The sequence below is a fragment of the Lissotriton vulgaris genome, chromosome 1_1, assembly GCF_964263255.1.
Source record: "Lissotriton vulgaris chromosome 1_1, aLisVul1.2, whole genome shotgun sequence".
NCBI lineage: Eukaryota > Metazoa > Chordata > Amphibia > Caudata > Salamandridae > Lissotriton > Lissotriton vulgaris.
In genome coordinates this window covers 58424383-58568561 of record NC_141685.1, presented here as the reverse complement: position 1 = coordinate 58568561, position 144179 = coordinate 58424383, and the positions used below count along the sequence as shown (strand labels likewise).

General features: G+C 47.2%; 2 protein-coding genes across 2 annotated transcripts; both read right to left on the bottom strand.

The window, feature by feature from the left end:
• Nucleotides 1-44983: 44983 nt before the first annotated feature.
• Nucleotides 44984-136923, bottom strand: LOC147737248 (uncharacterized). The gene is made up of 4 exons (XM_086921622.1): nucleotides 136799-136923; nucleotides 117277-117346; nucleotides 75777-75947; nucleotides 44984-47879 (listed from the first exon to the last, which is right to left on the bottom strand). Exon 4 carries the CDS (start codon nucleotides 47157-47159, stop codon nucleotides 46065-46067), a length of 1095 nt encoding a protein of 364 aa, XP_086777748.1. The 5' UTR covers nucleotides 47160-47879; nucleotides 75777-75947; nucleotides 117277-117346; nucleotides 136799-136923; the 3' UTR covers nucleotides 44984-46064.
• On the bottom strand, nucleotides 72437-74596 carry LOC147737249 (uncharacterized). Its single transcript, XM_086921493.1, has 2 exons — nucleotides 72891-74596; nucleotides 72437-72806 (listed from the first exon to the last, which is right to left on the bottom strand). The coding sequence occupies exons 1-2, from the start codon at nucleotides 74594-74596 to the stop codon at nucleotides 72563-72565; spliced, it is 1950 nt and encodes a 649-aa protein (XP_086777619.1). The 3' UTR covers nucleotides 72437-72562.
• Nucleotides 136924-144179: the final 7256 nt, after the last annotated feature.

Below are 144179 nucleotides of genomic sequence, written 5' to 3'. Positions count from 1 at the left end.
CTTCTCCTATTGACTTGCCAAGTAGCCCGCTCACCTCCTGGGTGGATGGTGGTGCCGGGATGTCTGAGGCCTGGCCAGGCCCAGGGTTGAGGTCGGCCGGGGGCCAGGCGGCCACGTGGTGAAGTGTCCAAGATGGCGGCCCGGGCTGGGCGCGTGGGCCGGTAGTGGATCGGGCCCACGAGGTCGACATGCTCGAGGGCAGGGGTCCCTGAGGAGACGGAGGACGTGCACTGGTGGTGTGTGGTGCTTGTGTGACTGGGCTCGGGCCTGGTCAAGCCGGGGGAGAGCGGCCCTTCATGTGGCCTGTCCAACATGCGTCCCCCCCAGCTGAAGGCGGGGAGAGTTACCCATCCTCTTGGGGACTCTCTTCGTCGAGGCGGAAAAACCGGGACAGGCCATCCGCGTTGGCGTGGTCGGACCCAGGCCGGTGTTCGACTGTGAAGTCCATCCCCTGCAAGGATATGGACCAGCGTAGCAACTTGGGGTTTTCCCCCCGCATGTGCATCAGCCACTGCAGGGGTCGGTGGTCGGTCTGCACCCGAAAGTGGGTGCCGAAAAGGTAGGGCCGGAGCTTTTTGAGGGCCCATACCACGGCGAAGGCTTCCCTCTCTATGGTGCTCCAGCGTTGCTCCCGTGGTAGGAGTCTCCGGCTGATGAAGGCCACCGGTTGATCAAGGCCCTCGGTGTTTACTTGGGACAGGACCGCCCCAATGCCCTGGTCGGAGGCGTCCGTCTGGACGACGAACTCCCGGCTGTAGTCTGGGGCCTGGAGCACAGGAGCGGAACACATGGCGGCCTTCAACTGTTCGAATGCCGCTTGACACTCTGGGGTCCAGTTCACCTTCTTGGGCTGATTTTTTGACGTGAGTTCGGTGAGAGGCCCCACTATGGTACCATAGTCTTTCACGAACCTTCGGTAATAGCCCGTGAGGCCCAGGAAAGCTCGTACCTCGGTTTGGGTGATAGGGGGCTGCCAGTCCTGGATGGCGGCAATTTTCAACTGTAGAGGGGCTACTAGGCCGCTTCCCACCTGGTGTCCGAGGTAGGTCACAGACCCTTGTCCAATTTGACACTTGCTGGCCTTGATTGTGAGGCCAGCTCGCTGAAGGGCTTGCAGCACTGCTCGGAGGTGATGGAGGTGCTCGGTCCAATGGTGGCTGTACACAGCGATGTCGTCTAGGTAGGCGGCGCTGAACCCTTCGAGCCCCGCCAGGACCTGATTGACGAGCCGTTGGAAAGTCGCTGGGGCATTCTTCATGCCGAAGGGCATGACCGTAAAATGGTAATGGCCATCGGGGGTGGAGAAGGCAGAACGTTCTTGTGCTCGGGGTGTGAGGCCGATCTGCCAATAACCTGCTGTCAGGTCGAAGATGCTAAGGTAGCGGGCAGCTCCCATTCGGTCGACCAGTTCATCTGCCCGGGGGATGGGATGTGCGTCCGTTCTGGTGACTTCATTCAGGCCCCGGTAGTCGACGCAGAACCGGAGTTCTGGTGTGGTTCCGGGGGCGGCTGCTTTGGGGACCAGTACGACCGGGCTGGCCCATGGACTGTCTGAGGGCTCGATGACCCCGAGTGTGAGCATCTTAGCCACTTCCGCCTGGATGCAGGCCCGTACCCGATCAGGTACGCGGTAGGCCCGGTGGCGGATAGGAGGGCTGTCTCCGGTGTCCACATCGTGCACACACCAGGAAGTGACACCTGGGGTGAGGGAGAACAGACTGGCGAACCGTGACAGGAGGGCTTGGCACTCTTGGCGTTGTTCTCTGGTGAGGGTCTCCGAGAGTCGGACCCCATCCACGGAGCCGTCTTGCTCCTGGGTCCGCAGGAGGTCAGGGAGAGGTTCGGAGTCGTCTTCAACCCCATTGTCTGTGGCCATCAGTAGGCTGAGTTCGGTTCGTGCAAAGTGGGGTTTCAGTCTGTTGGTGTGGAGTACTCGGAGGGGGTTCCGGGAGGACTCCATATCGATCAGATAGGTGGCAGGACCCTTGCGCTCGATCACCTTGAAGGGTCCCGTCCATTTGTCCTGGAGAGCGCATGGCTCCGTGGGGGACATGACCCATACCTGTTGTCCCGGCTCAAATTCAATGGATGAGGCGTTCTGGTCATACCATTTTTTCATGTCCTCTTGGCTGGCCTCTAGGTTAGCTTTTGCTAGGTCTCTGAACCGCCGGGACTGGTTGCGGAGGGTGAGGAGGTACCGGAAGACATCTGGAGGGTTCTTTGCCGGAGGCATCTCCCAGCCTTCTTTGATCAGGCTGAGTGGCCCCCGCACTGGGTGCCCATAGAGCAGTTCGAATGGGCTGAAGCCTAGGGATTTCTGTGGGACCTCTCGGTAGGCGAAGAGGAGGCACGGCAGCAGCACATCCCACTGGCGACGGAGGGGCTCTTCCAATCCCCCGATCATTCCTTTCAGCGTGCGGTTGAACCGCTCAACAAGTCCGTTCCCTTGGGGGTGATAGGGGGTCGTGAAGCGGTAGGTGACCCCACACTGTTGCCAGAGAGATTTCATGTATTTAGAGATAAAGTTCGTGCCTCTGTCGCTGACGACTTCTCGGGGGAACCCCACACGGGAGAAGATCCCCATCAGGGCCCGGCCGACCACTGGGGCTGTCACGGTCCGGAGAGGAACAGCCTCAGGGTAGCGGGTGGCGTGGTCCACTAGCACCAGAATGAAGCGATGGCCTTGTTTCGTACGCGGGTCCAGGGGTCCCACAATGTCTATACCGACCCTCTCAAATGGGGTCGTGACTACTGGAAAAGGTTGCAAGGGGGCCTTTAGTTTGCGGCCGCTCTTCCCACTGGCTTGGCACGTGGGGCAAGATCGGCAATGCTGGTGCACATCGTTTCTCATTTTGGGCCAGAAGAAGTGGGTCACTAGGCGACTGTAGGTTTTATCCTGTCCCAGGTGCCCTGCCAGGGGGACATCGTGGGCCAGGTTGAGCAGGAAGTCTCTAAAGCGGAGGGGCACTACTAGTACTCGGTTGGCCCCCAGCTCGGCGATTCGTTGCTCGCTGTACAACAGATCATTGTCCCAGTAGACCCAATGAGTTCCGGAGGTATCCCCTGCGCTTTGGGCGAGCGCTTGTTGGCGGAGTCCCTCGAGGGAGGGACAGGTCTTCTGCTCCTGGCGAAATTGTTCTTGTGTGGGTCCCCCCTCTTGAGCCCACTGGTCAAGGTTATTGAGGTCGGCAGGTTGAGCAAGTTCGAGGGAGGTGTCATGGTCGGGGGTCTCGGCTGGGGCGACCGGAGGCGGTGGCGCCGGCCATTCTGGTTCTTCTTGGTGATGGTTGGCACGGGCGGCCATGGACCGGGTGGTGACGCACGCCCAGTCCGGGACGCCCAACATCCCCAAGTGTTCTTTTCGCTCCACGGCGGCCCACGGGGAGCTCTCCAGGTCATTTCCGAGGAGGCAGTCCACGGGGGCGTTGTCTCGGACCGTTACCTTCAACATGCCGGAGACCCCTCCCCACTCAAAGGGGACGCAGGCCATCCGACACAGACTTTCCGAGTTGTCGGCTGATCGCACAGGGCAGAGAATGTTCGGTAGATATTGTTCTGGGGTCACCAGATGACAGCGGACGGCTGTCACACTGGCCCCGGTGTCTCGAAGGGCTTCGGCCCGTTGGCCATTGATGCTCACCCATTGGCTGTACTTCTGGGTGTTAGCGGGTAGGGGGACCCGCGGGACCATGTCTCTTCCCCCTAAGCACGCGAGAGTCATGGCGGCTGGCTCCCACTCTTGATACTCTTGCTCGTCTGTTTCTTGTTCCTCGGAGATCTGTTCTTCCCCTAGTGCCGCGGCGGCCACATGGCGGGGTTTTGGACTCTGATACTGCGGGCAGCTTGGGTCGTTCGCATAGTGGCCGACTCGTTGGCATCGGTGACATGTAACATTGGCTCTATACCCCGGTCGCGCCGGGGTGCTGCCCCGGTTGGCCGGGGGGGTGGTGCTGGTAGCGGGGGCGGCCGGAGTGTTGTCTCTTCCTCGTCCTTGGCCCCCTCCTCCTCCTCTGGGTCGGTGGTGACCATTGTTGTTCCTGTTCTGCTCGTAGGACCCATTCCGGCCCACTCTGGTGATCTCCCACCGGTCAGCTTCGGCTGCGAGCTGCCGGGGATCGGTTAACTTGCTGTCGAGGAGGTGTTGGCGTAGTTCAATGAAGCAATTGTTGGACAGATGCTCCCATACCATCAGATTGAACAGCTGCTCGTAGGTCGTGACGTTGTTCCCTCTGATCCAGCCTTCGAAAGCTCTGCTAAAGTACGTTACATAGTCCACCCAAGTTGTACCCGGGATGCGTGTGCAGTCTCGGAACCTCTGACGGTACATTTCGGGCGTTAGGCCATAGCGGGTGAGGAGGGCCGCTTTCATATGGTCGTAGGAGGTCATCTGGTGGTCTGGGAGCTGTAACAGGGTATCGCGGCCCTCATTGAGGAATTTGCCCCATAGGCCGGCTCCCCAATCGTTTCTATCGATCCGGTGCGCAGTCATCGCGATTTCATAGGCCTTAAACCATTGCTGGATGTCGTCTTCTCGAAAATATTCTCGGACAACATCCTTGGGGATGTGTACTTTCTTCTCCGTGGTCCCTGGGGTGTGTGGTCTCTCGGGCACCCCTAACTCTTTATTCTGCTTGCGCAGGTTGATCTCGGCTAGGTTCCGTTCGTGCTCGTACGCTAGTTTCTTTTCCTCGAGCTCCCTTTGCCTCTGTTTCTCCTCTCTTTCTTCTCGGATACGTAGGTGCTCTAAGTTTATTTTTTGTTCGGCCAACTTGAGTTCTACGTCCATCTTGAGTCGGGCCATTTCTAGTTCGTGTAGTCGGGTTTTTTCTCTTTCTTGGATTTCGTCTTGCGAGAGGCTGGTTCTTTGCCCTTCAGGGGCCGTGTTGGTTTTTTTCGCGGTGCTTTGCTCAGGGGCTTCGACATCCCCGGTCTCTGCCCAAGATTCTAGGGCATGCTTAAAATCGTCCTTGGTGCTTAGTCCGGTGGTAGCGATACCTAGTTCGATGCAGAACTGCTTTAGTTCACGATGGCTGTACTCCTCTAGTTTTTCCATTTGGAATTTCTCAGTTGATCCGCTCTCTTTAGTTGACATGGTGGTTCGTTGTGGGGTGAGCTACTCTCTGTACGTTATGCGGTGATTCGGATCGCGCCGCTGGCCACCAATGTTAGACGGACCGGGAGGGTCGGCCGAGATTACGGGGAGAGGTCTCCAGGGAGAGCCGTCTCCAACGACTGTACAGATAAGTAACTTCCCCCCCACAGACGGACACCACACAAGATGAAAGGTTATTGAGACTTTATATGCAATTCTTAAGTTACGTTGGTATGATACAAGGAGGTCTGGACTCAGGGGTCCCCTCGGTTCTGATCTCTGGTTGAGGAAAGGGGTAGCGGGACAGTCTTAGTTACCAGTGAGTTCAAAATAGCTCTCAATCCTCGAGCTCGGCGTTCTTGATGATCGGGCCGTGGAGGAGCCAAGCAGGTCCCGAGATGGATGAAGGAAGGACGACGGTCCGCGGCGGAGCCTGCAGGTCCCGGTGAAAGATGACGGTTACAACGGTCCGCGGCCACGCCAGCAGATCCGGACGACGATGAAGGATGAAGGTTACGACGGCTGTGGCAGCGCCAACAGGCAGGACGATGAAGGTTACGACGGCTGTGGCAGCGCCAACAGGCAGGACGATGGTGCACAGGACAGAGCTACGGCAGCGCCAGTAGTCCGTCCAGGATGAGTTCCTCTTTACGTCTCTCGACTCCAAGATACAACTGCCTTCCTGGTCTGGAGCTGCCCCAGTTATAGGGCTGGTGTGCTTTGATGTCCGGACCCTCGCACTTGGAGGTCGGGAGGTCCGGGATGAGGGAGTCCAGACACCCAGCAGGGGGGTGGAGCCAGCGCCCGGGGAGGCGATGGGCGAGCGGCACTTGGTGGGGGAGAGCCATCGACACCTCCTTCTCCTATTGACTTGCCAAGTAGCCCGCTCACCTCCTGGGTGGATGGTGGTGCCGGGATGTCTGAGGCCTGGCCAGGCCCAGGGTTGAGGTCGGCCGGGGGCCAGGCGGCCACGTGGTGAAGTGTCCAAGATGGCGGCCCGGGCTGGGCGCGTGGGCCGGTAGTGGATCGGGCCCACGAGGTCGACATGCTCGAGGGCAGGGGTCCCTGAGGAGACGGAGGACGTGCACTGGTGGTGTGTGGTGCTTGTGTGACTGGGCTCGGGCCTGGTCAAGCCGGGGGAGAGCGGCCCTTCATGTGGCCTGTCCAACACAATGTGACTGATAAACAACAAGTTCCTAGTAGTACAAGTGTCTGTCATGAAGGAATCATGTAGACTCAGGTTACCATAGTTCTCATCCATTTTCAGTTAGCAAGGGGGTTACCTTGAACAATGTTCGTTTGATCAGTGTGGGCCCTTCCCACGGTCTGTCCCTTCCACCCACTAGGAAAAGAACGTATCATTAGGAAACAATAGGGCCTACCGATAACCTGAACTTGTGCTCCATCGCAATTCCTAAATGCAACAGTGCACCCCTTAAGTATACTTCATGGTGTGGGTGAATTCCTCAGGGTGCCACTGGTACGGCGATCCCTTTCACCATTTTTTCCGCCATGACTTGTACCCTTCTCCACCCAGGCGGGTGACCACCCTTCTAATCCTTTTTCTTGGGAAATTTCCTAGACCATGTAACGCTGCATCTACACCAACTCAAATGTCCAGTTTCCTTCTCATCATAATGATCAGCATCGGGTCTAACGACAGTTCTCTTGTTGCACTCAGTACCACTGGTAAATCCTTCGGTACGTGCCTCCTCAAAAACCGGTCTTTCCCTCGATTCCTTCAAACCCGTTCTACTGGTGAATGATGCTGTATCTTCTGTGTCTATGTGTAAATATTTATCAAGGACCCCCTGAGTACATGGAAATGAAGTTCCTAGACCAGGGAAAAGCAAATAATTTGATATCTATCAATCTAGGCAACAGAACGTAATAAGTGGTCGATCACAAAAAGATTCAATTCCATTCTCTCAGTTCCTAGATCACAAAAAGATTCAATTCCATTCTCTCAGTTTCTACGGGTCAGGCGCAACTGCACCAGCCTGGCAGACTTTGATAAACAGGCAATTGTGATGAGAAGTAAATTCATCGAGAGAGGCTACCCACACCGATTAGTGAGACACGCTTATAAGCGTGCCCGCTATTATGACCGCAATTATTTGCTCCAACAAAAGCCAGCTAAAACCACTAACCAGGTGGTCTGTGTAACTAAACATTCCACCCTTGACACAAAAATTAAACAAGTCATAAATTCAAACTGGCACATTTTAAATAGCAATTGTACTCCAGAACTGAAACTAGCTAAGCCACTATTTGCCTACAAAAGGAATAGAAATATCAAAGAACATATTGTTCGTTCACGCTTCCAACCTACATTCGGCAAAAATCTTTTAACACAGAGGTCGATTGTATCAGGCAATCCAATAAAAGGAACTTTCCCCTGCTCCTCATGTTCCTCTTGTGCTAGTATCATAAGAGGAAAAGAATTCACACACAATGGCCACACAACAGTGGCAAGGGAAATGTGGAACTGTAAATTCTCAAATCTGATCTACTTTATACAGTGCCCGTGTCTCCTCGGGTATATAGGAGAAACATCCCGGACTATACAAACACGGTTAAATGAACATCGTTCAGCGATAAGAACCCACAAACTCGCTGCCCCAATGGTGAAGCATTTCCTAGAAAAGGGACATCAAGCAGAAGACCTTAAATGGAGAGTCCTAGAAAAAATTCATACTGCAGACTCCAATGGGGGTTGTGCCATCAGAAAAAAGAGAGAGGTGTTCTGGATATTTGTCTTCAACACCTTTCGAGAAGGAATGAATAGCGAATTGCCATGGGAGCACGCTATTTGCTAGAGCATCTTTTGACTCTCCCTACCGCAGCAAAAATAGCTTCTCACTCTTTATGATTAAATTTAAATTACCTAGCAATAGGCATTCAGCAATAAGAAAAGTCAATCCCAGTGCTCTCCCAAGATGTAGTTTCCCCTTCTCCCTCTTTATCTAATGTTTAAGCTCCTGATTAGGGGAGTCGTTCCCTGTACTTCACTCCGTCGTACAGGTTTAATTAAGCAACATTAGATCCAGGAACATCAATGCTCGACTTTGCTAAAATAACAAATGGTATGGAGCTTCGTTAAATTCACACGCATAATTTTGTTTAATGGAAGTATAGTTTTTACGAATTTCAGGAAAAATAACTTTCCTATAAAAATCTTTTTCACTCTAAAAATATTGAAGAAACCAGCACCAAATCTATAATGAGTCATTTTTGTGCACCTAATCTTGAAGCGCTATATATTTAGAATCCTCTTGCTTGGATTTGACATTAGCTAAATCTGACTCTAGTCCCTAGCTAAAATATAGCTCCACTCCCCAATTGTTTTCCACTCGGTTAAGTTGGTTAATCTATGTGCTACACACCAGCACCTATGTTTATCCAGCGATATTTTACGTGGGAGCCATTGTTGATTCTTTCTCTAGAGAATCTGGTCCTCTTTTTACTTCTTCTTATTTTTTGGTCCTTTTTTCATGTTCACACCAGCGATATTTTACGTGGGAGCCATTGTTGATTCTTTCTCTAGAGAATCTGGTCCTCTCTTTACTTCTTCTTATTTTTTGGTCCTTTTTTCATGTTCACACCAGGTCAGGTGCACCCAATTATCGAATCAAGTAGGGTATATATACAGCGAGTAAAGGCACTTTAAAATGCCGTCTTTCGTGGAAGGAGCATAGAACCCCCGTGTCCCGCCGCCGGAATCTCTGAGCCCTGTTGATATCTATTGGGTAAGTGTTCGCTAAATCCCCTATGCGGCATCTTTACTCTGATCACTTGTTTAGTTAACTCGTAATCTCCAAAGTAAACAGTGGGTAACAGAATTCTCTCCCCCCCTGTATTTTGTTTATTTTACAGACAGGGAGTTATTTTAAACCATTTTGAAATCCACCGCTCCTTGAGCACAAGTAAAAAGGTAACTATCAGTCCTTCTTCTCTATGAGATAGTAAGTCTAAGAAGTCGCCATGCTTTGACTGGTTTCCAAAAATTGATGCCAGAATTCTTTCCATCCATTCTTTAGGCAATCTCGCCATTTGTTATCTCCACATCAGGAGGACTATATCTCTTGGGATCCACAAAAATATTCATTATCGTGGCCATTAATTTTAACTCCGGCAGGCGGGTCTAACTGAAATCCCACTCCTTACTTAAGGTACCTTCATCCTCGAAAATGAAAATGTTTTCAAAAAACTACTAATGTATCTTCACTAACTGTTTAGTTAATATAAAACATCAAAAATAGAAAAGATCCAATAAACTAAAAGAACTCATAATTTCTTCTAGGAAATATAGAAATTCAAAAATCAAAAATCAAGACGAACAAATTACATCAGTGACTATGGAATATCTATCTGCAAACCTTAATTAAAATAGGTAAAACACTAGCTTGGTCCTTTCACTAAATATGGGCTGTGTAGAAAATCATAGACTAGACTAAAATAACAATCAATGTTCATGAAATGTTTATGTACTGTTTTTTATGGTCTAGAATATCTTCGTCACATAACCAAAGAAAAGAAAGTCATTGTACAGATAATCCAGATTGAGAACATCAAATAGCGTTAATACACTCCGTGTTTTTTAAGTAAGTGACCTTATCTATGATATGAATATATTGTATACCATTATTTAAGTCCCGCGTTGATAGCACGCTGCGAATTGCCACCATTTAGAATATTTCGTATTTTCCATCACTAATATCAATCATTTGATTCCTCGCATTTGCCATCCAATGTAAGAACCCTGCTTTTTCACCACCAATACTTGGGAAAAATCTACTCAGTATAAAGGTATCCACCCCTTCTCTCTTCTTTGGCCATTATCTCATATAAGAATATATGAGTTAAAAGGATTCACTCCATTTTGCTGTTTTCTTGATGATCATTAAGGCAAGGAAAAGAAATCCGTCAAAGTATTATTGTAATATTAATAAGTTTGGTCACAATAGAATGGAAAGTCTGAGACTATTAGCTTAACATTGGTTTGTTTTAATTTTCTCTGTGTAACATAATAAAAAGTGATGCATTATTGTACATAATATTTTTGTTTATGGAATTTTCCCATTTCAGATACTATCGTGGCTGCTTCAGAAGAAGGCGCTGGTTCGCCGAAACGCGCGTAGAGATTATTTTAGCCACACCTTTCTCTCTTAAAAATTGTGTTCATTTTATATAACCTTCATTTGTTGGATTATTTGTCCCTCTTTCTTAACAGTGTTGCTGTGTATTGTTGATTTATTATGTCGCATACAATTTGTGAATATGTATTATTATTTTAATGTGTTTTTTAAAAATTTATGAATAAAATTGAACTACCCCTTTTTTACAAAAAACCTATGTTTTAGCTCAGTTCATTTCGACCACTTATTACGTTCTGTTGCCTAGATTGATACATATCAAATTATTTTTTTTTTTCTTCTGTGTCTATGAACACATATCCTCTCCCACCTTCTGTAAGCATCCTGTTCCCTACTAAAGGTACTTTGGGGTGCGGGTAACGTACGTTATTGTGTGCCTCCTCCCTTACCATCTCAGTCACTTCGCTATATAACCAGTCCAAGTACTCTCCTTGCTTGTTACACTTTAAATCAATCCGACTCTGACCATAAGCTCCCCCTCGGTCAATGTCAGCAGAACATATCACCCTTGTCATAGGTTTGGACTCGGCCAGTGCAGTAGAGCACCACGCTTTCTCAGCCTTGTGGCAGGTGGACTTACAAAGGTCCTCCTCTGTCCTCGTGGGTCATGTTACCACCCAAGTTCCTTTATTAACAAGTTCTTTTATTTTGAAACTTTTCCTTATATTTCCTTCCTCATCTTTTCTCCAGGAAGTATTTTGATCTCTTTTGAATTTGTCAACTGCTGCTTCTCCTATCTGCTCCTTCCCCACAACAGCCCTAGTCCCTCCTGGATAATGGTGTTCTCAACCTCAACATCTCCAACTTGGTAATTTGTCTACTTTTGATTATAGTCCGCCTACCCATAGGTTCTGAACTTTTGGGACTTTGAGTTACTCTTAATTTCATTTCCTCATCCCCTCCAAGTACGGAGAACTCTTCTTCCGAAATATACACTTTACTCCATGTGCTTCTCTCCCTGTAACTCAAATTCATCTCTTCCCTTCCAATCAAAATAATGCCTTTGCCAGTGTGTGTTTCCCAGGACGTGTCAGCTTCTTCCAATGTATTCCCTAGTGTTATAGCCAATTCGCTCTTCCATTTTCTTTTGCTTACTACCGTACCATGTGGCCCTGAGTCACTGTTAAAGTCAATATCTACTCCCTCTATTTTGATGGTATGCTCATGTTCAATTTCTCTCTTGTACAATACCATTTTGAAATCTCCTTCATCTCTGTGTATTTTGTTCCTTTGTGCCTCACCATTCATTACTTGCTTATAATGTTCATCTAAAACCTGCATTCCTATCTGTTCCCTTAAAGCTTTTATTTTCCGTCCTCCAGCTCCTAAACTGTGTAACAGTATTCCTACCTTTTCCTCAGGTTTTAAAGGTACATCCTCCACGTCAAAAATGGATATATAACTGTATACGTTTTCCTTCCTCACTACCCATTCTGCAGTATCAGCATCCTCTCGTTTCATAAATGGCTCATGTGACATTATTTTAAACATCATGTTTTTATGCCTGTTGATATCACAATACCAAAACTCCTGCAGATATGTTTTCCTCTAGGCTTTCGCAGTACAGTAATATCTTTCTGTTTTACATATAAGATCAGCATAAAGGATACAGTCTTAGAACTCTTGGATTTCAATGTGGCTGGCTATGGACGATTAGCTTAGTTTAGTTGTTCCTTCTCACCCTATTAGGTGCAGTTAATATTCTTCACCCCTAGCTCATACAGATTATTTTCCTCGAAACTTAACTTTGCAGTAGGTATTCAGACTTTTCTCTGCTTGGGTAAATTTTCTTTGAAGTAAACTTTTTCCCCCCCAAAACACTATTTTTTTTTTCTGAAGTGCTGTTCCTGAGTTCCACCCATGAAAGTACTAATTTTATACACTCTTGTTTTCTCTAAACAAGTTTCAATTAGATTATCCTTTGCTGAACCACTCGATAGATAATTGCCAGGAAATAATGTGCGAGGGTGCAATTACGGCCGTCCTCAGTAAGGTGGAGCCCTAACATGAAGTGCGTCTCTCTCCCTTTCGCGCCACAATGCTGAGGAAAGAGCTACGCTCATTAAGCACCGCCGGACACTGTTGACCCGAAACTGCTGCTCCAAGGTAAGCAAATTATTTATATTAAATCATTCAGAATAAGTGTCACTAGAGCAGCATATGACATGTGCTGATGCTGATTTATTACTATAGTTTTGATGAGTTTCTTCGCTTCACGTTGAGGAGAATCACCCTTCTACATTCAGGCAGTTTGCACTTCTAAGGGATTCCACCGCTCTACCTGCGTCACACTTTCCCTCAAAACACGGCTGAATAGACATGCAATGCTCAATAAACACGCTGTGAATGATTTCACTTTGCTCTCTAAAGTGCCTGATACAGCACCAGCGGGGTAGCGCAGTTTCAACCATTTGTCAACATCTCCTCCTCCTATGTCGGCGATACCTTGACTTTGCTCCAGACTTTTTTTTTTTTTTTAATTGCTCATTCTTACTTTTACACTTTACTTCCACGTTTATATAAATCCTACTGATCACTGCCTCATTCTTTTCCTCCGCTTGCCATTAAGTTTTAAATACAACTTTTTTTTCTCTCCTTACCGGAGTATTTTCATTTAGTCTCTTTGTCAAATTGGCAGCAAGGCGGCAGTGTGCAAGGCGGCAGTGTGTTATAACGTTTGCTAGTGGGATTGCGCTGTAAGAATGAAGGGAATCTCACCTCACACGCACAAACCCTAACGTTTTCACTGGCTGCACACTGGAAATCTATTGAGAAGTTTCACATCAAACGCCGTTTGCGCTGATTCTCATCCAATACAATTGCGTTAACAGAGAACAATACTTCTCCTCCCTCGCTCACTTCTCCTATCATTAATCACCAAGGCTCTTCACATAAGTCTTGCTCCGATTCCAGTACTATGTAACACAGCTTCATTATCATCAACTCCCGTTTACTCACGATAAATCCACTTCCACTTTTATTCACTAGTCCCACTCCTCATGCGGCCAAACAAGGCTCAATTCATCAACTTCAAAGCGCGGTGACAGAGATTAAAATTCGTTCTCTGTTCCTCTCAAATCTCTTCACTCAGCTTAAACTGCTCACCTCACGGACTTGCGCTTCTTCCAGTGTTCATCAACTTGGGTCTTACTTCTCTTTAATGTCTCAGTTTCCTTAGAACGCCCAAGTTACGTCATCAATGCATTTCCTCATATTTTCCTTGTCCAAGCTCATATCACTCCAGGGGAGAGACACCACACTGACCCTGGCTCAGCTCCGTTTCCTCAGTCGCCAAAATTGTAGTAATGACAGTCCACACGTGGTAGAATTCAAGAACATTTATTCAGTTCTATTTAACACAGGTGCTCCCAGCTTGACAGGATCGTAACAACCGAACATTCTACTGCTGCCTTCAACTGACAGCACGGGCCATACCAAGTGGGAAAGAGGCATGGGGGGAACCGGAAGGAGAGGGTGAAACCAGGGGTAAGTTACAACAGCATGGTAAGAGGACGTCCCACTTACGCCTCATGGGTTTCTCAAGACCCATAATCATGCCTTTTAGGGTTCGGTTGAATCTCTCAACCAACTCATTTCCTTTGGGGTGGTAAGGTGTGGTGAATTTGTAGGTTATACCACACTCTTGCCAAAGGGATTTCATATACTTGGATATGAAATTGGTGCCCCTGCCAGACACAACCTCTTGTTTTCTCTAATCCCACTCTGGAGAAAATTCCCATCAGTGCTTGTCCCACCACGGGGGCCGTCACTGTCCTCAGAGGGATGGTACCGGGTGGCATGGTTCACCAAGACCAGATGAACCTGTTTCCCATGGCTATTTTGGGGTCCAGAGGCCCCACAATGTCAATTCCCACTCGCTGGAATGGGGTAGTGACGACGGGGAATGGCTTGAGAGGAGCCTTTTGCTTCCTCCCACTCTTACCACTTGCCTGGCAAGTCTGGCAGGTCCTACAGTGAGCATCTGAGCTTCTACGCATTTGGGGCCAATAAAAGTTGGTGACAAGCCTTTTAAAGGTCTTGTCTTGCCCCAAATGTCCTGCTAATGGCACATCGTGAGCCTGCCCCAGTAGGAAGGCTCTGAACTTCTGGGGTACCACCAGCGCACGGGCTGACCCAGGTACAGAAGCCTTAGGCTGAATACAGGAGGTCATTCTCCCAGTAAATGGAATGTGTACCGGACTGATCATCATTGGCCGGGTCTGCAGCCTGCTGCCGCACACCCACGAGAGAAGGGCATTCTCTCTGCTCCCTGCAGAATTCCTCCCTGGAGGGGCGTCCTTCCTGCTGCCAATGGGTCAGCTCAGGCAGGTCCCCCAGTTTGGCTATCTGTTTCCTGGTAGGCTCCAGGGCATCCCCCTCAAGGTCTGCTTCCTCCTGGGCCATGGGAACTTCAGGGGCCGGTTTCCCGCGCCTCCTGCGCCCTCCCTCTAAGGCCGGTTCCTGGGCCTCTCCCTCAGGTTCCAGGACCTCTTAAACACCCACTGGCTGCCATTGACCGTCCCGACGCTGTTGGTAGCGGTCGCTCCCTCACGCTCCCTGCTCAGATTGGTATCGTTGTGCTGCGATCCTACCCTGACCTGCTGCTTTACTATCCAGATGGCCCCTGTCCTCATAATCACTGCAGCGCGATCTGCATTACATAGATCATAAGTGATGTTCTGCGCGTTTTTTGCTGACTTTAGCTCTGTAGTAAAATTTTACGCTGCTGAAACACTATTTATGTGTTATTGCTTACCTGATTAACTAATCGTTTCACTGCTGCGCTTTTGCACTCATTGTGTCAATATATTATTTGGCTTTGTGCGTGTGTGTACTTTCGTTTCCGCTGCCATTTTTGTTGTTGTTGTACCTGGAAGCCCGTCCTTTACAGCCCGCCCTGCCTCCCAGTTGAGCCTTCCTCCCACTGACTCCATAGCCCGCTCCCGTACTCGGAAGCGCTGTGACCGTCCCGACACTGTTGGTAGCGGTCGCTCCCTCACGCTCCCTGCTCAGATTGGTATCGTTGTGCTGCGATCCTGCCCTGACCTGCTGCTTTACTATCCAGCTGGCCCCTGTCCTCATAATCACTGCAGCGCGATCTGCATTACATAGATCATAAGTGATGTTCTGCGCGTTTTTTGCTGACTTTAGCTCTGTAGTAAAATTATACGCTGCTGAAACGCTATTTATGTGTTATTGCTTACCTGATTAACTAATCGTTTCACTGCTGCGCTTTTGCACTCATTGTGTCAATATATTATTTGGCTTTGTGCGTGTGTGTACTTTCGTTTCCGCTGCCATTTTTGTTGTTGTTGTACCTGGAAGCCCGTCCTTTACAGCCCGCCCTGCCTCCCAGCTGAGCCTTCCTCCCACTGACTCCATAGCCCGCTCCCGTACTCGGAAGCGCTGTGACCGTCCCGACACTGTTGGTAGCGGTCGCTCCCTCACGCTCCCTGCTCAGATTGGTATCGTTGTGCTGCGATCCTGCCCTGACCTGCTGCTTTACTATCCGGCTGGCCCCTGTCCTCATAATCACTGCAGCGCGAACTGCATTACATAGATCATAAGTGATGTTCTGTGCGTTTTTTGCTGACTTTAGCTCTGTAGTAAAATTATACGCTGCTGAAACGCTATTTATGTGTTATTGCTTACCTGATTAACTAATCGTTTTACTGCTGCGCTTTTGCACTCATTGTGTCAATATATCATTTGGCTTTGTGCGTGTGTGTACTTTCGTTTCCGCTGCCATTTTTGTTGTTGTTGTGCCTGGAAGCCCGTTCTTTACAGCCCGCCCCGCCTCCCAGCTGAGCCTCCCTCGCCCTTCCTCCTCTACTATCCACTTATGACAGATGCTTTTGCGCGCAGCATTCACACGCAGCGGAAGCGCCCCATGCGCGCCAAAGGTAAGCCCGTCTACGCCCGTCCGCGCCTGGACCGCGCCCAGAGCCAGACCCCCTAGTCCCCGCAAACCGCACTCCTCCCGCATAAAGTATGACGCCGCCACCCTCCTAGCCCTTAACCCCGGTCGCACACCTCAATGCTACGAAGCTGCCCTGGGACGTACCCACGGTCCCTTCGCTTGCCACTTCTGCAAATTTACCAGCATGAAGACCCATACCACATCCACTAACCCCAAACACAGCACCGACTCTAACCACCTGAAGTGCATCCTGCTAAACACCCGCTCAGTCCACAGACACGCCACCGAACTCTGGGATCTACTCGACATTGCTTCACCGGACGTCGCCTTCCTTACTGAAACATCGATGAACGCATCATCAACACCCGACATCGCCATAGCATTCCCGGACAATTACAAGATCATCCGAAAAGACCGCACCGCCCACACAGGAGGAGGCATCGCCATCGTCCATAAGAACACCATCAAAATCACAACCAGTTCCGACGATAACCTTACTATCGCCAAACACCTCCACTTCCAGATCCACACCGACCCTAGGACCACACTCAGAGGCACCCTCATCTACAGGCCTCCAGGAACCCGTAAACAATTCAGCGAAGACATCACTGACTTCATCAGTCCACATGCCCTCGCCTCCGAGAACTACATCCTACTAGGAGACCTCAACTTCCACCTGGAAAAGAAAAACGACAGCAACGCCACCACCCTTCTTGACAACTTGGCCAATCTCGACCTCAAACAACTTTTTGACACCCCCACCCATATAGCCGAACATACGCTCGACCCAATCTTCACCTCCAGCAAACACATCTCCTTCGATCGCACCACTGCTCTCCATTGGACAGACCACAGTTGTGTTCACTTCAGCTACAAAACCACCTCGACCCACAACCCCCCACAACCTAATCCCTGAAGAAAATGGAACAAAATCACCACCGATCAACTCCTCACATCGCTCAACCAAAACCCACCCGCCCTCTCTTCGGACCCAAACCAAGCTGCCATCAAATTCAAACAATGGATCACTCACAGCGCTGACAAATTAGCACCCATGAAAAACCATCACACCAAACAAGACAGCAAAAAGGCCTCCTGGTACAACGATGACCTTAAGAAATCCAAGAAGCTTTGCCGTACTCTCGAGAAAACATGGAGAAAAAACCCAACCACCGACAACATGACCACCTTCAAGGCAGCCACCAGCAAACACCACCAGCTGATTCAAGCCACCAAGAAATCAGCATTCAAGAATCGACTCGACAACAACGCCCATAACAGCAAGGAACTATTCAACATCGTCAAAGAATTCACCAACCCCACCGCAGCCTCAAACGACATCACCCCCTCCCAAGACCTCTGCGATTCGTTATCCTCCTTCTTCTACAACAAAATTGCCAACATACATAACAGCTTCGAAAACAGTTCCAACGAACAATCCTCTCCACCCCCCCTTAGAACCTAGACCGCCCTCTAACAACCTCAGCGCCTGGAACCAGATCACCAATGAAGACACCATCCTCATAATGAATTCCATCCACTCCGGATCGCCAACCGACCCATGTCCCCACCACATCTTCAACAAAGCTGACTCCATCATCGCACCCCATCTTCGTGATGTCATCAACTGCTCCTTCAACTCTGCTACCTTCCCAGAAAGCTGGAAACACGCCAAAGTCAGCGCCCTCCTGAAGAAACCCACAGCAGACCCCTCTGAACTTAAAAACTACCGCCCCATTATCCCTCCTCCCATTCCCGGCCAAAGTCATCGAGAAAGCCGTCAATAGCCAACTCGCCGCCTTCCTCGAATCCAACAACTCCCTCAATCCCTCGCAGTCCGGCTTTCGAGCCAAATACAGCACCGAAACCGCCCTCATCGCAGCAACAGACGACATCCGAACACTACTGGACAATGGAGAAACAGTGGCCCTCATTCTACTTGACCTCTCTGCTGCCTTCAACACTGTCTGTCACAGCACCCTCATACAATGCCTCAGCAACATCGGCATAAAAGGTAAAGCCTTGGACTGGATCATCTCGTTCCTAGCTGGGAGAACTCAGAGAGTCCGACTTCCCCCATTCAAATCAGAGGCCACCGAAGTAATCTGCGGTGTACCAAAAGGTTCATCACTCAGTCCCACCCTTTTCAACGTTTACATGAGTCCACTCGCTTCCATCGCGCGTCAACACAACCTTAACATCATCTCCTACGCTGACGACACCCAGCTGATCCTTTCCCTCACCAAAGACCCAAACACCGCCAAAACCAATCTTCACGAAGGCATGAAAGAAGTAGCCGTATGGATGAAAAACAGCCGCCTAAAACTTAACTCAGACAAAACGGAAGTGCTCATCCTAGGATCATCCCCCTCTGCCTGGGACGACTCATGGTGGCCTTCGGATCTGGGCTCAGCACCCATACCCACAGACCACGCACGTAACCTTGGATTCATCCTAGACTCCTCACTCTCGATGACCAAACAAGTCAACGCCATCTCATCCTCCTGCTTCAACGTACTTCGTATGCTCAAAAAAATCTTCCACTGGATCCCCGCCGAGACAAGAAAGACTGTCACCCACGCACTGGTTACGAGTCGACTAGACTACGGAAACACCCTCTACGCCGGAATCACAGCCAAATTACAGAAAAAACTCCAACGCATCCAAAACGCATCAGCGAGACTCATTTTGGACATCCCTCGCCAAGATCACATTACCAGCCACCTCAAAGACCTCCACTGGCTTCCCGTCAACAAGTGAATAACATTCCGTCTCCTCACCCACGCACACAAGGCCCTCTACAAACTAGGGCCCGAATGCCTCGACACTCGACTATCCTTCTACACACCCACCCGCCAACTAAGATCCTCCAATCAAGGCTTCGCCGCAGTTCCGCGTATCCAAAGATCCACCATGGGAGGTAGATCCTTCTCCTACTTAGCGGCCAAGACCTGGAACGCACTCCCCACTCACCTCCGCCTTACACAGAACCACATCTCCTTCAGAAAAGAACTTAAAACCTGGCTATTCGATAAATAATGAACCCCCTTCCCAAGCGCCTTAAGACCCTCTGGGTGAGTAGTACGCTATATAAATTCTTGAACTTGAACTATTGACCGGGTGGTCACGCACGCCCAGTCGGGTAAACCCACCATCCTCAGGTGAGTTGTCTTCTCCACCTTTTCCCAAGGGGAGCTCTCCAAATCATTCCCTAGCAAACAGTCTATAGGTATGGCAGTCCTCACAGCGACCTGCAGAGTTCCAGAGACCCCCCCACTCAAAGGGAACCTGAGCCATTGGACAACGACTCTCTGTGTTGTCAGCATTGACAACACGGCAGTAGGCATGGGGTACAATCTGCTCTTGAGACACCAGGTGCTGCCGGACTGCAGTCACACTGGCTCCTGTGTCTCTAAGAGCCTCCACCTTCTTCCCATTGATGGTCACTACTTGCCCATATTTCTTAGTGTTGGAGGGGAGGTAGTTCTCAGGGATCACATCACTGTCTCCTAGTGAGACTAGGGTCATCTGAACGGGGTCCCACCCACCTGGGACTTGTACCTCCTCCCCAAAGGTTACACTAGCCATCTGCCGAGGCGGAGCACCAGTGGGTGCTGGTTTCACAAACTGGCGACACTTGGGATCATTGGCAAAATGACCCAGCTCACCACACTTATAACATTTTGGGGGCCCCTTTTGAACAGGGTTACCTGTTGGGCCCCGGTCTGCTTCTGGGGTGGGGGAGGCTGAGAACCTTTCCCTTGGTTCCCTTGGGGATTACTTTGGGGCCCTTTCTGCAATCACTTCTGTTTACCCTTGTCCCCCCACTCTTCTGCTGGGGACCCTGCCCACCCTTGGCTGAGTCTCCCACTTGACCCTTGTGGACCCTGGTGCTGACCCAGCGGTCCGCCTCCTCAGCAAGCTTCCTAGGGTTAGTCAGCTTGCTATCAATCTGGTGCTGGCGTAGCTCAGGAAAACAATTACTGGACAAGTGCTCCCATGCAATTAAATCAAAGAGACCTTGAAAATCATTCACTTTGCTACCCTTCACCCAACCATCCAGTGCTCTGCAGAAAAAGGTCACATACTCAACATAGGTACTCCCAGGAATCTTTGTACACCCCCTGAGCCTCTGCCTATACAATTCAGGAGTTAACCCATACCTGGTCATCAAAGCTTCCTTCATGTGGGAATAAGAGTTAGAGACTTCAGAGGGCAAATCTAAGAGTGTGTCCCGCCCCTCACTAAGGGACCGCCCCCACAACCCCGCTCCCCAATCTCTCAGGGACCCGGTGGGAAGGCATGGCTACCTCATAGGCCTTGAACCACTGCCCTATGTCATCATTCTTAAAGTACTCTTTCACCACATCCTTTGACATGTACACCCTTGACTCTACCTGCACTGGTGTTGCGCTGCCACCAGAGGGAGGATTTTCCAAAATTTGACTTTCAGCTCCAGCTTCTCATTTTCATCTCATGCTCCATCTGAATTTTTCTTTCTTCCAGAGCCATCTTCTTGCTTTCCAGCTCCAATTGGCCAACTCCATTTCATGATCCCGGGTTGCCTGTCTATCTGCCAGCTCCTCTGGCGACAGGCCTCTGCCAAAGCTATGGACGCTCTCTGCTGGTTCAGCTGTCACAAGATTCTCAGGTGCATTCCTTGATTCAAGCCAGGCTTTCAGGGCATTGTAGAGATCTGGCTGCGTTCTGCATCCCACATGTGGAACCTTGAACTTCCTGCAGAAGAACTTCAACTCAGATTTCTTGTAGCTGTCCAGTTTTGACTTATGAAACAGGAATTCTTTGGTCGGTGCACAGGCTTCAAAGTGTTCGATTTGTGCTAATGTGGCGTGCTCCAGTGGTATCACTCTCTACCTCTTAGAGTGTTAAGCATGAAAAGTTAGAAGCATCCTCTGAGTAGAGGATGGCCCTCTGGGCACAGCTGAAATCCGCAGTAAAGCGTTCAAGATTTATTGGAGGTATAGATCCAAATGAAAATGAAAGTTTTCAAAAGGTGTTTATTTTGAAGGTAATTGCATTCATTAGCTTCAAGGTTAACTTCATGTTAATGAATTTCACATTATCTAGATTGTCAAAATTCCACAAGTTTTTGCAAGGCGTTCCCAATGCATTTTGTGCACTAAGTGCACTTCATCAGGGGAATCTAAAGAAAAAAGATTAATGGACTCAGTATGGGGATAACATCCTACTAAACATGTAGGTAAACATATTTGCATCTTGTGTCAAACTAGACATGCAACCTGGTCAGGTTAGAATAAGTAAATTTGATATGAGGAGTCGCAATATACTCTGAATGTGAGAGATGTTAGTTAAGGAGAAGTATAACTTGATAAAATATAATTAAAGATTCTGGGTACTCAGTGAATCACCGGGAAATTATAGTTCTAACGGAACCTTTTTCGTGCATTTACCGCTAATTAGTGTGTTCAAAAGCCAAGTATGAAGGTGAAAAGTTCAGTCACCCAATGTAGTGAAAGTAAAAAATCACTCGAAACTATACGCCGCAGTGCTCTGTGATAGTCCATGTTGAAAATAATGTGCTCGTGCGAGTATCATACCTGCAAGTCATGCAAAGATTGTGCTGGCAGGCTTCTTCTGTAATGATGCCGGGTTCGAAAACGAGCCGGCAAATCCTTCGTTAAGAAAGTGTTTGGAGATAGAAATGGGACTATATTTGTGATTTGACTGAAGCGCCATCTTGAAATGGTGAAACATAGTAAATTTCGTGAAAAGGTGAAGAAAGGTGAAGTTATGGTAATAACTGTAAAAAAAATCGACTCGAAAAGTATATGAACTAAATGGTGAATATCGGTCCTGATAACATAATGTTCTTATGAAATAATATTCTTAAAAAGAATCACTGTAAACAAATACGACATATGTGGTTAGATGAAACATTAATCTTTGAAGTACACAGTCTCTTCAATGTTTATAGATAGCAAGAAAATTCCACTCTGTCGTTGAGCCCATTCGGTTTTATTGCATTCAGAAAGTATATCCAGTGATTTTCTCGTTGTAGTAGTGTTCGGTTCATGTCTCTGCCTGGGATTTTAGTGATCGTTTCCAATATTGCAAATTTAAGTTGACTGATGTTGTGATGTTTTTCATTAAAATGCATGGCAACGCTTGATCTCATATTGTCAGTTCTGATATTACTCTTGTGCTCAGATATTCGAACCTTGATTTTTCTGATTGTTTTGCCCACATATATGAGCCCGTATGGACATTTGAGGTAGTATATCACGTATTGTGAATCGCAGGTTGCTGTTGTTTTTAGTTTGATGGCGGTCCCTCTCATTGGGTGTGTCATGGTGTTGCCTTATTTTATGTTATTGCAACAACTACAATTATAACAGGGTATTGTTCCTTTGTAATTTTCTTTCTCAGTGTCTCGGGTATATTTCATAATGTCTTGTATGTTTTTACTGCGGGTGTAACCAAACGTGGGTTGTTGAGCTATTATGTTTTGGAAATCTGGTTCATTGATAAGCAGTGGCCAGTGGTTTTTGATGATCTTTTTGTATTGATAACTCATGGTTGAAAATTCGGATACAATCACAGTTTTTACTGATTCACACTTGGTTGTAGGTTGTAGAAGATCTTCTCTGGTTTTTGTTGTGCATTTCTCTAATGCTCTTTCCAAAATTGGTTTGGGGTATTCTCTTTCTTCAAATCTTGTAATCATGTTTTTATATTGTACTTTCAGTTCCTGTTCCTCAGATACTATTCTCTTGACTCTGTACAGTTGTGATGTGGGAAGATTGTTCTTCAGTGATGTTTGATGGAAACTCCTGTAGTGGAGAAGGTTATTCCGGTCTGTGTTTTTTTGTATAGAGTGGTTTCAATCCTTTCTCCTTTCCGTGTAAGTAAGACATCTAAGTATGCAATAGTTTTGTTGTCAATGGTGTGGGTAAATTGAATGCGATCATTTATCAGGTTGAGTTGGTTGACTTATGTTAAGAAGTCTTGTAATGTCCCTTGCCAAAGTACAAAGATGTCATCAATGAATCTAAAGAAGACCCGAGCATGTTTCTTCCAAGGATCGTGATTCAAAATGTATCTATTTTCAAAGATGTTCATAAAGCTATTCGCGTAAGCTGGGACGGCACAATTGCCCATTGAAGTACCCGTGAGCTGTAAAAAATATTCATCCTCCCATCTGAAGTAGCTTTGGTATGGAGTAAATGTGAGTAATTCCATGAGGAATATTTGAAAGTTTTGTTCAAGGTCTGATGACATGAGAATCTCCTCTAAGGCTTCTAAACCTAAGTTGTGCGGAATTGAAGTGTAGAGGGACTTAACGTCAATGGTACACATCCAGGTCTCTTGGTCCTCTTGTAGTTGAATGGTAGAGATTTTATTAATGAAATCTGTCGAGTCTTTAACTCCTTAAGAGCCCCGGAGAAGCGGAAGCCCCCCAACAGAGAAACCCTGCCAGGAAGGGCAAAAGACCAGGGAGAAAAACCACCAAGGGAGAAACCCCCAGGCCCACCATCAAGCAGCCGCCCCACCAGAGACAAAACAGACACACCAGGTCCAACACCCGCAAGTACACGAGAGCAGGCCGCACAGGAGGACATCTCCAAGGCCCAGGAAGGAATCCAGCAGGGGCAAGACAGAGAGTGAAACCCCCCCCAAAGCAGGGAAGAAAGCGACCCACAGCCGGGGCAACCCACAAACAACCACTCCAAAGGAGAGGGGAAGGAAGACCACACCGGAGAGGCACGCCAAAGGAAGAGAACAACGAACACGACCAACCACAGGGCCAACCCCAACACACCAGGGGAAGTCACCAGCAGAGCCACCAAGACCGAAGAGGGAGGAACCAGACCCGAAAACAGTCACCGACCCAAAGCAAAAACCAGGAAGAAAGGGGCCAAAGAACTCGGGCAAGGCCCTCACCAACAGCCGGCAACCGCTGCAACAGGGAACCGGAGGCACAGAAACCCACAGAAGGCCCAGGCCAATGGCAGGAAAGACGAGCAGCAAACCTCAGCAGAGACACCGGACAGCCGCAGCCAAGGCCGCCACACTGGGAGAAGAAACCCGGGGCACAGGAACCAGCCATTGTCCAGGCCCGAGGTAACCAAAAGCAGGAGACATAGGGACACAAACCCAGGAACCCGCCCAAGCTAGGCCATGGAGAGCAAAAAGCGTTGCCCAAAGCACACACCACACACGGCCAGGGCACAGCCAAGAAAGAAAAACCAAGGGCCGAACACGGAACCGGGGAAACCAACTCCAGAAACAGGAAGGAGGAACCGCCATCAACCAAGAGCCGACCCACAGACCAGGAGGATACCAAGGCACCATCAAAGGCGAACCCCAAGAAGGGCAAAAAAGGAAGGACCAACAAGCAGGCCAAGAGCCCAACAACGCATGAGGCCCAGAAAGACCCAAGAAGCCAACCGGACAACCGACAGGCCAGCCTGCCAGCCAGGAGGACCCCAACACAGCGCCGGCAGAACCCAAAAGGAGAGGCAGAGGGCCAACCAACCCAACACCAAAACACCCTAAAACAAGAAGGGGCCCAGGGAAGGGCACCAAAGCCCAACCCAATACCTAGACCATCAGGGACAGAAACACAGACCACCAAGAGGCGGTAAAAGAGGCCCAAAAGCACCAGAGAATGAACGGACAGGGAAGGACCCAGGAAGGGACCCCACAAAGGGAGGCCAAAAATAAGGACCACAAGGGAACAACCCCAACAGAGGCAGAGCCGAGTCCCCATAGAACCCCAAAACACCCCAGGCAACCCCAAATCACAGGAGAGGAGCCAGGAGAGACCAAAAGGCGCACAACCCCACAGGGGCGTGGGTACAGGCCCAACAAGGGGAAGAATAATCCCTGCAGATTCAGCAAGAGCAAGGGCTGGAGAACCACAGGCCGAAAGCAGGCTGCACAGAAGTGGAAACGCTCAATCCCAAGGACAAGCCTACAAGGGGAAAGTCCCAGTAGCAGGGCCCAGGCAAGGCCGAAAAAAGGGGAGCTGGCAAGCAGCAACGCGTTCCACACACCAGGGGAGTCCGACACCAGACCACAACCGGCAACCCCACCAACAACCCACCTGCCAAAACCAAGAGAAGGCATGGGGAGGAGGATGCCAGGAACAGCACCCACAAAGCAGGAAAGAAGGGTACAGGGCAGGCCGAACCCTGAGACAGGTAGGGGCACAGAAGCAGCGCAGCCAAGAAACCAAGTAGCCACCCAGGCAGAAGCCAAGGAAGACCCACGATACCCAGTCCCCACAGGCGGCAAAGGGAACGGCAGCGCAAGGTAAAGGACCCAAAAGCACACCAAGCCACAAAAAGAGCCACACGAGGGGAAAAGGAAACCACAACAGGAAACCAAACCCCACCAACCAACCCAACACAACACAGCACCAGGCAAGAGGCAAGCTACAACCATAGCCAAAACACCCACCAGGGGCCCCAGCAGGACAGACCTGGAGCAACAGCTAAACAAGGCCCACCAGGACAGAGGGAGGGCAGAAAAGCCCTCGTCCCCGGAAAAAAACAATGGAATCCAAGAAACAGGGAGACACGGAAGCACCAAGGACCCCGATGCAGGACGCACGAAGCGACCCAGCCGAATCCAAGCAAGGCCCAAGCTAAAGAGCAGAGGCACCACACCTGAAGAAGGGGCAGAGCGGGGAGCTGCACTCCTACCTCCATGACCCGCAACCAGCACGAACCCCACTCAAAGGAAACCCACAGGGGGAAAGAGCCCACCAGCCCAGGCTGGAGGGCACGCTGGAGGAGAGGAGCGAACGCAAGGGTACCGGTGGGCCCAGCCGTCACACCCAGGCACAACCAGGCACCAGCAGGGAGGAAAAAGGCCACAGGCCAGGAAACCCCATACAGCGAAGCCCAGAGCACCGGCCATGCACCGGGGCAGGAAGAAACAAGGCACCCCGAGCACGGGCCAAACCAACACCCCTGGAAGGTCTCAAGGAGCACCCAGCACCAGGAGCCCAGACAGGCACCCAGACAGGTACGCAACAGGCCTGACCCCACAAGAACAGCAGGAACCAACAGGGGGGACAGGCAGGAGGCGGAAGAAGCCGGGAAACAGGCAACAAAGGCGGACACCCCCCCAGGCACCAACCCGGCCCGGTCAGGGGGAACAGAAGCACACAGAGGCACGAACCAGGCCAAGCCCCGCCCAAAAAATAAAAGCCCAGGAGAGCAGACGCGGGCACCCGCGGACGCCCACAGCACCCGCCAGCCCTGGCACACCCCAAGCAGTTTTAAACAGGGAGCCAAAGCCGCAGGCCAGCACAGCAGAAGAGCACAAAACAGGGAAGAAGAAGAAGCCTGTAATGGGTAACGCACCAGGGCGACAGGCCAACACCACCAAACAGAGACCGTCCCCCAACCCCCTCGCCCAGACGTCATCCAGCAACAAGCGCCAAGCAAGCAGAAAACCAGGAGGCCTGGGAACCCAAAACCTGTGGAGGAAGCTTTTTGCAGCACTGGGAAGCAAGGAAGAGACACAACGCAAAAAAGCCACGCAAAGCCCCAACCCAGCACGCAGGGACAGGGAGCACCACAAGCCAGCACGGAAAAAAGTTCCCATCAGGAATCAACCAACAGATGGAGAGACCGGAGGATGTCGGGCCCCAGAGCACCAGCACCAACCCAACAAACCCATGAGGAATGGGAGAGCACCAGAAGCAAACCAGGGGAGAAAAACCACCAAAGCGGCCGAGCAGGTCTCCCAGTCAAGACTGCGAAGCAGCCCCACTGCGCACAACCAGACTCATCCAGGCACAGCACAAAACATAAAGCCAGAGGAACATGTAAGTGTGAGGCAACTGGGAAGAAAAGCGGAACCGCTATGCGGTACTCACCATAGGGGCAGGAAGGACTCACCGCAAGTGTCCTGCCCACAAGAGCCAGCCCAAGCACCCTCCAGGACACCAGTGCCGGGCAGGGAAGAGGAATGCAGCCACCGGTCTGACACGGACCCTCACCAAGGCCCGCCCCTGCACTGACACCACAAACAGCAGGGGCGACAGAGAGGAAACAAGGCCAGCAGCACCCCATCAAGCCAGGTAGGGGGACCAGGAGCACCACCCAGCTTAGCCCCCGGGCTCCGAAACAGCCTCATCAGCGCTTCTTCCAGACTGGCCAAGTCATAGGAAGACGCGCGCTGTAACCCGCAAGGAATCCTGAGGAACGGCAACCCAGCCACAAAGGGCCGGGCGCCCATCAACGCGACTCCCAGCAAGCCCGGCAGGCCAGGAGACGTGGAACAGGATGTCGAGTACAGCCAAGCAGCCCGACGAGACATCCATGGAAGAAACACACAGGTAAGCAGCAAACACGTCCCATTCTGTTGGAAGACGGAGAAAAAGAACAGGCTGCATGCTGGGTTGGTACCGCTTATGTACTCCCAGTGGGAGGGAGTGGGTTAGGTATCCCAGCATGCTCCTGTTTTTTTTTTTCTGTCGTTGAGATAGTGATCTCCACTATGTTTAGGAATGGGACGAGGACAGGAGAGACCTGGGGGTAATGAAAGAGTTTCAGGTGAGAAAGGTTCTGCTAATAAACGAGGTTCTGGTAATGAGAGGTCTGCATGAGTGAGGTCTGGTAATGAATGATGTTTCGGTGAGTGAGGTTCAGGTGGGTGAGGTTTTGGTGAGTGAGGTTCTGATAATGAGTAGGGGTTGAGTGAGAGTGGTTCTGGTAATGAATTAGGTTGGGGTGAGAGGGTTCCGGTAATGAAGGTGGTTCGGGTGAATGCGTTTCCGGAAATGAATGAGGTTCTGGTTAGTGATATTCTGGTAATGAGTTAGGTTCAGGTGAATGAAGTTCTGGTTAGTGATATTCTGGTAAGGAATGAGGTTCGAGTGAGTGAGGTTCAGGTAATGAGTGAGGTTTGGGTGACTGCGGTTCTGGTAACGAGAGAGGTTCGGGTGAATGAGGTTCTGGTAATGAGTTAGGTTCAGGTGAATGAGGTTCTGGTAATGAATGCGGTTCGGGTGAGTAGATGTCTGGTTTTCAGACGAAGAAACTCCCAGAATGCATCCGTTCATAGGTCACCACTGATGGAATTACAATGAATGTTCTCCCAGCCTTGCACCACAGACGGGTGGTAAAGAGGCCAACAGACCACAAGTCCTCTACATGCATCTCTGGTCACTCAGCCAATGTCACAGGGCATCATTTTTACAGCTTTTGTGACATGAAATAATCCAAATTGTCACAACTGTTGCAGTACGATGGCTTGACGGTAACAGTGGTACAGGCACTTTGAAGAACGGCCTCTTGTGAAATACCCTGGGGTCTGCTAATTATGTTTTTGACAAATTAAGTGTCATGGGCAGGGGGGCGTGGTTTGGCGCCCGGCGAGGACGGCAGCGCAGATGTGAGCGCTCCCGGTCGCTTGGGGATTCCGCCGCTTTAAACCCAGCATTCCCGCCTGCAAACCACGTCTTACCTCCTCGGAGACTGCAGCCCACGCAGCGGTTCCAGTACAGGCTCCGTCAAGATGCGGAAAGGTCGTCTTTGATGATATTGCAGCGGACGCGGCTGAGTAATAGTCGCGCCCGCCATTTTGTTTTCTGTCAGCGCGACCTGTGGCGCACCCGTTTCCCGACCATGCGAGCCTGCCTCAAAGACCTGCGCATAATTAACTCTTCCCGGTGAGGTTTTACTCTTGCATTTCTGCTTCACCGCTGTACAACTGTCACATGGGCTGCTCTTTAATGAACTTTAACGAGTTTTCCTCGCATTCTGCATGTTTCTGGCGGCCATTTCAGGCTAATGGACCTTTCTCACCTCAAATACCCTGCCAATGCACTCAGACTAAGTTAACTCTTTGCTTGAAGCGCTGCTTTCTTTCATGCTCCTATATTTAACGTTATCTACAATTTGAGGCAGCTTTCAGCATGATTTTTATGCGCTCTCCTTATCTACTCACCATATCTTCATGATGTTCTCCACCTGACGGATCTTCTTCGTTCCACAACGTGCCACTTACCTATATTTCATCGCCATGGTGGTTCTTTGTCTACATCGTCAATGCGCCAACTCCCCCAATTAGCGAATTGGTCGCTGCTCCATCCATTTTTTTGACTCTCTGACACTCTTACATCCTGTGCAGTTTTTTGTCAAGAATTCTAACGCAACCTCTTTGCTGCCTTTGGTTAAGTAGTGCATATTATTGGGCTTTTTCCTCATTTTCTCTTCACCAATAATTTTTTCCTACTCCATTTTTATATGGAAAGGAAGGCATTCCCTCGGACCACCAAAACTCCACGTCGTGTCTTCATCAAAAATTCAAGAGTCTTTTCTGCACTGGCACACCTCGAGGCTTCTCAGGCCCTCGTCACTCAAATGTCGCAGTCAACTGCGGAGAAGCCAATGCAGCCTCCAGGGAAAGTCACGACGAAACGCCCTAAAAAAGATCCTCCATCGCCAACGGGGTCCACATCGGCTGTTTCTATGGAGCTGTTATTAGAAGAGATCCGTGCTCTCAAGCCCTTCATGGAAGAAACCAACTCTAAGTTGCAGGTTCTTACTGACAATTGGTCTCAGATGGACGCCAGAGTGACTACAGTGGAACACTCTTTAACTTCTCTCCAGGAGTCATCCTCCAAAGTTTCACACATGCAGTCTCAAATTTCCTCTCTTCAAAAGCAAGTCGAAGAATTGGAAAACCGAAACAGACGCAACAATCTTCGTCTCTACGGCCTGGCAGAGAATTGTGAGGGGTCTGACCCCATTGCTTTCTTCAAATCATTTTTGCCCAAGATTCTTCACTTACCTGAGGATACTACGCTTAACATCCAGCGCGCACATAGACTGGGTCGTCTTCCTTCTACTTCCTCTCCTTCTTCACGACCAAGAGGTGTCATCATGTACTTCTTAGAATATACTGACCTCCTCAAAGTTATCTCAGCAGCTCGTGCCTCACCTTGCCTACAATGGTCGGGCTCCAATCTCTTCTTTGCCCAGGATTATGCAAGAGCCACAGCTAGTCGCCGCAAGGCCTTCTTGGATATGCGACCAGAACTTCGCGCTATTGGTGCTAGATATGGCCTTTTCCACCCTTGCCTATTTAGAGTGACTTACAACAACAAAACTACGACATATGAGGATCCTGTTCGTCTTCGTAGCTTTTTGAACGCAACTCAAGCATCTGACATGGACTTTTCCAGCTCTTCGTCAGCTTTCCCGCCATGATTCCTACGTGACGCAGCATTGAAGTTTCAGTTAACCTCTTAAGCGCTGCTGACGGCCAACGGTCGTCACGAGCGCTACCTCCCCAGTGCTGCGCACGACCATTGGACGTCCATTCAGCACTAGTTCCAATGGACAGCGCAGCACTGGGGAGGGATATTTGCGAAGCAGCTAAGGTGTTAATGTGCATGCTTACCGTGCATTGTTAGATATGTTGATGTCTGTTTATGCCATGTTTTCCAACGCCTCTGGTTTCCCTGCTCTCTCCCTCACCCTCCGTTATTTCTCTTGTATCCCAGTTCGTTAAATAAGCATTGTTCACTGTTATTTCTTTCCACACCTTCTTGTCATTTAATGTTGTTATGTCCCCATCTTCTCTCAATCGTCTCGCTCATTAATGGTTTTCCTCCCTTTTCCTTGCAGGTTTTTACATTATGTATGGCGCCTCTCCCCCGACCCGTTGGTTCGTTTGCATTGGACGCTTGCTTCCTTTGCCTGGCGCTCCCCCCTCATCCATTTCCTCGCTTATCCTCCCCCTGGTGATTGACCCTTCCCATCTCTGCCCTTCGTAAGTATGTTTTCCTTCTCCCCCCGAATGTTCACTTCCCTTCTTGTATCTTTTTCACTTTTCAGTTCGCCGATTTCCTTTACATCACAGGTGTCTCTCTCTCTTGTTTCTCGCATACTCTTCTATCACCATTTTCTTTCTATCACCCTACCTACCTCCTGGACTACCTTCTCAATTGTTTCCACATCGATTGCTTTTATTCTCCTTTTCCTCACCCTCTTTTCTCTTTCCTCATTCTTTTAATCATTATTATACTGCTTTGACTTTCATCGACTCTCTCTTTTTCCATGGTTTTTTATTCTTCTGGGTCTCCTCTGCACCTCTTTCTCTTTCTTTGTTTTCTCCCTCTTCTTTGAGATGATATGTCTCTAAAGGTAATTACATGGAATGTTAAGGGCGTCAATTCCCCTATCAAACGTCAAAGGATTTTTTCTCATCTTTCGCGTCTGAATGTGGACATTGCTTTTTTACAAGAAACCCACTTATCTGCTGAAGAATCTGTCAAATTGAAGAGAAGTTGGGTGGGTGATGTTTATTACTCTCCTGGGGATGGTAAACGTAATGGCGTTGCAATTTTATGTCACAAAGCTCTTGCTCACTCCTTGCTTGCCCAAGAATCCGATGCTGAAGGCCGATGGATATACACCAAACTTGCTATCAAGAATGTTCCAATTTCTCTCCTAAATGTTTACGCCCCTACCACTGGAGATCCCACCTTCTGGCACTCATTTTCCCAGCACATCACTAGATTTATTGATGATAATTTTATACTAGCAGGAGACTGTAATCAGCCCCTGGATCCCTTTCTCGATAGGAACTCCAAAGCACACTTCATCCCTAACAATCCTCATAAATCCTTCTCTCAAGCTATCTCCCAACACAAACTCACTGATGCTTGGCATTTATGCAATCCAGAACTCCAAGAATTTACCTTTTATTCTCCATGTCACCATTCCCAATCTCGGATTGATTACATTTTTGTTACCCATAATATTGCCCAAACCCTCACTCATGCAGAAATTGGTCCAATTTTACTTTCTCACCATGCCCCCACATTATTTCAATTGGATATCTTACCCAAATCAATAGGCCCTAAACGCTGGCGTTTTAACAATTCTCTCCTTCTAGATCCTAAATTTACTGTTTCCTTCACTTCCTTCTCCCACGAATTTTTCTCCCTAAATGATAACTCCCCTGTCCCTAAACACACCATTTGGGATGCCTTTAAAGCGGCAGCAAGAGATTTTATCATTGGCTTTGTTGCTAAAAAGCGTAGAGCTGCTCGCGAATTTACCAAGGCTATCCTTCTGGATATCAAGAAATTGGAGCATTCTTATTTCACTTCCCGCTCACAGCAAACTCTAACTGCCCTGGCTAACGCTAAGATGAAATTTAATAAAAAATCCACGGACGATGCATCTCTGTACTTATTAAAATCTAGTGCCAAGTTCTATGGAGGCAAAAATAAGGCTGGCAAGATATTGGCCAATTATCTCAAAGTGAAACACAACAAATTAAACATTGAATCAATCTATGACGCCGAATCAAATCTCAAACATACGGACGCAGACATTCTCACTGAATTCTCTACCTTCTATAAGACTTTATACTCTTCTGAAACCCAGCCCTCTTCCCATTCTCTAGATACATTTTTCTCCTCCATTCACAAACCATCTCACTTTCCACTTGACCTTTCTCAATTAGAACTTGATATATCCCAACAAGAACTACTCAAAGCGCTTCAAACCCTCCAAAAAGACAAGGCTCCTGGGCCAGACGGCTTCACAGTCGAATTTTTCTCCACTTCTCACAGCTCCTCATTCCCCGACTCCACTCCCTTATCGGAACCTTCCTTTCCTTGGGTTCCTCCTCAGGCTCTTTTTCAGACGCCCACATTTGTCTCATACCCAAGGAGGGGAGGGATCCTCAACATTGCAAAAACTACAGGCCAATCTCTTTGGTCAATATTGACTATAAAAGTTTTGCAAAGTCTCTTGCGGCACGTCTTGACCTTCTTCTCCCGGACCTTCTGGGTGAGGAACAGTCGGGCTTTGTCAAGGGCTGTTTTATAACTGACAACACCAGACTCCTCTTTAACATCCTTTCTAGGTCTCGCCTCTTACCTCATCCCCTTGCGGCTATTGCCTTGGATGCCGAAAAGGCGTTTGATAGAGTCGAATGGACTTATTTGTTTCACACCCTCCGTTGGTTTGGTTTCGGTCCTGTTTTCATATCCTTAATCTCCCTACTTTATTCTAACCCACGCGCAGCGGTTTGTGCCAACGGTCAAATATCTTCTTTTTTTGATTTAAAAAGAGGTGTCCCTTATCTCCCTTTCTCTTTAATCTGGCATTAGAACCTTTCCTTTCCAAGCTCCGTCAAAACCCCTCCATCCAAGGTTTCCAACTGTCAGACTCCCACATCAAATTAGCCGCTTATGCGGATGACATATTGCTATTTGTCTCCAACCCCTCCGTTTCCATTCCTGCTTTTCTCACTGAAGTCCATGCTTATTCCCAAATATCCGGCTATAAACTTAATAATGATAAATGTGAGATCCTCCCCTTAACTAAATTCACTTTTAAACCCGATTTTGCTGCCTCTAATTTTACATGGAAACCCTCCAATATCAAGTACCTTGGAATGCATGTCACTCCTACCATCCCGGATACCGTTTCCTTGTGCATGTCCAAGTGCATTCAAAAATTAACGGACCTCACATCCAAGTGGCATCCCCTTTACCTATCCTGGTGGGGTCGCCTTGACACTATTAAAATGATGTTAACTCCCATTGTTCTCTACACCCTCTCCAATATTCCAGTCCCTGTCCCATCCAAATTTTTCAAAAAAATCAACTCTATTCTAAGTCCTTTCTTTGGAGTAAAAAGAAGTCACGAATGTCTATAGCACGTCTGATTCGTCCTAAATCTGAAGGTGGGGCCAACTTTCCTGACTTCCCAGCCTATCACAAGGCGTTTCAGTTGAGACAAGCTTCTTTTTGGCTACTAGATCCTGACACCCCATGCCCTCTATGGACCAAATTTGAACGCCTTCTTCTTTCTCCCTTTTCCTTTGCTGAGTACCTTTCCTTTTCCCGCAAACCCACCTCTATCTCTACTCCGATTCATAAGTTTACCACTAAATTACTCCTCTCCTCTACGCATTCTCCCCCCACTACCATTGCTGATCTCCTTTCCTCTCCCATATGGCATAACACTTCCTTACTCATCCGTAACAGACCCTTCTTCTGGAAAACTTGGCATACTCGAGGTCTGCAGTGGATCTCCCAACTATTTTCTCATTCCTCTTTCTTATCTTTTGACACCCTTCGCTCCCTCTATGACTTACCTACTTCCTTTGCACGTAAATACCAATTGCTTAAAAATACAGTCCTACCGAAATATAATAACCTCTCTCAGCCCTGCTCTCCTCCTGCTCCATCCACTCCCACTACCGCACTCCATTCCTTCTTACGCACCACGCCAAAGGCTACTGCTATTTACAAATACCTTCATGCTGGTGAGACTCCGAGACCCAAATCTAAAGTAGAACAATCTTGGGAGCATGATTTGTCTATCTCTTGGTCGGTTTCCTTTTGGGACAAAATCTGGACTAAACTCCGCAAATCTTCCAGAGCAGCAACCCTTACTCAGACTTTGTTCTTCATTTACAATAGACTCCTCTTCACACCCTCTGACCTTCACAAACGCTTTCCTACTACTCCCCACACGTGCTGGTCTTGCTCGTCACCACAAGCCAAATTATTTCATATGTTATTTTTATGCACTCATGTACGTGATTTTTGGTTACAGGTTTGGGCTCAAATTAATTTGATTTTTCACACCTCTATCCCCTTTTCTCACACACATGTTTTTACGGGCAGTCTCTCTCCTTGTTGGGATGGCATTGAGCTAAAACCTCAGATTGTTGATTTATTACTTGCCGCTGCCTTCCATCAAATAACAGTCAACTGGAAAGACTTCTCTAAAATTTCCTTCAAAGCGTGGTGGTTTAATGTATGCCATAACCATAGACTCGATACAGCTCATGTTTTCCCGGCATGTATGGCTACAAAACGCATGGACCTCTGGACTCCCGTCACACTGTATCTGGAATCATGTAGTAAGCGTTTGTTTCACCTTTCTCTCCACAACAGGAAGTTCCTAAACCTCCTTAATTGCCTGATACATTCCACTTATCCTTCATTGTACCATCTTTATTTATTATTTTCCAATGTTCTCATGCTTTTCATATTTTATGCTTACCGTAAATTTTCTTTACCTTTTCCCTTTTTCTCATCTTGTACCCAGATCTTTTTTATTATAATGCTTGTATTTGTTTGATTGTATTATTTTGCTCAGATTCTTACTCTGATATCACGTTGTACTTTGTTTTGACACCTGGTTTTCTCTCTTATTACTATTAATAAAATTCTCTTGAACTTAAAAAAAAAAAAAAGTGTCATGGGCAGGGCTAGACTAGTGCAGGCAGAGAATATCTTTTAAACAAACATTTGCAATACAATAGGTCTCGCATTTACGCGAGTTTGAGCTATAACTGAGTTTTAAAAACATAAATAAAAGGCATTGTCATTTACAATGCCAATTGCTTTAACTCGTTAAGTTAGTGGGAATCAATCAGGATGGATAATATGGGAAGTTGAAATTAAGTTGTGCTAAGAGTACTGTCAGCAAGGCGACCACCCATAAATATTATACACACCTTGAGCAAGGCAAGGCAGCATATATTGTGGTAATGGCAGCTTCAAAATGTTGCCCTACCTAGGACAGGAAAGTACTGCCACCAGGCTGGGTTCCTTAAGTAGCTTTAGCAACATGCCATGGGCTGTTTTCCACTACCCTTGCACCAGTTACTAGCAATTATTATTTCATAAAGTTGCTGTGGCAAGTTTGGTCATTGCACACTGTAAAGATAACTATCTGTGTTGGTATTCCAAACAGATGCACCTAAAAATAACACCAGGGAAATGTGAACAATTGTAATATGTCACCAGGCGTTATGATGACGTCAGGCACTGGTTTTGACTGATCGTGCAAAACACCAAGACATGATACTCGCAATGCTTAAAAACAAAGGTGTGTAGACCCAGACGAGAGCCACTTAATGAAAGATGAAATAAAATACATTTACGACGTTTGCTACTGCTCAAAGAGCCAGGTCTTGAGGAGTCTTCTGAAGGCGAGTAGGTCTTGGGTCTGACGTAGGTGGGTAGGGAGGGTGTTCCAGGTCTTGGTGGTAAGGTAGGAGAAGGATCTGCCGCCGGAGGTTATTCGTTGGATGCGGGGGACATACGCGAGGGCGAGGCTGGCGGAGCGGAGCTGGCGGGTCGGGGTGTAAAAGTTGAGTCTGCTGTTCAGGTAGGCTGGTCCGGCGTTGTGGAGTGCTTTGTGTGCGTGGGTGAGGAGCTTGAAGGTTATCCTCTTGTCGACGGGGAGCCAGTGTAGGTCTCTCAGGTGGGGGGTGATGTGGCTGCTGCTGGGGACGTTGACGATCAGTCGGGCGGAGGCATTTTGGATGTGTTGTAGTCGTCGTAGGTGTTTGGCTGGCATTCCTGCATAGAGTGCGTTGCCGTAGTCCAGTCTGCTGCTGACGAGGGCCTTTGTCACGTTCTTCTTGTTTCGGTCGGGGTCCACTTTTAGATCCTGCGGAGCATGCAGAGGGTATTGTAGCAGGAGGAGGAGACGGCGTTGACCTGTTTAGACATGGAGAGGGAGGAGTCAAGGACGAATCCTATGTTGCGTGCATGATCGGTGGGTGTCGGTGCTGTTCTCATTGTGGTCGGCCACCAGAAGTCGTCCCAGGCTGAGGGGGTGAGTCCGAGGATGAGTACCTCCGTCTTGTCTGAGTTCAGCTTCAGACGGGTGTTCTGCATCCAGTTGGCGACTGCCTTCATTCCCACATGAGCTTGGTATTGGAGGTGTGTGGGTCCTTGGTGAGGGAGAGGATGAGCTGGGTGTCGTCGGCGTAGGAGATGATGTTGAGTTTGTGTTGCGGGCCACTTGTGCCAGGGGGGCCATGTAGATGTTAAACAGCGTCGGGCTGAGCCCTGGGGGATGTGGCAGATGAAGTTGGTGGCCTCGGATCAGAAGGGCGGAAGGCGGACACTCTGGGTTCTCCCGGAGAGGAAGGACGTGGTCCAGTCAAGGGCCTTCTCTTGGATTCCGGCTTCCAGGAGGCGTGTCTTTAGAGTGCGATGGCAGACCGTGTCGAAAGCGGCTGACAGGTCCAGGAGGATGAGGGCTGATGTTTCGCCGTTGTCTAGTTGGCACCTGAAGTCGTCTGTGGCAGTGATGAGGGCTGTCTCGGTGCTGTGGTTTCGTCTGAACCCGGACTGGGACAGGTCCAAGATGTTGTCTTCCAGGGGGTGGGCCAGTTGCATGTTGACGATTTTCTCAATGACCTTCACCGGGAACGGGAGCAGGGAGATGGGCCGGAAGTTCTTGAGGTCCTTGGGGTCTGCCTTGGGCTTCTTGAGGAGGGTGTAGATTTTGACGTGTTTCCAGCTTTCCAGGAATGTTGCTGTTTCGAAGGAGATGTTGATGTCCTTCCGTAGTTGGAGTGCAATGGCAGCATCTGCTTTGTTGAATACGTGGTGTGGGCACGGGTCTGACGGAGATCCTGAGTGGATGGAGTTCATGACCTTGCGTGTCTCGTCGTCGTTGACGTTGGACCAGGAGGTCAGGCGGTTGGCGCTGGTGGTGTTCACAGGGGGTGTGGGGTCTGGCGTAGTCGAGCCGGTCATTGTGTTGAAGCTGTCATGGATGTCAGCGATCTTGCGGTGGAAAAAGATGGCTAGTGAGTTGCACAGTTCTTGTTAGGGCGGTATGTTGTTGGTGCTGGGGTTGGAGAGTTCTTTTACGATGCTGAAGAGCTCTTTGCTGTCGTGGTCGTTGTTATCCAGGTGGTCTTTGAAAAAGGATCTCTTGGCTATTCCGATGAGGTGGTGATGTCTGCGAGTGGCGTCCTTGTGGGCTTTGCGGTTGTCCGAAGTGCATTAATGGAGCCATATCTTCTCCAGTTTCCGGCAGGTGCGTTTAGGTCTGCAGCTCGTTAGTAAACCAGGTGGCTCTCTTGCTGGTGTGGTTGTTGGACGGTTTCTTGAGTGGAGCGAGGGTGTTGGCGCATTCGTCCATCCACTGTCTGATGTTGCGGGCTGCGTCGTCTGGGTTGGTGGGGTCGGTGGGTGGGTTCTGGGCGAGGGTGGTGATCAGCTGGTCTTCGGTGACTTTGCTCCAGCAGCGGCGAGGCAGCTGTTGGGTGCGGCGGTGCGTGGTTGGTTTGTTGAAGGTGAAATGGATGCAGGGCTGGTCAGTCCAGTGGAGTTCCGTGGTGTGGTCGAAGGAGACGTGGGTGCCTGTGGAGAAGATGGGGTCCAGTGTGTGGCCGAGGGTGGCGGAGTTGGCTTTGTTGTTGTTCTCGAAGTGGAAATTCAGGTCCCCGAGGAGGATGTAGTCTGTGGAGGTGGGTGCGTGGGTGCTGGCGAGGTCGGCGATGGAGTCGCTAAATTGTGCTCGGGGTCTGGGCGGTCTGGTGATGAGTGTTCCTCTGAGGGTGGTGGTGGGGTCGGTGTTGATCCGGAAGTGCAGGTGTTCGGCGGTGTTAAGGGTGTCGTCTGCATGGGTGGTGACCTTGAGGATGGACTTGTGAACGATGGCTATTCCTCCTCCGATTCCGTTGGCGCGATCCCTGCGGGTGATTTTGTAGCCGTCCGGGATGGCTATGGCAATGTCTAGCTCAGAGGAGCACCAGGTCTCGGTCAGGAAGGCCACGTCTGGGGCGGATGTGTCGAGCAGGTCCCAGAGCTCGACGGCGTGTTTGCATGCGGAGCGGGTGTTGAGGAGTATGCATCAGAGGTGTTTGGGTCCGGTCCTTGGAGGTTTAGTGGTTCTGTCGCAGGTGAAGATGCAGGTGTGGCGGGTGAAAGGTCCGTGAGTCTGTATCAGTGTGGCTTGGAAGCAGGTGTGGTTTCCGCCGGTGTTGAGTGCGTAGAGGGTGCTGGCATTGTAGCGGAGTCTGGTGTTGTGGCATTCACCGGGTCCTGTGGTTCTGGCGCTGGGCATGGTCCAGTCGCGGATGGGCACAGATGAGCTTGCCTTTGGCGTGCCTTCAGTGCGCCAGCGGCGTACCCGCTGCATGCGCCGCTGGCGCACAGAAGGCACGCCAAAGGCAAGCTCGTCTGCGCCCATCCGCGACTGGACCATGCCCAGCGCCAGAACCCCTTAACCCCGGAATGGCCATAAGAGGGGGATAGGGAGGGAGGAGCAGCTGGGAGGCGGGAGCGGGGTGTCCAATGGGATACAGGGTGGCGGGGCTGCAGGGACTCAGCGGCGGGAATGAGGGAGCGGGAAACAGCGGCGGCAGGCAGGAGCAACGAGGCAGCTGGCGGCTGTATGGTGGCGTGGGGAGTGACCTGCCTGCGAGCAGGGTCAAAGGTCTCTCACGATCACAGAAGTGGCAGACAGCCGTATCGAACCCTACCAGAGTGGGGCTCGAGGAGCAGCAGTGTACAGCGGAGCTGTGGGAGAGAGCAGGCTTCAGACCGAGGGTCTGGGGTCTAGCTCGCGCTCCCCACTGCAGTCGCCATAAGTAGAGGAGGAGAGAGGAAACGAGCAGCTGGGGGCGAGAACAGCGGTAAAAACAGTGACAAGGGCACAGTGAGGGGGGCTGAGAGAGGAGATGGGCACGGGCGGCAAAGAGTGAAAACAAACCACAATAATGTACAAAAATGAATGAAAAGCTCAATAAAACCACCTGAGGCAAGGTTACAATAAAATACAGAGCAAAAAGGCAGGGAGGAGAAACACGATCACAGAAGTGGCAGAGAGCAGTATCGAACCCTACCAGAGTGCGGCTCGAGGCGCACCAGTGTACAGCGGAGCTGTGGGGGAGAGAGCAGGCCTCGGACCGAGGGTCTGGGGTCTAGCTCGCGCTCCCCGCTGCAGTCACCATAAGTAGGGGAGGGGGGAGGAAACGAGCAGCTGGGGGTGGGAACAGCGGCAAAAACAGTGACAAGAGCACAGTGAGGGGGGCTGAGAGAGGAGATGGGCACGGGCGGCGAGGAGGGAAAACCACAATAAGGTACAAAAATAAACAAAAAGCACAATAAAACCACTTGGGGCAAGTTTACAATAAAATACAGAGCAGAAAAACAGGGCAGAGAAACACGATCACAGAAGTGGCAGAGAGCAGTATCGAACCCTACAAGAGTGCGGCTCGAAGCGCACCAGTGTACAGCGGAGCTTTGGGGGAGAGAGCAGGCCTCGGACCGAGTTTACCTGAATACTGGAACTCAATGTTTCTGACTTTGCTTTTGCAGATTTACAGTATTATCATCATTATTCTTAAGCATTTTGTACAATCAAGGATTGTTTTCTGTCGGATGTAAAGAGATTTAAATTACTTAAATGGAAAATACCGGAATGTGCATATTCAATTTTTAGTTGGTTGTAAAAGCATCTCATTTATTACTATTGTTGAAACTTATGAAGACATATTTAAGACACATTTAACAATACACAGATCTTTGCATAAAAGTTCCTTTGAAATTTTTGCTATAGTCCAGAGTTTTCTCTCTCCTAGAGCCGCGCTACCTACACTACCTTCTTCCAATCAATGGTGCGATGAACTTTCAGATTTTTTCTCTGAAAAGATTCTGAAGATCCAGCAAGATCTCCAAACTGCCTTGAACAAGTCCCTGACATCCACTTCATTGCCTATATTGGAAGCTGTTTCTTCGGAAGGTCTGTTTACTTCCTTCTCCCCAGCCTCTGAAAAGGATGTTTTACCAATTCTGTCTGCCCTTAAATCTGGTTCGCCCGCCGACCCCTGCCCTGCTAGAGTTCTGGGAGGAGTGTCGGCGATAGTCTGCCAGGAGGTAACTAGGATTGTTAACTTATCTCTTTGCTCGGCCTCTGTGCCTCTGAGTTGGAAGCAAGCCAAGCTCCTCCCATTACTGAAGAAGTCTGGCCTGGACCCGACTATGCCCTCTAGCTATCGGCCCATATCTCTTTTGCCAGCGTTGGCTAAGACATGTGAAAAGATTGTTTTTAGACAACTTGAAGGGTTTATTGAGTCTTCTCATGCGCTCCACCCTGCTCAATCGGGGTTCAGAGCGGCCTACAGCACCGAAACAGCATTAATTGAGGTTTCAGAGGCTATTCGGGAGTGCCTGGATGGAGGCGGCAGGGCGGTTCTGATCTTACTAGACCTCTCTGCCGCCTTCGATACGGTGCCCCATTCGTTGCTTCTGGCCAGATTGGGTGCTGTCGGTATTTCAGGCCGCGCTTTGGGTTGGTTGACCTCATTTCTGAAAGATAGATTACAGCAAGTGTGGGTCCCCCCTTATGCATCTAAGGCTAAGGAACTTACCCCAGGAGTCCCGCAGGGGTCTACCTTAAGCCCCCTGCTTTTTAATGTTTATGTGACCCCTTTGGTCTATCTAGCTGAGCAGCTGGGTGCCAAAATAATGGCTTATGCTGATGATACCCAGCTGCTCTTCACCTGGCCAAAAAATCATCTAGACCCCTTGACCGTTCAGAGTTGCCTGTCGCAGGTTTTTCGCTGGCTGGCAATGGCCCAGCTTAAATGTAACGAGGAGAAGACGGAGATCCTCCTCTATGGATCTTTTCCGGATAATTTCAGGGAACAAATTTGGCCCTCCGACCTACCCTGTCCGAGCTCATCAGGTGCCCCTGTAAAGAACCTAGGTGTCTGGTTCGGACAGGATTTAAAGTTCGGGGAGCATATTAAGAAACTAACCGGTACCTGTTATGCCACTCTAAAGGCCCTCAGAAGATTTTTTCCCCTCATTCCCGGCAAAGCTAGAGAGACTGTGCTTAGAGCGTTGATTTTATCACGCTTAGATTATGCAAATGCACTCTTCAGTGGCCTACCTGATTACATGGTCCGTCGACTTCAGGTTATTCAAAACTCGGCAGTCAGGTTGATGTTTCAACTACCCAGGAGAACTAGTGTTCGCGAACATCTGCGCAGCCTTCATTGGTTGCCTATTGCCAATCGTATTTTGTTTAAAATTCTGGTCCTGGCATATCGGGCTATCAATCAGCAAGGCCCAGTATACTTGCGGAATAGATTTGTTCTTTATGCTCCTAAACGGGCTCTCCGCTCGGCTAACCTTTGTCAGATGGTCCAGCCTAAATTTAAGCTTGCCAGAACTGGAGGCAAATCCATCTCTGTTAAGGCTGCTAGAGTATGGAATGTTCTTCCTTTGGCCCTTCGCACTGCCTCCTCACTTTCGCAGTTCAAGAAGGGACTCAAAACATACCTGTTTAATATTACTCTGTAATCTCTCTCTTCGGTGTGTTAGTGGCCCCGCCTTGTTATCATGTACTCATCGCGCCAGGATACTCCTGAGTAATAGAGCGCGCAATAAAAGGATTTATAACATAACATTATAACATAACAATACGCCACATCTTATTTATTTCAGCAAAGGTATTCATCGAGTAACTTAACAAAAAAAAAAAAGGGCGCTTGCACAGCACATATATACTAGTTACAGGTGTAGGTAGATGCATATGGTCACGGTTTTGTCAAAACAAGAACAGCTCTTGGAGTAAGAGATGGATCAGGAAGACTCAAGACAGCAAGTTGGACATCCGGAGGTTGTGCCATACATCAAATCTTATTGTTCATGGAGGTGCCTGGTTTCAATCACTACTAACTCTTTTCAGGATGATTACCTTTGCTCTAGTCTAAAAGCCTGATAACGGGTACCTTTTGTGTGCTGATTGTGTTTGGGGCTCGATCTGGGCCATGTAGGCCCTGCATCATGTATCGATCCTCTCCCCATATAAGGTCCCTGTCCAATCTAAAATGGCGGTGCTTCTAAGACTCTAGGAATCTAGATATTGACATAGGACTTGGCATGTCCTTCTTATGGACATGAAAGAAGGACTATCATGTTCTATAGCTTCTATGTATTTCCAAGATGGCGCCATCTTAGAATGATGTTGTTTACTCATTCTGCTTAGATTTCCAGACTGGTTCGGTCTATCGAATTTCCAAGTGCATCCTAGGCCACTGATCATCCCTCTAATCCGGATTCTATCTTCCTAATTGCATAATCAAGTTTGACCTAATGTATTTCAACTTCCCATTTTTATATTTGCAGCTGGGCCCTCTCTTCAGGATTTGCTGATTTCGTCCTAGTAATCGCATGCATATTGGCCTCTTTGGCTTAACGCTACGCTCCCCACTTCTGAAATGCAGAGCTACACCGTGTTTACAAGATTACAGTGCAGCCCAGCATTTCTCCCTGTGCTGGGGCTGAATTTAGCTGCCTAGCGCCAATGCAGGCAGCCTTGTATCATAGTGCAAGGGTGCTTGCGTTGAGGCGAACAGGCCTGACAAGTACCATGCATCAGGGGTTAGACTAACACATTTCAATGTGGTGGTCCGCATCACCGTACTGAAATGCAAAGTCACACACTTTTATGGCTTCCTGAGCTGCCAAGTGCTGGAGCGCTGCTATTCCATGGAGGGGCCCTGTTAGCCGATAAATGTACACACTCTTGCAAGCAGTACTAACAGTGCCACACAGGGCTTGGCATCACCATCACCGTTCCTTTGTAAAGCGTACTTGTTTCTATTACTTTCATGTTTTACATCTCAAACCTTGATTTCCACACCTGTGCTGAATATTCTCAGCCAGCAGCCCATCCGGACATGGTTGGAGGGGGGGCCTGATCCAGTCACTTATTGCGATTGTGAGGATGATTAAGTGGTGATAAACAGGTTTGATATTGAAACCCATCGGCTTTGAGTCTCTGTGCCCTCCCCTTTAAGATTTGACTAACCAACAGTGTTACATCAGGCCCCTCATACCTCTCTGAGGAGGAACACCCTAGACCAGGGGTTTTAAAATGTCTTAATGCCACCCCCCCCCCCCAACCCCACAGCGATCGTCGGGCTCCCCTCAGAATTTTTGACAATTATTCTATTCAATTGGCAATGTTTAAATATGTCTAAACTTATTTAAGCATTGCAGTTAAGTACTGTTTTAAGAATGCAATCAAACACATGATTGCCAAACATACTATTCTGGTCAGGTAGGCTTTATATAGCCTTATGGCCCGCTGACGAGGGCATGCATCTCTGGACTATAACGGGTTCAGGGCCCTTAATAACAGGTATATCCAAAGGCAGAAGGGCTATAAGGCTATTAGAACATTCCACCCACTTAGGGTAGAATGTTCTAAATTAAAAAGAGAAAAATATGAAGACAAACATTGGAATGTTGGAGCTACAGACTTATACCAGCCATTACAAGCCCGGAGCTGCTTCAATGGAGCTCCCAACATTCCAATGTTCTAATAACGGGTACAAGTACCAGGAGTGTGTTCATTTGAGGTGGGGGTTTTGAAAAACATTTGGAGTCCTGTCCCTTTTGACACATACTCCCAGCTAGTATATACGTATATAACTGTCAAAACATGTTAGTGATGGCCCATTGGAGAGCAGCTTACTGCTGCTCATTATGTTAAGCTTAAAACAAAGCACCATTTCAGCATAATGCTTCTTTTGACCAGAGTCTAGCGCCCCACCTGGGATCAACTCAGGCCCCCCTGGGAGGGCCCGCCCCCAGTCTGAGGCCCCCCGCCTGGGATCATCTCAGGCCCCCCAAGGAGGCCCGCCCCCAGTCTGAGGCCCCCTGCCTGGGATCATCTCAGGCCCCCCTGGGAGGGCCCGACCCAGTCTGAGGCCCCCCACCTGGGATCATCTCAGGTCCCCCTAGTAGGGCCCGCCCCCAGTCTGAGGCCCCCCACCTGGGATCATCAAAGGCCCCCCTGGGAGGGCCCGACCCAGTCTGAGGCCCCCCACCTGGGATCATCTCAGGTCCCCCTAGGAGGGCCCGCCCCCAGTCTGAGGCCCCCTGCCCTAGACATACATTTCAAGCATTCTCAGATCCTAAATAAAACATCACATAAGATCTGACAGCATTAGAGTGAATTAATCAATAAAGATTTATTTAGAAACTAATTAATATCTCACGAAAGTAATACGGCAATAGTACAGAAGACATCAATGAATCTATTCATAAACACTGGTAGGAAACAAGGAACTGGTGGATCAAAAGGATAAAATACATCCTATATCGAAAACCGATTAAACATTCAAAGATACACAAACTGACTACAAAGATTCCATGGTTAATCACGCCACCAAAAAATTGTCATCCAAGAATGCAAAATGGTGATTTTGCCTAACTATCACACAACATGTGGCTCAGTGACATTTATAAATGATTCCTCACTCTCCTGAAGAGAAGCCGTGTGCTCACCCTCGCTATCACACAGCATGCGGGTTGGAGAGTTTCATTATTAATCCGTATCTGCTGAACAGACACCATATGCTCGGCCTGGCTATCACACAGCTGCAGCTCCGTGACCTTCATTATTGATCCACCACTCTTCTGAAGTGAAGCCTGGTGCTCGGCCTGGCTATCACACGGCTGCAGCTCCGTGACCTTCTTTATTGATCCTGCACGCTTCTGAAGTGAGGTACCTGGCCTGGCTATAACACAGCTGCAGCTCTGGCACCTTCATTATTGATCCTACACTCCTCCGAAGTGTGCTCGGCCTGGCTATCAAACAGCAGCAGTTCTGTGACCTTCATTATTGATCCTGCACTCTTCTGAAGTGAAGTACTCGGCCTGGCTATAACACAGCTGCAGCTCTGCAACTGTCATTATTGATCCTGCACTCTTTTGAAGAGAGGCTGACGTCTTTGTAGGTTTGAAAGTTCACAAAAGATCTTCACACATTTACTGCAATGATATGGCTTTATCCCTGTGTGTTTGTTCGCTGATCAATCCTTAATGTTGAAGATTCACTAAACCTACGTCAACATTCACTGCACTTGAATGATTGTTCGTGTGTGTTTTCTAATACCGTATATCTCTTCTCACATTCATTGAATTTGAATGGTTTTTCCAGCTTGTATTCACAGATGTTTCCTTAATGTTGACGATTCACTAAAACTGCTTCCCCATTCACTGAAATGATACGGTTTTTCCCTAGTGTGTATTATTTGATGCTGTTTTAGGTGTGATAATCAACTGAACCTCTTCAAACATTCACTGAAATGATATTTTTTTTCCAGTGTGTGTTCTCTGGTGCTGTTTTAGGCTTGATAATCGACTAAACATCTTCACACATTCACTGCATTTATATGGTTTTTCTCCAGTGTGTGTTCGCTGATGAATCCTTAATGTTGAAGATTCAATAAAACTTATTCCACATTCACTGCACTTGAATGATTTTTCCTGTGTGTGTGTTCTCTGATGTCGTTTTAGTCCTGATACATATATAAAGCTCTTCCCACATTCACTGCACTTGAATGGTTTTTCCCCTGTATGTGTTCGTTGATGAACCTTTAATGTTGATGAGTCACTAAAACTACTTCCACATTCACTGCACTGGAATGGTTTTTCCCCAGTGTGCGTTCTCTGATGCCGCTTTAGGTTGGATAATCGACTAAACCTTTGCACACATTCACTGCAATGATATGGTTTTTCTCCAGTGTGTGTTCTCTGATGAATCCTTAATGCTTTAGATTCACTAAACCTCTTCACACATTCACTGCACTTGAATGGTTTTTCCCCTGTGTGAGCTCGCTGATGAATCCTTAATGTTGATGAAGTCCTAAAACTACTTCCACATTCACTGCACTGGAATGGTTTTTCCCCTGTGTGTGTTCCTTGATGCTGTTTTAGGTGGGATAATCGATTAAACATCTTCACACATTCACTGCAATGATATGGTTTTTCTCCAGTGTGTGTTCTCTGATGGTATTTTAGGTCTGTTAATTGAAAAAAGCTCTTCAGACATTCACTGCACTTGAATGGTTTTTCCCCTGTGTGTGTTCGCAGATGATTCTTTAATTTTGACGAATCAATAAAACTACTTCCACATTCAGTGCAATGATATGCTTTTTCCCCTGTGTGTGTTCGTTGATGTCTTTGTAGGCCTGATAACTGAATAAAGCTCTTTACACATTCAGTGCATTTGAATTGCTTTTTCGCTGTGTGTATTTGCTGATGGTGTTTTAATATTGATGACAAATTAAAGCCCTCACTGCATGTGTCTGAGACTTCTCTCTTAGTTAGTGTCTCTGGGTCTGGCATATACTTGTTTACATCGTGTGACTGTACTTCCTGAAGGGCCATCATGACTGATAAAGCAGTTGTGTTATTCTTGCAATCCCTGTATGTGTTGTATTTTGCATGTTTTCTTTCAGATTAAAGAATAAAGTGTAATGGTCAACAACTACTTCCCAAACTCATAATGTGTGTAAGGCTTCTTCGTGGGCAATTGTGTCTTTAGACTGGATAATGGTTCTGCATGCTTGCGGGTAAAGATCCATCGTCCTTCTGGTCGGTGCACACTGGGACAGTACTCTGTATTTTAGAAAATAGAACCCTTATTTCTTTTAACCTTCATTTGTCTGACTCCACTCCATTGCGCTTTTCACTGGTTGCTGTGGATTGGTCTGAAACAGTTTACAATGCACCTCTAGCACTGAATGGTGGTCGATAGTCTTTCAGGAAGCAGAGCACTGCTGTAACCACCACATACCAACCTCGTGATCAAAGCTGCTATTGGACATGTTTACACAAGAGGAGGTTTATCAGTGTTGTCTTAATTTTCTAGAGGTAATTTCTTCGTTTTGAGGCACGGAGGTGCACAGCTGAGACTCGTAGAATCACTGAATTTCTCATGACCCTTGTCCCTTCTTCCAGGATGTCCCAGTTTATGTTCAGGTCCGGCTGGCTCTGACGGCACTTAAGTTTTCCTCAATACTGGAACTCAATATTTTGGACTTTGTTTTTGTAGATTTACAGTGTTATCTTCCTTATTTTGAAACATTTTGTACAATCAACGATTGTTTTCTGTTGGATGTAAAGAGATTTAAAATTACTTAAAGGGAAACATAACGGAATGTGCATACACAATTTGTAATTGATTGTATAAACATCTCTTCATTCCCATTTTTAAAACTTATGATGGCATATGTAACCATACACAGAAATTTACATAAACGTTGCTTTGAATATGCCACATCTTAATTTTTTCAGCAAATGTTTGAATGAGTAACTTAGTAAATAAAAAAAGGGCGCTCGCATAGCACTCATACACTAGTTACAGCTTTAGGTAGGTGCATATGGTCAAGGTTTTGTCAAAACAAGTACAACTCTTCGAGTAAGAGATGAATCAGGAAGACTCAAGATAGAAGGGCGGACATCAGTATGTTGTGCCATAAATCAAATATTACTGTTCACAGAGGTGCCTGTCTTCATTCACTACACCCACAATATGCAGTAGAGCAGCAGTTTAATGATTGTATTTACTTTGTGGTTTTACTTCTCTCAAATATTTTTTTTATTTAACTTTGTTTTATTGATTTTAGCATAAGGCAAGTACAATACAGTTATCATATATGCCCCAAGAAATACAGTGAAGAGGAGTCTTGGTACCCGCTCGTCCCCTACATGATAACCCAGTTCTGCATAAGTTTGTTCATATACGAAGTATCCTTGGGTGCTGTCTGTGTCGAGGCTCCTGTCTCATCCCTACCCCAAAAACACCCAAGAACAAAACCCTCCACCCCTTGAAACTACCCCCACACTACCCCCACCCCAACCAGTGCGCCATGCCTTTGCCTCCATGTGTTGTTGCGTGTGAGAGCAGCTAGGTGTCTATGTTCCAGAATTGGCCTTAGGAGGCTGTGCATCAATAAGTTGCAAGAGGTAGAGATACATTGGGCAGGTTATTTCCTTAAATTCTGTTGCCAAACCGTATGAAAGGATGCTGTGAATTGCGTAAGAGTGGCTTTGATGCGTTCCATACCCAGCGTGTACCATAGTTTATGTAGCCAGCCTGTGTGAGTGGGCCGAGTGCGTGTACCCGAGAGAGATAAGATGTGCTGAACAGCCGCGCTCATGACCAGACCCATTTGTCGTTCTCTGGTTGATTTCAGTGGGAATGTGAGTTCGTTAGGAAGCCCCAGTAGTGTGTAGGTGGAGAATCAGGGAATTTCGGTATTGAAGTGACTGACAATATCATTAAGGACAGCTGTCCTGTAGGCTGTGACCTCCCTGCAATCCCAAAGAAGATGTGTTAATGTGCTTTCTTCGTCACACCCTCTCCAGCAAGTCGGGCTGCGATTTCGGGTTGTGTTAGCCAATGTCGGATTTGAAAGTATTGAAATCGTTGTGGGGCGGTGATGTTGTATAGCTGTGGTAGCTCTGTGAACTGTATGAACCCCTCGAGGTCAAAAAGATGACCCGCAGATCTGCAGTCTGACCTTCGCCACGGCTGGAACGTGTTCGCGTCCATCCCCGGGATGAAGTCGGGATTATCGAACAATGGTGTAAGTGGTGATGGGAAAGTAGTGAGCCCTCTTTTAGCTGCCACTGAGTCCCACACAGGCAGCACTGTGCGCGTTACGGAGGATTTCTCAAGGTATGTAGGTCTATTAGCGCGTTTTAAGAAAGGTATCTTCCAAAGCTAGGTTTGCGCCATCGCCCTGTCTTCTCTGACTCGGGCCTGTACCACTCCACTAAATATCTCAATTGTTCTGCTTGGAAATATTGCTGTAGGTTGGGGATCCCCAGACCCCCCTCATCCGGTGCCCGATAGGACAAGCTTCTTCACATCCTTGGCTTTTTCCCAGCCCATATAAAGTGCTGCACCGCATCTTGCAGTCTCTTAATGGTGCCCACGGGGGGAATCACCGGAATGGTCTGAAAAATATATAAAAGTTTGGGGAGTGTGGACATTTTCACCCCAGCGATGCACCCCAGTAGTGATAGAGGCTGTTTCTGCCATCTCCTGAGGTCCCCTTGGATTTGGGAGGTGATGTTTGTGTAGTTCAGGGTGACTGCTCTGTGGAGGGGGGTGAGGATGATCCTCAGGTATGGGAGCTCCGTCTGGACCTGCAGGCCCCGTAGATCGGAGGCACTTCATGAGTGATATGTGAATTTCTGCCTAATGGTAGGATCATTGATTTCCCCCTGTTCATTTTGAGGCCCGACACCCTCCCAAAGGCCTCTACCTCTTCCAGGAAGGCAGGCACTGACAGCGTGGGATTGTTTAGGGCAACCTAGATATCATCGGCATATAAGCTGATTGGGTGGGGTCCCCCCCCCCAAGGTAATGCCAAGGATGTCCGGGTTGCCCCGAAGTCTCTGCGCTAGGGGTTCTACATAGAGCGCAAAGAGGAGGGGCGAAAGCGGGCACCCCTGTCTTGTGCCTCGCTGGATGTCAAAGGGTTTTGAGTAACCCTGGGCGTAGTACTACGCTACGCTAACGGAGCATACATAGTTTGTGCTGATTCGCACTCTGCAAATTGCACGATGTACAGTACAAAAACGGTGCTTCATCAAATAGCGTAGCAGTTAAATCAACAAACATCCTCAGATGCTTTGATAAAGCAATTTTACTTGCAGAATATCCAATATCAAAATAATTCTACAAAGAGCCGCAGTTCAACTGGTCGTCCCTAGATGTCCCTCACGAGTCAAATGAAAATGCATTGAAATTATTCTTATATCAAACTGCAGTTCCACTACTTGTTACTAGATGTCCCTCACAAGTCAAATGCAAAATCATTGAAACCCTTTCATCAAGCATTTGCAATTGACTCGTGAGGGACATCTAGTACCCACCAGTTGAACTGCAGCTCTTTGTAGAATTATTTTGATATTGGATACTATAATATTCACTGCCCACTGCTAATCTCATCCCATAATGCTTTGCAGGGCCTTTGTTTGGGATTGTTTTTTTGCCCATCATAACTGTGCTTGGGGTGGTCCTAAGAGGATAGGACCACCACCAAAATTGTTCAACAAGATGTGCTTTTTGTTTTCAAGGCATCTGCTTGGTTCTCTCCCTAGGTTAGGGAGGATCCCAATATCATCACATCTCCCACTGCTTGCTAATTTTCCAGTTTCACTTTTGTGAAAGTACTATGTGTTTTGTAGCATATAAAGATAGAGATACTTATTTTATGATAACGGGTACCCACTGTGCAAGATGTAATTTGCAATTATTTCACAGAGCAGACAAGTACACAAGTACAGTGCCATCAGCTATGCTATGCAGTTCTACGTGAGTACGTGTAGTTCAAAGTATACTACGTGCAGCTAGGTGTAGTGCTGCTACGCAAACTACGCCCAGGGTTAGTTTTGAGCCCAGGCCGTTGACACGGATACTTGCTCGCAGTTTATTGTAGCAGCTGGCAATCCATGCTCTAAAGCGTTCCCCGATGCCGAAGTGCACCAAGGTCTTCTCTAAAACCCCCCAGTCCATTCTGTCAAACGCCTTTTCGGCGTCTATAGACAGGAGCATGGAGTCTGACTGCACGTAATGGGCTTTGTCTATTAAGTGAAGGATGCGTTTAGTATTATCACTGCATTGTCTGCCGGGGATGAATCCGGATTGGTCCGGCTCTATGATTCCAAGGAGTCGTGGTCCAAGCCTGGAAGCTTGCACCCCAGTGAAGATTTTGAGGTTGAGGTTGAATAGGGAGATTGGGTGTATAGGCAGCACATTGAGTAGCATACTTACCCGGTTTAGGCAGTACAATGATATCGGCTTCTAATATGTCAGTGGGGATCGAGCCAGGCCCCTGGAATGAGTTGAAAAGTCTGGTAAGAAGCGGTGCTATTAATGGGCAGAAAGCTTTGTAAAAACCAGAGGAGAAGTCGTTTGGCCCGGGTGATATCAGGGGTTTGAGGTGGGATATTGCGCTGATCACCTCTTCTATTCTGATAGGTGCGTCAAGCGAGGCTGCGCCTACTGCATTAATAGCAGTTATCGCCGCTTCACACAGGAAGGCCTCTCCATTTTTGTCAAGAAAAGGATCTGCGCTGTATAAGGATGCGTAATATTCTCTCAGCTATCTGCTCATCATCGCTTAGCTTCTCACCCCGTCTTTTAATGGGATTATTGAGCCCTTGCACATTTAGGGTGATAACTTTTAGGGTGGCCTCTGTCATTTTGCATGTTGAGCAGGAGATAGCTTGATTCTAGGGGGGACGACCCCTACGTAATATCTCAATCAAGCTCATTTCCCCCACGGCACACTGGTTCCCTCCCCCCTCCCATTGCCCCAAGCCCATCCCGGACCCCCGGGTTCCCCGTCCTGAACCCCTGACCCAGACCGCTCCTCCCCCCGTCCTAACCCCAACAAGAAAACCCCAATAAGTTACCATAGACCCAAGCCTGTATACTCGTGTCACAGGCCTGCGGTGAAGTTACCTGGTTGAGCGTGTAGCCTCGGTGATCCCCCCGAACCCCCACATTCCCCCAGACCAGCTTTGTAGTAATGCAATTGAGTCCCCATCTCGCAAACAGATCATGCAGTAGATGATGTGTCTCTTGTCACCGCATTCAGGGCCGAAGCCCATTCCTGTGACATTGTGGCTTGGCCTGGTTTCAGTTCTTCGAAGGGGAGCGTCTGTGGCCAACTCGTTGCCACCCTCCTCTCGAGGGTTTCTGGGAGTGTTCTGGGGAGGTATTCATCTTGTTGTGTTCGAGACCCAGTAGAGCACAGGTTTCTTGAAGGGATCTCAGCTGTTGCAAGGTTCCATTCCATTTGAAAATCAGGCGGAAAGGGTGACCCCAGGAGTACGGTATTCCCTTGTCCCTCAGGAACGTCATGACAACTCTGAACGCTTAAAATGTTTGGAGCGTGATGGTCGGCCAATCTTGGAACAGTGCCACCGAGTGCCCCTGATATTGAAGAGGTTGCTTCAGACGCGCCTCTCGAAGGATCCTCTCTTTCAGTGGAAAGTCCGGCAGGAAGGCCAGGATATCCGGGGGGAGCAGGCGTGCGCCTCACCAGACCTACTCTGTGTTTGTTTATGTTTATTAAAACTTTTGTAGCGCGCTCTGTTACCACGGGGTATCCTGGCGCGGTGAGTGACTTTTTAGAACAGAAGTGCTGAAAACAGAGTCTGGAGGAACTACTAGTAAGGGACATTGAACAAGTGGGTCTTGAGATCTTTTTTAAACAGAGCAATGGTTGGCGAAGCTCTGAGAGAGAGGGGGAGAGCATTCCAGGCAGAGGCTGCTTTAACTGAAATGGATTGGCCTCCTATGCGTGCGTATTTGAATTTGGGGGTGGTTAATAAACAGAGGTTGGCCGATCGTAGGGCACGGTTGGGAGTGTAGAATGAAAACCTTTTCTGCAGGTATGTTGGTCCCTGGCCATGGACTGCTCTGAATGCCAACACAAGAATTTTAAACAAAATTCGATGAGGTACTGGTAGCCAGTGCAAACTGCGTAAGTGGCTACGCACGCTAGATCTCCTTGGGAGGGAGAAAAGCAAACGTACTGCAGCGTTTTGAATCACCTGCAGGCGGTGAACCATGTACGCAGGTAGACCACTAAATAAGGCGTTGGCGTAGTCGAGCCGGGATAGAATCAGAGCTCGAAGGACGGACTCCTTGGCTGCCCTAGGCAGAAGAGGAAAAAATTTCCTCAGGGCACGCAGGGTGCCAAAGCAGATGCCGGTCAATTTTTTTATGTGATCAGCAAACTTTAGATCTTGACCGAACCAGACTGTGTGCCCGGTCAATACGAATTGCAAAGTCTGTGGGTTCCTCTAGTATCTCCCGGAAAAGGCCCTGAAAATACTTGGTGATATCTGCTCCTTCTTCTTTGGATGGAACTCCTCTGACTCGGATATTATTGCGTCTGGACCTATTTTCTAAGTCCTCGGCGTGTGCCTGTAAGTCCACTTGTTGATTTCTAAGGCGGAGAAGTTCTTGTTGGAGGTGTTCGACTTCCTCGCTTCTGGTCTGAGTCTTCGAGGGACGCCACTTGCTCGCCTATGCCGTCCACATCGCAGTGTATCTCCCTCACCTCCCCGCCACCTCTTATTTGAGCGTGTGGAAATCCTCAAGCAGAGAGTTGAATAGGGTTTCAAGAAAGACCTGGTGATAAGCACCTCCTCGTCCCCTGTTCCATTTGATGCTTTGATGTTGTAGGGGAGGGAGGCCCTCTGTCCTCCTTAGGGGGGCCCTTAACAAGCATGTCAGTAAGCGTGCGTTCTCTCTTCGTTCTCGTGTTGGCCGTGATATGGCGTTGTCCGCTGAAGCTCTTCTCCCCCAATTTGCTTAGGCCGTACGGGGCCCTCACCGTGTGACCTGGTTGCTAGGGGCTGGCATGCTGGCCGGGGAGCCTTGTGTGGGAGCGCCGGTTTGTCCTTCTCGCTGATTCTGAATGTTGCTTGAGCGGGTATGGGTCTATATGTGGCCCCAGCCGCGAAACCAGGCTCCTCCTGACTGGTGTAGTGCAGGGCACTATGTGTGTTTCGGGCTCAGGCCGCAAGTGTGCTGGTGTCAAGGCCTACCCACGAGGGCCACTGTCTTCTGTTGCCAGGCCCCGCTTGCTCTCTGAGAAACAGGACTGGCCAACCGCACCCCCAGCCACTATTGAGTGGGCCGCAGATCTACCTCTTTCTTTACTCCTGAAGTAAGTGGGGGCACCCGCTCTCCTCCGTGTGGGCACCTGTTAGGTGATTTGGTCCCATGCGCGCTCAGCCGGCATCCACGTGTTGGGCCCACCGTGTGCGCTGCCCTGCTGGGAGTGTCAGGTCCGGTGCTTCGTTTCTATTCTTAGCAGTGCCTAGCGGAGCCCAGGTGTGTCCGTTGCCAAGTGCGTATGCAAGGAAGGTGAAGGCCCTGCTGCCAAGCCACACTCAGACACCGCTCTCCCAGGGGCCTCACTGCTGTGCCTCGAAGTGAAGGGCAATGGGCCTCCCTCTCTCCGCTTCCCGGGCGCCCTTGAAGGAATAGCAGGGGTCGCACTATGCTGTCTTGCTGCTGCTTGTTCCTGCGCCCCCTCTCCGCTGCAGATACTTAGCGGTACCTGTATACAGCTCCGCTGGGGCTCGGTCCACCTCCGCGTTGCTTCAGCTCCGGGGTATTCCCCCGGGGACCGGCGCCGGACCCCTCAAAGTGGCACCAGGGAGGGCGGCATCCGGTCACAGCTCCATAGGCCCAGGAGCCACGGCCTCAGTTTTCACGCTCCCGTCAAGCAGCGATGCGCCCCGCAGTGCTGCCGGTGCTCCACCTGGGCCCCCGGTCTCGCCGCCACACAGCCGCCACCACTCCCCCGCAGCGTGGTGAGGCCAGAGGAACGGGGGACAGTAAATGCTGAGACCTCCTGCTGCTTAGCCTTGCGGAGTCCTTCGCAGTGACCGAGCGTCCCGGGTGCCATTTCGCAGCCTCGAGCTGCAAGTTGCTACAGGGTCATTCGGGAGTGCCGAGCTTCTCAAAAGTGCATTCCAGGTAGACTCCTCAGCTCTGTATCTCTCTCCACCAAAATCTGAGGGACAACCGGGGATATTATGCTCAAAATTGGCCCGGAGAGGTGTTTGGTGCGAGGAGCCTCGAGGTCCTATGTCCTCTCAGGTCACCATCTTGGCCATGCCCATCCTCTCAAATTTTTTTTACATTTGTCAGTATTATCCACCGAGATGGGAGTTTCCTGGCTGGACTAGGAGATTGAGCTGGGCTGGTCTGTTGTTTAGTTGTCTCACCTCTAACTTTAGAGCTTGAGATAGCACACTAGCCAGGCGGCTCACTAGTTGACAGCTGTGGTGCATCTGCGTAGCAAGAGCACAGATGGTGCGCCAAAGCCAAGCCTGTTAGCACCCTTTCACCCCTGGACCATGCCAAGCACCCCAAACACTCTCTTAAAACATCTCTTAAGTCAAACTGCTCTGTTCGTATCTCCTCCACCTCTGCTGCTCTCCATACAAGGTAGGGCCTGTTCTCAAATGTATTCACCTGCACCTCACATGCATAGACCTGCTTTCAACATTCCTTTTCTAGCACAAAACCTGCGAACAACATTTTCCAACCATATAATTCACTTTTCATGGGTCTCTCCTCCTACTCATGCTTTTCAACATCACCCGTACAAACCACTGTGGCCACATTTAATGGAACAATACTGAGGTGCGCTCATTCGTTCCACAAGATGGAGAATGCACCAGAACAGCGCACGCTGCACATAAGATAAAGATAAAGGACCTTCTGCGACTCACACACATGCCCGGCAATGACACAGTCCCTACACAGCTTTTACAAAGGGCTAGATGCTTAGCATTGCTTTTCAAATACACACAAAATGCCATAGGCACAATTAAACAATGTAAAATACAATTAATTCACACACAATTCACAGTGTAAAATCCATCAGCAAATGATCCAAAGTGTACTGCATGCCACAAGGGTCTTTACTATCACAACTGCGTTGACAGTTTGCTGTCACCAAAGTGTTCTTCCTTTGAAAAAGGTGCATTTCCTCTATGACATGTAGAGCAGGGGCAAGCCCATATCAGACAGAATTAAAAAATGTATAGCTCTGTAGTATTCAGAGACAAAGAACTGGGTAATAGGACAATGGCTTCCAATAACACAGCACTGAGCACCTCACTTAAGCCAATCTTAAATGATTGTTCGAAGAACAGGGCAACAGGAAGGTGTATTAAATGCCGACCATTAACCTTTCACCAGCTGCACACGGGGACGGCATTGGATAGATGGAACGCTGTGCTCCAGCAACCGCTCAAGTCATGCATACAGGCGCTAAAACATGTTGTCCTGGAACTCTCGATTCCAATTCACACAATCTAACTACACACATTACAGTTAACTCTCACCCCACCGTACCAAGTGCGTGTTTCCTGATTCGACACTGTAGTGTAGTTCCTAGTTTCCCACTAGGCCCTGCGCATTGGAATAACATAAACAGTAGTATCGACGTGGAACTGCGGATATTCCAGGCCTCCACTGACTATGCTAAACTTAATTGGGTTTGTTACCAACTAGCTCAGAGGTCACTGGAAACTTTCTTCTCTGCATGGGAAGTGATCAGCTTCCCTGGCACAGACAAGAAGGGATTCAGTTTTCCAACAACCGTGCAACATGACAACTTTGCTCCTCAGATCAAGAGTCAATCTCTAGGGTCGTGTGAAACAATAGACATGTATTTCACTCAGTCAGTCTAGTGCAGTTTACTTTCACGAGATGTAGAGAATAGAGAGACGGGCGTTTGTCAATAAAGGGTTAACATTTATTGAACAGTCTTTCTTCTCGTACAAGAGAAATGTATTGCCACAATTGCAAGACTTGTTATGATAAAAAGTACGTACAGTAAGATAAGTATTGCGAAATAGAACTGTAAAAGCATTGATATGGTTTCTTAGCCATTCAATGGTTTAAAAGTAATAAAACATATATACATTCATATATACATTAGGCTAACATACTCAACTGGTGCTTCTAACTATGCCTACCCCAGTGTGCCTGACCTAAGCCTAACACGTGGAAGGGGAGTAAGTAAGTAGCTTTAAGTTAAGTTGGTTTTGCCAAGGTTTGCTTAAAGAATTCTCGTCTAAGGGTTTAGTCAACACCATACCTCTGAATAGAATGATGGAAGTCTGGTATTTCCTTCAGGGGGCACTCAATATCCTAGTCACCCGCGAGGGCAGACCGGAAACGCTGGAGCTGGATTTCTCTGCAGGAGAAAGGCAGCAGCTCTTCTTCAGCGCGTCGGGAGGAGGAGGCGGGGGACAGCGTCCGCGGCAGCTGGAATCTGCTGGGCTTCTTTCGCAGAGGGACGGCTGTTCAGCTCCTAAGCGTACTGCACCATCGTTCGCGCTTTAGCAGCGATAATGGTATCAGTAGCTTCACCACCAAGGGACAACAGCAGAATCGTACTGCCTGCAGCAGCAATGGGATGCACAACAAAGTGCACGGCAGCTTACAACAGCACGACAGCTTTCAGCTCACAGCACACATTGCTTAAGGCAACGTTGGTAATATTTATACCTGACAGGTGCCGGGTTTGACGCAAGTTTGCTGGACATAAGATGTCAATTAAAGATGTCACTAGGAAGTGATAGCTATCAGTTGCTCATTAGAGTTCCATTACTAATCAAAACACAGCAAGCGGGGATTTCCAGGTTTGCTGAGTTTTTATCTTGTTGAAGAACTCGGAGTGTTAATCTAGGAATATCAGATAGTGACTTCTGCTCTGTCATTGCACTAATTGGTTGCAAAGGAAGTGGCAGAGAACTATGCTGGAATGTGGCTCTGTTCGTGTGAGGCCAGAGATGACTTTCTGAAAATCGCACTTGAACGGTTATACCAATATAGGGAATAAATGGATTTATAGCCGAATAGGGGCATAAGGTCACAGTATCGATCAGGAACCTAGATAAACACGCAACACCCACTCCACGTTTTCATGTCCATCAAATTACTAAAACTAGAGCAATTAGATGCATGTGTAACATTGCCCACCCCAAAATACATAAATGCATTCGAAATAGGCGTATATTGTAATACGTGAAATTTAGGTACTGTACGTTTTTGAAGCATAGAAATCATTCAAAAATTATTGCATATGAAATCAATGAACGATTATGCATAAGAATTACACATGAAGTATCTCTGAAACAGAAGAAGGGCGAGATAAATCATCACATAAAAATGCATTGCAATAAATGTGCTAGAGGCTGGTGTAATGTTGTTATGTCTCTAGATGTGTTTAGAAATAGAAGTGTGAAGCTTCTGTTCTCTAAGAATAGTTTTTACGTTAAGCAAAGAATTGTTCGTGCCAAAAAAAAGTGAATATTTAAAAAAATTGTCCAAATCAAAAAGAATTAATGCTTAAACGGGAAAATAGAGCTACAAAGCTTTTTGCAGTCTTTGTTGATCAAAACTGAAGGCCGAATTCAGAGTTCATGGGAACGCTGTGTGTCGGAAAGCTTCTCCAAAGTTATTGTTTCTGTATGGGTGAGAACATCGTGTCAGACAGGCTCTCAAAGAATTGGTCTACAAAATCAGGTGACAGTTCGACCAAATTAGATAGCGCTGTAACTTGGCAGGTGTGAGAATGATTGCTGTCATCATAGTCAGGACCAGCAATGCTCACAGAACGTTGTACCTGGATGATGTTGCTTTTGTCACTCGCTCCACTGTTACCACTTGGTTGTAGCACAGGAGTCTCCACGAATGCCGTCATCAGGATTGGTAGCCGCTGGGGACAACACAATGCGTGAGCCGTTATTGGACTGAGCAAAGTATCGACGTCCATTGGTACTGCTGATGGAAGTGAAAGACAGATGTCCAACACGCATTCATCGCCGCAAAGCATACACCGTAGCACAGGTAAAATGCAATTTTGCCATATAGGTCTGAATGAAAGGAACCAGGTCATGTTTAGATCTCTCAGCCTGGCCAATCCAAGGACGTTAGTTATCCTGTCCCGGTAGCGCATTGCTAGGATTGTCTCTTCCATTCCCATGGGAGCTATGTCTGAGCCGAGGCTTGCCATAACGAAGCAGGAGGGTCAAAAATAAAATCCCTGCGACGAGTCCCAAAAATAATGGTATGCCGAGAAAAACAGAGTGTACAAAATTAGGAACGATTCCCAAAATTGCCTGGAAGGGTGTTAGAAGTCCCGTAAAGACTGTCTTAAATATGCCTGGGATGCTTGTTGCACTAGACATGTTAAGGAGTTGGCTCAACATTTCTACGAAATGCACGGGGCAATTTGTTGATAAAAGGTCATGAACTTCAGTAGCTGTCCTTGCAACTAGAAGATCATACGTCTCTTTTGATGACGTTATAGGCACTGTTGTCTGTAAAAGTACAGATTTCATTTTGCTTAATGTATCAATTCGTATAGAATAGAGATTCAGACGAGGCCAGATGGGAGTCACTGTGTCTGCAGGCCCACTCGGAAACAATGCCTGCATACAGCATTTGACAGTGGATGTTACTCTTACTAGATAACTTTTCCCTGGCACAAGGCCACAACATCTGTGATCCGTTCTAAGAATGTAACTTCCGTTTGAAAGTTGCATAAAGAAGGGCTCTATCTGAGTTGCAGGTGTGACTAGCTGGTGGCATGAAAGGTTGTTAGAATTTCCATCACATGCTCCGTGTAAATTAATACCCTGACACAAAAGTATACCGCTTAGTGAATGTTTACAGTTATCACCACTAAGAAATACATTTTTGTCGCTGTCACTATAGCAAGAATGAGTGTATGGTAATTTCCATTCTGATTTTATATATCCTTTACCCAATTGTTCATACTGGCCAGCAGGTATGTACTCAAGGCACTTTTTAAATCGGAAAGTTGTTATCGGAATTGTGATAATTCCGTGTATTATCCATTCAATGACAGGACTCTCTGACATTGTCAATGGTAATCTCTCGAGTTTTTCGATGCTCAGGATTGTATAGTCTGCTCCTTTCTGTGCCAAACTGATCTGTTTATCAGTAAGGTTAAAAATGGAAAATAATGACGTTGTGTTGATTAAACGCCAAGGCACATAGCCTGAACGAAGATTTTGCAGCGTCCAGCCTAGTTCTATAATAGAGCGTAATTGAGACTGGCCATGTTGTAACATTAGCAAGTCTCTGTCTATCACATCAAAGGCAGAGGATACAATATTGTCCAACGAATATATTCTGGAAGACAGAGTCATTAACCCATTGTCTACTACAGAAAGTGATTTCTCCAAATTAATACGATCAATTTCTCGTATTTTCTCAGCAGTTTCAATTTGCTTTACTTTCCAAGCCTCGTTGTAAGCAGCATAGATACTGGTCGCTATGAAACGCTTTTGACGCTGTTTGCGTGGTCCAAGAATGAAATCGCGCAAATCAGCACCATCTTTTAGTAAAGACAAGTGTTGCTTAATTTCAGCCAGTGTGGATGATGTTAGCCATTCAAGGCAGAGTTTCCCTACACTGTATGTTGTTATAATCCCTGGATGTTGTCTCTGGGAATATCTAGGGTCTAGTCTGGTAATTTTTAACCCCTGTGTTTTATTCAGGAATCTATCTTGACAGCTGTTTGTGTCAGTAGGCCAGATTAGCCACTTTTTCCAATCAGGATGTGTTTTGTTGAAATGTAAAATTTGTGACACGTCTAACTCAATATCTGTGGTTGCATTTTCAGGAATTGGCTTTGGTATAGACGGTGTTTTAAGGTCTTTGATCTTAGCTAGGCCAAGACAAGATGTTTGGTGTATTGTGTCATTTAAAAATAACATTTGTTCTGGTATCATGCAGGTTCTGAATAGTGCTTCAATGCCTTGCACCTGCCAATCTTTTGTACCCCAAATTGTTTTTGTTTCAATATTATTTTTCCAATAATCAAAACCAAATGTCATCATTTTGTCATAAAATGCTTCTGAATATATCAATTTAGAATTTGTCAGCATTGTTTTCATTCCTGTTTTATCTAACAGTTTGTAATAAAACGTTTCTGCATCACTGGTGTTAAACCCTGAGAAGTATTTGAATTTCTCAAAAAATGCTTTAGAACTGCTTTTAGGTGGTGTAGAACAATGTTCCCATTGATTATACATAAAAACATTTCTAGGCTGTGCAGATTTATGCAAGTAATGATCCCCATAGTGGGTGTAACAGAATAGCTGCTCATAACTAGATGAACCTTGTAAATAATCATGATCTGTGAATCTAGCTGACATTACTAAATCAGACATCATGTCATTAATACTGTTAAAGTCCCAATCATCAGAGAATGTACTAGGTGTCACAAAGTCACTTAAGGAAACCTTTAGTTGATGAGGATACTTCAGGATTTCGACCGGACCATAGATCTCATAGTCTGTTTTCTCCCATACTACCCCACCAGGTATTGGAATTGCTGTGATATTTACTGTTGACAGTTCTCTTTTCTTCACGTGGGATGATCTGTGTGGTTTCAGGACTAGGTTGATGTTATGACTTGCTGTGTCCATTCATTTGTAATAAACTTCCCTAAAATTAAAACTAAAATTAGGCATAGTAGGAGTATGAATACCCCTGAGATAATCCAATGCTCAATCAACGGTGAATCCAGATATAATTCTTTGATTTGTTGAAGGAGTCCTGTAGTATTTTCTTTAGAATACTTTTTTGTTTCTGGCATCACTTCGGGGTCGTTTTGATCTTCAGAGAAGTTGTCGAAGTTGATGAAATAACCAGAGGCAGTTCTGTCAATTGTTGGGATTGTTCTTTCAATCTGTCTTTCGGTAGCACTTTCTGATGCCACATCATTGTAGACTGGTGTTGTTTCTTGACGAACTGTTTCAATCTGTGTCTCAAGAGGCACGAGTTCCATGGCATTATTGCATAGTCCTTCATTGTGCACTGCAGGCTGATCGAATGTGATTAGTCTTTCAGTTTGAACCTCTTGGATTGGACACGACTCTGTTCTCCTTTTTACCAGCAAGGGGCGGTAGCACAACTGATCTTGTTCCGGTGACTGCCAAGACAGGTCCTGCTTTTCTGTAAGAAGGCCCAAATTCCTTCTTAACCGCGATCTTTTCTCTGACTAGATCCCCAATCTTTGGAATCCAGACAGGCCTTGCTGGGGCTGTTGCTGGTGGTGCCTCGTCAGTGGTAGTTGGCTGTTGCTTTAACTTTATGTTGCTTAAGGATTTTCTTGTTTCATTCAGTTCCTGTAAAACAGCCAAACGATCCTTTACATCAAAGTGCGTTTTTTCTTCTTGTACCACTGACATCTGACTATCGAGATCCTGAATACGCATTCTAATTCCGAACAATAGTTCGTATGGGCTGAAACCTTTTAGAGAATTTCTTGGCATGTTGTTAAGACTAGTCTGGACACTTATTAAATGTTTGACCCACCCAGCGCCTGAACCTAATACCTTCGCTGTTATAGATTGCTTTATGTCAGGGTTTTTTCTTTCTACCACACTGTTCCCTTCCGGGGTATGACGGACAAGAATACCGCAACCCAATTCCCATGCTGGCCATGGCCTCCTTATAAGCTCGAGAGCTGAAAGCAGGACCCTGATCAGAATGGAACGTGGTAATTGCGTATATGCCAATAAAGACTCGCAAATCTTTTATAACCGTTCTAGCGTCAGCCGAGCGCTGGAGGCCTCATTTTTTAAATGTTTTTAGCCTTAACTATTAATAGGACGCAGGATGGGGTGTAGGCAGTGTTACACTCTTTCTGACTGGTAGCCGGTAGCAAGGTTCGCTACTGCGATCCCTATTACAGTTTTCACAGTTGTTTGCATATATTTGGTGTTCTACACTCATCCCCGGCCACCAGAATACTGATTGTAATTCAGTCAGTGATTCCTTGATCTCTCTGTGCCTAAGACCCAAACCCATATGTGCGTCTGCTATTAAAAATATTCTCCTGTTCGTGTTTGGAATTACTCTGTCCCCCACTCCAGGGATTCGAGCAAAAGGAACGGAGTTTGCATCGATTACGTATGCATAATTGAGTGGATAGTTCACGGGCAGTGCTGCACAGCCGCCTTTTACGGTCGTTTTTACTGCCAGCATGGTTTCCCCGTCTATGTATTTATCTGTACGCTTTTTTGTGGCTACGGAAGCCGGGTTAGTTGCTTCCGCTTTGGCTGTATTAGCCAATGAATTCCCTGCAACGTGAACGCCATCACGTTGAAGACTCTGTGCGTGAATCACGAGAGTCTTTTGTAGTTCTTTGTGTAAAAGAGCTACCTGTTTCCAGAGCAATTTATGCTTTATTGTGGCACCTGTGTCATCTTTGTAGTCGTTTTCAATCCAGCTCTGCAGTTTATTGTTGTAAGAGTTGACGCAAAAATGAGAATCGCACACGATAAGTGTCGGGAATTCACGTTCTGCATTTTCGAGCGCCATCTTTAAAGATCTGATTTCAGTTCTCTGAACCGAACAGTTTCTTACAGATTCAGTTTTTGTTACTTTCGGTCTGAATTTACCGCACAGCCAACGACCTTTAATAATCGCACATGCTGCATTGTAGGATTTTCTCTCTACGTTGAAATGCTGTACAAAACTATCTGTATAGATTATACAGGCGTACTGTGGGAGAGGCAGAATTTCGATTGGCAGAGGATATTCTTCTTCATATTCTAAATCATTCAGTTCTTCGAATTGCGGGGCGAAATAGTATTTCACATCTTCCGCTCCTAGAGAATCTATGCACTGTATCCATTTTGGATCCAGTGACACTGTAGGCAGGTTTACTGGGCTGAATAGCGCCTCGAAGGCGGATTCCGCTGTAAGGATATTAATCCGTTTGCCGTGTGCTAGTTCTCGTTCATTTGCTAATGCGATTTGCACTGCTTTCACAGTTCTTTCTGTGGGACTGAATGCTTTTTCTGCTTGTGTGTACAAGTGAGATTTAATTGAAATTGGTACCTTTTCTCCCTCATTAGAGGTTAGGTATGTGAATCCGCATCTTCCTGGGATGACTCGGATTACAAGATCGATCGTGTTGTCACGTGTATCTAATTTTGTTTTTGCTAACATGTCTGTTTGCAGCGATCTCAAAATTTCTGTGTGTTTTTGAGTCCAATTGATTTGTTTAAAATCAGGTTTAATTAGTTCGTAGAGAGGTTTAACCCTTTCTGCGTAATTTAGAATGTAAGTTCTCCCGAAATTCAGAAAACCTAGTATGGATTGTAAATTCTTCAGCGTTTTTGGAGCTTACAGCGCACTTCTCTAAGAAGTTGTCCGCTAGGCTTTTCCCTTCACTTGATAATTCGTACCCTAAAAACAGTACCGTCAGATGGGCAATTCGAGACTTTTTAAAGTTGAATTTGTAACCCTCTGCTGCGAACCAAAGTATAATGGTGTTCACTCTTTTCAAGTGAGTATCCAAGTCGTCGTCTGTGAGATAAATATCATCTACGTAAGATAATGCTTCATCATCATATATTTGTAGTAACTCTGTTACCCTAGCTGAGAATAGTCCTGGGCTGTTCTTGAGCCCCTGTGGGAGTCGACAGAATTTTTTCTGCGACCCAAATGCAGAGAAAGCGGTCAAATATCTGCTTTCTGGTGCAATGTTTTGACAACGCGTCGGGAGGAGGAGGCGGGGGACAGCGTCCGCGGCAGCTGGAATCTGCTGGGCTTCTTTCGCAGAGGGACGGCTGTTCAGCTCCTAAGCGTACTGCACCATCGTTCGCGCTTTAGCAGCGATAATGGTATCAGTATCTTCACCACCAAGGGACAACAGCAGCAGCGTACTGCCTGCAGCAGCAATGGGATGCACAACAAAGTGCACGGCAGCTTACAACAGCACGACAGCTCACAGCTCACATTGCTTAAGGCAACGTTGGTAATATTTATACCTGACAGGTGCCGGGTTTGACGCAAGTTTGCTGGACATAAGACGTCAATTAAAGATGTCACTAGGAAGTGATAGCTATCAGTTGCTCATTAGAGTTCCATTACTAATCAAAACACAGCAAGCGGGGATTTCCAGGTTTGCTGAGTTTTTATCTTGTTGAAGAACTCGGAGTGTTAATCTAGGAATATCAGATAGTGACTTCTGCTCTGTCATTGCACTAATTGGTTGCAAAGGAAGTGGCAGAGAACTATGATGGAATGTGGCTCTGTTCGTGTGAGGCCAGAGATGACTTTCTGAAAATCGCACTTGAACGGTTATGCCAATATAGGGAATAAATGGATTTATAGCCGAATAGGGGCATAAGGTCACAGTATCGATCAGGAACCTAGATAAACACGCAACAACACCAGAGTGCCCGCGATGTAAACTGGCTGATGCCAGCTTCTAACATATGGTGTGGGAGTGCCCACCACAACAGGTGTCATGGCTCGAGGTTACAGCCACCACAGCTGAACTTGCAGAACATATACTGTCAACTACCCCTGAATCCTGCCTGCTAGGCCTTCACCCTAAAGCAAAGAGGGAGCTAACACTTACACAGGTCCCTAGACCTTGCATACATACTTTTCAAGTGACGAATAGCAACGTCTTGGAATGCGGCCTCTGTGCCGGACACTAAGAGGCGGCTGCATACTCTCCTGCACTGTGCACGAGCAGAGGCCAACACACTACACATGCTACTCACTAGAGGAGTGGGGAGAGTGGATGGGGTGTGGGAAAGTAGGATCTGCTTTCATGGCTACCCCCACTTTTTCCTGGTTTCATGCTATTTTTCTGACGTTGTAGTCGACGTAGGTGTTTGGCTGGGATTCCTGCATAGAGTGTGTTGCCGTAGGCCAGTCTTGTTCTGACGAGGGCCTGTGTCCCCGTTCTTCTTGTTTCGGTAGGGATCCACTTGTAGATTCTGCGGAGCATGCGGAGGGTGCTGAAGCAGGAGGAGGAGACAGCGTTGACCTGCTTAGACATGGAGAGGGAGGAGTCAAGGATGAATCCTAGGTTGCGTGCATGGTCAGTGGGTGTTGGTGCTGTTCTCAGTGTGGTCGCCCACCAGGAGTCATCCCAGGCTGAGGGGGTGGGTCTGAGGATGAGGACCTCCGTCTTGTCCGAGTTCAGCTTCAGACGGCTGCTCTTCATCCAGTCGGCGACGGCCTTCATTCCCTCATGGAGGTTGGTTTTGGCGGTGTGTAGGTCCTTGGTGAGAGAGAGGATGAGCTAGGTGTCGTCGGTATAGGAGATGATGTTGAGGTTGTGTTGGCGGGCCACTTGTGAGGGGGGCCATGTAGACGTTGAACAGCGTTGGGCTGAGAGATGAGCCCTGGGGGACGCCGCAGATGATGTCGGTGGCTTCGGATCAGAAGGGTGGGAGGCGGATGCTCTGGGTTCTGCCGGAGAGGAAGGACGTGGTCCAGTCAAGGGCCTTCTCTTGGATTCCGGCTTCTAGGAGGCGTGTCTTTAGAGTGCGATGGCAGACCGTGTTGAAGGCGGCTGACAGGTCCAGGAGGATAAGGGCTGATGTTTCCCCGTTGTCTAGTTGGCGCCGGATGTCGTCTGTGGCGGCGATGAGGGCTGTCTCGGTGCTGTGGTTTCGTCTGAATCCGGACTGGGACGGGTCCAAGATGTTGTTGTCTTCCAGGTGGCGGGCCAATTGCATGTTGACGATTTTCTCAATGACCTTTGCCGGGAACAGGAGCAGGGAGATGGGCCGGAAGTTCTTGAGGTCCTTGAGGTCCGCCTTGGGCTTCTTGAGGAGGGCGTTGATTTCGGCATGCTTCCAGCTTTCCGGGAATGTCGCTGTTTCAAATGAGATGTTGATGACCTTCCGTAGTTGGGGTGCGATGGCTGCGTCTGCTTTGTTGAATACGTGGTGTGGGCACGGGTCTGACGGAGGTCCTGAGTGGATGGAGTTCATGACCTTGCGTGTCTCGTCGTCATTGACGTTGGACCAGGAGATCAGGCGGTTGGCGCTGGAAGTGTTTACAGGGGAGGTGGAGTCTGGCGTAGTCGGGGTGGTCGTGGTGTTGAAGCTGTCGTGGATGTCAGCGATCTTGCTGTGGAAGAAGATGGCTAGTGAGTCGAACAGTTCTTGTGAGGGCGGGATGTCGTTGGCACTGGGGTTGGAGAGTTCCTTTACGATGCTGAAGAGCTCCTTGCTGTCGTATGCGTTGTTATCCAAGCGGTCTTTGAAGGAGGATCTCTTGGCTAATCTGTAGAGGTGGTGATGTCTGCGGGTGGCGTGCTTGTGAGCTGCATGGTTGTCCGGTGTGTGTTCGTGGAGCCATATCTTCCCCAGTTTCCGGCATTTCTTTCTATCTTCCTCCCGGTTAGGTCGATCCTCCTGCTTTCTTTGTCTGGTGGTGGGCCTGATGTTGTCAGCACAGTTGCCCTTTTTCTAGTAGTTGCCGCAATAATGGAGTCTACTGTGACGGATCCTTGGATGTACGGGGTTCTTTGGAGGAGTGGTTGTACTTCTTCTCCGTCCTTGGCGTGACGGACCTGCATGTTACTGGGTCTTTGAAAGCCTCCCTCCTTTGGTCCACGACACTCTGAAGCATAAGGGAGGAACTAGCTTCTGGTCTGAGTGGGGAGCAGGGTCTCCAAGAGGAAGTCTGCCTTTGGCTTTTCCTCCTCTAATCTGACTCCAAAACCTGTTGCCGCGTTCCTGATGACCATATTATAGGCTCCAATGTCATCTGGCGGCGAAGGCCTCGAAGGGCACATGTCCACGGCCTCTTGTGGCCTTTCAGTTGCGAGGTCCTGCCATTCCAGGTCCTGTGTCCCCGAGGATGCCGAGCCGAGGGTTGTCCGCTGGTCATCGTCCAGCTCCTCCTCGTAGTATAGGGCCTCCTCCTCTAGGTGTTCCTGGGGCTTGGGAGTTTTTGGAGGCCCTTCGGCGTCAAACTCCTCTTTTTCTTCTATTTTGACGATCGGCGTCTACGGCTTCGACAAAACCGTGAACCTCTTCATTTTTTTGTCAAACTCTTTTTTCCTTTGCAGGTGCTATCCATTTCGGCCTCGAGCCGTCTCTTCCTCCCCTGGAGCTTGGCGGCCTGTTCGGCGTCGACCGTTTCGGCTGATCTTTTCCTCGCCGCCATCAGCGTCGGCGTCGACCCGGTCTTCGGGTCATTCTCTCTCGACGTCGAGCGGTCCTTTTCGGGGACTTGCTTCGATGACCTTGGCATTTCGCCGGTCTTCGCCACCTGGGAGTCCTTTTCGAAGGATCCGCTGGGCTGTTTGTCCTTGGATGCAGCTGCAGCCGTCGAGATTTTCGGCGCCAGTGCTCCCTTTGAGGACTTAAGACTCTGTTTTTTGAGAGTCTGACTCAGACCTTCAAGGGTCTGTCAGGGGTTTGGGGGTCAATGACTCTCCTACCTCTTTAGAAGTGTTCTTATTGGACTCACCGACCGTGTAGTCATTGGCTTCACCGGTGACGTTATCCTCCTTATTGCTGGAGAGTCCCAGGTCCCGAAGCGACGGCGGTTTGCCCTTGCCTTGCATGTTGTAGTTGGCCCTTCTCTGTCTCTCTCTAACCCGGAGAGTCTTCGGTGAGAAGGCGGAGCAGGCGTTGCAGTCCTTGCTCTCATTGTCGACAGGCAGGCAAGGTTATAAACCAGGTGCTGCTCCTTCTGTGCGTATTTGTGGTAGCAGTTATGGCAGAATTTAAAGGGTGTCTTGTCCATTCCTGTGCTCAGGGGGCCCCCTGTGTGCGCATTCTCCGTTGGACGTCGAAGTTCTCCTTCATCGTCCCGGCTTGGTGGTCTAGTCCCTTGTTGACTTCTCCAAAATTTTCTGTTGAAAATTCGCCTTTTCTGCGCCTTCTTTCCTCCAAAAATTCTGGATCTCCTAAGAGACGATCCAGACCCAACGGCGGAAAATAGAATCTGAAGATGGCGCCCAAAGGTGGGAGCTTCCGCAGGAAGCAGGCCGACGTCACAGGAAGTAACACCAGAAGGTGGGACGTCAGCGCCCACCTGGGCTACAAAAAAAAAAAGAAAGAAAAGACTACGATTCCGGACCCAACCACTAGACCGCGGAATAATGCACAGCATAGTGAATCCAGAAAGATTCACTCTGCAAAAATTGTAGTTACCAGACAGCTCAAGAGCTCTAGAACGAGCCGAATCTACCCTCCAAGACTCTACATAAGAATAAAATGGAGTTAGAATAACCAAGTCCTTTTCCATTCCACCCTACCCCACAGCACTGCCACCAACTCCACCACAATAACCTTGAAAACCATAGCTCCTATCCCCAAAGCACCGTCATCTGTTCCCACAAAACACTGGCCCTTTCTGCTTGTCCTAAAGCTACTCCCCCACACTGCCACCTACCCTCAAAAGAATACATGGCTACACTGTCTGGATAGATGTGTTGCAGCAAAGTTTGTACTATGTTGTGACTTGGACACAGCCAATTGCTTTGGTCAGGCGATTGACATGAGTGTGGAACTTCGATGCATTGCCTGGATTAGGTCTATATGCTTCTCTAAAGATACCCAAGCATCGTTAATGGACAAGCTATTTGATGGCGCTCGCCTTTTAAGCAAGAAAGTGGACTAGGCCCCAGACAGATTCCTTGGGTCTGTCTGCCTCCGCCACGCAATTTCATCACAAATCTCATCCCCTTTTGGCTACAGTAGGGTTTTTCAACTCTGCCAGCGACAGACCCTGCTACAAACCCAACAGGTCTCCCAGTTCTTTCATGGCCATGGCACACAAAGGCAACGTCCAAGACATCATGCCACTGAGTGACCTGCTGCTACAACTGGTGCAGCTGCAAAACCTCTTGGTGTCCTTCCAGACACTGACTCACCCTATTGTAGGCAGTATCCAACATTTTCTCCAGGGAATTAGATTATGCCAGTGGCAGACCCCTCTCTCTATTCCACCCAGACTTAACAGTGGTGACGGATGTATCACTTCTGGGTTGGGAAGGTCATATGGGAGACAGAGATTAGGGAACCCTCGTCACCGACAGAGCTCCAACTCCACATCAAGCTGTTGGAGTAGGGAGAATTTCACTTGTCTTCTGGCCCACCATCATATGAGGGCTGGTGCAGCTTCTCACAGACAAGACTGTCAATGACGATGGTCTCATCAGGAAATGTCACACAAACGTGTTTGACAGCGAGCCGAGGATTCACTGGCTGCAGTTGTTTGGCCCGACGAACGGGCGCTGGAACTGCTTAGTTGAATTTGACTTCCTCCCAGGTACGCTGCCCGAAGATACAGAAGAATCCTTACTCTGTTGTATTGAATATAGTTGAGAAGCATATGGGAGAGACGGCGATCTACCATCCTGATGAGACCATGGTAATTAACTGGAACGGTCGAAACATTGACTATACAGGGATTATGTCTTCTGAGAATCGCCTTTGCTTAACTTGTATTGTACAATGGTAATTTACAGCCCTGCTTTTGTGTACAAAATGTGGATCGGACTGTTTTATCATCATATCACTTTCATCTTGAGCACTGCGCAGTCATCACTGAACAATTTATATATACACTTGCTGCTGAGAATACAATTAGAATTTTGGGAAATGAAAAGGCCTCATCTGAATTCTAATCATGATAAAAAAAGGTGTATTAATATCTGCCCAGGGCCTGCATATGTGATACAGACCTGTGAGATAATGAACTCATAGACCTCTATAGTTGTTCACAGTGCTCTGGGAAGTGCTTTTATGCGTCTACGCTTGTCACTTCTGGAGCACAATGACGTCAACACTGAGCTGCATGATACCTCCTGCGTGCAGCAGGACTGCTTTAAAGTTTGAGGATTCAGTCTGGCGTGTGGGAAATATTCATAAGGTGAGGAATCTGCAGGTAAAGGAGTATCCACCAGAAAGAGCGTTACCGACGGCAAGTAACTGGTTTGTTATGTTTTCCTGCAGTTGTATTTTATCTAATTCCGGGTGGTGAACTCCGCTCGCAGAGATTTCCATACTCCGCGGAGCTTGCGGAGTTCCTAAATAATCCGTACCGTGAAGCGTAGCAAGGTTTTTTTCCACACCGCGCTCTTCAACGTCATGTACTGGAGTAAGGAAAATCCACCTCCTGATGAGATTTTTCCTTGCTCGCGATTGCCAAGGTCTAGTTGGTGAGCAAAAGCATCTTCCTGGCGAGATTCGTCGTCGGATTTCTCAATGCAAGTGGTCGCCGCAGGTCACAACCACTCGCGTTGAGAAACTTTCCTTGGCATTGACAAAGCTTCCGCTCAAGTAGAAGCAGCTGCACCCTCTTGCGCTACACATGGTGCCATTCACGATAAATTTTACAGGGCGGGACAAACAATCGGAGATTAAAATCACCACGAACGGCATGACTCTAACGCACTCCGCTGCTCGTAGAACTCCGCATAGTGCGGCGCAGTTTTTTGACACTTCGCAGAGTTCTTCATTGAGGACCACCACCTAGGCTTAATCTTATCATGAAAATCTAGATTTCAGTCATATGTTAAGAAACAAGGGTGAGTAGAAACCTTTTGGGTGGAGAAAATTTAAGACATTTATATTGTGAATTTTTTGGTAATTAGTTAATTTTTGCAAGTACTAACACTTCTCTTTGTAAAATAAATACCTTGAGATTTTTTAAACTTTCAGATACTCAAATTGTGGATTTTGTTGCAATTAAAACATTTTCGAGGCCTGAAATATCTTTGGAGGTTGCATGCTGGCAGCCTAAGTTATCCTGCAAGAGTTGCTTGATTAAACCACAATATGTGCTATCTCATGTAGTCAGGTTGTTAAAAGCTTTTCTGCAACTCAAGATATGCCTTACTTTTCGCCTGGTTTGGATGCATTTCTCATGTTTAGTGAGATTTCCTTTCTGAGTATAACGTTTCCGGCTTTCCCCTCCTGTAGATGGCTTTAGTCCAGTGTGAATTCTCTCATGTCAAGTGACATTGTATTCATGATTAAACCTTATCTGACATTCAGAACACACATAAGGCTTTTTTCTCCCGTGTGAGTTCGCTCATGACAAGTGAGAAGTAATTTGTAAACAAAACTTTGCTTGCATTTCGAGCACTCATAAGGCTTTTCCCCAGTGTGGGATCTCTCATGAAGCATAACACTGTCTTTCGGATACAAGCTTTTATGGCATAAGGATTTTCTCCAGTGTGGAGTTTCTCATGGTAAGATAGCGTTTTTCTCTGCAGCTTTTCTGTCATTCAGAGCACTCATAAGGTTTTTCATCAGTATGGAGTCGCTTATGGTTAGCGAGGCTGTGCCTATCAAATAGGAATTTCTGGCATTCACAGCGTTGGTAATGTTTTTCCCTGTGTGCGTCTGCTCATGTAGTGTGAGATTGCATTTAAAATTGATGCTTTTCTGGCATTTGGAGCACTAAATTATTTTTGATGGTGAGTTTTCTTATGGTGCATGTAACCATCTCTACCTCTGAATCTTTTCTGACATTTAGAACACTGATAATGTTTTTCCCCAGTGTGGATTCTCACATGTGCAGTGAGATAATATTTTTGGCTGAAACATTTTTGGCATTCGGAGCACTGATAAGGTTTTTCCCCAGTGTGTGTTCTTATATGCTGAATGAGACGTCTTTTTTCACTGAAACATTTCTGGCATTCCGAGCACCTATAAGGTTTTTCCCCAGTGTGGGTTCTTACATGCTGAATGAGACGTCTTTTTTGACTGAAACATATCTGGCATTCAGAGCACCTAAAAGGTTTTTCCCCAGTGTGGGTTCTTATATGGTGATTGAGACTGATTTTTTCACTGAAACATTTGTGGCATTCAGAGCACTGATAAGGTTTTTCTCCAGTGTGGGTTCTTATATGCTGAGTGAGATAGCATTTTTCACTGAAACATTTGTCGCATTCAAAGCACTTATAAGGTTTTTCCCCAGTGTGGGTCCTTGTATGTTTAATGAGTCTTCTTTTCTCAGAGAAACATTTCTGGCATTCAGAGCACTGATAAGGTTTTTCCCCAGTGTGGAATCGCACATGTGCCATTAGAAGTGATTTAACTTTGAAATCTTTTGGGCATTCAGAGCACTGATAAGGTTTTTCCCCAGTGTGGAATCTCACATGTGCATTTAGAAGTGATTTAAGTTTGAAATCTTTTGGGCATTCAGAGCACTGATAAGGTTTTTCCCCAGTGTGGGTTCTTATATGCTGAGTGAGACTGAGTTTGTTTATGAAACATTTCTGACATTCAGAGCATGAATAAGGTTTTTCCCCAGTGTGGGATATTGTATGTCGAGAAAGTCTTCTTTTGTCACGGAAACATTTCTGGCATTCAGAGCACTGATAAGGGTTTTCCCCAGTGTGGTTTTTTATATGCAGCGTGAGATGCCTTTTTTCATTGAAACATTCCTGGCATTCAGAGCACTGATAAGGTTTTTCCCCAGTGTGGGTTCTTATGTGCTGTGTGAGACTACTTTTTACACTGAAACATTTCTGGCATTCAGAGCACTGATAAGGGTGTTCCACAGAATGGGTTATTGCATGTCGAGAAAGACTTTGTTTGTGACAAAACCTTTCTTGGCATTCAGAGCACTGATAAGGTTTTTCCCCAGTGTGGATTCTCACATGTGCAGTTAGAACTGATTTAAATTTGAAATGCTTTGGGCATTCAGAGCACTGATAAGGCTTTTCCCCAGAGTGGATTCTTGTATGTTCAGTGAGTCTGCTTTTGTAAATAAAACATTTCTGGCATTCAGAGCACTGAAAAGGTTTTTCTCCATTGTGGGTTTTTCTATGATGAGTGAGATTGTTTTTGTCAATAAAACATTTCTGGCAATCCGTGCACTGATAAGGTTTATACCCAGTGTGGGTTCTTCTATGCCGAGTGAGACTGCTTTTGTCAATGAAACATTTCTGGCAATCCGTGCACTGATAAGGTTTTTCCCCAGTGTGGGTCCTTGTATGTATAGTAAGTCCTCTTTTGTTACTAAAATATTTCTGGCATTCCGAGCACTGGTAAGGTTTTTCCACAGAGTGGGTTAATACATGTCGAGAAAGATTTTGTTTGTTACAAAACCTTTTCTGGCATTCAGAGCACTGATAAGGTTTTTCCCCAGAGTGGATTCTCATATGGTCAGTGAAATAAGATTTACGACTGAAACTTTTTTGGCATTCAAAGCACTGGTAAGGGTTTTCCACAGAGTGGGTTAATACATGTCGAGAAAGACTTGGTTTGTTACAAAACCTTTTCTGGCATTCAGAGCACTGATGAGGTTTTTCCCCAGTGTGGATTCTCATATGCTCAGCGAGATAAGATTTACGCCTGAAACTTTTTTGGCATACTTTGCACGGAGAGTTTTTTCCCCCCGTGTGGATTCTCATATGCTCAGTGAGATAAGATTTACGCTTGAAACTTTTTTGGCATACTTTGCACTGAGACAGGTTTTTCCCAGTGTGCATTCTCTCAAATTCAGTGAGATGAGATTTATGGCTGAATCTTTCTTGGCACAGGTAACTTTTTTCCCCAACTTGGGTTATTTTGCTTTGATTGAGGTGGGTTTGAACACTGAATTTGTTCTCACAGCCCGTGTTTTTATAAGGTGTATTCATTGAGTTACATTTAATTTTCTCTTCCTTATATGCCACGGTAAGAGTGAACCCGATTTTAGAGTCGGGCTTGTTTAGATAATGTTCAGTATTTATCTCTAAATGAAATTGTGTGTTTTACACTTGAATTGAGCAAAATATGTCTGGAAGCAGCCCTGTAACACCTGTCGAAATGTTTCTAGCAGATAATAGTCTTTTGGTTATAGCCTCTCCGGCAGCAACTTATTTTGTGACTGAAGTTTTTCTCAAATCTATTTGTATAGGTTCTTAGCAATACAGTAATAAGGTGTTAGTCTGATATTTAATTATTAAACTGAGAAGTACCTTTTTGCACTGATTTAATGGAAGTAACCGAGAACATTAGAACATGCACAGTACTATTGTGGATCACCAGTCACAGAACATCAGTTCCTTTTACCCTTTTTATGTTTGGTGTAAGGTGTAGTTCTGAAGACGAGGATTTATTTACATTAGCTATAGCGCAACGGTGCTCATTTAATCAGTTTTTACACATCACTCCTGCACAGCAGATAATGTCGAGGCGATTTACATAGAATTACAGAACAGAATACATTAAAAAGGAAACATTCTGAGATGGTCATGAAAACAATAAAGTGGTGGATTTTTAAGGTTTTCGCCAGAGTGAGCAGAGTGGGTCGTGGTGTTCTATCCAGAGGCAGATAGTCTCAAACTTGCGTAACTGGTTAAAAACGGTTGTTGAACAAATGTGATTTTCCAATCTTTTGATTGTTTGCTTGTCAGTTTTGGAGTCTTCTTTCAGCGTCTTTTCTTTGATGGTCTGCAGAAGAAACCTTTTGTTATAACTTTCTTTTATGCAGTGTCTGCTTCCCCTCTGGAATTAGATGATGCTTTAGATGAACGTTAGTCTGTCATGCTGCGGCAATCTGTCTTTCTGATAATATTTCAGATGAGGATGCTGTGATTGGTCTTTCTGGCATTATTTCTGATGCTGTGTTCACAGATATGACTTTGCTCTGGGTTAATGAAATGCAAAATTAGAGACTTCACTTACAGGTATAGTACTTTCCTCAGCTCCCACTTCCTCGCCACACCTAGGTTTTGGAAATTGTTTAAACTTAGAATGCTGGATGTCCTTCAGTTTTTCAGAATAATCCTTCTTATGGCACTAACATTCAGTTGCCCGGTGCTAAATCTTGCTTTCTTCATGCGTAATTTCAATCACCTATAGTATTAAAATTAAATAGTTAATACATGTAGATTTTCCCAAAAATAATTTACAAGCCATATCAATGCAGAATTGCAGAATTTTGAAAATGTTGAGCTGTTCTTCAGACAGAGCAGAGTATAGTATGGTAGCCTGAGAGTACTTGGATGTGTGAGGATTTGTAGAATGTATTAAGCTCACAAAGGATACACGTACCCTATGGACTTGTAACATTGAATCCCAAAGGCAGACATTAAAGTCATATGGACTGGCACCAAACAGATATTTAAAAAAGAATACTATTAATTAATTTTTAATCTAGATTTCTGGGATGGAAATTTCTCCTCCACGGACAACAGGCATTTGCCTCTGCCCTGAGTTACCACCTACTTGTATCTGATATCCTGACTTTTGAGTTCTGTCCTCTGCCGCACGCAAATCTATTGTGTATTGCGAGGACTATGCCTAGACCTATCCCTCAACTATGGTCCTTAGTATGAATCAAGGGCAATGAAATTAAGGCGTACTTTCATGTGTTCATTTTATTCCACCTGATTATCAGTTGTAGGTTTTTCTGCACCTGAATGTACCGGGTGCAGAAAAAATAGGACACCCTTTTTTTCCAGACAGAAATTTTTTACTGAAATGACGCACCAGACTCTGGGTGCAGCAGAAGCAGCCAAGACTTATGCTGTTTTTTTACTAACTGGGGGAAACACACAATTCTTGCCTCTGTTAGAAAATGCTTTCCTCTTCCCTCCCCTGCTTCACCCATCTCCCCCCAACCAACCACATGCATATATCTACCACCTGCTTAAATCAAGTGGTAAATAAAAGAAAAACACTATGAAATTTGGTTTGACAGGCAGAAGAATCTGTTCCTCGTGGCAACTCCCCAGTCCATGGTGTCTAACTTGTAACTGCACTTTACTGGGATAAATCTACCACAAAACAATTACATGAGATTTTTCTGCCACTCCAGTACTGTGCAACTTCTAACAAGGGACTATGAGAGGTATTGGACGGGTCCTGTGACCTGGAGGGCCACACCAAGTGTGCCCTCATTTAAGGCAGAGGACTGTCAAGGGTTTACCAGCTAGAGCGGTGGTGGCAATGCACCCTGTTGTAAGGATCAATAGCCTTATGATATCTTTGCATCATGGTCAGTGGAGTGGGGTCCTGCTGACACACTTATGTAATGCTCCATTTCTATGCCTGTGCCCAGACTTTGCACTAACATCAAGTGTGTGTTTAGGGTGTTGGTGTGCGTAGAATAAATGCAATGTGAGAGTGCGACAGGGTAAACCGCATCTCCTGCCTGACAGTTGTGTATACGAGTGGGACCATCTATCCCTCTTTTATACCCTAGTTCAAAGTCCTCTGTTACCAAGGAATAATGTGCTCTACAAAGTACTCAGGTGCCTGCTGTGACACCAGGGATGGTGTCAGCCTGACAGTTTATCTAAGTTGAGGGGACATCACCTGCAGGCTGAATTACTTAATGGAGAAGCTGGGTACCTGTCCTGAAGAGCCTAGAAGTCTGCCTAGAAGCTTGCCTGTCTGGTGAGAAAGGGAAGGGAGTTTGACTATCCAGCAGGGGGACAAGGCTGTCCTGGAAAAAGCAAGGTCCGACACATCCCCGTTATCTGTAGGGCGGGCCGGAACGCCATCCAGCAGGACCAGCTAGTTTGAGGGACCCCCTCCTCCCCCGCCAAGACTTTCCCAACAGTTCAAGGCAGAAAATAAAAGTCTACGACAACATGATTGTTGAGGCCCAGTAGGACGATTATGTGCTGCCAACAGGCCCGTTCAAGGTTTCACTTGTCAAATTCCTAACACAACAGGGTCTGAATCTATTCACTTCCTGTAGAGCCTGTGTTGGGCTTTTAGCTGCTGGATTTTGGAATACTCTGTGTCAGAGGCCCATGAGGAACTACAAATACTCCAGTGTCGAACACCATGTCTGAGCTTACGCCTGTGGTCCAAGCGGCCACAGTGTGGGCTCAATTGCTGATGGTCGGGCCTCCAGAGGGGCTGCACTTACCGACAGGCCAGGTGTGACTGCTACCTTGGAACTGCTGATCTTCAGGCAACTGCAAAGAAAAGACAGAGTGGGTGCCCTACTGAATGCAATCCTACATCCAGGACAAAAGCACTCCACAAAAGCCTGCTGGTGGGTCACTGCCCTCTCGAGTCTTCGGGCGTGCCATTCAAGTGTCGGGAAACAGGAAAGAGACCCAGACAAGACTGACATCCTGTGAAAGGGTAAGACGCTTACGACAGAGCATACAAGCATCGGGGTGACTGGAGTGACAGACCTGCACCTATACTATATTCATGATACTCCTAAATGCCCCAGAGGGCAAGAGGGTATCAGAACCGGACGCACCTGTCTGCAGCACATGGTAGTCTGGCATGCCTGCACTATCTTTTCACCCAGACTGTCCATAAAGATGATTTCAGAGCCACTACGCACATAGCAGTGGGAATCACAGACCATTCGCTGGTGGAGGTGCAACTCGATAGTCCGGTTGTGGACTTCATGCTACCCTCAAGGGTTGATCCATGATATTTAAAAGACAAGACGTTCAAAGCTCATATGAGAGATGGTGCAGACTTCTATTTTAAGACGAACGGGCGGCCTGTTGAATCAGCTTGCGTGCTATAGGATGAATTCAAGCCAGTGATCCTTGAGGACACTGACAACAAGGGGACGGAAATACTGGGAGAGACTTCCTGAAAGACCTGACCCTGCCAATGCCAACAAATGAGGACGGAGACGCACTAGAGCAAGACCTGACAGTAGACTAAATAAATAAGACAATAGGAACCTTGCAAACAGGGCACGCGACGGGGCCTAATGAGCTCCCCATAGAGTTAAATAAAAGCACGAAGGATAAAATCAGGGAGTGCCTCCAGAAGAGGTTTCAGACTTCCTGAAAATAAGGGTGTCTCCCAGAGGACCAAAGAACGTCTGAGGTGGTGGTCATCCCAAAAAAGGACAAACCAGTAACTGAGTTTGGGTCTCATAGACCTACCTCCCTGCTTAATTTTGAGACTAAGGTCCTTGCGAACGCCCTGGAGATCTGCATGCGGACAGTAGCTTTATGCCACACGAGGGAACGCGCTTAAATCTCCGACACCTTAATGGAGTACCACATGCAACAGGGAATTCCTTTGCTGAACCAGTGGTGCTGCTGTCAAGCTCTTGTATGTATTTACAACAAGGGGTGGTGAGGGACAGAGTCTCTGAATTAAGCAGAAAGCTCTCACCCAGTCAAGAGATCAGGGCTAGATCGAACACCATTTTTTAGCTCACTGCACCATCCCAGTTTCAGAACCTGGCTGTATGCAAATTAGTCTGTTCCTGTCCCAGTGCATGATGGGAACAGAGCAAACCAAACTACAAAAGCCAATTCTTACACTGGGAAGGAAACAAGCTCCCGGGGACCGGTTTCTGGCATTACAGCCGTCTTCGGCCCGGTTTGCTTGAATCCTGATGGTGCAATGAGCAAGGGTCTCACATCTGAGAATACCCTTCCACGCTTAGGGTGGACAAAAATATTTACAACAAGGGGTGGTGAGGGACAGAGTCTCTGAATTAAGCAGAAAGCTCTCACCCAGTCAAGAGATCAGGGCTAGATCCAACACCGTTTTTTAGCTCACTGCACCATCCCAGTTTCAGAACCTGGCTGTATGCAAATTAGTCTGTTCCTGTCCCAGTGCATGATGGGAACAGGGCAAACCAAACTACAAAAGCCAATTCTTACACTGGGAAGGAAACAAGCTCCCGGGGACCGGTTTCTGGCATTACAGCCGTCTTCGGCCCGGTTTGCTTGAATCCTGATGGTGCAATGAGCAAGGGTCTCACATCTGAGAATACCCTTCCACGCTTAGGGTGGACAAAAATATTTACAACAAGGGGTGGTGAGGGACAGAGTCTCTGAATTAAGCAGAAAGCTCTCACCCAGTCAAGAGATCAGGGCTAGATCCAACACCGTTTTTTAGCTCACTGCACCATCCCAGTTTCAGAACCTGGCTGTATGCAAATTAGTCTGTTCCTGTCCCAGTGCATGATGGGAACAGGGCAAACCAAACTACAAAAGCCAATTCTTACACTGGGAAGGAAACAAGCTCCCGGGGACCGGTTTCTGGCATTACAGCCGTCTTCGGCCCGGTTTGCTTGAATCCTGATGGTGCAATGAGCAAGGGTAAGAGTGGTCTGCTCAATTCAGACACTCTGTTCATCACCACCCCCTTTTCTGTATCGTTTTTGGCCACTATAGGTGTGGCAGGGTATACTCAGACATGAGTCCCTTTCTCACTGCTCCATCAGGATTCAAGCAAGCCGGGCCGAAGACAGCTGAAATGCCAGAAACCGGTCCCCGGTAGCTTGTCTCCTTTCTGGTGAAGAATTGGCTTGGTAGTTTAGTCTGCCTTGTTCCCATGATGCACTGGGCCAGGGACAGACTGATTTGCATATAGCCAGGTTCTGAGCTGGGATGGGGCAGTGAGATAAATAACGGTGATGGATCAAGCCCTGATCTTTTGACTGGGTAAGAGTGGTCTGCTCAATTCAGACACTCTGTTCATCACCACCCCCTTTTCTGTATCGTTTTTGGCCACTATAGGTGTGGCAGGGTATACTCAGACATGAGTCCCTTTCTCACTGCTCCATCAGGATTCAAGCAAGCCGGGCCGAAGACGGCTGAAATGCCAGAAACCGGTCTCCGGTAGCTTGTCTCCTTTCTGGTGAATAATTGGCTTGGTAGTTTAGTCTGCCCTGTTCCCATGATGCACTGGGCCAGGGACAGACTGATTTGCATATAGCCAGGTTCTGAGCCGGGATGGGGCAGTGAGATAAATAACGGTGATGGATCAAGCCCTGATCTTTTGACTGGGTAAGAGTGGTCTGCTCAATTCAGACACTCTGTTCATCACCACCCCCTTTTCTGTATAAGCTCTTGTATGTGGCCCCTCTAGCATGCATGCGCGTCAATAATACAGTCTCCCGAGTCTTTGCCGTCCGACAGGGATGTTCTTTGTCTCCTCTGCTCTTCACACATACGTAGGTTCGCCAGGACCTCTCATATGGGGTATTCCAGTTGATCAAGAGTGGGATGAGAGAATCTCCCTCTACGCTGATGTTTTGGTGTAGGATACGTAATCAGCCTTCTCGAGTGAACGAATCCTACAAATCTTTCACATATTTGGAGATTATTAAGAATATAGGATCAATTGGAAGACGTCCTTAATATTCCTGCTGGTGGCAGGGATCCTGCGGCTGGACTCTACGTGCACAGTTCAAGTGGCACTACATGGCTTTAAATATTTAGGCGTGTTCATTACAAGAGAGCCACAGGCAGGAACATACTCCTGAAATTAGACCGGCTTTGCTGGGATGCCCCACACTTGCGGGCACTCCCGCTTTCTGTACTGGGCTGGGTGGTCCTATTTAAAGTGATGACCCTCCAGGGTTTCCTGTACATCGTGCAAAAAAACGTCCTTTAAGATCCCACCAGACATTTTCTTTTAAAAAGTAGACTGAGAACTTCGCCTCCTGTTGTGGGATGGTGGCTCTTCAAGCTGAGTAAGGTGCAGAGGGGAGTTCAAGGTGGACCAGCGGTCCGGAGCATTCGCAAGCATTACTGGGACACGCAGCTGATGGCAGTCAACAACTGGGTTTTTGCGGACCGTGAGGATCCTGCTTACTGGGTAGATAGATTGGCCATGGGCAAGAGAGGTTACCCCACCCCGGTGCTGTATCGAAGAAAGTATGAGTGCACCCTACCTACTCATACCCAAACTTTGGTAAGGGTGTGGAGAGAGGCTACCAAGTGTTTAGGCTGAGAAGGTAAGCTGACTGAAATTACTCCACTGTATGATGGTGATCTCTTAAGTGCAGTGGGAGGATTGCAGGGCTTTACAAAATAGAGATTGATTAGCTTAGAACGGCCGGGCGATGTGTGGAGGAGACAGGCGCTTGTGTCCTTCACGATCCTACAACAAAGGTATATTAGGTGACTAAAGACGGTTCTGACATTTGCAGGTGGGTCACGCTCTGCAAATGTAAATGTAAATGTCAAGGTATTTGTAGAGCGCGCTGCCACCAAGCGGTTTCCTGGCGCTATTACTCATACCGCTGTGGAACCCTTCCTGGCTTTCCCTGTGAAGTGTCCACTCCTGGGCACCCCCAGGGTGAAGCCAGGCATCCTAGCGCTGTTGGGGCCGGTGGGGGCCGGTGTAGAGGTTAAGCAAGCTATTGCCCAGAGTTGCAGCGAGGGACCCATGATTAGACAAGGCACCGAGGCGAGAATTGTCAGGTCTGAGGAAATTGAGCCCAAGACCCGCCGAGGCGGGAATTGAACCCTGGTCCCGGGCCAGAACTCTGCATCAGGGTCTGCCGCTCTAACCATTGAGCCAAACTCCTCCGAAAAAGCAATTTCAACCATTTATAGGAAGTTTATCTACAATTCTCTGGATCCCTTGGGATCCAGAGAATTGACCAACTTTTGTGTTTTTCAAAAACAAGCTTTCAAAGCTGGAGTTGATTTTTAAAAACCAATAACTAATCACCCTCACACCCTTGGAACTTTCTCCCTGATTAATTTTCTCCCAGGAAGTGGGTTTCATTTAAAAACAAATTCTCATCACGACTGCCAGGTATTCCCTGGTGGTCCTGAATAAGAGAAAAATACATCAGACTGCTTTATCTAAAAAGGAATGGTCGTACGATGTATTTACAGGCAGACCATCCGTTTTTTGGACAGGGTACTCCACCACGCTTGTGAAGGAGTACCCTGCTCACCAAACTATAAATCAAGACCTTTATCTTGTCTGTGCTATGCATGTATCTCTAGGTCTGCTTCCTTATGTCCATCAGTCTTTGTATTAGTTACCTGTTATTGAGGCTTGTGTGTTTAGTACAGCGTAATCTTACGGTGTGTGTGTGGGTTTATAGGAACCCTGCGGTTTAATCTGCACCTGTTGTTTATGCGGTGTTATCACACCCTTGTAATTATAAAAAGTATGTTACAGGCGGCCAGGTGTCTCTTGCCCATGACTTCTGCGGAAGTAATGGTGCACAGTTAACAGCAGCAACATTGCAAAGTGTCAAGAGCCTGATTTAGAGTTCGCTGGCAGGGTTAGTCAGACACAAACGTGACGGATATCCTGGCCGCCGTATTACAAGCACCACTGAATATAATATATGAGAGCCTCATTTCTTTCTTTCGTACTTTCTATTTCCCTTGTTTTTATCATCTTTACTAGCTGTACCCGGCCACGCGTTGCTGTGGCTCAGTCTGGTTAAATGGAAAAGAAAGAAAAGGACAAGCGCACGTTTCTAATATGTTTAATTTCACAATGCTTGTGGGTATACAATATTTTTTGTTGTTCCATTGTCTGTGCAGATGTAGAGATTGTCTGGTTTGCCGACTCTAGAACACGCAACATATAATTATTTTTTTTTTAAACTTTATTTTTGTTGCAGGTACATACACATTTAGTCTCCGCCCGTGGGCTGCCTTTCCATAGTAGCAATCGTGTGCTGACCGAGTATATAGTTATGGACACGGCCCATCAGCCCACATCCCGGAGGCCGGGCGGCGCAACTGTAGTCAGTCAATCAGACATTACATAGCCATCATCAGTGCGTATCATCCATGTCGAGTCGGTACCTTGCATTTTTCATATAATAACCCCCCCCTCCCTCAACTATGTTCAGTGCGACTGAACAACGCACCCCCAACAAGTTTGTTGCCTCTTCATTTCCTTTGCCGCAGAACCATCGGTGTAATTTCCCTACCGCCACAATTGTACCCTCCACCACCTCCCCCCATCCTCACACTACCCACCCGCACAGCACCATTTCAGTCTTTGCTTCTAAAGTGTCGCCATGATGTTGCAGACCTCCCCACTCGTGCCTTTGCAGTTACGGGATCAATCCCACTCCTATTGTGGGCCCCCCATGTCCTGACCCAGCACACCTCACTGCCCTCCCTCCAAACCATGATACTGTCTCCATTTCACCCAGACCCTGTGAAACTTCTTGGGGCACCCCCTCGCCTTATACGTCACCCTTTCTCCCGCCATGTAGAGATCCAGGCCCCTTCTCCATTCCTCTATGTCCGGCGTCTCCGCGGCCCCCCAGTATTTTGCGATGTCCCTCTTGGCCACCACTAGCGCCAGGACCAAAAATATAAGGTGGTTGCGTGGTAAATCAACGTCGTTGGTCATGCCCAGCAACGCCAGTTTCGGGTCGCGCTCCAATTCTATTCCTAGGACCTCCCCCAGTTCCGCGAAAATGTGTGTCCAGTATATGCTTATGTTATCACATGACCATATTGTGTGGTAGAAGTCACCTGGGTATTGTTGGCATCTAAGACATCGGGGGTCCGTTATTTTCCCTGTTTTCAGGAGACGCACTCTGTCGAAGTAAGTCCTGTGGAGTACGTTCAGCTGAATGAGTCGCAACCGTGACTTAATAGCTACTTCTCGTGGGTGCATCAAGACCATTTCCCAATCCAAGTCCTCCATCCCGCCTACCTCCGCCTCCCATACTCTTCTAAGTTTCGTTAGGTCCCCCAGCATATTGTTAGTGAGTGTCTTGTATGTGAGCGAGACCGCCTGGTGAGTTATCTGTTCCTGCAGGAGCCTACCTTCCAGCGGAGCGTATTCTGGCAAATCTGCGGGTATGATGTTTTGGGTTCTCCATGCATGGGCTAATTGTGTATGTTTAAATAGTTGCGATCGGTGTAGTCCATACTCCATTTGTAGCCTGTCAAACGACTTCAGTTCCCCCCTGTATTCGACATCGCCGATATGTGAAATACCTATATCGTCCCATCGTTGGAAACCTTTCAGTTTTTTAAGTTCAGGCAGCCAATGGCATTGCCATAACGGCGTCTGTCTGGTCGGTCTCTTATCCCACCCCATACGCTTTGTCGCTCTTGTCCACGCCTGTAGCGTGAGCAGTGTTGCCGGTAGAAGCGACCTTCATGTCTTACCGCCGTACAGATAGTGATATACACTGTGGGGTGACAATTTTTATCGTTCTAGTGCGTATGTCGGGTGGTCGGCCGGGGCATGGATCCACTCGTTGATTGGCGTCAGGTGCTCCACCCAGTAGTACGCTTCTAGATTAGGCAAGGAAATCCCCCCACTGTACTGTTGCCGCTGGAGCGTCTGAAGTGCAATGCGTGGTTGTTTCCCCAACCACAGAAAAGAGCGCAGGTCTGCGTGGACTCTAGGGAGCGTGGCAGCCGGTAGGGGGTAATATTCGTTTTGGAGGGCATAGAGGAACTTGGGGAGGGTAATCATTTTGTACATTGCGGCCCTCCCTAACAGGGTGAGTGGGAATTGTCTCCATCTATTCATGTCCTCTACCGCCTCCGTCATGACTCGTTCTATATTTCTGCGGAACGAGAGCGCCTTGTCCAGAGTGATATATACTCCCAGGTATTGAAACCCCTCAGCAGTGGTAAGCAGTTGGTCAGGTAGGGTCCCCCACGTATCCGCTCCCCGTGGGTCATAGTGTATGGATTTATTCCAATTTATTGTATGTCCCGCTCTTGCGCCAAAGCCCTCTAGTTCCCTGAATAACTCCGGGACCGAAGCCTCCGGTTCTGTTATGTATAGCAGCACAACGTCCGCGTACAACGATATTTTTTCCTCCGTTTCCCCGCCCGTTTCCCCAAAGAAGCCGCGTATTTCGGGGTTTTGCCTAATCTTGGCGGCCAGGACCTCGATCGTGAGCGTGAATAGTAAGGGGGACAATGAGCATCCCTGTCTCGTGCCTCTGGACACCCGAAATTCCCTGGACAGTCTGCCGTTGACGCGAACACGTGCTGTCGGGGCTGTATACATTAACTCTATCCATCCCCGAAATTTTGAATCAAGGCCGAACCGTTGCAGTGCTGCCAAGAGGAATGGCCAGTGTACAGCATCGAACGCTTTTTCTGCGTCCAGGGACAAAAACCAGTGGGGTTCTTTTCTGTCTCTGACTTCCTGCAACCAATTGTGCGTGCGTCTCAAATTTAGTTTAGTTGCTCTGTCTGGCAGGAATCCGGACTGGTCTGCGTGAATGAGATCTGGGATTACCGACCGCAGGCGCGTCGCCAGTATTGTAGCCAGGATCTTCACCTCAATATTAAGGAGGGAAATGGGGCGGTATGAAGCACAGTCGTCAGGGGGTTTGCCCTGTTTGTGGATTGGTACTATGGTGGCCATGGCGAGGTCGGGTGGGAGTCGTCCCTCCTGATCCGACTCAGTATAGAGGGCCTTCAGATGGCGCGTCAACTAATCTGCTGTATGTTTAAAAAATTCCGCGGGGAAACCGTTGGGACCCGGCGTTTTCCCTGTTTTGAGCTTAAATATGGCCTTGGAGATCCCATCTAACGAGATATCCGCCTCCAGAGCCGAACTGGGCTCAGCGGCTAGCGCCGGCAGGTCTACACCCTCCATATATTGCAGTGCGTCTCCCACCGTCCCGAGGTCTCTCGCAGCATAAAAGTCTGCGTAGTGTGACGCAAAGGTATCAGCAATCCCGTGTTCGGTGCTCACAATGACGCCATCCGTCCGCCTAATCCGTTCCACCCATCTGGCCGCCCTCTCCTTCCTACTAAGCCATGCCAGGAGCTTGCCTGATTTATCGCCCACGTCAGAGAGTCGATGTAGGGTGGCTAGCGCCTGCGTCCGCGCCTCATTCAATGCTATTTCTCTATACTCCCGTTGCTTGTCCAGCAAAAGCCGCAGAGTACCGTCCTCCCTCGTGCCTGATATTCTCTCTCTAGTTGTATATTTCGGCCTCCAGTCCTACTAACACTGCCTGCTGCTTCCTACGATCCTCCCGCAACCTACTCTGTGCCCTGTCTCTCAGAACCGTTTTCATCGCCTCCCAAAAGGTCACTCCAGAGGCCACCGAGCCTTCATTCTCTGCTATGTAGACTTTAATGTCCGCCCTGAGGCCTCTCATCAGATCTGGCTTCTGGAGATCCCAGGCTGCCATACGCCCCTGTGTGCCAGTCCTACCTCTGTCTGCCCCCACCTTAGCATACAATGGAGAGTGGTCCGAGATCCTGCGAGCCTTATACTCCGCCTCGTCACCAGTGGTGAGATATTGCCTGGCCACAAAAATATAGTCAAGTCAAGTCAAGTCAAGTCATGAAATTTATATAGCGCACTACATACCCAGAGGGTTTCAAGGCGCTTAGGAAGGGGAGGAGGATTATTTGTCAAATATCCACGTTTTAAGCTGCTTTCTGAACGCTAGGTGATTCTGGGTTAGGCGAAGGTAGGCGGGGAGTGAGTTCCATGTTTTGGCAGCCAGGTAAGAGAAGGATCTGCCTCCCATGGTGGTCTTGTTGATGCGAGGTACAGTGGCGAGGGCTTGGCTGGAAGAGCGGAGTTGGCGGGAGGGGGAGTAGAAGGACAGTCGAGAGTTGAGGCAATCTGGTCCGATGTCGTAGAGTGATTTGTGTGCGTGGGTGAGCAGTCGGAAAGTGATCCTCTTATTGACGGGTAGCCAGTGGAGGTCTTTAAGGTGACCAGAGATGTGTTCGTTGCGTGGGATGTCTAATATGAGCCTGGCTGAGGCGTTTTGGATTCGTTGTAGTTTCTTCTGGAGTTTAGCGGTGGTACCTGCGTATAGGGTGTTTCCGTAGTCCAGTCGGCTCGTGACCAGAGCATGGGTGACTGTTTTCCTTGTTTCGGTGGGGATCCAGCGAAATGTTTTTCTGAGCATGCGAAGAATGTTAAAGCAGGAAGAGGATACGGCGCTGACTTGTCTGTTCATTGATAGTGAGGAATCCAGGATGACGCCAAGGTTCCGTGCGTGGTCTGTCGGGATGGGTGCATTTCCGAGGGCTTCCGGCCACCAGGAGTTGTCCCATGCAGAGGGGGATTTACCTAAGATGAGGACTTCTGTTTTGTCTGAATTCAGTTTCAGTCGGCTTTGTTTCATCCATTCGGCGACTTCTTTCATTCCTTCGTGAAGGTTAGTTTTGGCGGTGCTGGGGTCCTTGGTGAGAGATAGGATCAGTTGAGTGTCATCCGCGTAAGAGATGATGTTGAGGTTGTGTTGGCGGGCGATGGCCGCGAGGGGGCTCATGTATATGTTGAAGAGGGTGGGACTGAGTGAGGATCCTTGTGGTACGCCGCAGTCTGGAGAATACTTTATGTGCCCCGGAGTAATAGGAGTAGTCCTTATGCGTGGGGTGTCGCCATCTCCACACGTATGTGAGACCCAGGTTGGCCATGTGTCGTGAAAGTTTTTACCGATATCAATTTGATACATGTTTAAATCACATCACATCAGTTAATATAACAGAAACAAACAGTACAGATGGTAGCTTTTGGACGCATCCTTAATATATAACATGTAACAGAACCGCAGGTCGCAGTTGCATCCTGTTCTTTTAAATTATGTTGCAAACTGAACCAACTCCTCCCCCCTTCCTCCACCCACTTTACGGTCTGCCATCCTGACACCAACTGTCCATCCTAATATATGTAGACTATTGTCTCTATGCGTCCCTTGTAGTTGTTGCGCATCAACCAAATCAATAAGGTCTGTTCGGGCCTTCGATTAAAAACACGCACATATTCGACACGCGTGTATTTGAATCCAATGTTGTGTATATAAAAACACACACGTTTTCAAATCCAACGTTGTGTCAATATTTCAAAGCAATCGGTGGAGTACTCTCGGAGATTTTAGATTTTGAACAACGAACAGTTACATTTTTATTTATATAGATAGATTTTACTTTTTTTTGTCCTCTTTCTTATTTCTTTTTCTGTTTCTCTCTATTCTTGGCTTATCTCTCATTCATTTCTTAATTTAAGAATGCTTAGCCTCCTAAAGCATTTTATTAATTCATTTGCATTTCTTCTTTCCTGTCATGGGGATGACTGCACAGATATCCTTACAAGTAGGATCTTTTGAATTCTGCATGAACCTTTTTACTAATGGTCCTAGTCGAAAGTGTCATTTAGAAGTTAACTATATGTTTCTTATGTGAGGTAGGGTGGGTATGTGTGAGAATGCGTGTGAGTGAGAGAGCGTGTGTGTCTGTGTGTCTATGTTATGTTATGTTATTTGTACTTGTAAAGCGCACTGCTACCCTAGGGTGTCCTGTCGCTGAGTACTGGTGACCTGGGGAGCATCAGCTGTTTAGTGGGAGAAGAATCATGTTTTCAAACCCTTGCGAAAAGAAAAAAGGTTTAGCGCATTTCTGAGATGGAACGGAAGTTCATTCCATGCTTTGGAGGCACAGTGGAGAAAACTTCTGCCTCCCCAATTAGTTTTCTTAAAGGTGGAGGTTTTGACTAATTTGGATCCGGAGGAACGTAGGAACATACCATGTAAGTCTGGTTTTAAGAAACTCCGGACCAATCCCATTAACCGCCTTAAAGATGACACAAAGTGCCTTGAAGCGTGATCTAAGTGGAACTGGGAGGCAATGCAGTTTCTTAAGTTCTCCTTTGACCGAAGCAAACCTACGGGTTCCCGTCAGCATTCTCGCTGCCGCGTTCTGGACCAGTTGCAACTTGTTCATATGTTGTTTCTGAACATTAAGATAGAGGCTGTTGCAATAGTCCAGATGGGACATAATGAGTGCAGTGACAACCGTCCTTAGGTTGTCTGCCAATAGGAAGAACATGATTTTTTTGCTGAAGTTACCCGATTCACTAGGTACCCCATGGTGAGTTTGTTATCCACCATGACTCCCAAATTCTTAGCTTTCCTAGATAGTGTAGGGCACGATCCCAGATCCTCCGGCCACCAGTCTGGGGTCCAGACCCAGGGATTATTGCCAAATTTTAACACCTCAATTTTAGCTGAGTTTTAAACAGTTGGACGACATCCAGGTGGAAATACAGCTCATGCAATTATAGAACCTCTCCCCCGCCTCCCTTTCCGCACCCTCCATCAGTGATAGCACAATTTGTGTGTCATCAGCGTAGGAGGTGAGCTGGAAACCAAACGACTTGATGGCACTGGCCAGGGGTACCACTTAGATGTTAAAAAGTGTAGGGCTCAACGCCGAGCCCTGTGGCACCCCGCAGGGAAATGAGAAGGGTTCCTAAGTGTTGCCATCTAAATCTACTGTCTGAGCTCTGTAGGACAGGAAGGAATGTAGCAGTTTCCATACTGAGCCCTTCACACCAATATCAGAGAGCCTGTTCAGAAGGACCTTATGGTGGACCGCATCAAAGGCCGCGGATAGGTCCAGGAGGATTAAGATGGCATTACCTCCCCTATCCACGGCTTCTCTGATTTCCTCGGTTGGTTTTATTAAAGCCAGTTCCGTTCTGTGAAAAGCTCTAAACCCATATTGCGATGGGTCCAAGGAGTTATTGGCAGAGATAAAGTTGCTGATTTGGCTATTTATTTCTTTTTCCAGTAATTTGGCAGGTAGTGGAAGCCTAGAGATAGGACGATAATTATTCGGGTCCTTAGGGTCAAGAGATTACTTCTTTAGAAGAGGAAGCACAGAGCCTTTTTCTAATTTTTGCGAAAAATTGCGGACTGTAAAACTGCATTAAGCAGGGGTGTGAGAGCCGTTCCAAACGTTTCCGGAATTTGCTTAGCAATTCCAGCAGGACACGGATCACTAGGGCCACCCGATTTTAGCATAGACAACAATTTGACCAAATCTGCTTTCTCAATCGGGGTGAAATGCTCCAGTAGTTCTGCCGGGGCACCTAAGCTTCATGATTCTGTTAGATTGAAATCAGTGTGAGTATCATTGATTAGACCATTGAGTGAGGTAAAAATTGTTTCTACTTTGGTTTTAAAAAAGCCAGCTATTTTATTACAAAATTCTGCATCCCCCGGTTTCTTTGGAGCGGCAGGGTTAGCTAGTTTAGAAAAATCATTCCACTTTTAAAAAAGCCTTCAATTCAATTCAATTCAAATGATCTTTATTCGGAATTTAAAACATCCATAAAAGTACATACAGAATGAAGCATTAAAAACACATAAAAACATGTATAAAAATTAAAAGCAAGATACCAATTGGGTGTGAACAACATATATGGCATAAAGTGCATAATACAAAAATAGGAAGACATTAATCTATTAACAAATGTAGTTTCAGTTTATCCAATCATATAGATCCAAACGTACATATAGTTGATTCTCTGTACAATTTATATCAGGAAGTTAAAGTGCAATGTGCATTCAGTGGCCATTACACATGTTCCATACTTGCCCTTGATCTCACACAGGCTTTTATAAAGCAACTTACAGTGTATATAACCTCGTCTGTTAATAGCATTTGTAAAAATCTCAGTGCCAGATTAAAGTCCCTTAGGTTATATTTTCTGAAAATCGGCATTAGATATTGACGGGTATACAATTTATAGTGGCCACAGAAGAGAAAATAATGCAACAAACTTTGTTTCCCTCCTTCAGAGCAAGGGCAATCCAGCTCCTCTAAATTTTTGTTATAACCAAGGGGGAAACTTAGTAAATTGACAATACTTCCATCCCGGAACCTGAACAAAAGGCTCCGGTTCCATCTTCCTATGGGGATTGACAGGTATCTACAGGGCTTGTTTGGGTTATTATTACCTGAATCAGTTAGTGGAAAATATTTAATAATAGCAGGTTTCGTCAATTCAGATCTCATTCGTTACTCCTTATATTTGTCAAACAATGCCCGTTTTACACTGTTCTTGTGGGCGAGGACAATGGTATTTGGAGAACTGAACAGAGAGTCATGTCCCACGCTCAACAGGCTATTCTTGACAGCATTTAGCCAAGGTATATGGTGGGATCTTTCGTGCAATAGGCAATCTGAGATTATGCTGCGCATTAAGGAAGCCGCTGGATTTGTCCATATTTTTATCCAAAAAAGCGCGGGCCTTGACCTAATAAAATCAACTATATAAGGCAACCTGAGTTCATGGTGACAAATAAATGTGGGCGCACAGGAAATTCCCCCCAGCACCTTCCTACAAAATCTATTTTCCTCCAACTGCAGGGACGTGCTGTTACAGTACCCCCACACTTCTGCTCCATATGTCCCAGTTGGTTGGCATTGGGTGCGATAAATGTTGAGCAGGGGGGTAATAACATCGGCCAGTTTCGGTTGACGGAGAGATAAAATTGAGTTGATTGACTTGCCCATTTTATTTCTCGCGTAGGCAGCATGAGGCTGCCATGAGCCAGTGTTAGAGAATAGTAACCCTAGATAAGGGAAAGTGCTAGTGCATTTTAATACATTCTATCAATGTGTAGAGGTGCATAATATTTTTTAAATTTTAATTTATGTGAAATGATGGGCTCTCTCTTACGGATGGAAAGATGAGAGCACAATGTGCTTGTTAAAATACCCCTCGCACACTAAAAAAATCCTTTAGTGTCATGCTTCATCATAGGGGTCTTCCCGTCCCTATAACGGGGCGGGGCGTGCTGCGACCAAGCGAACTACGCGGGAGCACTATAAATGTGACAGGGCTATGTGTGGGTGCAGTGGTGTCAGTGAAGTGTAGGGACCTAGCTAGTGAATGCACAAAAATTACAAAAATTAAACATTCCCTGGCTAGTAGAAAAAATACATTTTATTGGTTTCTCTAGCTGGAAATATTAAAAAAGGGGATGTAAGGTAGAGCACTTGCTAACTACCAAGTCGACATGTTTCATAGGCAGTCCCCAACTGCCTAATCATCAGGACCTTTTAGTGATCCCTACTGCTAATGGCTCGGTTCTACAGTAATAAGCCTACTGTCCTACAAATATAACAGCAAAAATAAGCTGAATATTTGTGCTCCAGGGCATGAGCTGGCCCAGGTGAAGCGTTGCACCAGTAATAAGTGCAAAAAAGAGTGACCAGTGGTCTCTGTAAATAAAGAGAGGAAAAAGAGGAAGGAAGCACAAACAAATTCGTGTTTTTACTTCTGATTATTAAATGCACATCATTGATTTGCGATGACATTCACAAACATTGCCAAGTTGGTGAAATTTCGCCATGTTCAGGGCCATTTCCTTGCCACGGTTTTTACTCACTAGTCAATATATACCTCTTATTGACTGGGTATGAGTGTCTTGATTAATTCAGATATTCTGTCCATCACCACCCCCTTTTCTGAATCGTTTTTGGCCACTACAGGTGTGGCAGGGTATGCTCAGATATGAGTCCCTTGATCACTGCATCACCAGGATTCAAGCAAGCCGGGCTGACGACGGCTGAAATGCCAGAAACCGGTCCCCGGAAGCTTGTCTCCTTTCCAGTGAAGAATTGGCTTGGTAGTTTGGTCTGCCCTGTTCCCATGAGGCATGGGGTCAGACTAATTTGCATATAGCCAGGTTCTGAACTGGGGTGATGCAGTGAGCTAAAAAACGGTGATGGATCAAGCCCTGATCTATTGACTACGTATGAGTGTCTTGATTAATTTAGATATTCTGTCCATCACCACCCCCTTTTCTGAATCGTTTTTGGCCACTACAGGTGTGGCAGGGTATGCTCAGACATGAGTCCCTTGCTCACTGCATCACCAGGATTCAAGCAAGCCGGGCCGACGACGGCTGAAATGCCAGAAACCGGTCCCCGGAAGCTTGTCTCCTTTCCAGTGAAGAATCGGCTTGGTAGTTTGGTCTGCCTTGTTCCCATGAGGCATGGGGTCAGACTAATTTGCATATAGCCAGGTTCTGAACTGGGGTGATGCAGTGAGCTAAAAAACGGTGATGGATCAAGCCCTGATCTATTGACTGGGTATGAGTGTCTTGATTAATTCAGATATTCTGTCCATCACCACCCCCTTTTCTGAATCGTTTTTGGCCACTACAGGTGTGGCAGGGTATGCTCAGACATGAGTCCCTTGCTCACTGCATCACCAGGATTCAAGCAAGCCGGGCTGACGACGGCTAAAATGCCAGAAACCGGTCCCCAGAAGCTTGTCTCCTTTCCAGTGAAGAATTGGCTTGGTAGTTTGGTCTGCCCTGTTCCCATGAGGCATGGGGTCAGACTAATTTGCATACAGCCAGGTTCTGAACTGGGGTGATGCAGTGAGCTAAAAAACAGTGATGGATCAAGCCCTGATCTATTAACTGGGTATGAGTGTCTTGATTAATTCAGATATTCTGTCCATCACCACCCCCTTTTCTGAATCGTTTTTGGCCACTACAGGTGTGGCAGGGAATGCTCAGACATGAGTCCCTTGCTCACTGCATCACCAGGATTCAAGCAAGCCGGGCTGACGACGGCTGAAATGCCAGAAACCGGTCCCCGGAAGCTTGTCTCCTTTCCAGTGAAGAATTGGCTTGGTAGTTTGGTCTGCCCTGTTCCCATGAGGCATGGGGTCAGACTAATTTGCATATAGCCAGGTTCTGAACTGGGGTGATGCAGTGAGCTAAAAAACGGTGATGGATCAAGCCCTGATCTATTGAATGGGTATGAGTGTCTTGATTAATTCAGATATTCTGTCCATCACCACCCCCTTTTCTGAATCGTTTTTGGCCACTACAGGTGTGGCAGGGTATGCTCATACATGAGTCCCTTGCTCACTGCATCACCAGGATTCAAGCAAGCCGGGCCGACGACGGCTGAAATGCCAGAAACCGGTCCCCGGAAGCTTGTCTCCTTTCCAGTGAAGAATTGGCTTGGTAATTTGGTCTGCCCTGTTCCCATGAGGCATGGGGTCAGACTAATTTGCATATAGCCAGGTTCTGAACTGGGGTGATGCAGTGAGCTAAAAAACGGCGATGGATCAAGCCCTGATCTATTGACTGGGTATGAGTGTCTTGATTAATTCAGATATTCTGTCCATCACCACCCCCTTTTCTGAATCGTTTTTGGCCACTACAGGTGTGGCAGGGTATGCTCAGACATGAGTCCCTTGCTCACTGCATCACCAGGATTCAAGCAAGCCGGGCCGACGACGGCTGAAAGGCCAGAAACTGGTCCCCGGAAGCTTGTCTCCTTTCCAGTGAAGAATTGGCTTGGTAGTTTGGTCTGCCCTGTTCCCATGAGGCATGGGGTCAGACTAATTTGCATATAGCCAGGTTCTGAACTGGGGTGATGCAGTGAGCTAAAAAATGGTGATGGATCAAGCCCTGATCTATTGACTGGGTATGAGTGTCTTGATTAATTCAGATATTCTGTCCATCACCACCCCCTTTTCTGAATCGTTTTTGGCCACTACAGGTGTGGCAGGGTATGCTCAGACATGAGTCCCTTGCTCACTGCATCACCAGGATTCAAGCAAGCCGGGCCGACGACGGCTGAAATGCCAGAAACCGGTCCCCGGAAGCTTGTCTCCTTTCCAGTGAAGAATTGGCTTGGTAGTTTGGTCGGCCCTGTTCCCATGAGGCATGGGGTCAGACTAATTTGCATATAGCCAGGTTCTGAACTGGGGTGATGCAGTGAGCTAAAAAACGGTGATGGATCAAGCCCTGATCTATTGACTACGTATGAGTGTCTTGATTAATTCAGATATTCTTTCCATCACCACCCCCTTTTCTGAATCGTTTTTGGCCACTACAGGTGTGGCAGGGTATGCTCAGACATGAGTCCCTTGCTCACTGCATCACCAGGATTCAAGCAAGCCGGGCCGACGACGGCTGAAATGCCAGAAACCGGTCCCCGGAAGCTTGTCTCCTTTCCAGTGAAGAATCGGCTTGGTAGTTTGGTCTGCCCTGTTCCCATGAGGCATGGGGTCAGACTAATTTGCATATAGCCAGGTTCTGAACTGGGGTGATGCAGTGAGCTAAAAAACGGTGATGGATCAAGCCCTGATCTATTGGCTGGGTATGAGTGTCTTGATTAATTCAGATATTCTGTCCATCACCACCCCCTTTTCTGAATCGTTTTTGGCCACTACAGGTGTGGCAGGGTATGCTCAGATATGAGTCCCTTGCTCACTGCATCACCAGGATTCAAGCAAGCCGGGCTGACGACGGCTGAAATGCCAGAAACCGGTCCCCGGAAGCTTGTCTCCTTTCCAGTGAAGAATTGGCTTGGTAGTTTTGTCTGCCCTGTTCCCATGAGGCATGGGGTCAGACTAATTTGCATATAGCCAGGTTCTGAACTGGGGTGATGCAGTGAGCTGAAAAACGGTGATGGATCAAGCCCTGATCTATTGACTGGGTATGAGTGTCTCGATTAATTCAGATATTCTGTCCATCACCACCCCATTTTCTGAATTGTTCTAGTAGAGTGCGCTTTAATCGTTGCATGAAGTGTCTTGTCTGCTTGCTGATGGCAAAAGGAAATTGCCCTAGATATCCAACGTGCAATAGTCTGTTTAGCAACTGGAGGTTCTTTACGCATCCTGCCGTAGGCTATGAAGAGCTGATCAGTTTTACGGATACTGGTTGTTCTTTGCAAATAAAATTTCAAACAACTCTTAACATCTAGAGAATATAAAGTCTTTTCTGCTGGCAACTGTGGATTAGGGAAAAAAGTCTTTAAGATGACCGGTTCATTCAGGTGGAAATCAGATGGAACTTTAGGAATTAAGGCCTGATTAGTGCAGAGTCTTTGGTGAATTGAAGAAAAGGTGGTTTGATAGTAAAAGCTTGTATCTCGCTGACTCGAAGTGTCCAGCTACGGGGATGCAGGTGGACCAGAGGTATATTTTTTGTTTTTACAGCCAGAGTCTCAAGGTCAGTGCCCAAGTGACCTACAGCCATGGCACCAAGCCTTCTTAGGATCCCATTTCTTACCCTGGTACCCACCCTTTGAATGTCAAGAGTCTCTGGACCCACTCTCTTGAACAGGTTTTGGGGGGCCTGAAGTAGAATCTTTCTTTTCTGGGTTACCCCATTTTCCTAGGGTCGCTTTCTGGCCTTTTTCTTTTGGTCTCCCCCCACCAGCAGGAGTCTTGGTCACCCTAGTTTTGACCCAGTGGTCTGCCTTCTTCCCCAACTCGAGGAGAAAGTGGACCAAGGTCTACCAGGAATTGATGTAGCTTCCCTTGGTAACAATTACTTAAAAGATGCTCCTTCATTATCAAATGATAAAGCCCTTCAAGGGCATGCACATTCTTACCTACTAACCAACCTCCTACTGATTTCAGTGAATAGTCGACAAAATCTACCCAGGCCTGGCTTTGGGTTTTTCGAGCCTCCCTGAAACTGGTGCTATACTCCGTAGTGAATCCAAAGCCCTCACTTAGGGTACCCTTCATGAGGTCATAGGATTGAGCCTCTTTCTCACCGAGTGTCAGGAGTCTATCCCTGCACTTTTCTGAGAATATTTCCCAAAGGATAGCACTCCACGGCTTCCTGTGGACCTGCCTGCTAAGACAGGCCTGCTCAAAAGCAATGAACCACTTGGTGATATCATCACCCTCAAATATTGTTGGGCCAATCCCTTTGGGGTTTTTAGGGTTAAATGAATCTACTTTCTCCTTATTTATGATTGTGATGCCACCAAAGATGGGTCCTAGGCCAAACTCCTTTCTCTCTCTTCTGTAGCTAGGAGTTGGGCTCCTAGAGCTGCCCTCCTGGCTAGTCTTTGCAGAGCACGCTTTTCGTCTGAAGAGGCTTCTTTGTCTTGGGGTGTCACACGGTCACTCCTACTGACAGTATTTTGATCTGTAAGATCAGAGTCATCCTCTGGATGCTCTTTGTCATATTCCGCCAAAAGATCCTGGAGCTTTGCTTTGGTAGGGTTTGACCCAGTCCTGAGCCTATAGGTTTTACCCAAGCCTCTGAGCTATTTTATATTTAAAGAAGTAAGGTGTGAGGTCGATTTCCTTCACCTGTATCAGCTCTTCTGAGTGACTACTTCTAGCACTCATTGTCTTTACAAAGTTGGGAACCTTTTTGGAAAGGAAAAATCCCTAATACTGGTTTCCAAACTACAGCAAGAGTTTGACTTTTGAAACAGCTGTACTCAAGGGGACCGAACCAGGGCACTGACATATTTCAAAATTTGGAAAAATAGTCAATTTGCAAAACTACAATTTAACGAAAGGCAATTTCTGGATTGAATCTTGTTGTCACTTATTGTCAGAGTGGTCCAGCAAACGCAAAGCCCTGTACCCTACCGCTGCGCCACCAGTGTAGGAAGCTGGCTCTCTATATACTATACCAAAAAGAGGTAGAGTGTGCAGAGAGTCCAGTGGATCCCCAAAGGCTTTACAGAGGCTCAAGTAGATAATACTAATGCGCTCTTTTGTGGGAGTGTGAAAGAGCAGTTAGGCTGATCCAAGGGTAGTCGTAAGCATTTGTTGTACACACCGTGGCAATAAAAGAGACACACACGCAAGGATTAAATCTGAGACCAATTCATAACAAGCATTTACAATGCAATGGTTTCGCCTTTGTTAAAGTTAGAGCTATTGGCATTGCTCTTGACATTATTTTTATTTATGTATTTTTTAACATAAATAAATGGCATTGTCATTTACAATGCCACTAGCTTTATCTCTCGCAAATGACACACAGAGCCCCCCCCACACACACAGCCACACAAAGCTCCCCACACACACAGCCGCACAAAGCTCCCCACACACACAGCCGCACAAAGCTCCCCACACACACAGCCACACAAAGCTCCCCACACACACAGCCACACAAAGCTCCCCACACACACAGCCACACAAACCTCCCCACACACACAGCCACACAGAGCCCTCCACACACACCCACATGGCACAAGCAGGCAACAGGGGCACACTGAGGCACAAGCAGGCAACAGGGGCACACGGACGCACAAGCAGGCAACAGGGGCACACTGAGGCACAAGCAGGCAACAGGGGCACACGGAGGCACAAGCACATCTGTCACTTGTGAGGAAATAAATGGCTCTCCGTGTGGCCAATGGGCTGGCAGTGACTCAGGAGGTCAGCCAACCATGGCAGCCCACCAGCACCTGCCGCCATTTACGCGACACCCCGGCCAGCACGCACAAAGCCAGGCCGCACTCTCTGAGCCCGGATCACCAAGGGGTGACCTAAGGCACACAAAACATCCCCCCCAAGGAAGGTTGGCATTTGGAACCCTCCACCCAGCCTTTGTTACAGCGTGGCCCTACACCAATGTCTGCCAAAAAACACCTGCATTACCATAATGTCTGTGCGGGTTCAATGTGCTAAATTACATTAACGCATCTCTCTCCTGCATACATACACAGAACCGTCTGCTTCAGAAACGTGTTTCTAAAACTCCCGTCAAAGTTTTATCTCTCTACTTTGGTTTCCAGTTGATTTTCCCATACTACAAACGGGCTGCGTTAAACCTCTTTACTTCAGGTGTGTATCTTGTGTACAATATGTGATCTCTTTACTCGCTCTCTGATTAACCTGTAGCAGTTAGAATCAAGGAAAGGCGAACTCCCCGTTTCATCCTTCCGAGGTCGATACCCCAACCATCATGCAAACGGGTGATAGTAACACCTGTTATGTACAGCGCCTATTGGTGGCAAAAAGTGCAACATTAAGCGCTGTAAATAATATTTCATGCTGGCTCCTACTCAGCCCCCAGGTGCCTTCCGTCAACCTCAAAAATTGAGCCCCATCAGGACCACGGATCACCTCTTTCCTAAAGATGCTTTGCACAGCTGTGCACAGGAAGGCTCAAACAACAGGCAGAATTTTTGGCTGTCTTCCTTGGAGGAGTCTTCTTTGGGGAACAGAGTAAATAAAAGACCATGGCGGGGATATTAACCTTGTCTTAAAACATAAAAAATTAGCCTGGTCTTAAAACATAGCCCGAGTCCAGTGCCCCTGGTGGGCACAGGATAGAGGCAGCCTGAGAGGAGACCACAGCAGAATTAACAAGCGTGTCATGCCTTGTAGAAACCATTACAAAGGATGGTTCGATATACACTGATGCACTGTGTAACAAGTGCACTTTGCACAAAACTCAATTAAATGAATGACATTCCTATGGAATGGTTTCACATGGTCATGCTAAAGTTTTCTGCCGAGTCATCCAAAGACCTTCCTCCTTCCAGTGTCCTCCCTGACACTCCTGTCGAACTGCCAAGATTCTGCTCCCCTTACCTACCTTGCACCAAACAGAGCAGCAATCTGCAAAACCAGATCGCTCAAGGTCCCTTCTGCCTCGTGTAAGTGGTTCATTTTAACTAAGTTATTTTATTTGTATTCTGGGTCTTGTAACTGATTTTCTCATTATAAGCCCGAGAATGCAAAGAACAAGACTGGACTGGATGAAAGAGAAATAGAATGAGCATCTCAAACAAAGACCTGGAGGGTCTCACCCCTGCCCCAGTTCATCCCTGTAAAACCAGTCACCCTGAGCTCCCCTGCAGAGTGGGCCTCCACGCTGCGCATTCGCACACCAACTCTCCACACCTAAGACGTAGGCGTAGCAGCCCTCACCGAGACCAGCCACACACCTTGTTCTACCCACTCTAAGCATCCACGCACCAAATCTAAAATCCGAGAATCACTCCTGGGAAGCAATCAAATTTTGAGCACACCAAAATGACCCAGCCAAAGTTTTAACCCAGAATATACACCAGAACTGATCAAATAAGAAACTTTACAATGCAATGTTAAATCCCAGAATAAATACGCATGCCTTCCATGGGCACAACAAAGTCTACAATTAGGACGAATATGCAGTCCTTACTATCATGGCTGGGTGACTGGGGTAATATTAAACAAACGCTGCACCCAGATCTGTTCGCTCCGAAGCGAACAGCGTTTCTTCCATGAAAGCAGCATTGCATGTTACTCAGAAAAAAAATTACAGCAGATTTAGGAAAGAATGACAGCAGTTTCGGGCTTACATTAAGTTGTGTACTTCCTGTTGCAAAAGGAAAGATTGCTAGAGCAGATGGTAATTAAAGAGGGTTGTGCTGCAGTTTAAAGGCGTGTGTCTGGGTTATTGTACTACAACATCACTACAAGCATGGTTCTTTTAGCTCCTGAGTCTGGTTGTAGAAAGAAGACTGGAAGATGTATGGTCTGATTGAAGTGGAAAAGAGATGCCACCTTGGGGAGAAACTTAGGGCTGGTTCAGGGAACAACCCTATCCCTATGAACCTGAGTTAAGGTTCACGAAAGGTAAGCGCTTGCAGCTCACTGATGCACTTGAGTGATGTAATGGCTACTATTACATTGATGGCTACACATTCAAAAGGCTGAAAGTTATATCCCATGGTCAGTTTTATTTGCCTTCTAATGGTTTATATTAGTCTATCTGTAAATCAGAAATAATATATATTCAGAGGGACAAATGCACCCACGAATTGAGGAGTTTAAAAGAAAAAAAACAGCCTTGTTACGTGGCATCCTTTTTCAGTGCTTCCTCAAAGCGAATGTTAAACACATCCTTAGCAGTATACAGGTTTGTTCCTTTAGTTTAAGCAATCCTCATAATGTAAAATCACCTTTTACACTGATCAGATTTCTTGATCCGCGGAGTATACGTATTGAACATGAAGATGAATATAGCCACCAGAGATGACTGCTCATTATCAAATGTGCATAATGACTCAATGAGGAAATTACAGAGGAAGACAGATGTACCTCAGTTTCACACAAATGCCTTTAATTTTCTGTCCAGTATTTTCCTCAATTTATAGATAGGGGCGACTGCTGGTGCCTTTTGCAGTGCGCATGAAGCCTCTCACTTTGGTACCGTAAAGATTTCTTGGAGTGGAAGGAGTAACAGGACTTGCAAAAGGAGTCGATGTGGTCGCCAGAAAGTCACAAGATACAAACTTTTGATGGTCTGACCACTGGAACTTGGATTGGCACCAGGGGCAGCTTTGTGAGAGATTCTGTTCATCAGCCCCTTGCTCTCTGCGTTTTCCGGTGTTGAAGCTTAATGATGGCATGCGAACCTTGAAAGGAGCAGGGTCCTAGCATACAGGTACTGGAAATTTGGAGGTCTGTCCTTGGTAGATGTTTGAAGAATGCAACGGAAGTTCCAGATGGGTTCTTTGTTAGTGTCTAATTCTAACAGTATGGACCCAACAAAACGTGAAACCCTCTTGGGGTACGTCCGAGCACTATGGTGAAGAAAAAAAAAATCTAACAGAGTTGCTACCAATGTGGATTGTCTACCAAGGAAGGAGTCACAGCATGTACTGTGATTCGAAAGACTTTTTCAAAGAAAAACAATATGCTAAAATGCAAGCCCAATACTAGGTGACAGGAATACACAGTGCCTGTGTATCTATAGCCAGACATGCTACAAGCATGCAATTTCCTACAACTGCTTGTGAATCGTAGCCACTGCAATAGTTCCATGTTCCTTTGTGCCCCTCTAACACTTCTCTGATGGAGGCATCGATCACCTAGGTATGAACAGATCGGTCTGGTCTCACGTGCGGGCAGCAAAAAGTGTTTTTGTACAGGTAATGTGTTGCGGCAGGAACAACACTGTATTCAGATCTTGGTCTCCAAAATTATACTGCTTTCTACACATAGTCAACAAGAAGAAGGGCCTTTGGACTGGCACAACAGTAAACGGGCGCATAGTCAGGGAACCACATTCAAGACTACGGGGGTAGTAACTACTAGGCAACAATAGGAAGGTAGGTACCAACATCAGCAAGGCGCCAGACCTCAGGATAAGCTTCAGGGGTAGAAAGGTAGTGAGAAAGGCAGTCTTACGGATACCATCAGGCCTGGAGGGGACAGTGACCAAGAACTAGCTTTTTAGTACTAGTCTCAGAACCAGGAGCTAAAGAATGAGCGATGGACATCAGGAAAGACTTTGGAAAGGGAGGACTTTAACATCTATTGCATTCAATGAGAATCAAGAGGTGTGTGGGGTTTTGAAAATAAATATTCCTGCGAAAACAGGCAGGAAATAACAGTACTTTTTTTTATGTAGAACAGATGGGAAAGAGGGGAGGGCTAGCAAGAACATACTTATTGTTAAACAAAGCTAGCCATGGCTCAAGCAAGGCTGGTACCTGAGAGGAGAAGTCATGCTGCTGCAGCTGCCGTCCCTCCCGCAGATCCCAAGACCGGACGGTGTTGTCCAGGCCGCCCGTCCACAGCTTCATGCCATCATGGGAGATGTCAATGCAGCTGGCTCCGTCTGTGTGCCCCTGGAACTGCCTAAGGACAGATAAGGAAAGCAACAAGGTATAAATCATGAACAAACCAAGAGAGACAGCTTCATCTTCTGCACAAAAGGCACGGAGACCCGGACTCTTCGAGTCCCTGAAAGAGGAAACCACAGGTCAGAGAAAAGCCCACTCTCCCAATATATTGTCCAAGTGAGGGAACCTAGCAGACAGGAAGAGAAGGTCCCTTATTTCAGTGTCCAAATGAGAAGGAATTCAAATAACCTCCATCCACTCTAAATAGCAGCCAAAGGAGAATGAACCTCACATCATGTACTGTGGATGTTGTCTGCGGTATGGGGTGCTACCAAATAAGGTTAAAAATACGCAAACTCCTTACGTTTCAGAAAAACATCACCACGGGAACGGGGACGGGAGCAAGCAGCGACAGGCTGGGCAGCCCAGACAGAGCGGCAGGTTGGAGAGGCACTTCTCCGCTCTCCCCGCGGGCGCCGCCATAGTGCTTACCGTCTTCCTCTCCTTCTTCCCCGGGCTGCGGGGGGCGGGCACTTCCGGCCGGCCGCGCTAGGATTGGCCGGCCGGCCAGTCACGGGGCAATGCAATCGGGGAGGAGGAGACTGGAGGCCGGCGACGGAGGAGAAGAGACGCAGTAGTGCCGGCAATGCCGGACCAGACACGGGGGCGTTCCCGGCGTCCCGTGACGTCGGCAAAAGCCAAAGAATGTCGGGAACGCCCCCGTGTCTGGTCCGGCATTGACGGACAGGCCCCTCGTCCAATGGCAAGGCTCCGTTTACGGAGCCAGCCAATCAAGGACGAGGGCCGAACAAAGCCACCTTACAGTTCTCAACAGGATTTCGCCTGCGCCGAAAAGATGCGCAGAGCGCATCTTCGGCGAGGCGAAACCTAAAAATGACACTTGGTTGGATTTATTTTGCAGAACCACAGAACTTTGTCTTAGGTAAATACATTTCGCAATATAAATAATAATATACATAATTTTCAATATAAAAAGTGGACACACTGCAATTTTCAGACTTTGCAATGTTATGCAATGGGATGAAAAAAACATTAAATATACGTATATGCAACATTGACTTACAAGACCAGTCTTCGGAAGTTAAGGTCAGTACAGGGCAAGGTTCAGTTCAGCACCAACAGTGCACCACAAACGACAAAGGGGTGGGCGGGTACATGGTGAAAGTTCAAGGTCAGTCACTGAATACAAATTAAAGGGGACTGGGGCAATCGGACAGAGGGTGCTTACAGGTAAGAAGCAGCGGCTTGGAGGAACAGTCTCCGGGGCTGAGGCTAAAACTGAGCAGGGGCCAAGACAGCACCAACACTACAACACTAGCGGCACAGGGGCGGCTGGATGCAGGGTGCCAACACAGCTTCGGGTGCCCAATGAAAAGCAATGGAGGCAGGCCAAATCTGAAAAAGGCTGCAGGCTCCAGCCAGGAACCGGATCGAAGGAAACCAAAAGCCATTGAGGTAAGTTATGATGCTCAGGAACGTAGGAACATCTTTTGTCCTCTTCAGCAAGGCCCAGGATGGACGGGTGAAGGGGTGCCTTTTGGTGTCAGAAATGGCTAACCAGTGCACGTCGCGGTTGAGGGGTCTTCTTGCAGAAGCTGCAGGCAACTTCTAGGAGTCCAGGAGAGGTCAGCTCATGGTGGAGTTGGGCTCTTGAGAACAGGGGAACCTTGCTGAACAGGTGGGCCACTTGGACTCGGGCTGGTGGCATTGGGTGCAGAGGTAAAACCAGGGGGGCAGGCTGCGCAGTTCTTCAGTTAACAGAGTCTTTACTTTGAAGAGGGTTGCTTTGTGAATAGGTCTGCTTTTCTCTGGAGACCTTGGTCTTTATCGAAGGCAGGCAATCTTCCCAAGGTTCTGGAGGTCGCTGGGCTGCAAGACGAGTTGCCTTTTGGGTCAGGATCATCCAGGGATGCAGACAGGCAGTAGGGCTGGGACCATGTCCGGCTTTCGAGCTGGGTACTCGACAGATTCCGCGCTGCTTCTTGCCACTGAATCCATCAGGCAATTTGTGGATGCAGGTCAAACGGTGGCCTTGATCCTGTTGGATCCAAGTGCCGCCTTTGACACTGTAGCCCATCACACGTTGGTAGTGTCTGAGGAAGGGTGGGGTGTCTGGTAATGCCCTGAATTGCCTAAAATCTTTCCTGTCGGGTCACTGCTTCCAGGTGAGACAGGGCAAACACTACTTCCGGGTCATCATGCTGAACCAGGGAGTGCGGCAGGGCTCGACCCTGAGCCCGACCGCGTTTATTCTCTATGTAGCTCCCGTAGCGGAGACTGCTGAGGGGTTCCGGATCAGGGTCGTATCCTATGCCGATGAAACGCAGCTGGTGGTCTCCCTGACCCAGGCACAGGAGTCGGCTGCCTCCAACTTCATGGCATGCATGCAAGAATTGGCTGCATGGAGGGCTAAGAACTGCCTGAAGTTGAATAGCAACAAGACAGAGGTGCTTGTGGTGGGTAAGGCCCCAGTGTGTTGGCATCGGCATGGTGGCCCCAGGACTTGGGGGGGTCACCTACGCCCTGTGTGCAGGCAAAGAACCTGGGAGTTTGGTTAGATCCCAGTCTTTCCTGAGGCTATCAAACAAGACGGGTGGCAGGTACCTGTTTTGGGATCCTGAAGGTCCTGCATAAAACCTTGGACCTACTCCCTGTGGCGGCTAGGAAGACTCTGGTTCATGCCCTGGTGACTATGGTGAACGCTTGGCAAAACTACGTGTTCTGGACACAATCGCTGCCGTGAGGGGAATGGCTCTTCGGTCCTTCAATCCTTCCTGGGAGTGCCGCTCCAGTGGTCCCAGCGCCGCCGTGAGGGGAACGGCCATCGAAGTCGCAGCAAGCCACCTCCGCCGCGGGGACTACACTTCCCAGCTGCCCCGGCGGGTGTGGCGCGACCAACGTGACATCATCATCGGAGCGCCCCTTAAGAGGGAGGAGTGCCTCTCGCCCCGCGAGTCGCGCGCGGGAGCGCCCGGGGCGAAGCCCGGGCAAAGGGCGGGCCGAGGTAGGCCGGGCTGGGCCCCGGTATTTACATTTTACTGTTGAATAAATAATACATTAACATACTGCAGACGAAAAAACTGTGAGGAGACAAATCCCTCATTTGGTTTAGTATTTTCAGCACTACCTGTGTATTGGCTTTTTAAAGACAGTCTGTTAATTACTTTACGAAACATTTCATACAATTCTGGTGATATTGGTCTGCATATAGGTTACAGCCTTTCGCACTATGACAGCAAAGAAGTTACGCTCTGGAAGAGTGCTAGGGGGGAGGTCATGCATAAAAACGAGATCTAACCCCCTGAGGAACAAATATGACAATAGCATTCAATTGAAGGGACAAATGCAGCTAATGCAAATATGGGAAAAACCTGCTAATAAGGATACGGAAGGACCTCTAATAAAAGACGAAGGGTTGATATCACAAACGGACTTTCACCATGAAGTAGTGACTGATCTTAATCATGATCTAACTACGATGAGTCAGCCACATACTAATAAAGTAATTCTCCCACCATGTTCAACTAAAGGAGATCTTCCTAATCCGTTGCTAATAAATTTGGAAGTAAAACAGCATAATGTGAATGTTGAACACACGGAGAAAGATATAGTGGAACTATCTATTCCGTCCAGTATTGATCTAGAACTCTGTGGTCGCTATATGGGCGAGGGAACGGTGAACCAGTCTGAACTAATCAAAACCCCTAATAGAGCGACGCCCTCTGGATTACTACTATATAGTAGCACTCCTTCTATACCATCCAATGATATCCTTTCTATGCATAGTGAGTTGAAATCTCCACAACTAAATCTTTCTGGGATCCGTGCTTATACTACGTCTGGCTATCCAAAAAATGAAAAACCGATTTCGGATTCTCTGATAGCTCTTGAAGATTTACTGGCCTCTATATTACTTCTATTAGGTAAATTTGCAGTGAGTTCTGACTGCATTATGGACTCAGTTACCGAGATTTTGAAAGTATTAGTGGCAAAAAATATGGAGAACGGAATAGCTCCTCCTACTAATTCTTTTGCCCTAAATGCCATGGACAGTAATACTTCATTAAGAAAAAATGCAGTGGTTGGGATGACGTTAAAGGTGGATATCCATGAGCCTTCTGAGACCCTAATCCCAACTTCCTTAAAAATGTCGAATGAAAGAGAAAAAGACTCTATAGTGAAGGAAGAAAGTTCACTGGTGATACATCAATCTACTGCAAAAGGTCAATTAATGGAGGAAGAATGTCCGGTAGATGGCAATCAAACTACTGGAAATGTTTTATTCCCTATCTTTAATCAAGAGAAAAAAGAACGCGAAGTAACATCTGGTACTAAGGGAACGAAAAAAGAAAAAAGCAAAAAGTATAAAGGAAAGAATAGGAAGCCAGTCCGTAAGTATGCGAAGAGAAGACAGAGGCAAATTTTATTCCAAAAACATTTAAATGAAGCCTCTGATGTAATGGAAATTTTAGAAAGTTCAACATCGGATACTCCCAGGAAAGAGGCAGTGGTTTGTGTTACCAGTTCTGTAGTGAAAGATACCCCCGCTGTCAACAATAGCAATGGGAGAGTCCTGTGTTCCGAGGTTAATGAGACAGAACTCCCTGCACCAGTTGATGAAGACACAAGAATTGAGCCTACAGTAATAAGTGTACTTAATCCATCTGCCCCTATTTTTCGGTTGCCATCTGAAGTGACATTGGTCTCAACAAACCCGCCTTTGAAAGATCCTCCCCTGTGGGTGGATACCTTGACACTGGATTTTCTGCCATTATTCGATTCGGATCTAAATTTGAACAGATCATGGTTGCTTAATTGCCTTAAGGACATTGAGTGCTTAAAACTAATTCAGTCAAGTGATATTGACCTGGTTTCAGCAATAACATGTGATAATGGGCAACGAGCAAGGGTTAAATTTTGCTCAAAAATAATTGCTAATCTCGTTCTCCAACAAGCAGAAGCTTTTCAATGTAGAGGGATAGATGTGTTACCTTTCATTAGTACTTGCTCCAGAGAAGGAACTTTAAAGTCGGGTGTTAGGCAGGACGTTCTGCCTTCCCATAATAAAGACCTAAAAATCTGTGTTTCAAGGGGTAAGCGTATGGTTTCGAAGATACTTCCATGTTATGAGAATATGATTCCTTCTCAATGTCAAGACCCCCAGCAGTGGAATTGGCTACCAGGAGCTCTATCGAACAATACATCGAACAACAAACGACTATTTCAACACCTTTAACAGTCAATTAAAAATTATCTCCTGGAATGCTGCAGGTCTCTATAATTCCCCTGAGAAATTGGATTTTCTTCTTTCTTTGAAGGCAGATGTGCTATGTGTACAAGAAACATGGTGTAAAGATATACAATACGGGGGGAAAGATTATTTTGTTTTTGAGGCCCCCGCTATACCCTCAAATAGAGGTCATGCGAAAGGGGGAATTGCCTGTTTTTTATCTAACTCCTTACAATGGCAATTTTCTCACTATATCGACACTAGTAAGCTTTTCCAAGTAATAACCATTAATAACCTGGCATTAGTAGGTAGTCGAACATCACTTGTAATCGTAAATGCATATATACCGCCAGCACATACTTTTAATTCTGTTCTAAAGAGAATGTTTTCTTATGTAAAGCAATTGTTAGAGCTTGTTGAGCCTCCATATATCCTACTTATGGGTGACTTAAATAGTAAAGTGTCCAACCTAAGTTTAGATATATTTAGAAACAAATCTAAGGAAGAAGCATATAATATACCTCAATCTGTATTTCCCAATAAAATAAAAACTAACAAAAGAGGAAAGATTTTACTAGAGGAACTGAGCTCGGTAGAGGGGCTCATAGTGAATGGCAGAATGCCTTCTGACACTCCAGCTAAGTTTACACATGGGTCATTCAGGGGTGAATCCATCTTAGATTACGTAATCACAGATTATGATACGTTCTCGTTCATTCAGGACATAGTGATCTCTCATTCCACCTTGAGTGACCATAAAATGGTTAATATAATAATTTCATTACGACCTCCTGTGACTGAGTCCTGGTCTCTAGTTAATACAGGAATTTCTATTAATCGTAAGTCTGGAAGATGCTTCTGGGATTCTAGCACTGCAAGGGATGTCCAAAGTATTCTTGCCCAAACTCTATTAGAACTAGACGAATGGCAGGGAACAGAATTTCTTAACTTTGAAATGCTCTTTGAAATGCTCTTGCAGAAGCTTACAAGGACAGCAAAGAAAAACAGAAATCCTAAGAATCCCCTACTCCCTCCACCCATATTATTATCCTTAAATAAGGAAATAAATAAACTTGTTAGGCAACAGTACCTTAATAGATCCAGGGAAAATGAGCGTAAGTTAGCCTTACGAAAAAGAAGGAGGAATAGACTAAAAAACAAAAGAAAAAAAGAAAAAGAAGACTCTCTCTGGATAAGGTTAAGAGAGGCCTCGGCCTATAACAAATCTAGAGAATTCTGGTCTATAATAGGGAAGGGATGTGGAGTGAGAACCTCTCCCATTCCAGTCTCTATTACGGAAGAAGTCTGGATAACATTTATATCTAGTCTATATGTTTCTAATGGAGTGGAGGATAATAATTTGGAGCTAGCCCTGAATGAAGAGTATAACATAGAACTCCCGACCGAGAAATCCATAGCATCCGTGATAAAGAGTATGCGCTCTTCCGGAGCTATGGGCCCGGATGAATTGCCCATGTCTATAATCAAGCAGGATGTCACCTCCTGGAGTAAGATACTACTTCCAGTGTTTCATGCATGCTTCATTTCTAGATTAGTTCCCAATTCTTGGAGGGGAAGTATCTTGATTCCCATATTTAAAAAGGGAGAGCGGGATAATCCTAAGAATTATCGTTTAATAGCTCTTCTGGATTCAATAGGGAAAATTTTCGCTAAATGTATTTTATTGTTAATCATGAAATGGATAGAATCAAATGGTATTTTACCTATGCAGCAAACAGGGTTTCGTAAAGAGCACGGTACTCTTGATAATTTGACTTCCTTACAGGTGCTTGTAGACAAATATGTCCGTGTCCCCGGTGGTGGTATATATGTAGCATTTATTGACTTCTCCGCGGCGTTTGACAAGGTAGATCGTCCAACGCTATGGAAAAAGCTTGCTACATTGGGCATGCCAGTACAGTTACTAGAATTGGTAAAATCTCTTCACTCCAACACATGGTGTAAGGTGCTACAAGGTGGTGAAAGGGGTCTTTCTCAATCTATCCCTTCCCCGAATGGATTCAAAACAAGGGTGCATATTGGCCCCTATATTGTTTTCCCTATATACGGCAGACCTACCTTCCTGCATAGCAGCTGGTGGGGGATTAGCCCCAAAAATTGGAGGATTACCTATATCGGTCCTAATGTATGCGGACGATATACTTGTTTTAGATCTAACCCCGAAGGGCCTGTCTAACCGCCTGCATGCATTAAATCTATTTGCAGAAGCACATTATATGAAGATCAATGCCTCAAAAAGCAAAATTATGTGCATATTCGGCAAGACAAAATGCAGGTCTGAAAATTATAATTGGATATTAGGTGGACAGAAATTCGAGGTGGTCAAAACCTACACCTTCTTAGGAAAAATCATTGCTGCAAATATAAGTGAGACCACCCATATAGAGCACAACTCTCGTAAAACGCTAGCACATGGCATGGGATTGTGTTCCTTATACAATGCTACAGGGATGAGACACTTCACACTATTCCTAGATGTATTTAAAGCAAAGATACCTGCTACTCTCCTATACGGAATTGAATTAGTGGATTTAAAACACTAAGGATTTGTGCAAAAAATAGAAGGAAAGGTTCTAAGGAAAATCTCTTCTCTTAATACAGCCTGCTCTGTTACCTCATGCAGGCTGGAATTCGGACTGAGAAGCGGTTGGGTTCAGGGGTTGATTGCCCTCGTAAGATACCCTGTTTTTTGAGAGTAAGATCAACACTATATATGATAAAATCCTGAAAACCACCAGCACCAACTGTGGCAACCCTGTTCCCATTGCATCGCAACAGAAAAAATCATCATCTTTACTCTCCTTTCCTCCAGTGTCCAACACCGATCTCCCTCCTCAAACCAACCATATAAAATCTGGCTCCCCTAATGACCTCATACCAGCAAAAATGATGGCCCCTCTAAACTTCTTCCTAGGCCCATCTATACAAGCTATCATAAATCAATCCCTTAGTGAAGGACAGGTACCAACTGAATGGAAACAAGCAGTAGTTAATCCCATTCGGAAAAATACCACACTACCCTGGTCTGACCTATCAAATCTCAGACCAATCTCCCTCCTACCCTACCTCAGTAAACTTACAGAGAAGCATGTTAACACATACCTGTCGAAATACATCGAAGCAGCGGAAGGCCTGGACCCATCCCAATCTGGTTTTAGGCCCAATCACAGCACTGAATCAGCCCTCCTCTCCATGACCGACAACATCAGGATGTCACTGGACAGGGGGGAATCTGTGATTCTAGTGCTGTTAGATTTATCCGCTGCTTTCGACACGGTATCACATGAACTTCTCCTTGAAAGACTGAGTGATGCGGGAGTAGGAGGAACGGCTCTTTCATGGCTGCAAAGCTTTCTCTCTCGCCGCACCCAAGGGGTCAGACTGGGCTCTCACTCCTCTCCATCAAGAGTGTTAACTAAGGGAGTGCCACAGGGCTCATGCCTTAGCCCCACGCTTTTTAACATTTATGTGGCCCCCTTAGCAAATCTGATAAGATCTTTTGGATTCACTCCGGTGTCATACGCTGATGACACCCAACTTCTGTTCCCTTTTCAAACTCTCACGCCAGCAATTCTATCATCATTTGCTAATGGGATGCGAACAGTAGCACACTGGATGGCAAAAAAATTTCTTCAATGCAATGTGACCAAAACCGAGGTCATGTTGTTTGGAGTGGCGACTCTTCTTTGGTCCCCAGAATGGTGGCCTCTGGAGTTGGGTCCTGTACCTAACCCCAAACCTATAGCGAAAAACCTTGGCATCAAGCTAGACCAGGCGCTCCTGCTCAAAGAGCACACCACACAAGTGGCAGGTGCCTGCCTCCATGTGGTGGGGCTTTTGAGACGTGTCTTTCCATTTCTGCCAGATAACCATAGAAAGACCCCTATCCAAACTCTTATAATAGGCAGAATGGACTACTGCAATGGACTATACTTATCGGCGAATGAAGAACAACTAGACAAACTTCAGGTTGTCCAAAATACAGCAGCTAGACTGGCCCTCAATGCCCCCCCCCCCCCCCCAGAACGCCTTCCCGCCCTTTACTTCGCCAACTCCACTGGCTTCCTGTAAAGCAGCGCATCAAATTTAAAATCTGTAACATGATACACAGATGCTTGTATGGTACCAGCCCCAAATATCTAAAAGAAAAATTTGTACCATACATCCCTAGACGTACACTACGTTCTAGCAACCATCTGCTGCTACAGGTCCCAAAGATAAGAAGAGCCAGACTGGGAGGACGAGCCCTGTCTTACAAAGGACCCATACTCTGGAATTCCCTACCCACTGAACTGAAACAGATCAGGAATCCAGAACCATTTAGGAAGAAACTGAAAACCTACCTCTTTACCAGGCCATAGTTTTTCATCCTATCTCCCTCTTCAGCCTCAATTCACAAAGTAAACCGCCCAAAATTGCAAGCAACAGCGCAGAGATATCCCTTCGGGAATTGACTCAGGCGCTTTACAAGCAAATAAATAAATAAATAAATAAAGATGGGTGGCCTGTCTGGTTAGAGGTAAAACTGGTTCCCTACGAGAAGCTATTAAAAGAGAACTCTTGGGTGACCTCAATGAGTTCTCTTTATTAGTAAAAAACTTTAGAAAAGCAGTAAGTTTGTTAGAGCTGGATGCAAACACCTTGTTTTTACTTTATCCTGCGGAGCTCAAGGTGAAACTAAAAAGTGCATCCTGGGAACTGTGTTATAAATTGGATATGCTTGCCCAACCAAGGAAAAAAGAAAGACAATCTCTGTTAAATACATATATATTAAAGCAGCCCCAACAATATCTTACTTGGAATATTCCTCACAGAGTCCGTAGGTTATGGTTCCTCTTAAGACAAGATCTGCTCCCACTAAATTTCCTCCTTGCAAAGTGGTACGGTGTATCTCCTATGTGTAATCTCTGTCATAATGCTGTACAGGATCGTAACCATGTCTTGTTTGTGTGTACTGTACTACGCCCATTACGCCTCAAATGGTTAAAACCAATTTGTCTACAACTAGGAATTTTAAATGTAAAAACTTTTTTCCATGCTCTTTATTGTCCGCCAAATGTAATGTTTTGCTACAGAATTTTTAATTTTTTTAAAAGCTTTTTAGATATTTATTAATAATACATGGGGAGATGTTGATGATCACTCAACCAATGACAGGATATGTTACTTTACTTGTGCTCGTCTGTATGGTTTTTTTTTTTTCTTCTTGTTTTTTGGTATGTAAATTCTGTATATTGTGTACTTATTTTATGTGGCCCTCATTGAGAGCCAAAACATAATAAATTTTGATTTGATTTGATTTGATTTGACTATGGTAACATCCTTTATCTAGGCGCAACAACCAAGTGTATGCTCCGTCTGCAGGGAGTGCAGAATGCGGCAGCCCGCCTTATTTTGAGGCGTCCGAGAAGAGCATTGGCTAGGGAAACCCTGGCCGCGTTACACTGGCTCCCGATTAAAGAAAGAGTCACTTTCAAGGCACTTTGTGTCTGTCATCGGATCCTGCAGGGAAGGGCCCCTCAGTATCTGTCGGATGTCCTGACCCCCTATATCCCCACACGTCAGCTGAGGTCAGGTGGGGTAGGATTGGTGTGCGTACCCAACATTAAGAAAGCCAGGATGGCAGGTCGGTCCTTTCGTCTATTAGCGGCCAAGCAATGGAATGCTCTCCCGATGGAGCTCCGGATGGAGGCCCAGGAGAGATGCTTCAGGATAAAACTAAAAACGTTTCTCTTTCCCCAAGTTTAGTAGGGTGTGGGTAGTGGGCATCTGATTACTGACTAATTCTACCGCAGCGCGGGAACACACTTGCATAAGTGTAACCATTGCGCTTTATAAGTGGCCCTTTTATTATTATAGTTCTCTACAGAGCCTCACCAGCAAAGAAGGCTGCTGAAATTCAGGGTCTGAGGATGCCACCTAAAATCTTGATTTAAGGGTGTTACAAGGGAGTAAAAAGTAGTGGCCAATGGGCCACTTTCCAGGGGTGTCTACACCCTCTTATCATGCCCACCTCATGTGGGAAGGGGACATAGTCCTAGCCCTGATTGGATAAGTCCCACCATCTTCAAGATGGTAGGCACTACAAAGTGTACTTCACCTCACCTCCAGCACTTGAGGGATGGAGTTAACAGAGGGGGCGGGGGGCACACCTCCTATTCTATCTAAGGTTTCCCACCTGTCCTCGACCAAAAAGGGGGTGAGGACAGGAAGATCGCTTGCTCCGTCTAACAGGAGAGGCTGGGGTCGCGGAAAGGCCTTTGAAAATCCCTGCCACAGATGGCTCTGCCTGACTAGGGGGAGGTGTGAGCACCTCCACCCAGGAAAGGCATTGTTATTGACCTCAAAGTGCGCAGGCACTCTTTCCATGAGGACAGAACACTGTCTGGTGGTAGCAGGCTGGCTCAGGACAGTCGATGATCACACTAAGGATTGGTAGATCTTAGGGGCCCCTCTAAGGGGCACTCTGTGTGCAATTTTTAATAAATCGGCCACTGCAATTGGCACAGGTTTATTATGCTGAGATGTTTGGTACCAAATATCCCATAATTCAGTGAAACCTTCATGGAGTTGTGGAACTCGTAATGACAAGTGTGCAGCCAATGTACTTACTATAGAGCTTACCTGGTCACTTGCAATATCCCGGAATCGACAATGATATTGCTGGGGCATATCTGCTCAAGCAGATATGCCCTTGCAGGGGATATCCCTAAAGCAGCGTGCACTATAAGGCCTGCTAGAGGGGTGTCTTACCTATATCTCAGACAGTCCCTATGGGCATCGCATACAGGGATGAGAGGCATGTTGACTCTTCAGTTTTGTCTTCACCAAGACACACAGCTGCAGTGGCAGTATGTATGTATGTGCTTGGTGAGGGGTCCCTTAGCGTGGCATAATTTGTGCTACAGCCTTTAGAGACCCTCTTTAACAACAAAGCCCTTGGTCCCAGAGGTATCTTTTACAAGGGACTTATAAGTGAGCTAATGGGGTGACAATCGTGGAAACGACAGGTACACTTTAGGGAAGGAGATCGGGCTCAGGGGACCTGGTTGGCAGGGACCTTGTGCACTTACAGTAAATATTATATCATTTTCCAGGTAAAAAGTGAAGGCTAGCCATGTCCAAAACAGGCCCTTTCCTACATTGAGACATTTTTCCTAGGACAGCGAAAACTCTACAGCAGGTCTTGCTCACAGTCCTTATACTGTGACTGCCACTACTGAACATTAATCTTGAATTGTTAAAGCAGGGCCAGGATCTGGACAGGAGCCAATGAACAGGAGGGCAACTCAGCAGATAATAGAAGTCTTCTGTCTTCACACTCACTCAGAGAGAACAATCCCACCCCATGTATTGCATGACAAAGAGACCACAACCCTCAGAGAAACACTCACCTCTCAGATGGGATTCGTTAATAAAATGAACAAAACGGGTCCCTGGGGACCCTACTGATACACTGTTCCTACCAGTACTATAAATGCTTGGGGTCCCGCAGGTAAACCTAACTGTGGTACAAAGGCTTAGGGGCCCTACAGGTAAACCTTTCCTAACCCAGTGCTACAAATGCTATGTGCTCACTGCAGCAGGACTGGGCGTCTTAGGGGCACAATTAAGTTGCTTGGCATTTATCTACCCTTAGCTAAGCCACGTGATAAAGGCAGTAGATCAGGATGAATCTCCTCGATCAGAAGTAGCTCTCACTATCGAAAAGGTGAAGACCCTGGTATAACACAAACGCAGACTTGCGGTTAGGCTCTACCAGGACATGTTGTAAACTATTAATTTATGTATATGTAGGATTAGATTGCATTGCAAGTTAATTCTTATGTCACTATTTTCCGCACACAACATACAACATAGATTCCTCACATGCATACCCTGATGAAGGGAGAACCCCCAAAATGAACTGGGCAGACTGAATTTGAATTTACTTGCGGAACAGTGGATTTTGAAAGTGATTCTATGAGAATAAATATGCTTAAACTGGAATACAAGTGGATTTGCTTCCAAGGGAAGGAGACATTGATGCACTTTTACGGGTACAAGCTGTGGAGCAGGAGACACAGACCAGATCTAGTCTGGCGCTATATAAACAACTGTAGCCAAATACATCTCCCTTCTGGCACGCGATGAGTGGATTTCATAAATACTACAATGATGAATGAAAAATACACAGCATGCATAGACAAGGTCTGCTATGTAACATCTGGACTCCTGTAAACCTAAACAAACACCAGTAATCAGACACTAGGGACATCACGTGAAGCTCGTAAGATTTTCCTTTTGTTTGGTGTCTTGTTTTTGGAAGGTGGGTTTTTAGGATAAGCTATTTTTGGGTGCGTCTGGGGGTGGGGTGTGTATGGTAGCCCCTTTGGTAGACGATGGGATAGAGGATAAGGGGTGTCATGCCATCCCTTTATATATTTCTCCCCTCCTATATTCACAGTTCCCTTTTACCAGTTGTCCGCTTTGCTGTCATCAAGAAGTGGAGAGAAGGAAATCGGCAGGCGGCCCCTTTAAGCCGAAGCTAAGGATGTACATCAGAGGATACACACTTGAAAAAGGCGGGGGCGGCGAGCATGTCAGGTTGGTCAGTAGTTGGTACAGCTACACGCGGAACGGGAACGCGAGGCGGAGAAACCCTGGGGGGAAGACCGGAAAGACAGAGAAGGACTAACAGCCTTACGAGAGAGAGAATTGGAGCCCAGGGGAGGTCACAGCTTGTCGGCGAGCAGGACACCCGAACCTGGCGGAGGAGGGAAAGCCGAAGCAGATGACCAGACCTCACTGAAGGACGCGGAGTCACCACGCCATGGCCCCGGAGGGACGTGGCTCTTCCAGGTGCGTGGGCTTCTACGGGGTTTTTAGAAAGGGGCTGAGTAAGAGAGGGACGGGAGGGGAGGCTGACGGGTGAAAGGGACCCAGGGAAAAGGAAATAAGTGAGACGGAAACAAAGAGAAGAGCAGAAATCATCAGCTACTCTTTTTCTTTTGGTTGCTCCAACCTCTACCCCCTCCCTTCACATTTATGCATGGCTATTATTTATCCCTCACATCCTCCCTTGACTAAACCATAAAGTAAAAACACTTACCTGAGTCTTTTCCTTTTGTCCGAGGGACGACCGTGGCCGAGGCTCACCTAAGGGACTGAAGAGGAAGACCCTGTGGGAAAGAAGAATATAACAGAGACAATCAATCATTGTGATTTCCTGTAACACTAATAAAAAGTGCATACGAAGAAATTATTCAATGCAGTGTGCTCCCTCTTGACCGACTCTTCTACAACGGGGAGCTACATACTTTCCCTACAGGGAATGGGAGACAGAAACACAGAGACCAACAGACACACACAGACACACACACACGGGAAAGCATAGTAGGAAAATGCTATATACAGTTTTTATATGCTTGCATATGTACATTGTTTTATAAAGATGGTGGAACTATTTATTCTGTTCAATGTGCTTACTTTGCTAATTACTTTTATCTGCTTCTATTATCATTGCAGTTCGGACTGGACTGTTCCCATGAGGCACAGGGTCAAGACTGATTTGCATATGGCCACATCTAAACTGGGGTGGCATGGTGAGCAAAATAATGATGGATTTAACCCAGATCTCTTGACTGGGGGTGAATGTTTTGATTTGTTCTGCATTCCGTCCATCAATCTTGTGTCTTTTGCTCTATTATCATTGCAGCACATACATTCTATACAAGAATTACGATGGTTAAATTAATAATGAAAATGCTAATGATATGTTATTTTAATTTGATATTGCACATGAATGGCCACTAAACAGAAACTACTTTAAGGAGAAATTTAGGATTGGTACGTAGAACCACTCTATCGTTGTGAAGTTGAAAGAAGGGCTCTTGTATAGTTAATGCCTGAAGTTCATCAACTCTCCTTAGTGAGTTTATCGTTTTGAGGAAAGCAACTTTCCATGACAGGAATTGTAACTGGCATTTGTGCACTGGTTCAAAAGGCGGGCCCATTAGCCTTGGAAGAACTATGTTTAAGTTCCACTCTGGAGCAGGGGGAATACTTGGCGGTATAACCCTTTTTAATCCTTCCATGAAGACTTTAATCACTGGTACTCTGAAGAGAGATAGGTGTTGTTTATTATGCAAGTGTGCAGCTACGACTCCCAGGTGTAAACAAATGGATGTGTAAGTGAATCCACATTGCTGTAAATGCAACAGCTAACAAATTATATTCTGCACAAACGCATCTAGATGATTGATATTGTTGTTGTTACAATAGGCAACAAAACGTTCCATTTGCTGCATAACATGCTCTAGTAGTAGGCTTTCTAGCTTCCTTGAGAATATTCATACAGTCTGGTTGTAGTTGTAAATAACCAAACTCTATGACTTCAGGAGCCAAATCGCTAGGTTGGGTTCTCTGGGAATTGGATGTCTGATTTCTCCATGGCTCGGAGTGAGGAGACAAGGTGTGAGATGTAGCTTTTGATGTGGAACCACTGAGAGTTCTAGGGATGAGAGTACCAAGGTTGACAAGAACATGTGAGGGCTATTAAGATCAGTGAGGGACATTTGTCTGAGCTTCCGAACTATAAATGGAATTAGCAGGAGAGGCGGAAAAGCGTAAGCTAAAGCGTTTTCTCCATGTTAATTTCCATAGGAAATTTTGCGACAAGCTACAGCCCGAACTGCTGAACGGAATTACCTGAAATTTGGGAAAAAAAAGGTAGAGCTTGGTTCAGAACGCGACCTTTTTTAAAATGGTGTAAATCCGTTCAGTAGTTTTTGAGAAAATCAAGAAATAAGAGTAAAAAAAATCAATTTCCCATAGGAAAATTTGTGCAAGGCTACAGCCGAAACTACTGAACGGAATTAACCCAAATTTGGCAAAAAGGTAGTGCTTCGTCAGAAAGCGACCTTTTTAGGTCTCAACTGAGCCAGCGCATGCCCTGCACTGGCGAGACTTTAAGTAAGTGGGCTTCAGAAAATTCTACCACTGTGGCCTAGAGCTTGTGGTTACGCGCTCGGGCGTGCGCTCACGAGCAGAGGAGCTATCTGGCTTTCCTCTCTCCTCATGGGTCATCAGCTTTCAAAATACGAGAGCTTTCTTTCACATTTCTGAAGTTGATAGCTTCCTTTTCATTTGCCTATGTATCCCTACCTCTCTACCTCTACTCTACCTCTCTACCTCTACTCTACCTCTCTTCTACCCCTCTACCGCTCTTCTACCCTTCTACTTCTCCCGCTCTACCTCTCTTCATTCCTCTACCTCTCTTCTATCCCGCTACCTCTCGTCTATCCCTCTACCTCTCTTCTACCCCTCTACCGCTACTCTACCTCTCTTCTACCCCTCTACCTCTCTTCTTTCCCTCTACCTCTCCTCTACCCCTCTACCTCTCTTCTACTCTTCGATCGCTCTACCTCTCTTCTAGCCCTCTACCTCTCCTCTACTCCTCAACCTCTCTTCTACCCTTCTACCTCTACTCTACCTCTCTTCTACCCCTCTAACCCTCTTCTACCCCTTTAACCCTCTGCTACCCCTCTACTACCCCTCTAATATCCCTCTTCTACCCCTCTACACCACTTGTACCCCTCTACTACCCCTCTACCCTACTACCCCTCTAACCTACTACCTCTCTATTACCCCTCTACCTCTTCTATCATGTGTTCATGTTTCATTGACTTGTATTAGGAGAAAAGTGTGTAAAAATACATTGTGTAGCATTAGCATTATATACTCAAATTGCTTTAGGGTGGATGCTCTCGTCCATTGCAAAGACAATTGTCACTTGTTAGTTTGCTTGGCCTTTTGCTATTTTTGCATTAAATGTATTCAATGTAATCTGCCTGTTACTAAATGACTGACTTGAATTGTATCTTGCTGATGTGAGCTGCGGAATTGCTTGGTGTATTGTGTCTGCCACAATTTTGTTCCTCAATAAAGATTTTTGAAAACTTTTAAAAAAAAGAAAAAAATAATATTTTTTTGCATTAAATGTATGATAGATTTGTTGGCCTCCCGGTGGGGTGTGTTTTATTTTACATATCACAAGACATGACGAAGAAAATGACAGTCCAGTATACACATTCTTCATATAAATCAACTCAAAGTATACTGTTCTGGAGGTTCAGTCCCACAGACATCATCTCTAACTGAATGCAGGCACCCTAGGAAGCATGTGCTTTTCAAACCAGTTGCCCTCTGATGCGGCGTCCTCGCTATTGGATAAGTCAGTATGTCCTGAATTGTAGGAGGGTTACCGTATCTAGTGCACTCTGTTAGACAGCGCTCACCTGTAGTAGTAAGATGATACTAGGCACCTTCTCACCTATGCACGGTGCAGGGCTTTGAGTTACAGAGCTCCTCACGCTGTGGAGAAGATTAGGTCACATTTACCCATTTTCCCATATTTGGTCCTGATGAAATGCCAACAGATTGCTCCATGACTACACAGGGCATGAACAAAGTTGACCTGAAGTATAGACCCCAGCTTACCAGCAGGTCCATAGGTGATCGACACTTTCACACAGTGATAGGCGCCATTAGTTCCTCAATTTCTCTGCCACTGTTTTTAATCTCAACATGGACCAGGAAGATCACATTAACTATATTGCGGCAACTGGCCGATAGTTGATCTTATATTCATACTTTCACCAATCTCACATCTTATGACACAACATCCTCTGTCCTACTATGCTCATCCCAAGTACTTAATAAAAGATCTCCGACAAAGTGTCCTCTTGTGGTGCCCGCCAGGCATTGTAGCGCCCGCCTGGTGAGGAGTATAGCCCAATGATGAAGCATGTCACCTTTAGGTGAGTGAACGCAACTTGTCTTAAAAGCACATGATTCCTAGGGTGTCTGCGTTCAGTTACAGATAATGTCTCTGGGACTGAACCTCTGGAACAGTATACTGTGATTTGATTGCCCATCTGACCAACTGGCCATTTCCGCCTGCCCTTTCTTTGCTGCTCCGTGCTGCCCAGTGACCTGCTTGTTGTTTGTGGCTGCTTTCTTTGGCAGACTTCGCCCCATCTACATCGCGGAGTGCTGGACTGTCGGGACTGCAGTTCCCAGGAGGCAGCGCGCTCTCGCGACATTTCCACGGGCCAACGAGGATGAATTAGCGTCGGGGCTCCCGCGGCGCAGGACAAGGGCGGGCCCGTCAAAGGCCGGAGGAGGCCGGGCAGGGCCACCCCCCTTGAGTCTGAAAACAGGACAGCTCCCATAGGGACAGACGCTAGACCCAGAGTGGCAGTAAGTGAACCGCCGGATACACATAGTGGACACGTCCTCCAGTGAATGAGTGGAAGTAATAGTTGATTACATCAGTTTTAGCAGTTAGGGAGGCAGCGCCTTGTGCTCTGTGGACTCTATTTCATTTTTAGTGCCTTTCGTACTGTATGTAACGTAGGACCTGACCATAGTTCTATAGCACATCTGTGCTGTAACCGGTGGGAGTATCGAGCACCACTCAGTAAGCGGAAGGTGATTCCTGGGGTAGGGACGGGGTTAAGGGGACCCTTGATGCATTTCTTCAAAGAGCAGAATCACTATTAGTCCACGAAATTCAGCTCATAGAAAAAAGATTGTCGCTAGATACACTGCTAGAACATAAGCGATCATCAATGGGCCCCATAGCAAGGTCTAAAACACCAAGTAAAAGTATCCTCCAAGGTCAATCAAAGCAGGATAGAGGCAGCATCACTAGTGCTATGGCTCATGGTCCCCATATGACACAGGAGGGTAGCTCACTTATGTACCCTGATGACCCACTTATAACGGATTCTGACCCTGACCGGTCTCACATTAGTATTGAAGAGGTGGAGAAGAATTCCAGCGCGTCCACTCCAGTGTTTGACAGGCCAGAACAAGGGCCATCAGAGTTGGTAGCCTCTAGGGCCAACTCAGGTATGGGTACTGTCATGATCAGGACTACGAGGGGTGCTACCTCTTCTGGCGTGTAATAGCCATCAGAACCACAACTACCAGAAGGCTTAGCACGAGGGAGGAGCCCAAGTCTATTTAGGGGTCTGCCTCCCGGAGAACGTTGCACGTGATTTTGTTTGATTCTTCGGAGTTTCAAACCCTGGATTGTTTGCCTAGGTTGTGTTCAGACTTGGGCGTACTTTGATCGAGTTGTTGGGGCGTGCGGCGGCTGCCGCATGTACTGGAGTTTTCTGCATTTCATGAGCAGCCGGTAGGAAAGTTCCCGGCATGTTGAAACGGGGAAGGCTGCTAAATCCTGTGGCGGCGTTCCCACCTTTTGGTTCCCTCGGCCGAGAGAACCCGAGCAGGGACTTACTTGCTCTTCTTCTGAGCGTTCAGCGGCTGCTGAACGCGATACCGACACCGGCTGGTGTTGGAGTCTCTGCGAGGGAGAGACGGATTGGACTCGCTGCATCCACCGATCCATGAGTTGTTGTATCACTGGAACGTAGAGCTAGCGCGTTCTTGGAGAAAACGCTACAGGAACTTGTTTGTTGTATTAACACTGTTGCTTCTGATGATATTGGAACTGTGGGCAACATAAAACCTGGATCGTGGAATAGTGTACACTGGACTATGGATTTGCATAGTTACTTTTTGAGAAACTGTTAAAGACTCAATTGGTCGTTTTTTGGAGCACTCTTTTTCTTTGTACTTGGATTCACTTAGGGTATTTCGGATTTAGTTTGGTGATCCCAGGAAGGCTGGAAGGTGTGTGAGAAAATGCCTGGGACGAGTGTCTGGGAAGGGTGAAGCAGTGTAATCGATGCTTACTGTGTTTATTGCTTTCCAGAGTGGTGTATTTTACTGGGAAGAGGGCTTCCACACTACCTACCGGGAAGGAAAGGAAAGCTTAGCTAGTCCCCATGGTAGGTGGTGTTCTAGTGAGAAAATACTGAGAGTAGTAATCTGTACTAATGCCTGTTTGTTCTTCTTGATTTCTTCTCTCCTTACAGCCTCCTGTCCCGTTCCAGTCCTATCCTGGCCTTTTTTCCCTCACCTGATTTCCTTATTCTCTGTTAAGTTGAGTTTCAGAGGATAGGGCAGTCTGGAGGTGAACCCCTATATAGCATCGCCCTGATCCTGAGGATACGCGGTCGTGACAGAATCACGTACCCACGTATTAATATCCTCCTGGTCAGGGGGTTCTGTTAGGATGGCCACTCTAGACGATGTGTTACGTGCATTGGGGGTGGTACAACATGAATTAGAGGTTTCTAGAGCCGAAACGGCGGCTTTGAAGGAACGTTTGGATAACAGACACGAAACCCTTTTGATGCCAATACGGGGGGTTCTCCTATACAAGTCACTGTGTCTCCCCCTATACCGTTGGCCAGTCCCGAGAGATATTCAGGGGATCCTGCTACCATACAGACCTTTCTGACCCAGGTTGCCTTACATTTCTCCTGTAGACCTGCATCCTTTCCCACTCACATATCCCTGGTGGCGTTCGCAATCTCATATTTAACAGGGGACGCGGCCAGCTGGGCAGTGCCTTTAGTGAAATCGGATGATGTTTTGTTGTCTAACTGGGAAGCATTCCGTACTGAGTTTTAAAGGGTCTTTGATCGACGGGCCACCACCCTGAGTGCAGACAAGGAGTTATTGGGGTTACGTCAGGGTAAGAAGGAACTTGTCACCTATATGACTGCCTTCAATAGATTGGTGGTGGAGACCTTGTGGCCGGAGGCAAAAAACGATGGCCTTATATTATCAGGGCTTAAATGAAGATCTAAAAGACGTGATTGCTCAGATAGACCCCCAACCCAAGACCTGCATTGATTTGATCAATCTCACATTGAGATTGGATCATCGTATGTCTGACAGAGGCGGAGAACGTAGGAGAGGTGACAGATACGGAGCCGGACCACCCTCAGTAGGTCGGCCTAGCATAAAGGAAGTGGGATCTGAGCCCATGGAGTTAGGAGCGATTCGACCACCACTAACGAAAACTGAGAGGGAGAGTAGAAGAGCTATGGGGCTCTGCATGTATTGTGGAAAAAAGGGGCACTTCGTTCGGGACAGCACGATGAGACCCAAAAAGACTACTTATTTCCCCCCAGCGAAACAGCTAGCGGTAACCCAGGCGGTAGTCAGGGAAGTTGGAGATACAGATACAGAGGGTCAGTCTGTGGAAAGAAAGCCTTCGCTTGAGTGGAAGATCCCGTCTTTAGAGGTGCCCACATGTAAGAAGTCTGAGGCTCATATCTTGTTATCTATGTTCTTGAACACCAACCTTGTCATCAGTCATCAGGTAGTGTCTATGATTGACTCTGGTGCCACGGGTAATTTTATGGATCAGGGGTTGGTTGACAGGCTGGGTTTGGTGAAGGTACCTATTGAAAGACCAGAACTGGTGTTGGCGGTAGATGGCACACAGTTGAGGTCGGGCCCTGTTACAGCCCATACAGAGAGCATTGAGTTGGTTATGCCTAGGGGGGTAGGAAACCACAGAGAAAGGATCGTGTTGAACATCATCGAGGCTCCTCAGTACGAGTTAATACTGGGGATGCCAGACGTCGCCTTCCTAACAGAAACATGGATGAACACCACATCAGCCCCAGACATCAGCATTGCCATCCCGGAAGGCTACAAGATCATCCGTAAGGACCGCATCATCCAAACAGGAGGAGGCATCGCTATCGTCCATAAGAAATCCATCCGCATCTCAACCAGCTCAGAAGTCAATCTCGCTAACGCTGAACACCTTCACTTCCATATCCACATCGACCCCAAGACCAAACTCAGAGGCACCCTCCTCTACAGACCACCAGGACCCCGTGCACAATTCAGTGAGGACATCACGGACTTTATCACCCCACATGCCCTCCCCTCCGAGAATTACATTCTTTTGGGAGACCTCAACTTTCACCTGGAAAAGAACAACGACCGCAACACCACCACCCTTCTGGACAATCTCGCCAACCTCAGACTCAAACAACTTGTCACTACCCCCACCCACACCGCAGGTCACACACTCGACCCTATCTTCACCTCCAGCAAAAATGTCTCCTTCAGCCACACCACAGCTCTCCTTTGGACGGACCACAGCTGCGTTCACTTTACCTACAATAAGACCACAACCCACAACCATCCTCAACCCACTCTGCGAAGAAGCTGGAACAAAATCACCATCGACTAGATCTCCTCATCGCTTCTTCAAAACCCCCCCACCCACTCCTCAAACCCCGACCAAGCAGCCATTAACCTCACCCAATGGCTATCCAACAGCGCTGACATCCTAGCACCGTTGAAAAAACGTCATATCAAACTAGTCAGCAAGAAGGTCTCCTGGTTCAACGATGATCTTAAGAAATCTAAGAAACTCTGTCGCTCCCTCGAGAAGGCCTGGAAAAAAGACCCAAACACCAGCACCAAGGACGCCTTCAAAAACGCTACCCGTATACACCACCAACTGATCCGGAATGCCAAGAAAGCCGCTTTCAAGGACCGACTAGATAACAACGCCCACAACAGCAAGGAATTATTCAACATCGTCAAGGAATTTACCAACCCCTCAGCCAACTCCAACGACATCACCCCCTCTCAAGCCCTCTGCGACTCCCTAGCCTCATTCTTCCACAACAAGATCGCAGACATCCACAACAGCTTCGACAACCGACCCCAAGACCAACCCACCCAACCCTTTGCAGGATCCCCACCCCCCTTGAACATCCTCAATGACTGGAACCCAATCTCCACTGAGGACACCATCCGCCTGATGAACTCTATCCACTCAGGATCCCCCACAGACCCATGCCCTCACCACATCTTCAACAAAGCAGACTCCATTATAACACCGCACCTCCGAGACGTCATCAACTGCTCCCTCAACTCCGCCACCTTCCCGGAAAGTTGGAAACATGCCGAACTCAGCGCCCTTCTGAAGAAACCCACAGCTGACCCCACCGAACTCAAAAACTACCGCCCCATCTCGCTCCTCCCATTCCCGGCCAAAGTCATCGAGAAAGCTGTCAACAACCAGCTCGCCGCCTTCCTCGAAACCAACAAATCCCTCGACTCCTCACAGTCCGGCTTCCGTGCCAAACACAGCACTGAGACCGCACTCATCGCAGCTACAGACGACATTCGAACTCTGCTTGACAATGGAGACACAGTCGCCCTCATCCTCCTCGACCTCTCTGCAGCCTTTGACACAGTTTGTCATAGCACCTTAATACAACGCCTCAGAAACATCGGAATCCAAGGAAAAGGACTGGAATGGATCACCTCGTTCCTTGCCGGAAGAACTCAGAGAGTCCGCCTCCCACCATTCAAATCAGAAGCTACCGAAGTCATCTGCGGCGTGCCACAAGGATCTTCACTCAGTCCCACCCTCTTCAACGTATACATGAGCCCCCTCGCGGCCATCGCACGCCAACACAACCTCAACATCATCTCCTACGCTGATGACTTTCAACTGATATTATCACTCACCAAAGACCCTAACACCGCCAAAACCAACTTACATGAAGGAATGAAAGAAGTAGCCGAGTGGATGAAGCACAGCCGTCTAAAACTGAACTCAGACAAAACTGAAGTCCTTATCCTAGGTACCTCCCCCTCCGCCTGGGATGACTCTTGGTGGCCAGAGGCCCTTGGAAAAGCACCCATCCCGACGGACCACGCACGGAACTTAGGTGTCATCCTGGACTCCCCACTCTCTATGAACAGACAAGTCAACGCCGTCTCATCATCTTGCTTCAATATTCTTCGCATGCTCAAAAAAACATTTCGCTGGATCCCCACCGAAACTAGAAAAACGGTCACCCACGCACTGGTCACGAGCTTCCTAGACTACGGAAACACCCTATACGCCGGTTCCACCGCAAAACTCCAGACAAAACCCCAACGCATCCAGAACGCCTCAGCCAGACTCATACTAGACATCCCGCGTAAAGACCACATCTCTGGACACCTGAAAAACCTCCACTGGCTCCCCGTTAACAAGAGGATTACTTTCCGCCTCCTAACCCACGCACACAAAGCACTCTACGAACTTGGACCCGAATGCCTCAACTCACGACTTTCCTTCTACACCCCCTCCCGCCAGCTACGATCCTCCAACCAAGCCCTTGCAAATGTACCTCGCATCAACAAAACCACCATGGGAGGCAGATCCTTCTCCTACCTGGCTGCTAAAACCGGGAACTCACTTCCCACTCACCTTCGCCTCACTCAGAACCACCTAACATTCAGAAAGCAACTTAAAACCTGGATATTCGACAAGTAATTCCCCACCCTTCCTCAAGCGCCTTGAGACCCTCTGGGTATGTAGCGCGCTATATAAATCACTTGACTTGACTTGACTTGACGTTTCGAGTCCGTGGAATGTGAAGAGAGCTGCTTGTACTCCTCCACAGCCTATGTGTCCTCGTTAGCCGAAAGGTTCAACATCGCTACAGCGGTGGAGACAGACGTGGCATTGCCCTCCTTATAACATCGTTTTCAGGACGTCTTTAGTGAAGTGAAGGCGGAGACCTTACCCCCGCATCGGGATTACGACTGCCAAATTGACTTAGTGGAGGGGGCGGTGGTGCCGTCGTGCAGAGTGTATGCTCTTTCTGTGTCAGAAACGGAACATCTGAGGAATTACATCGAGCGCTTTAGCAAGCTGGGATTTATACGCCCTTCACGCTCCCCTGCTGCCTCGCCACTTTTCTTCATAGCTAAAGCCAATAAAGAACTGAGGGCTTGTATAGACTATAGGCAATTGAATAAAGTGACAGTGCGGAACAGGTATCCGCTCCCTCTCATTTCGGTCCTTTTGGATCAGGTCAGGGAGGCAGGGATCTATACACGTCTGGACCTCAGAGGGGCCTATCATCTGGGGAGGATCAGGGCTGGCGATGAGTGGAAGACAGCGTTTAAAACCTGTTTTGGTCTTTATGAGTACCTGGTAATGCCGTTTGGGCTATGTAATGCCCCGGCGGCATTCCAGTTCTTCATAAATGACATCATGAAGGAGTATCTGGACAGGTTTGTTATCATCTATATTGATGACCTGTTGATATACTCAGTGACGCCAGCTCAAAATGTGGGCCATGTGTTGTTGATTTTGCAGAAACTACAGGAACATCAATTGTTCTGCAAACTGAGCAAGTGCGAGTTTGGTGTTGAGGAGGTGGAGTTTTTGGGGGTGATTCTTAACCCTAAGGGTTTCAGAATGGCTGATAGAAAAGTGACGGCAGTGTTGGAGTGGCCGGTTCCATCAAGTGTATGTGACATCCAGTGCTTCCTGGTTTCTCGAATTATTATAGGAGATTTGTCTCGCATTTTTCACAGCTGGTTTCTCCTATTACCCACTTGCTACGAAAGGGGGTACCTTTTTTGTGGACACAAGAGGCCACGGAGGCATTCGAACAGTTAAAGGTGGCGTTCAATTCTGCTCCAGTTTTGAAGCACCCCCAGTTGGATGTACCCTTCATAGTTGAGGCGGATGCCTCCGACGTAGCAGTGGGGGCAGTATTGTCACAGCGTGATCCTGTAACAGGATTGCCGCAACCTGTTGCCTTTCTTTCGAAAAAACTGAATCCGGCAGAAGCTAATTATACCATCGCCGAGAAGGAATTGTTGGCAGTGAAGAAAGCGTTTCAGGAGTGGAGGCACTACCTGTGGGGGGGACAGCATCCAGTGACGGTGTATTCTGATCACCGCAATCTAGTGTATTTGAAGACGGCCAGACACCTGTCACAACGGCAAATACGTGGATGCTGTTTTTCGCCGAATATGAGTTCACCATCACCTTCCGACCGGGGGTGGAAAATAGAAAAGCCGACTCCCTGTCCAGGTGTTTGAATACTGATGGTGACGAGCAGGTGGCTCTTCGTCCTATACTATCGCCAGAGGCGGTGGTGTGTTCGATCCAGGTGGGACAGTTTCTGGAAGTGGTGGCCAAGCAGCGTACGCTGCAACAATGGGAACAATGGGCGGCTGTGTCAAATCATCGGTCCCTTAAACACGGTTTGCCCATGGTGCAGAACAGACTGTTCCTTCCAATCCATGCACTTCGCTTACAGGCCTTCAACTGGTGTCATAATGCGTTGATGGCTGGTCATCAAGGACATCAAAAGACCGTGCATGAGGTTCGAAGACATTTCTGGTGGGATGGTCTGGTACAGGATGTAAAACAGTGGGTGAACCAGTGTGAAACCTGCGCAAGAGCCAAGAACACTCCATCGAAGCCAGCAGGGCTTCTCATGCCATTGCCGACTCCATTGAGGCCGTGGCAGGTCATCAGTTTGGATTTTGTAGTGGGGTTGCCAATGGATAAAGGGAATGACGCCATACTGGTTGTGGTGGATAGTTTCACCAAAATGGGACATTTCATCCCCTGCAGGAAACTTCCTTCCGCTTCTCAAACAGCCCAGCTGTTGTTAACTCAAGTGGTTCGTCTTTCTTGGGGTTCCGCAAGTCATCATTTCAAACAGGGGTCCGCAGTTCGTGGCCAGGTTTTGGCATACTTGGTGTAAAGCTCTAAACATCTCGGCGGCCCTGCCGCCCAGCTTCCATCCTCAATCCGATGGTCAGACAGAGAGACTAAATCAAACTCTGAAAAAATATCTTCGCTGCTATGCGGATGAGGCGGCGGACTCTTGGGTGTCTCTGTTGTGGCTAGCGGAATTGTCCTATAACAACGCATGGCACTGTTCTACAGGGGAGACACCCTTCAGGGCAAATTCTGGGTTCAATGTTAACATCTTACCGGTAACCATCCCTAGTGACGTAGCCAATCATCCAACAGTGGCCAGTCAAGTGAGGGCGCTTTTGCGTATCCATCGGAAGGTACAGGCCTCGTTGGAGAAAGCGAGCGTGTCTTACAAGAAATGGGAGGATAAACATCGGAGGGGGGGACCTGAGTACAAGGTTGGTGATAGAAAATGGCTCTCAACAAAAAACATCCGCTTCCGTTTTCGGAGCGTTTTTCATCCACGCTACATCGGGCCATACACGGTGGTGAGACGGGTGAATCCGGTGGCCAACAAGTTAAAGTTTCCTGCTTCATTACGGATTCACCCTGTCTTCCATTGCAGTTTATTGAAACCAGCCCTGGGGGCTCGAGTAAAAGCTGTTCCTCCTGTGTTGCGGGATGGGAACCTGGAATATGAAGTACGTAAGATCTTGGACTCTCGCTTCAGGCAGGGTAGGTTGTGGTTTCTTGTGTCCTGGAAGGGGTATGCGGCAGAGGATGACTCATGGGAACCCAGTTCTGGGGTGCACGCGCCTCTTGCTGTTCGTCGCTTCTTTGCCAGTCATCCGGGGAAGCCTGGAGCAAGTAGGCGCTGGTAAGGAGGAATATTCTGTCATGATCTGGACTACAAGGGGTGCTACCTCTTCTGGCGTGTAATAGCCATCAGAACCACAACTACCAGAAGGCTTAGCACGAGGGAGGAGCCCAAGTCTATTTAGGTGTCTTCCTCCCGGAGAACGTTGTACGTGCTTTTGTCTGATTCTTCGGAGTTTCGAACCCTGGATTGTTTGCCTAGGTTGTGTTCAGACTTGGGCGTACTTTGATCGAGTTGTTGGGGCGTGCGGCGGCTGCTGCGTGTCCTGGAGTTTTCTGCATTTCCTGAGCAGCCGGTAGGAAAGTTCCCGGCGTGTTGAAACGGGGAAGGCTGCTAAATCCTGTGGCGGCGTTCCCACCTTTTGGTTCCCTCGGCCGAGAGAACCCGAGCAGTGACTTACTTGCTCTCCTGAGCGTTCAGCGGCTGTTGAACGCAATACCGACACCGGCTGGTGTTGGAGTCTCTGCGAGGGAGAGACAGATTGGACTCGCTGCATCCACCGATCCGTGAGTTGTTGTATCACTGGAACGTAGAGCTTGCGCGTTCTTGGAGAAAACGCTACAGGAACTTGTTTGTTGTATTAACACTGTTGCTTCTGATGATATTTGAACTGTGGGCAACATAAAACCTGGATCGTGGAATAGTGTACACTGGACTATGGATTTGCATAGTTACTTTTTGAGAAACTGTTAAAGACTCAATTGGTCGTTTTTTGGAGCACTCTTTTTCTTTGCACTTGGATTCACTTAGGGTATTTCGGATTTAGTTTGGTGATCCCAGGAAGGCTGGAAGGTGTGTGAGTAAATGCCTGGGACGAGTGTCTGGGAAGGGTGAAGCAGTGTAATCGATGCTTACTGTGTTTATTGCTTTCCAGAGTGGTGTATTTTACTTGGAAGAGGGCTTCCACACTACCTACCGGGAAGGAAAGGAAAGCTTAGCTAGTCCCCATGGTAGGTTGTGTTCTAGTTAGAAAATACTAAGAGTAGTTAGATTGTAATCTGTACTAATGCCTGTTTGTTCTTCTTGAATACTTCTCTCCTTACAGCCTCCTGTCCCGTTCCAGTCCTATCCTGGCCTTTTTTCCCTCACCTGATTTCCTTATTCTCTGTTAAGTTGAGTTTCAGAGGATAGGGCAGTCTGGAGGTGGACCCCTATATAGCATCGCCCTGATCCTGAGGATACGCGGTCCTGACAGGTACCATAGTAAGAGGGGCGGAGAAGTGATCACAAGATCAAAAGGTGCAATAAAAGACACATCTACTACGCAGTTGGTATCACCTCTAGCTGACGCAAGGACCCGGGACACACGATTGGGGGGAGGGGGCCGATTGTTTCAAAGCCAAAATTAAAACAGAAGGGTGAGGTAAAGATCAGCAGAGTGAACACTGCCGTGGGACCCATTTGTAGCACGCAATGTTCAAACTGTGGGAAGATGGGGAGCGGACAAGGAATGGAAGATCTATTAAGGTCAAACTTAGAGCTCCTTTTTCCACCCATTTGGGACCGGTGCTCGAGAAAATTAAGGTTATTGAGGAAAAACTATCTCGGCTATGCGATCAGGGGAATAGTGTGCCAGGTAGAATTAGGGGACCGGAGGAGGGGGGAGCAGAAGCCTCATCAGACTCAAAGCCCACAACTAGTTATGAGGGTCAAGGACGGGGGCACAGCGAAGGTGGGCGGTTGGGCAAAGACAGTGAGGGCACTAACAAGGGTGCCTTGGCGGGTAAAACGAGTGGGACAACTCTAAGCATAAACAGAATGGGGCCACCTAATACAGTTTGTCCTGACACAGCCCAGAGGGGCTTGGAGGGAAGAAGGGCAATAGTTAGTGATGAGGAGTTAACAATAGCGCACGCTGTGCAGAGCACTAGGGGTTTACCGGCATTGGATCTCCCCCCAGCCTCAAGCCCCTATACAGTGGCCCTTGTAGGGGTTCCTACTAACGGGGATGAGAGGGAGGAATCCCCGTGCACTCTAATTAACAAGACAGCACATTGGCTAGTCAAAAACACGGGTTTCAATATCACACAACACAGACATATTCTGATGGCAAGGAGGGTGGTTGGATCGGAAGTAGCAGAAACAGCTTTGCGGGTGATTGTGTGATTTTGAATTTCAGATATCCAGAGTTAGTCAATGAACTCCTCCATAGTCAATCCAGGGGTCAATACCAAGGGGATGGAGGGTCCAGTATCAGACTGCTGCCCTTGGCTTCTTTCTATAGGGATATGGCCCGTAGGAATATGCAAGGTGACCATAGGAGGAATAGGATTGAATCAGATGGGAGGGGGCAGCTAGTTTCACTCATTAACCGATTTGCACCTCTCCACTGTGCTTCATCCCTAAATGAAATAGATTGACTGGTGGGGGGGTTGAAAGACGAGAATAGCACGAAGGGGGAGGGGTCACCCATAATAGGAGACAATGAAGGTCCAGGGCGCACACAGTCAGATGATTCCAATCCCAATGTGAGAGTTATAGAGCCCGGTGGGAGAAATGTGGAGAAAGATGCAGGAAATTTGGGTGAAGTTCCTGTAATGCCCACTAACCCTACAACTGTCACGGCAGGCAGTCAAATAGTGGGAGAGATTAAGATCATATCCTGGAATGTAGCGGGCTTCGCCTCAAAAATCAATACTGGCTAACATATAGTAAGAAACATCAAATAATCCTCCTACAAGAAACATGGGAGGTACATAGTAACACCCAGGCAATAGAAGGCTACAAAATGTTTTTCGTCCCAGCACCGGGGAGGGCAAAGGGGGGGTCTGACTATTTATGTCGATCTCAGACTCTCAGGAAGGTGGAGTGAACTTAGATGGGCCTCGGACTGCACACTGGGACACACATATCGTAATAAGGGTTTTAATTTAACTGTTGTAAATTTCTATAATGCCATTACTACAGGACAAACTCTCCAAAGCCTAAATGAATTAGGGGCTCGGCTGGCAGGAATGGAGGAGCAAGGGGTACTGTGCCCCCAGCTAGTATTAGCAGGGGCTTTCAATTGTCACCCATGCCCCTTCCTAAGAATGAATGAGGGGAACTGGTCGGCTTGCCCGATTGTAGAGGGGTGGCACCTGAATCACACAAGGGAAGGAGGAGCGCTGAATAAGATCCTGGGCAGGCATGCCCTAACATTGGAGAGTTGATTGGTGGGGAGGGCAATAGCACGTCACCCCTACTTTCAAAGGCAGGGCGAAGGGCACTATAATTGATTTTATTTTCGTTACACCCATGTTAACCTCTTCACTGCTAATGACAAGGGTAATTCGTCATGCACTGCCCATTCATTTCAATGGAAATCTCATTAAATGTACCTAATGACCCTTAGCAGCCAAGTGGTTAAAGTGTCAGGTTACAAAGTTTGAGATAGAGGTTAGCATTTTCAGCGACTATAACCCGCTTCTCCTGTGCATCATAGATCCAAATGCGGTTCTTATATCACAACATGGGGGGGCGGAGATTTGATTAAAGCCACTGACCAAGGTAGGAGACTAAGGTGGGTCAACACGGACAGTGAGGCATTTTACAGAATCTTACTGACGCAGGCTGAGTCCAATGTTTGGAAGTGTTTGGACTTGGAGGTTGAGGGGGCAGACCTAATCAAGGCATTTGAGGGAGCGGCCAAACAAATAGATGGCTTACTTAGGGGCAGGAAGATCAACAAGGAACACAGTGCACCAAGGTGGCTCGATCATGACTGCACCCTCACCTTGAGGGATCTGAAATCGGCTCTGAAATGCGTACCTAGGGACAGAGGGAAGGTATCAAGCTGCAGGGCTAGGTACAATAAAACACTAAGATGCCGCAGAACCGCATTGCAGAACCAAGCATGGAAAAACTTGAGAGAAGCGGCTGAGACAAAGGAATTGACTGCTTTTTGGAGAGTTGTTAATGAACCATGCTTTCAGGATTCAAATAAACCCAAGCTGGCCTGCCACATCCTCCCAGAAACCTGGCTTGAGCATTACAAGGGCCTGTATAACCATGGGAGCAATGAGAACTGGAAAGTGTGAACCCACCCCAGATTACCTTTTCCTTGGGAAAAATAAAGGCGGGGATTGAGGGGCTAACCCGCAATAAGGCACCAGGACCTGATGGGATTCCACCAGATCTCCTCTTAAGACAGAAAGAACTCAGGGTGCCCATACCCCCCAGAGTAATAAATACCGCAGTGAAAACAATGATGCCAATATCCTGGTCTACGGCCACAATAGTCACCATATTTAAAAAAGGGGACAGAAATATCCCTCAATGCTATAGGCCTATTTCATTAATTGATGTTACCGTGAAAGTGCTAGGTAGGGCCATTCTTAACTGATTGATTGATTGGGCGGAGGAACATAAGATCATTACGGATACCCAGTATGGGTTTAGGTACGGCCGCTCCACCACAGATCAATGCCTTAATTTATATCTCCTGGCAGCCAAGTACACCGTAGCCAGTGAGGGGACGGTGTACATGGCTTTCATGGACCTCACCGCGGCATTTGATCGGGTAAATCGGAAGAAATTGTGGGGACTATTGGGGACCTTGGGAGTTGACCCTGGTCTGGTAAATATATTACGGACACTGCATCAGAATACTTCTGCCCAGGTCAGATATGATAAGGAGGGAAAAGTCACAGACCACGTCCCATGCTCACGGGGAGTGAGGCAGGGATGTATTTTGGCCCCCTTCCTCTTTACTTTATATATAAATGGTTTGACCCAGGCGCTGGTAGCTCTAGGGGTGGACTGCCCGCAGATAGGTAGGAGAGGGATACCGGTGTTACTGTATGCAGATGACGCGGTACTCTTGACCCGCACTGCGCGTGGACTGCAGCGCCTCATAGATGGCTTTGTCCATTTTATGGATAGCTTAGATTTGTCACCGAACCTCACCAAATCATATGTTATGGAGGTAGGGAAGGACCATCCAGCAAAACTAAGTATACAATAGGCACACAGGGACTGGAAAAGGTCAAGTCATTTTCATATCTGGGGATCATGTTTGACAGTCGCCATAGTTTTAAAGCCCTTGTGGAGGAGAAATGCAATAAACTAATTAACTCAACAGGGGTAACTATGAATTTTGCAAAGAGGCGAGGCCGATGGGCTCAGGAACAAATCCTGAACCTCTACAGTTCTGTAAGCTGTGCCAAAGTTTTATATGGGAGTGAGGTCTGGGGCTTTATAGACCCGCTTAAGTTACAAACAGAAGAAAACAAATATTTGAGGTGGGTACTGAAAGTCCCACAAAGCACATCCTCCTACGTGGTTCATGAGGATCTGGGTATAACCCATCTGTGCGATAGGCTGCAATGGAAGCCCCTCGCATGCTGGATTAAGGTATGGACAAACCCAGAGGCGGTGTTAAGTCAACAAATAATATCAGACTGCATTGCACGGGCACTGGGTTACAATATTCCTTGGAGTAGACACATCAAGGAAAACCTGTTAGCCATGGGTTGTGTTGAATATTTTACCCACCCGACCAAATTGCTATCTAAGGATAAGGGCTGTATTCAGGAAGAATTTTTAAACAGAGCCAAGTCAAATAGGGAAGCAAGAGAGCTGACTAAGCCATCAGTAGGAACTCATCAGTTAACAAAGTTGTGCCTGGGCGTGGAACCTTATTTGTGTCTTATTTACAATCCTCAAGACAGATTTCTCATGACCCGTTTCAGGCTAGATTTGTTACACCATACTTTGGCGGTTTCAGCAGGGTATACACAGCATTTGGAGAGTAAGGGCTCCTGTGGCTGCGACCAACGGTCTCCACAGGATGCGCTCCATTTGGTCCTACTGTGCCCATTTTACGTTTACCCTTGGCGACTATTTTTAAAAGGTATTTTAAGGAAGGCCAAGTTCAAACAAGTTAAGGTGGCCCTACTGTTTCTGAAATTGTCAGTAGAACCTTTAACGCTTTTCTGTGTAGTACATTTTCTAAGATTAGCGATGAAACTCAGAAACAGTAGAAGCGAGGAATAATGGTCCTGTGTGTTCAATATTTGCTCTGATTTGCACTATACTATGGATGAAACATTTTTAACCGGGTACCTCCTTGTCATTTCTAAAAGATGATCCCCGTGCCGAATCATTTATATTTTATGTATTGATGTTAAACAGGTTTTTAGTATGATTTTTATAATGTATGAGATATTGTTTTTTTAACACTGTACTTTTATGGTATTAGTTTATGCCGAATAAAGTATATTTTGAATTGACTTGATTGTGTTTTATTTTAACAAATGTACAAAGCAGATATTGGTGCTTGCTTGTTTCACAAAAATTATCGGATACCTGCCTCGGAGCGCACTTCTTACAGACGCGTATGGGGGTATCATGTTGCTGCTACAAGGTCCTTACCTGTGTGAGTTATCGGGAACGATGCAGGGGGCAGACACAAACCAGCCACACATGGAGATCAATGACAAATACTGAAGAATTAACTGAGCTTCCAAGCTGATGACCATTACTTAATTGACCTTGAAAATAAAAGACATGTTTTTAGTATCCTGGTGACTCATGACCATAAAAAACAAAGGTTATGAATTCAATATTGTGTCAAATTCTTAAAAAATGGAATTGGATGTGCTGAATCGGAAGTTGTCCCAGGTCATGCGTGACACCTTCCACCACTATTGCTTATGGGACTAGTAGTTTTGTTTTTCTCATTAAAAGGATGGGCTCTAAAGTCCCAGTGTTCTAAGCGATGTTGGTCAAAATCAGAGGCCTGACGGAGGATGAAGCATGACATGGCTCTGCTTAGCAGTGAGATGAATGACAGTTCCCCAGCCCTTCCATTCTTTGACAGACAGAGGCTCGTTGGCTGTTCATATTTGTTTGCAACGCCAAAAAAGCTTTTATTGTAGCTTCTGTCAACTGAAGAGATAAAACCCCTGGGCATGTTTAATTAACTACTGACAAACATGAACAATCAAGAACATGAGTTTCTGGAAAACTATCAAGCACCCAATCAGAATCAGCCGCCCTTCACACCCAGGAATTCTTGAGGCTTGGCTTTGGAGAGGATGAATTGCACGTGGTATAAGCAGTGGCGGTTGGTACATAGGGGTGAATAGGGCGTTGCCCCACTAGCCTCGGGAGTCGGGACGGGGAGGAAGACAAGAGAGACACGTACCACACGCAAGCAATGCAGCAGCGTCAAATCAATGAACTGCTCACTGCCCCGTGTGTCGCAAATTAAATTCAGTCAGTCTGACTCTGACTGTTTTGGTTTTTTTTGTCAAGGAATGGACGATGATGAGGGCACAGCAGGTCAGAGATCTCCTGCGCATGTGCTGGCCGGGGCGAGGAATATTGCTCGCCCTGGAAGCACATGCGAAAAGAGTGATGTCACCATGAAGGGAGTGGCATAATAAAGGCAAAAAAGGCCTGGTTTCAAATGGGTACAAAAGGGGGTGGTGATAGACGGAGCATCTGAACCAATCAAACAGTCACACCCAGTCAACAGATCTGGATTTAATCCATCACCGTTCTTTAGCCCACTCTGCCACCCCAGTTCAGACATGGCCATATGCAAATCAGTCTGACCCTGTGCCTCATGGGAACAATCCAGCCCGAACTGCCAAGCCATGCCTTCCCTGGACTGTAAACAAGCTTCCTAGGACCGGTTTCTCGCATTTCAGCTGAACAAAGCGGTCCATCACCACCCCCTTTTGTAACGCTTTGTTCGCCATAAGTTGGCAGGGTATGCTCGGACGTGAGTCCCTTGCTCACTTTGCCATTGGATTCGAGCAAGCCTGGCAGAAGATGGCTGAAATGCCAGAAACTGGTCCTAGGAAGCTTGTATCTGGAGCGGAGACACCCGCGAGCAGCAGGTTAACAGCAGCAGCATGTGCGCATTTCTCTTCTGCTGCATTGTTTTCCTGCCCCGAGGAAAGGAATGGCTTACTTCATTTAACTACAGTGGATGCGGCTTCATTTTGCATACGTTATGCGACTTGATTGGTAAAAGAAATAAATGAAATACCGCTATTCCAAATATTGGCAGGTGTAGCTGTGACGTTAAATGGGAGCTGTGTTGATGTGTCTGACTGTTTTTGTATCAATACATCTGTCTCCCATTCTATGTTTGCATTGAGTAAAAGACAGCCTGTTTCTGTTTACTAATCTATATACAAGCATTTCTAATGCAATAGGTCTCGCAATTACACGAGTTTAAGCTATTGGTATTGTAAATGACAATGCCTTTTATTTATGTTTTAAAAACGAATCAAAAATAAAAGGCATTGTTATTTGTAATGTCAATAGCTCAAACTTGTGTAAATGCGAGACCTAGTGCATTGCAAATGATTGTTTTGTAAAAGCGCCCCATACTGCTCTTTCACTTTAATGGCGACTCACCCCTTTCTTTAGACACGGCTCGTCTAAGAAAAGGGGCCCGGCCAACATTAAAGTTAATGCGCTGCATGGGCGTTTTTACAAACAGGCATTTGCAATGCAATAGGTGTCGCATTTACAAAACTCTGGTAAATGCAAGACCTATTGCATTGCAAATGCTAGTTTCAATTTACCATGAGCAATATCGGCCTTTTTAAAACAAACTCTTTTCCATGTGCACCTTTTGCATTTTCGTGCTAAAGCAATACATATATTTTTGATAAAACAAAGAGGGTGGCACATAACTCAGCAGGCCACAGGTTGGTCATCTAGACTCAAATGTGCAAATGGCAGGTCAATACACGTGTCCAGCGCTTACAAATCCAAGGGCGTGAACACACATCTTTCTCTGGGTTGGGGCAATGCACCAGTGAGAAAAGACCAGGTAGAATGTACCACTTTTCACAGTTCTCCCATTAGAATCTAAATAATGTTGATAACTCTGCAGTGTAAGCATCTTGTAGAGTTAAGCACTTAAAGGAAATAGGCCCCAGAGCTGTGAACACTTCACAACTAATGTGCTTGCACCATTTGCTTTGTGGAAACATCGAGCTGTAAGAAATAACACTAGAATCAGTTCCTATTGTAAACATTGTGTTACATTGAGCAGAAAAAATGAGAAGACAGAATGCACTCAACTATACCTCGAACAAGAAGCCCGGTGCTTTGAAATTCTGTTTAACTGTATCCACTCTTCAAACACCCGCCTAGGGGCACCCTGAGGAACTAGAAACTGAGACACCTTGTCCCAGACCCACCTGGACACCCAGTGACCTGTCAATGGCGCCTGTGCCAAACAACCTATCCGCGCGGGCTAGAGGCTATGCATTAACTGTGCATGCGCGGAGGACACAAGTCTGAAGATTGCCTGTTGATTAACAACTGCGCATGCGCGAAGAACTGACACTACGTTCCAACTGCGCCGCACCCGAGCGAGGGTTACTGGGGGGGGAGGGTGGTCTTAAACAACTGCGCATGCGCGGCGGACAGACACTGCCTGGGGGGGCTGGTATTAACAGCTGCTCATTCGCGGAGAATAGACACTGCTCTCAGGCCTTATATTAGCAGCTGCGCATGCGCGGAGGACAAATACTCCCCCCCCTGCACTGGAGCACGAGAAGTCATCGAATGAAGTGCATTGGAAGAAATAAATATCAAGAATTCCTATGTTTTGAACAACGAGAAGCTCTAAACATATTTTGAAAATAATGTGAAACGACTGAAGTGAAAGGTCACTAACCTACAACCTCTTTCTAATATAGCTACATTTTTAAACTAATGGCGGCAAAGAAGACACATGAGAAGGAAGTTTGATGGGGCTGAGAGACACTTGCTTAGCTTGACAAGACCTCACTCGTGGATCAACACTGTGCAACAGACAAACAGGAAGTTTTAGAGGCCAGTGCGTCAAGAAATATAGACGGGCCAGTTAGTCTGAATCACTTTTGCAAATGTGCGCTCTGTACAATTATACAAATCTCAATCTCAGCTGCACGGAGAGTGTTATTATTGGTGCAGAAAAGAATGATGCTTCAGTTCAACCGCGATATTCTAAAACACAGACTCTTATTTCCTCTGCAAAATGTGTAATAATTAATTGCCCGTCAATTGTCAAGGTACGAAATTGTGGCTAACATGAGGCTTTACCAACAAGCATTTACAATGCAATAGGTCTCGGGTGAATGAAGTTTGAGTTATTGGAATTGCTAAATATTGCAACTGCAACAAAAGTCTATAAATTGTAGGCCAAATAAAATGTGCATTTATTTTTGTAGCAATGGTGGCATGCTGCGCTTTAGATGAATATGTTTAAAAGTAAAGTGCGCCATACTGCGATTGCTACAATAGTTAATTGTGGATGCGTTAACAATTGATGTGTGCACTGATGACTGGTGGTGTGTATGCCTGTTGGAAGTGTGCACTGCCGGCTGGTGTTGTGTGTGCCTGGTGGAAGCATGCACTGCCGGCTGGTATTGTGTGTGCCTGGTGGAAGCGTGCACTGAAGGCTGGTGGTGTGTGTGCCTTGTAAAAGCGTGCACTGACGGCTGGTGGTGTGTGTCTGATGAATGCATTCACTGACGAATGGTGGTGTGTGTGTGTGCTTGGTGAAAGCGTGCACTGATGGCGTTTGCTGATGAATGCATGCACTGACGGCTGGTGGTGTTTGTGCCCAGTGAAAGCGTGCACTGATGACTGATGGTGTCTGTGCTTGGTGAAAGCGTGCACTGACGGCTGCAGGTGTTTGTGCCCGGTGAAAGCGTGCACTGATGACTGATGGTGTCTGTGCTTGGTGAAAGAGTGCACTGACGGCTGGTGGTGTTTGTGCCCGGTGAAAACGTGCACTGATGACTGATGGTGTTCATGCTTGGTGAAAGTGTACACTGACGGTGTGATCCTGTGTGTGTGCTTGTGTGTGTGGTTGTATGTGTGGTTGTCTTTGTGGTTGAATGTGTGGTTGTATGTGTGGTTGTGTGTGTGGTTGTGTGTGTGTGGTTATGTTTGTGGTTGTGTGTGTGGTTGTGTATGTGGCTGAGTGTGTGTGTGTGGTTGTGTGTGTGCGGCTGTGTGTGGGGGGCGAGTGAGGGGGCAGATAAGCGTAATGTTGTCAGCTCTGAGGAGCACACAGTTTATGCTCATATTCTGAAGCATGTGCTTCCAGACTCCCTGCTCCCCCTTCACGGTCGGGCCGAGTTATACCTTGCACTGCTGTTAAGCCTCACTAAATCCCAGGCACACTTCCGCTTTGCATCTATCGCCACAGGGCAGAAGCAGTGTACTAGTGCATTGGTTAATTGGCCGGCTGATGAGACCCTCCTGTGAAATCTAAAGCATTTAATAAAATAACCCTCATGCTAGCTCTTAAAGTGACCCTCGCATTATATCCTCAAATTACCTTCACGTGAGATAATAAAGTGACCCTCCGGTGAGACCCGAGAGTTAGCCTTTGAGATCCAAGGGTGATTATACCTGAGACGCCTTATACCTGAGATGCCAAAAGAAGCTGCTGTGACATGTCCTGGAGCCACCTAAATTACCCAACTGTATTTACAACAAGCCATGTAAGGAATATCGCGAACAGATGTTTGTGACGGACCCTCGCAAAGTTTGCTTACTGTGCCTGGCGGCGGAGCACAGTTCTAGGGCTGCATCGGCTGCGCTCAGTTGAATCTGAAGGTCATGCAGTTTGCTTACTGTGCCTGGCGGCCAGCACAGTTCTAGGGCTGCATCGACTGCGCTCAGTTGAATCTGAAGGTCATGCAGTTGGCTTACTGTGCCTGGCGGCGGAGCACAGTTCTAGGGCCTGCATGGACTGCGCTCAGTTGAATCTGAAGGTCATGCAGTCTGCTTACTGTGCCTGGCGGCGAAGCACAGTTCTACGGCTGCATCGACTGCGCTCAGTTGAATCTGAAGGTCATGCAGTTTGCTTACTGTGCCTGGCGGCGGAGCACAGTTCTAGGACTGCATCGACTGCGCTCAGTTGAATCTGAAGGTCATTCAGTTTGCTTACTGTGCCTGGCGGCGGAGCACAGTTCTAGGGCTGCATCGTCTGCGCTCAGTTGAATCTGAAGGTCATGCAGTTTGCTTACTGTGCCTGGCGGCGGAGCACAGTTCTAGGGCTGCATCGAATGCACTCAGTTGAATCTGAAGGTCATGCAGTTTGCTTACTGTGCCTGGCGGCGGAGCACAGTTCTAGGGCTGCATCGACTGCGCTCAGTTGAATCTGAAGGTCATGCAGGACTGTGAGGTGAAGCTCCATGTCACCAAATATTGGAACCCTTCACACCATGACATGTCAGAGCGTTGGGACACCCCCTACCGTTGCGCAAGAGTCCTGCATTAAAGTTTCCAGATCCAGTCTCACACTTGGGGAACATTCCTTTGGTGAGTAAACTGTGGGTAGAAGTATCCATCAGAAACAGGCCACGTTGATAACAGGAGAAATGACACCTGGTAACAGTGACAAAACAGACCGAGAAGAGAGGAGGCCGGAGACAAATAGGGGACTGACAGAGGCACAGAACAGACTTATGTAACATGGGAAAGGAGATTAAAGTCACCTGGGACAGAGAGAGACTGGGCTAAGTGACAAAGAAGAGACTGAAACTAAGGGACTCATAATCCAAAAGAACAGCTACACCAGGAGACCTACAATAGACGCAGAGAGACAGAAGGGGTCAGAGAGAGGGAGATCATACCGTGGTGCAGAAGAGAACACAATGCGACATGGGACACACATGGAAAAAGAGACAAAGAAGAGACTGAAACTAAGGGACACATAATCCAAAAGAACAGCTACACCAGGAGACCTACAATAGACGCAGAGAGGCAGAAGGGGTCAGAGAGAGGGAGATCATACCGTGGAGCAGAAGAGAACACAATGCGACATGGGACACACATGGAAAAAGAGACAAAGAAGAGACTGTGAAACTAAGGGACACATAATCCAAAAGAACAGCTACACCAGGAGACCTACAATAGACGCAGAGAGACAGAAGGGGTCAGAGAGAGGGAGATCATACCGTGGTGCATAAGAGAACACAATGCGACATGGGACACAAATGGAAAAAGAGACAAAGAAGAGATTGTGAAACTAAGGGACACATAATCCAAAAGAACAGCTACACCAGGAGACCTACAATAGACGCAGAGAGACAGACGGGGTCAGAGAGAGGGAGATCATACCGTGGTGCAGAAGAGAACACAATGCGACATGGGACACACATGGAAAAAGAGACAAAGAAGAGACTGAAACTAAGGGACACATAATCCAAAAGAACAGCTACACCAGGAGACCTACAATAGACGCAGAGAGGCAGAAGGGGTCAGAGAGAGGGAGATCATACCGTGGAGCAGAAGAGAACACAATGCGACATGGGACACACATGGAAAAAGAGACAAAGAAGAGACTGTGAAACTAAGGGACACATAATCCAAAAGAACAGCTACACCAGGAGACCTACAATAGACGCAGAGAGACAGAAGGGGTCAGAGAGAGGGAGATCATACCGTGGTGCAGAAGAGAACACAATGCGACATGGGACACAAATGGAAAAAGAGACAAAGAAGAGATTGTGAAACTAAGGGACACATAATCCAAAAGAACAGCTACACCAGGAGACCTACAATAGATGCAGAGAGACAGAAGGGGTCAGAGAGAGGGAGATCATACCGTGGTGCAGAAGAGAACACAATGCGACATGGGACACACATGGAAAAAGAGACAAAGAAGAGACTGAAACTAAGGGACACATAATCCAAAAAGAACAGCTACACCAGGAGACCTACAATAGACGCAGAGAGACAGAAGGGGTCAGAGAGAGGGAGATCATACCACCGTGGTGCA

Coding starts and splice junctions, on each gene's coding strand:
- LOC147737248 (XM_086921622.1), bottom strand. CDS start 47,159: ATGATGGCCCTTCAGGAAGTACAGTCACACGATGTAAACAAGTATATG.
- LOC147737249 (XM_086921493.1), bottom strand. CDS start 74,596: ATGCACACTGGGAAAAACCTGTCTCAGTGCAAAGTATGCCAAAAAAGT. Junction 72,807..72,890: donor ACTGGGGAAAAACCTTTTAG/GTGCTCTGAATG, acceptor AAAACCTTATAG/GTGCTCGGAATGCCAGAAAT.